This window comes from Megalopta genalis, chromosome 5 (genome assembly GCF_051020955.1).
Source record: "Megalopta genalis isolate 19385.01 chromosome 5, iyMegGena1_principal, whole genome shotgun sequence".
Taxonomy (NCBI): domain Eukaryota; kingdom Metazoa; phylum Arthropoda; class Insecta; order Hymenoptera; family Halictidae; genus Megalopta; species Megalopta genalis.
In genome coordinates this window covers 12,008,969-12,143,307 of record NC_135017.1, presented here as the reverse complement: position 1 = coordinate 12,143,307, position 134,339 = coordinate 12,008,969, and the positions used below count along the sequence as shown (strand labels likewise).

The 134,339-nt window shown below is 44.8% G+C and overlaps 7 protein-coding genes across 28 annotated transcripts; 4 read left to right on the top strand and 3 right to left on the bottom strand.

The window, feature by feature from the left end:
• Positions 1 to 306: 306 nt before the first annotated feature.
• Positions 307 to 3,616, top strand: LOC117217750 (protein brambleberry). Its single transcript, XM_033465571.2, has 7 exons — positions 307 to 642; positions 717 to 1,110; positions 1,530 to 1,715; positions 1,780 to 2,512; positions 2,568 to 2,798; positions 2,859 to 3,171; positions 3,241 to 3,616. Exons 2-7 carry the CDS (start codon positions 739 to 741, stop codon positions 3,374 to 3,376), a joined length of 1,971 nt encoding a protein of 656 aa, XP_033321462.2. The 5' UTR covers positions 307 to 642; positions 717 to 738; the 3' UTR covers positions 3,377 to 3,616.
• LOC117217917 (uncharacterized) lies at positions 3,543 to 6,549 on the bottom strand. Its single transcript, XM_033465815.2, has 5 exons — positions 5,872 to 6,549; positions 5,261 to 5,453; positions 4,100 to 4,208; positions 3,917 to 4,039; positions 3,543 to 3,846 (listed from the first exon to the last, which is right to left on the bottom strand). The coding sequence occupies exons 1-5, from the start codon at positions 6,029 to 6,031 to the stop codon at positions 3,685 to 3,687; spliced, it is 747 nt and encodes a 248-aa protein (XP_033321706.2). The 5' UTR covers positions 6,032 to 6,549; the 3' UTR covers positions 3,543 to 3,684.
• Positions 6,550 to 35,325: 28,776 nt separating this feature from the next.
• On the top strand, positions 35,326 to 44,067 carry Twi (twist). Of its 2 annotated transcripts, none has more exons than XM_033471739.2 (2): positions 35,326 to 36,672; positions 39,581 to 44,067. In XM_033471739.2, the coding sequence occupies exons 1-2, from the start codon at positions 35,718 to 35,720 to the stop codon at positions 39,715 to 39,717; spliced, it is 1,092 nt and encodes a 363-aa protein (XP_033327630.1). In that variant the 5' UTR covers positions 35,326 to 35,717; the 3' UTR covers positions 39,718 to 44,067. The 2 variants fall into 2 exon arrangements, with proteins under 2 accessions (XP_033327630.1, XP_033327631.1); XM_033471740.2 differs by having other exon boundaries at positions 39,564 to 39,693.
• Positions 44,068 to 51,055: 6,988 nt separating this feature from the next.
• Positions 51,056 to 56,068, bottom strand: LOC117221083 (ubiquitin-conjugating enzyme E2 J2). 3 transcript variants are annotated; one of them, XM_033471736.2, is made up of 5 exons: positions 55,955 to 56,068; positions 55,033 to 55,445; positions 54,720 to 54,954; positions 54,517 to 54,645; positions 51,056 to 54,437 (listed from the first exon to the last, which is right to left on the bottom strand). In XM_033471736.2, exons 2-5 carry the CDS (start codon positions 55,146 to 55,148, stop codon positions 54,225 to 54,227), a joined length of 693 nt encoding a protein of 230 aa, XP_033327627.1. In that variant the 5' UTR covers positions 55,149 to 55,445; positions 55,955 to 56,068; the 3' UTR covers positions 51,056 to 54,224. The 3 variants fall into 3 exon arrangements, with proteins under 3 accessions (XP_033327627.1, XP_033327626.1, XP_076377617.1); XM_033471735.2 differs by having other exon boundaries at positions 55,905 to 56,033; XM_076521502.1 differs by lacking the exon at positions 55,955 to 56,068 and adding an exon at positions 55,549 to 55,728.
• A 29-nt stretch (positions 56,069 to 56,097) lies between these two features.
• Tmem98 (transmembrane protein 98) lies at positions 56,098 to 57,966 on the top strand. Its single transcript, XM_033471738.2, has 4 exons — positions 56,098 to 56,445; positions 56,518 to 56,627; positions 56,705 to 56,837; positions 56,899 to 57,966. The coding sequence occupies exons 1-4, from the start codon at positions 56,287 to 56,289 to the stop codon at positions 57,172 to 57,174; spliced, it is 678 nt and encodes a 225-aa protein (XP_033327629.1). The 5' UTR covers positions 56,098 to 56,286; the 3' UTR covers positions 57,175 to 57,966.
• LOC117221082 (ATP-binding cassette sub-family F member 2) lies at positions 57,322 to 61,183 on the bottom strand. Of its 4 annotated transcripts, none has more exons than XM_033471731.2 (6): positions 61,036 to 61,183; positions 60,205 to 60,398; positions 58,959 to 60,142; positions 58,695 to 58,886; positions 58,421 to 58,624; positions 57,322 to 58,348 (listed from the first exon to the last, which is right to left on the bottom strand). In XM_033471731.2, the coding sequence occupies exons 2-6, from the start codon at positions 60,380 to 60,382 to the stop codon at positions 58,208 to 58,210; spliced, it is 1,899 nt and encodes a 632-aa protein (XP_033327622.1). In that variant the 5' UTR covers positions 60,383 to 60,398; positions 61,036 to 61,183; the 3' UTR covers positions 57,322 to 58,207. The 4 variants fall into 4 exon arrangements, with proteins under 4 accessions (XP_033327622.1, XP_033327625.1, XP_033327624.1 ...); XM_033471734.2 differs by having other exon boundaries at positions 60,972 to 61,113; XM_033471733.2 differs by having other exon boundaries at positions 60,902 to 61,042.
• Positions 61,184 to 71,180: 9,997 nt separating this feature from the next.
• Positions 71,181 to 129,192, top strand: RhoGAP100F (Rho GTPase activating protein at 100F). 16 transcript variants are annotated; one of them, XM_076521492.1, is made up of 22 exons: positions 71,181 to 71,782; positions 76,930 to 77,032; positions 81,908 to 82,151; positions 112,189 to 112,302; positions 112,727 to 112,909; positions 113,853 to 114,011; positions 114,445 to 114,674; positions 114,768 to 115,026; positions 115,595 to 115,606; positions 116,341 to 116,593; positions 116,817 to 117,092; positions 117,168 to 117,326; positions 117,402 to 117,565; positions 117,633 to 117,981; positions 118,052 to 118,270; positions 118,552 to 118,940; positions 119,020 to 119,158; positions 119,237 to 119,356; positions 119,428 to 119,588; positions 119,661 to 119,853; positions 119,996 to 120,273; positions 123,673 to 129,192. In XM_076521492.1, exons 3-22 carry the CDS (start codon positions 81,933 to 81,935, stop codon positions 123,940 to 123,942), a joined length of 4,146 nt encoding a protein of 1,381 aa, XP_076377607.1. In that variant the 5' UTR covers positions 71,181 to 71,782; positions 76,930 to 77,032; positions 81,908 to 81,932; the 3' UTR covers positions 123,943 to 129,192. The 16 variants fall into 16 exon arrangements, with proteins under 16 accessions (XP_076377607.1, XP_076377612.1, XP_076377606.1 ...); XM_076521497.1 differs by having other exon boundaries at positions 112,709 to 112,909; positions 116,832 to 117,092; positions 119,020 to 119,152; XM_076521491.1 differs by having other exon boundaries at positions 112,709 to 112,909.
• Positions 129,193 to 134,339: the final 5,147 nt, after the last annotated feature.

Below are 134,339 nucleotides of genomic sequence, written 5' to 3'. Positions count from 1 at the left end.
TTATGTCTGACGTTAAACTTAACCGTTAGATACCGTAACACTTTGGCGCCAACCAATAGCAACCAATTCAACGCAACTAACCGCGCTTTGCTCGGCGGGACAATGACCGCCGTTTGAATTTAATTAACGATTCTTTACTGCTTCCCAGTAAAATATTTAAAAATATTAAAATCTGGAATGTACCGACGGATATTTATGCAAATATCGTTAGAAAAATAGCTTTTCTTGTTCAGATCATACGGCTGATTTAAGGTTACAGAGATGTAGGAGTTATATAACTGGAAAGAAACTTTTTATTCGAAATTCTCCGCCATTGTGCTGGGCGCCTGACCGTTACGGATTTCTTGGAGTAGAAAATACACACATGTCATCGGGTCTCACCTGTAGAGCGGTTATTTTTGTCCGCCACACACTAATAGTACAAGATTTTCGATGACATGAATGAAACAGTGGATTTACTTGAAGATAAAAATGTTCTGACGCTCTTAGCTAGCAAAAGTGACTGTTAAGTTAAAGAAGAGAGTGTTCGTTGCATTGAATAATATCTTGTAAAATTACTGGCACCACGAGTTTGTGAATACAAATATTTACTACACCCCTTAGTATCAGGGGTTTCTTTGTTCCTTCAGTTTAAGATAAACGGTCAGCCATAAATTTAACAATAAAAATTAAATTCGTAAGTAGCAGCAACTAATTAATTTTTTTTTCTATTGCAGTTTTGGAGTGTTTTAAGGAAAAATGAAGCAATTACGCTTATTATTGTGCCTTTTAATGGCATTAATTTGTCAGAGCGAAGCGAATACAATGTTTGGATGGATGTGGGGCAAGTCCAACGAAGAAAGCACTGTACTGGTGGCCGATGGAGTGCCATTAGTTTCAATTCCATATGAATCCATGACAGAAGATGAGAAGTTCCTCCAAGAAGCAGCTAAATTCACTGAAATTCAAGTGTCATCTCCCTTGGAGACTTGCCAACACAAAGTCGTCATGAAGATTAGAACTTCCTGCTCCGAAATGAGCGAGGAGCAGCTTGCCAAATTCAGTGTCAATCTCTTGAACTGCCAGGCTGCTGTGGAAGGCAGGAAAATGTTTCCTTGTACTGAGGATATGGTAATATATTTTTTTAATATTTCATGTATTTATAATTTTTATCTATTGATTCTTTTTGCAATCCTAAAAATACTTTGACTTCTAAAAGAAGCTTTACCACTGCTGTACAAATGAAAACAGTTGGAGTAGTAGATAGAATCAATTTTACACACATATCCCACACATGTGAGTTGAGTATGTGTGTGTTTGTCGTATGTAGAGGGGTGGTTTTAGTCATGTTCAGACCTGCAACTTCCCCCACTGAGTGTACAGACCACTTCTGAGATCCTTTCAGATTCACTGCCACAACATAAAGTACCCTTTATCTGTGCACATCTAGTTATCTCTGTTGGTTCTCCAAATTGTGAACGTTCAATTTTTCAAATAATAATCATTAATTGCATTCAATATTGTCTATAAACAATCGTGCTTTCTCCTAGTCTCTGAAACAATGTACAACAGACATGGATCCAGACATGTGGAATGCATATCACTTAATGAGCAATAGAGCAAGAGCAGTTTGTTACGCGGCTCGCGGTACTCAGTTTCGTGCTCTCACCGAATTGACTGTTAATAAACTGATGCAAACCGCGCACACGCAAATTAAGACGCTGAGTTCTTTGAAGGTAATTCATTTGTGTTAGTACTCATTGCACCAGTGATTCTACAGTCGATTGAACATTAATACAGGAAGGCCAAGATCGTTTGGAGGAGCAAACGGTGGAAGCTTTGTCTTCCATAACAGAAGGGAACAAGGCACTGTTAGAACAACAAAAGCATTTGAAAGACGCACAAGTAACAGCTCAGCAACTAGTAACATCAAATTTGAGAGAACTAAGCAACGAAAAAGCGTTGATCAGACTAGGTCACTCTCAGTTAGCAGCCATGGCCGAGGACATAAAGAAAAAATTAGAACAGGCCAGTCTTAGCATAAGCCAGCACGCTTTGGAGCACAGTGAGAACCATAAGGAGATACTTGTGGATCTGGTGAACATCCAAGAGCAAGCTCAATTAATCTGGGATAAGATAGAATTCAGTACCAATCGGATATTCGAGCAGCACGAAGAAGCAATTGTCCAGTACGAAAACACTCTAGAAAAGCTGGCCCAGATTAACGATACAATCCATTTCCTGTGGAACATAACAAACACCATGAGAGCAGAAGTGGACGAGAAGCTCAATTGGCTGACCAACTACATCGGCGACACCGGCGAACAGATGCATAAAATGTATCGCACAGGTTTGCACGTGGTCTACTTACTCTGTGCCATGGTGATCGCTGCGTTTCTCCATGCCCCATTACTAACCAGGATCACTATAATGGGCCTGGTGCCGCTGAACTTGGCATCGTACTTGAAGCACGGCATGGACGCTTGCTTGGACTTCACATCTATGACCGTGCTGATATTCTTGATCACAGCAAGTAGGTAACAGAAAATCTTCGTACATTGAACAGTACTTATAACCTTGGCTTGCAGTGCACTTCCTGATGACCGGGATCCAACGACTCTGTGGGCCAAAGGCAAGCACGGTGCGATCAGATCCAGTACAAGTGATCAAGCAAAATGGCGCAGCGCAGGACTACGTGTCATCTTCTTGCGCGAACCTGAAGTCCCCTAGGATGCCAACCTCGTCGTTGCTCAGTAGACTGAAGAGAAGCATCAACTACTTATATAAAGCCGTTCACAATCAAACCAACCATTGTATTCGTGAGTATAAAAGATGTTGAACGATGTTGGTAGTGTTTCACTCGGTGAATTCTTTTACAGAGAAATGCAGTTCCCTGATCCAGCATGCAGCCTCCTGGAGCCGGCAGAGCTTTACGCAGCGCGAAGAGCTCTCCTGCTCCTACATACCGTCTAAGAAGTCCCGGGAGGATCTAATCTACCAGCATGATCACCCTAGCATGATATCGGACGACGGCACCGACTTCGAGCACTCGAATGTGGCTAACGAGAAAGACGATAGCGTTAGCGAGCTTGATCACCTGGTGGACGCTAACGAGCTGAGGCGACGATTGATGAGAATCGAAGGATCTGTGGCAAGGTCCTCTTATCAGAACCAGCACTCGCCTTCTAGAAGGTAGCTAAATCTTCCTCGTGGATCACCTGTTCCAAATCGTTACGTTAATTTAATGATAAACTTCCTCAGCATAAGCCCAATGCGCGCGCCCAGGAGTCTGTGCAACGGGTTGACCAGAAGCGGAAGGAAATGTCGCCTGATGGCTAGCAGCGGAAACTATTTCTGCTCGAGGCACTCCACCGGTACCTCCATATTGGGAGACTGAGAAATGAGCTGTTTGAGCCATCCTGTAACGAATTTTTCACGGCAAATGTAATTTGTGATAAGGGACGAAAAGACAGTAATTTTTTAAACTGCGACACCAATTTGTAAATATTTTGTTAACATTTTACCGTGTAACTGATATCGAACGGGTTAAAGGGAAACCCGGATCAGGCGTAGTTGTAATTTATTTTTGTAAAACCTCGCGTTTTAAGATCGAGTAAAGACATCAGAATCGAATGTACACTGTCTCTATAATTCATCTTCTCCAAAAAGCCTTAAAGATTATTAGAAACGTGAAAAACCAGGTAGCTAGCAGGTCTCCGTGTTGTACTGCGTGCAGATCGCGTTCGTAGTCAGCTCGAAGAACCTCGGGCTCTTCTCGAAGCCAATCCCGGTCACCAGGTTCCTCAGGTTGCAATAATTGGTCCCGTAATCGAATACTCTGAACCAATCGTTCGACACAGATTCGCCCTTAAAGAAAAACAGGACGATGCAATGCAAATGGCGAAGTAAGCGATTAGGCTAGGCAACTAGTAATCACCGTTGCCAGACAGCTTCTGTTCATGTTCTCAAATGTGATCTTCATGGTCTCCATAGTCCTCATGTCTAATCCCGTGTGGGTCGCTCTGATTATGTTGCTCTCGTCTGATTTCGGTTCACTGAGCTATAATATTAAATGAATTTAGACGATAATAATTGCTATTAGCAGAGCATTTTCACTTACTTTGTAGAGACACTTGCCAGCACGGGGGCCACAGTTCACATTCGATGACCAGTTGAGGATCTGACACCTGAACTTCTGCATGACGTAGGTGCAGGGGTCTTTGAACTTCCTGTCGAAAAGAAATTACAGTAAATTCTCTCCAATTGTCCCTCGGCTTGTAATCAAAACTTGGACGATTCGGGAAGAGTGGATACGATTATTATAGCCGCCTATTGTCAACAACCATAAACTCGAGGCTCGAATAAGGAACAATTGGAGAGGATTTACTATACTTCTAGAGCTTAGGGGAGCTTAAAACGGTAGCTTAAAACGAAGTTGCAGCAGCACGATCACGTGAAGTTTTATACCAAATGTCAAATAAATCTTCGCTGGCCTTCGAGAAATATATTTCGCAGCTCGGGAATTATGTTCCCCGGGCGATCGAGTCTCCGTAAAGTATTTTCTGTTCGGTTACGTAGACGAGATTCGTTTCGGCAAAAAGAAGGAACGGGCTGCTCTTGACGGGTTATTAGGAGATTGATACTGATCTAATGGGAGCTGTTTTGTAACAACGGCGATAAATGTAGAATTATCGTGTGATTTGGAAGGCTCTCCGCGGTGTCTACATTCAAGGAAATTTATTGTCGTCGTTCGGCAGTGGCGGAGTTCAAAGGGGCGCACCCGAAATAACACAGATCGGCCTGCCGAACGTTCTCATGGGGGCCTCGAAAAGTGTGGTTCGTATATTTTTCGAGCGGTGTCGTCCAGCCAAAGGAAAATATACGGGCCTCTGGCTGGTAATATTGAGTTTCTCTATGCGCAGGATTGTTTGCAGAAGCGGCTAGCAAGTAGACGTTATCTTCGAACAGATTTTTCTCAGGCTACCGTGGGGGGCGGGAGAGGGGAGCAGGCAAAACAATCACGACAACCCATTAAAGCATCGAAAAAAAGAAAACACCAAGAAACATCTTGCAGAAATATCAATATCCTGAACTGCACGCGATATACTCCAACGATAAGATATGCTTCTTCTTTTCATAATATACTGACCAAACTTCATAATATACTGACCGACGATGATTCAGGATCATTTATATATAAAAGAAAATTACAGTAATTTAAGAATTTGTCGCACATCATGTCCTACTGGAAACGAAGCAGCATTTCTAAAGCGAAACGTACCATTTAACGGTGCAGGACGCGTGCAGAGGATAAGGGAACAATAAGGTGACCAATAAATAGCAGACAAGGGCTGTCAACAGTGCGCTGATGCAGCAGCTAATCAATCTGCATCTTGGAAATTTGTCGCAGCCGCTTCTGAGTTCTATCGTCGGCGGGTCTGGCTTCTTTTCTTCTTGCTTTACTTTTTTTACGCCTTTAACGTGCAGAAAGGTGATTGAACAGAATTTCAGATTGAACTAAAATTCCCTCTAATTGACGCATAGATTGTACACAAAGATGGACAATTTAGGAAGAGGAGGTACAGTTATTTCTTAATTTATTTATTTTATATATTTAATAATTTAATTAGCTTTTATAGTTGCTGACAATATATTTATAATATTCTTTTGTGTACAATCTGAGCGTCAATTAGAGAGAATTACTGTATTCTAAAGAGAAATAAAGTTACAATATGGAAAATAAATTTGACAGACTCAGAAATCATTGACAACATTGATGAGACAGTGATGCAAATAATTAACGCAGCGAAATGAACAGAAATAAATAAACGAAACAACATGAATAAATCTCCAATGCGAAGAGGTTAATAAAACAACGCCACGAAAGGGTACCTTTAACGTCGGAAACGCAGTCACCGCGCGAGTTCGTGTGCACAGAGTCATTTACTTGCGAGTAAGGCGGGGGTGAACGCCTCGACATTGACCTGAGCTGCATGTACTCTCTGTAAGGCGGCGGCTCATCCTTTTTAGTACTCTCTTTCGACCTGGCCATCGCTCTGATTCATTATCTATCATCCGAGAGAGCGTAAGCCGCCGAAAGTCCCAGAACTGACAGAACAAAAATCGAGAGATCTCGATCGTCATCTCTTCTTAGCATTTTGACGCCCGTATCGTCGCACGCTAATACCAATAAACGATAATCAGATGTCAGTAACTCGGCAAACTTAGGGAAAACAATTAAATTGAAAACAATTGAAGTTTCCCCGATTTTATTATATTTCTACGCATTCGCGAGCTTTGTCAATTTCGCAGATTGCAACAAATACAGGAGACAGAAATCTGTCTCTCGACAGTTTCAAATGTCTCTCCGTTATCTGAATTTCTGCAATGGGATTTCTAATCGAAAGTTTCTTCGTTTCGTCGAGCATTGAGCGGCGGATGATCTCGGAATCTTTCGCTGGCGATTTTATGAGAAGCGAGGTCCGAGGGGCCTCGACTTCCCACGAGCGTGGATCGAATCATTTTTTCCGCGGCCTTTTTTCCCCGGCGCACGCTGACGCGTCCGCGGTGTCCCCGATGAATACTATCTACGAAGATACCGAGACCGTAAATGTACCAGTCCCGACTGCTACTTCCTTTTCTTTTCCACCGCGGCAGCCTTGCCGCTAATTTATCGATCCTCCGATTCGTGTCGCAACATTAACGTCGTTGTTCGACCGTCCCGAGTGCAAGAAAAACAGCAAACATCGTCGGCGCTTTCGAAACGCGGAGGATCTTGTTCGAACGCGACCTTGACATTCTCAACGTATTCTTAATTTGAATTACTTTTCATTTGCGTTATTATGTCTGAACCGGTTAGCTGCGGCGCTTCCTTTTCAGTGCAATTTCAGCGAATCGAGCGACGACGAGTACACTCGTCGAACACAGAGTAAGCGTTGCTGTTAAAATATTGTATCAAAAAGACTGTTTTATTTTATAAAATTAACAATTTTATTGCTAGCATTTATTTACTTACTTAACATTAGCATACACTGCATACATAATAAACGTAAAAACCGGAGGAAAATACTTAGAAAATAAATATCAAATACTTAGAAAAATCACTGAACAAATATTAAAATCAAATACTTAGAAAAAATAAACATTCAAATTGCTGCTCCAGAGAGTGATATCTTTTTCTAATCTTATTTTTACAACAATGTAAACAGCATCGCGTAAATAAATATATAATAAATATTCTGAACATCTTGAAATTTGAGAATACGTTTTTGTTCTCGCCATTAAAATTACAATTTAAATAGCCAAATGGCCGCCGCTTTTTACGCGCGACGAGTATACTCGTCGTGACACGAAATACTGTCGCTTCTCCATGGACGAGTATACTCGTCGAGAGCACAATTAACCGGTTAATATAGACGCAACGATAGGAGCTTCGTGTTGACCTCGGGCCCAAAAACTTGTCGAAATCGCGTCCCGCCGGATTTTTCATTTATTGCACGCGGTCCTCGAGACGGCGAGGAGCAAAGCGACAGATTTATAGGGATCTCCAACGAGCCGTGGTTTGACTTATGGCCGATTGTTCAAAGGCGAGACGGGAGCAGGAGAAAAGATAGCGACTTCCACGAATGTGGGTCACCGAAGACGAATGAATGCGTATAGTGTGTTCCTGTTTACCGATTCCATCGACACCGTTCCACGACGCGGTACGTTCTCCCGAATAATCAACAATGCGTCGCGAAAATCCCTCCGCGACACTGTTTCCATTTTTCGAACATTTTTTCAGCCCCGGCAAGCCCCGCCCACGAAACACGAAATTCGTCGCCGACAGGCGGTTCGAATTATAAATTTCTCGGGAATCTTTCTCTCCTGTCTTCGGGGCCTCGCGATTTCGGTTTATCGGCCACTTCAAAGGGGACCGACTCCGGAGACCCTTTCCCTCACCGGAAGCGCGTTTCTTTTTTTTTTTCGAGAAACCACGCGCTTCGACAATTATTACCTTTTTTTTTCTCGCGGTGAAAAATTGTGTGTCGTCGACGAGGAATATTTCTTCGGAAATTGATCATTTTTGGGATCGAGTTGTGATTTAAATGATCCGTTAATGTTCTCGCTGAAGAGTATACCGATATTCGGGCATTTATGGCAGTTCGAAATGTTTAAAATACGATAAATCGATTTTTGTTATTTCTGCGATTAACCATATCTTTATAAACTCGTATTTGCTGGAGAATTCTTTAAACAATTGTTCGAACTTCATTCTGTCGGACAATATTTTCATATTATTCATGGAATCAATTATATTTTTATTATAAACTCGTTCTATTCAACCGAAGAATTTTTTAAAAAATTGTTCGAACATCTTACTCTTATTCTGTCGGATAATACCTTCATATTATTCATGCAATCAACTATATTTTTATAAACTCATTCTATTCGCTCAAGAATACTTTTCAAAATTATTTAAACATTTTTCTCTCGCTCCGTTGCATCGGAAATACAAATTTGTTCGAACATAACGCGTTTCCAGGTTCGTCGAAAATACGGCAGCGCGTTCGTTGGCCATTCTTTGCCGGTTCGAATATGATTTCGTTTACAGAGCTATCGAAAATCGTTCGCCCGGTACGGCCTCGGTCCGTTCCGCTCGCGGCGAGCATCTATTTCTTTTTATGCGCGATCCCTGTCCACGAGAGGAGAGAAGAAGCCGACGACGTGTCCCCTCGACAGCTGCCAGAGCGACGTAAGATCCGGTTCACACGAGTCTCTCGCCTTACCCCCCACCCCTGCTTTTTTCAGCGATCTATCACAAAACCATTCCCAAAATCCCTCGAACAACTTCGAAGTCAATTAACCCGATTCTCAACTCTGGTCCCGTTATTTCGACATCTGTTTTCTTCGTACGAAACAATGCTGAACCTCCATTATCCGAACCGTTGTCAGACGAATATTAATTAATCGATTAAACGACGAGCGAATTTACAAAACCCGATTTATGGCATAAATCGATGAGAATTTGTTCCAGCAGTATATTTATTTATTTATCTATTTTCTTCTCGATTCGCTTGAATAATCGAGCTTTTACTACTGGTGTAATTGGCGTAACATTATCTATGTTTCAGTAATAATTAACTTTGTTTTCAGGAGATCGTTTTGCGGTGATATTAGTGCGTTAGAATTAACGTACGCGTGTTTGTAATTTTACAAAATGAATGGACGATTTTGTACGGAGATTGTGCGACTATATTTATTCTGAAATCAATTTATTATCTTGCAAAGTATGTTTAAAAAGATTGGATGATCACTGTGCAAGCGAAAACGATGAAATGGTGGAAGGTGCAGTTCGATAACTGGTGAATTCTCGAACCGTGTGGTTCGAAGGGTTCGGGGACGTTCGAGATTTCCTCGGGCACTTCGCCGGATCTCTCGACACTCGCTTTTCTTCCCGAAAAACGTGCACGGGACGCCAGCTGTCTGGCAAAAGCAACGCCCTGCGCCTCTGCCGACACGATAATGTAACGAGTTCGGCTCTCTATTAAAACCGGAGGCCCGATTTTGTCACCTCTCCCGCAGGAGAACAGTCGTCTCGCAGCCGTCGACATCTGCCGAGTGAGCGACGATTTCGACCGGGATTTTGACGAGAACGATCCTCCATTTTTAGAGCCTCGAAAGCCAATTCGAATAAAAAAAGACAACTCCATGAAATTCTCGTCCAAAAATGTGAATTTTTTAGCATTTTTAAGGAAAACCGTATCTTCGGAATCCAAGTTCGTATATCGTAAAAAAAATGTTACGAGGAAATCTGTTACGGACAGTGAAAGTAGAAGCTTCAAGCTTCAAAATGAGCTATGGTTCATCGTCGCATGATCATTTTTCATGAAATTACAATAGTATGAACATCATCGATTTTACAGATGCGAAAATCCCTACCCCTTTTTAAGGAAAAATGCATCTCCAGAGTCCAAGTTTGTATGCCGTGAAAAAATGTTAGGAGAAAATATGTTACGGACCATAAAAGTAGAAGCTTCGAGCTTCAAAATGAGCTATGGTTCATCATCGCATGATCATTTTTCGTGAAATTGTAATAGTGTGAACATCATCGATTTTACAGATGCGAAAATTTCTACCCCTTTTTAAGGGATATTCTATGTCCAGTTTTCGACTCACTACATTATCAAAAAAAATGTCAGAAAAAAATCAGTTATGGATCATAAAAGTAGAAGCTTCAAGCTTTAAAATGAGCTAAAGTTCATCGTCGTACGATATTCTTTCACGAAATTGTATTAATGTGAACATCAGCGATTTTTTAGAAATCGCAAAGTCACATGAGATTTTGTGCGATCAAACTTGTGCCACGTTTCTGCTCTGCAGAACGATTAAAAAAAATCGTAGAGCAATTTTTAAGGTATCGTTGGAAAGAGGAGGCTTCGTTCTTGAAATCCATGGCGGTTTCAGTCTCGAAAAAAAATTGTTCAGCGTTTCTACAGACCCGCGAATTTGTTCCGTTTTTATTGTAGTTTACCACGCAACTGAAAAATGTTTCGATGACTTTATGGAATCGGAGGGTTCGGTTCAGTTTAAATGGGTCGAGGAAAGAGTGGTCGATGTCTCTCGTCGAGTCGCGGATGACTCCTATTTCCGCCTCTACTCGACTATTTGCGCATATAAATATTTTACGAGGGCCAAGAAAAAACTCTATTTTCGTACGTGGAACCCTATCGCACCGTTCATAAGGAAAGATTTACGGCGAACGGAAGACGATTATTATTCCCAGTCAGTTCCCTCTCCTCCGGAGTGCAACGGGAACGTGTAAAAGAATCGACACGAATCTTTCTGTTCCGTCCTACACAATGAAAACATCGTTGTGTATCCTGCAATTAACCCCGACAACTTCACAATTATAGTTTCCAATTTTGTAATATTTTTCCATTTTCTTTTTCAATACTCTTCTAGTTTTCGCTTTTGTTTGCAAAGCGGATTTATTGTTTGCAACTTCGAAGCTACTTTCATTTCTTAGAAACAAATATGGCGGTTGCAGGAAGTGTAACAAAAATGAAAATTGTACATGTTAAAAAATGCTGCAAAAATGGAAATGGTAGCCGAATAAAAATTCTACAAGATTGAAAATGGCGGTTGCGTCAAAAATGTTAGAAAAGTGAAAAGGGTTGAACAAAAATTCTATAGCCATGAAAATAGGGGTTGTACAAGAATTCTAGAATAATATTAATACGGTGGATGAACAAAAATTCTACAATAATATAAATATAGTAGTTGAACGAAAATTCTAGAAGAATGAAAATGGTGATTGTGTCAAAAGTGCTAAAAAAATGAAAAGAGTTGAACAAAAATTCTACAGCAATGAAAATGAGGGTTGTACAAGAATTTATATATAAGAATAATATATATATTATTGTAGAATTTTTGTTCAGCCACCATATTCATATTATTCTATCTATTTTCGTTTATATATATATATATATATATATATATATATAAAAATTCTAGAAGAATGAAAATGGTGATTGTGTCAAAAGTGCTAAAAAAATGAAAAGAGTTGAACAAAAATTCTACAGCAATGAAAATGAGGCAGCAATGATAATAAATATATATATATATATATATATATATATATATATATATATATATATATATATATATATATATATATATAGTAGTTAAACGAAAATTCTACAAGAACGAAAATGGTGGCTGCACAGGAAAGCTAGAAAAATGAAAATGGCGGTTGTGAAAGAATAATAAAATAATAGAAGATCGTGAAGGAAAGATACGTTGAAAATCTGGCAAGATATTTTTGTTGTGGACCAGCATCCCAAAGATAAGCCACCCTTTTCGAGGGAGATTGAAGGCCACGGAAGAGGGTTGCACGTTCTCTCTCTCTCTCTCTCTCGTTTCTTTTCCTAGGACCGACGACACAGTAGGGCGGCGCCGTGGAAAAGGGCTTCGATGGCGTAGACGCCCTTCAGCTTTCACACCGTGCTTCCGGTAAGAGAATGGCAGTCCATGGAGACTCTCAGGGTGGCTAACGCCCCCGCGACAACCACTCGTAAATTACCCACCGTCTCAAGCTGCGGACGTCTCTCCTCTCTCGATTTATCTACGGAATCCCTTCTTTTTTCCGAGTCGGTGCATGCTCTCGAAAATGAACTTCTCGAGAGAAAAAAAATCGAATCTTTCGATCGGACGGATTTCAGAGAAATCATAAATTGGATTAAATCTGGATTCGGTCCGAGTCAATATTCGGCAAAAAGTAATTTGACTAACGATTATAACTCGTTAGTTATTATAAATTATTATAAGAGATTATAGTTAAGGTAGAAGAAATTATTATTAAGTTATAAATTATTATTATTAAGTTATAAGAAATTATTATTAAGTTATAAATAATAATTATTATTAAGTTATTATTACTAAGTTATAAGAAATTATTATTAAGTTATAAATAATAATTATTATTAAGTTATTATTACTGAGCTATAAGAAATTATTATAAATTGGTTATACGAAATTACTATAAATTACTTACACAAAATTATTATAAATTAGTAATAAGAAATTCTTACAAATCACTAACAATTAATGTCTATAAATTATCATTATTATTGCAATCCTGTGGAGCAATAATTCTGAACAAACTCGCCGATGAAAGGAAACAATTCCCGACAGCGATCGGTACAGTCGCGGAAAAAATTTCCGCTCGCCCACGATGGCCAGGCGGGAAGAAAGAAATCGTTTGAAAAGCGCCGCGATGGAGGACGGAATAAAATAAGAGACCGTTAAAAGCATTCGGCGATAAAGACACCGGAGAAGACTCGTCGTTCGAGGGATGCTCCACCCCGTGCGGAAGGTGTTGGCCCCGAGGAGGGCGGCTCGCCGCGATGACCCCTTTTTATTTGGACACCGAAAATGGCCCCGGCGCGTAAATCACCGGCCTGGAAAAACACACACGTGAGTCGTTCCGCGGCTGATATACGAACGTGTGATTCATTAACGGCCGCTGATGAAGTATGTGTTAATGAAGAGGCTCTACCACCCCTTCTTTCGCGGGCCGAGTGTTATTTTCGAGGTGTTGCCGCGCGGGAATTATTTCCAGTGATGGCTGCCGGTTCTGTACTTCCGAGATACGAAATCTTCATTGTCGTTGTGATCTCGTCGTGAATTTAATACGAGCCGATGACTGGCGCTCGAGATTACTGTTCTTCGATTGTTAATAACAGCGTTCTCGAAGGCTACAGATTTTGCGAAGGATGTATAGAAGGAAAATAGAACAAGGATATATATTTTTGGTATTAATTATTAAATTATCTATTTATGTAAAAGTGTCGTATTTTTAAACAAATGAATAAGGTCTTTTACAAAGGGAAAAGTTGAAAGGAAATAACTGTTCGAAACGTCGAGCTGTATATATAATTATACAATTATATATAATTTCATGGAAATCGGAAAGGATATTATCCCCTTGATTAACAATTGCGCAATTTATTTCACAAATAGAATTAGAAGACACTTAATTTTGAACCCTTTTAACCAGTCAACTGTTTATGAAGAATATTAATGATTAAATTATCTATTTACATATAAGTGTCATATTTAAACAAATAAATAAATAAATTTCAATAAAAACCTTCTTAACCAGTTAGCTGTTTGCGAAGAATATTTATATATTTTGATATTCGCTATTAAATTACCTGTTTATATAAAATCGCTGTATTTGAACAAACTACGAAAAGTATGAAACGTGCACGGTATAATTACAGTTACACAGCATATTACACAGTATAATTATAATTAACTTGCACGCTGTTCGAAAAGATTGCAGCAGCCGACTGGATAAATCGCGAGATACAAAAGTGTAAAGAGAAAAATTGCAACCCTTCCGTTTTAATTTATCCTTACGACGTTCTTGATGTTAAAAACCGTTTCTGTAGGGGCTCTCATTGTATTCAGATCGTCGATCCAGGTCGGTAGAAAAAGAATCCCGGTCCGAAATAAACGGGGATCCATGGTCGGCGAGGAAATGTGTTTACACGGCACTATAGACTTCACCGGAATGATTCGACGCTCTCGGTCCCGGTGTCTTTTTGCTCGGAACGAAAACGAACGAGTTTTCCTTGGCGGCCGGATGCCGGCCATTGTGGCCGCGGTTTCGCGGTATCGTAAAGTACATTCCACCGGGGGTGGCGGCGCGCCTTTACGGGGGGGAAACAGGATTTACTGTTTCCACGTTCCGATCTATTTTCATTATAACCCGCCCCGGGGCCCCGCGTGTCGCCCCAAAAATTTCCATAAATCTCCGGCCCTGGGTAATTAGCGGCCGCGATACGCTCGTGGCTTCGAGAAACGAATCATGGCACCCCCTCGAGGAACCTCGGAACATTGGCCACCCCTTTCGCACCCCTTTCGCGCCCCGAAAAAGAGAGAAATCTACTCGGAGATTTTTGGCCGATTGTGGAACTGTTTGTGAAAATGAACTACGGAGAGCGAAAGTAGAGATTTCAAGCTTTAAAATGAGGTATTGTTCATCGTCGTACGATTTTTTTCCGCGAAATTATGGCAGTTTGAACGGGGTCGATTTTTTGTAGGCAAGGAGTCGTGCGGGATTTTGTGCGGAGGAACTTGCTCCTCGTTGTTGGATCGTAAAACGGGTAGGAAAAATCGCAGAGCAAGTTTTTCGGAGTCGTTGGAAAGCGGAGACTCCGATCTTTAAAATCATGGCGGATTTGTTGGCGAGAAAAATTTTTCTGTGATTTTGGAGACGGGTGAATGGTCACTACTTTTCGGGAAAAATGTGTCCTCAGTTTCAGGTTCGCAATTTTATATAAAAAAATCGTGGCGGGAAATCAAATACGGACGATAAAAGTAGAAGCTTCATGCTTCAAAATGAGTCCACTTCGATCACTGTACGATTTTTTCTCACGGAATTACGATAGCTTAAATATCGTCGATTTTCTCGACGATCATGAGATGATCGTCTTTTTTGATCTATAAAACTGCTACAAAAAATCGTAGGTCAATTTTTTAGGAGTCATTGGAAAGCCGAAGCTTCGATCTTCGTTTCCGCGCTGGTCGCAGTCCCGAGAAAAATTGTCCGACGATCTCACAGAAGCTTGAATTTCGATGTCGTCTGCTATTCGAAAATTGGTTACTCTGTTGGAGGCAGCGCTTATGGTTGGCGATCAGGATTTTCGGATGATCGATGTCGCAGGAAAGTGAAACGAAGGGGAACGTGGGGCGACACGGGGCTGATTACGGGCGGTTTTTGTCGCGCCGGCGCCAGCCACCGGCTCGAAGACGACGTTACTCCTCCCTTCTGGCCCTCCCGCGCCAGACTCTTCGGCCTCGAATAGCTAAAATCATCCCGCGTGCCAATTTCAAAGCACCGCGGCTCAGCCGAGTTCGGGGAAAAAAAGGAACGAGATGTGGAAAGGACCCTCGACCCTCTACGTCTTCGTCTCTCGTTACACATCCGTGGCCACGGTGCATTTACCGTGGCTGCAGTCGAACGACCGTTGCAAACGCGACACGCTGCCTCCTCGCTAAACCGGAAGAAGAAACCGCGTGAAACCTTTCTGCCATTTCAGGTAAAAATGCTCCGCCAAGATGTTTCAACAAATTTACGCCGGATTTCCAAATGTTCGAGAAATAGATTCATTTCTAAACTTAGTAATTTTCGCAGTTATTCGTTCTTGAACTTAGTCATTTTTTAACTTGTTCATTTCTTAAATTGTCATTCTTTGAGCTTATTCATTGTTTAGCTCATCAGTTTTTTTGTTAACCGATTCAGTTTTAAAGTTATTTATATTTAAACTTATTAGTTTTTAAACTCACGAATTTGTAAACTTCCAATTTTTTAAATATTTCTTCTTCAAATTTATTTACTTTTAAACTTAATAGTTTTTCAACTGATTCATTCGTAAACTTATTAATCTGCAAACTTAGCATTCTTAAAACTGATTAATTTTTAACCTCACGAATTTTGAAAGGTATTTATTTTTAATATTCAGTAATTAGTTACCTTGAGTAATTACTTACTTACCTTCGTGATCATTTTAACGCCATTTTGTTCTGATCCCTCTTCTCTTGAACGTGGCCAATCGATGCTGACATTAGTAAGACTCACCTTTACAGGTGTGCCAGGGTCCTATTGGTCGATGCAGCCAGGTGAGCAGCAGGTGAACTCCACCCATCGCGGAGCACCCGGGGCTCAAGATGAAGCTGCTGCTAGAAAATGGAGCACGCTGCTTTCCATGAAACGTTAATATAATGAGAAAATGAGTTATGTCAAGGTTATGTCAAGGTTATATTAAAAATTTCAATGAAACGTTAATATAATGAGAAAATGAGTTATGAAGAAAGTGAATGTAATATAAAAAAAATCAAATATAATATTATAATCAAATCTAAAATCAAATATAAAATGCAGTCAATATAAAAATATAAAATGCAGTCAATATAAAAATATAAAATGCAATCAAATATAAAATTAGTATCAATTACGACTATAATATTTCCTAGTCTTAACAGCATATATATATTGCATTAGTTTCATTTAAATACTCATCTTTCGCTTGTTCTCTTGCCCGATGACTGCGTGGGAATGGTTTACGTCAGACCTTGAAGAAATATTTCAAATACCTACACAAACATACCTTCTCCAATTCCCATTGTCCTCTGTCGGAAGCTGCATATACCGATTTCTCAGGACCCATGGGGCTAGAGAGGCCTTTCCAGGATTTTCTGAAGTAATTAAGCGACGGTGACCTGAACAAAAATCAAAATGTTGGTGTCAGTTTACTGGCTCCGGGAACAAAGGCACTCTAGAAAAAATTGTGAGCCAAACGTTTAAGCTTGTATTCGATGATGGCGAAGAAAATGGAGGAAATATTTGAAGTTAGGCGACGAATAAAATCGAAGAGAACTCGAGGAAAGTGCTGAAGAAAATAGGGGAGAACTCGAAGAAGACGACGAAGAAAATAGCCAAAAAATTGAGAGAAACGTGTTTAAAGAACGCGACAAATAAAATCGAAGAGAACTTGAAGAGAATGCTGCAGAAAATAGGGGAGAACTCGAAGAAGACGACGAAGAAAATAGCCAGAAAATTGAGGGAAACCTGTTTAAAGAACACGACAAATAAAATCAAAGAGAACTTGAAGAGAATGCTGCAGAAAATAGGGGAGAACTCGAAGAAGACGACGAAGAAAATAGCCAAAAAATTGAGAGAAACGTGTTTAAAGAACGCGACAAATAAAATCGAAGAGAACTTGAAGAAAATGCCGAAGAAAATAAGCGAGAACTTGAAGAAAATGCTGAAGAAAATAAGCGAGAACTTGAAGAGAATGCTGAAGAAAATAAGCGAGAACTCGAAGAAGACAAGGAAGAAAATAGCCAAAAATTTGAGAGAAACATATTTGAAGAACACGATAAATAAAATCGAGAGAGTCGAGCGGACCTTGAAGAAGCTTTTTAACGAAGCGAAATCGCTCCATGACTTTTCTATTCGAGGAAAAGGAGTCGTTCCACTGCTACCGACTGGCTCGCTGTCATTTCTCCGGCTACCATATCTGGTAGCAGTAAAATTTCAGGAACAAACTGTTATTCCACGCGACAAATCGCGTGTCCCGCTGGAACAGCAACGATGAATCTCTCGTCGCCATGATTCCCGCGGTTTTCCCTCTTCGCCGCGGGGTTTCCTTGGTGCCCCCCGCCCTCCACGGGAGGAGGGGCACGCTTCCTTCGGGCCCGGGAAGTGTCGCGTGTCCTGATGTCTCTCTTGTTCCGAGAACCAGGATCGTTTAGATTCCAGTCGGGCGACTTTCGACCTCGCTCCGCGCGCACTGGGACGTTCATTAGTTTCGTTTTACCGTGCCCCCTTTCTTCTGATCGCCCCGCGTCCTCCTCTTTTCTTCTTCTCCTTCCTACTTTCTCTCGTTTTTATCCGCCCGTGTCTGTCAAGCGGTCATTTTCTTCTTTTTCATTCTCGGCTCCCTTCGTTCCCTTCCTTCTTCTCTCGAAATTTTCTAATGCTTTCGGTTGGTGTTTTAGGATGGATTAACGCTCGGGTGATTAACGACGGCGATCGTCTTGATATTGTAATTAATAATAAGGTAATTTGGTATTCGATTTATTTATTTCAGCCTCGGGTCACCGGCGACCCTGAAACATTTCTTGGGAAATAATGTTTGCTGCTCTGTTGCAGTTACCCTCTACTTTAAATATTTTTTAAACAATTTTCTGCTGTCATAAGGTAAAGTTAAATTATGTTATTTTGTTTGGGAGAGTTCAAGGAACATTTTCATGTAAATAGGAATTGTCTTGCTGTCATTGGCGGGTCACAAGATATTTTCAAAGTCGAGAAGTACCATTTTCTCAAAAAATCGTTTCTCCCCTGAAGTCGCGCATAGAAATAGAGCAAAAATTGAACAAAAATTAATTGAACATTTTGAACTGGTACGAAATAATTAGCGTTGGGAAACAATCACGATCGAAACGGTGACATTTTACGGGGGGCAGAGAGTTCTCCGTGCAGCGGAAAGGAAAAAAGCGACAATGGATCCTCGGGGATCGGAAAGAAAAACGAAAGCAAAAGGGGGGACCCCCACTGAGGAATCTGAGGGGACCCTCGAGGCCACTGCAACCCGTGAGGCCCTTTTTTTCACGGCGACGGCCTTAACGTCGGGGACCACGATGCTCGCGGGCCATCCCCGTGGGTCTAATACCCCCTCGAAGACGTTGATTCGAGAAATTCAATCCGGACTCCACGGTGGCCGACATAGTGTCTCCCTATCATCGCGACACTGTCATCTCCCCATACAGAAACAGTGATCATTGGGTCAGATTGCGTCTAAGAGAAAATGTACATATGGATTCTCCTAAATTGATTATTCCAAAATATCTAATTCCACGGAGATCAAATTTTCCTTGAGAAAGTTGTTCGATCAAAATTAAAATCTGAATATTGTTCAGCGAAAATAGAAATCCGAGTATTATTCAACAAAAATAAAAAATCCGAATTGTCCACGCAAAATTAATATCAGAATTGTTCGAGACGAATTAAAATCAGGATCGATCAGGAAGAATTACAGTCAGGATTGATCAACGAAAATCGAAGTAAAAATTGATCTGGAAAAATCGAAGTCAGACATGTTCTTAGAGAATCGAAATCGGAATAATTGTTCGGCAAAAATCATAATCAGAATTGCTCGGTAAAAATCAAAATCAGAATTGTTCAATCAAAATAAAGAACAGAATTGTTCAATAAAAATGAAAATCATAATTGTTCAATGAGAGTAAAAATCAGAATGCTTCGGTAAAAATGATCCAATAAAAATTATTATAAAAATGGATCATGAAAAATTAGCATCGGTACCGTTCAACGAGAATAATAAATATCGGGGAATTAATAAATAATTCTACCGTAGATTGTTATAAAATAAGTTCTATAATTTCAATGATACCTTGCCCGAGACATGTCGAGTGGGTGAAAATGAAGTTCGCTCGTCGGCCGGCTAGAGAAAGGCGAGAAAAAATTAGGTTCGAGTAAAAAGCCGAGGAAGAAGGAGAAGTAGACGTATTCCACCGGGTGGGACGAAAAATTGTGTAACGCAACGTGGCCGCCGCCGCCGGGAGATTCTTAACACCCTTGTAAGGCGGACCTAATGAAACGTAATTCATTCCCATGCACCTTCAGGAGACATCGTCTGGCGAACACATGTCTCCCGACGGATTTTATCCATTAAGAAAAACCGCGCCCTTCGTCGCACGACATTGGCCGGCGTCGAACATTGAAACCCGAACTCGCTAATTCTCTCTCTAGCTCTACCAGATGCCATTCATGGGGGCCAAAGGGTTATTAAACATCTCTGCCCCCCTCTGGACCCACGCTGACAAAAATAAACCAAATCATAACCACTTATGCCACTTTGGTACTTTCGGTATTCAATTGTTTAACTCGAGGAAATTTTAATTTGATAAAATATGCATATATTGGTAGAGCTTGCTCGACAATTTCATTGTTTAACTTGAGAAACAATGTTTTATTTATTTTATTGCTGGAGCTTATACCGATTTATAATCATTTCATTTGGTGTAATTTTTATTTTATCGGTGCGATTGTTTTAATATTTAATTTAATAATTTTTAATTCTCGGGGAAGTTTTTATTTCATCAGTGGAGGTGGTACTAATATTTAATTATTTAATTTTTGGTACTAGTATCAAAATATATTTCATTTAGGGAAATTTTAATTTTATTCGTGGAGCTTCATTAGGGGTGGTTAATTAATTAACTCTCTCGGCTGGTTGACTTTATAGCAGCCGATTAAATTAATTTAAATGATAAGGTGCGAATAAAATATTTGTCAATGTTGTTATTTAAGGGAGATCAGGGATCGTTATTTTTAGGGGTGGTAAAAGTTCGGGCGCGTTTTAATTTGACTGGTGAGGGGTTGATTCTATTTACTATCGTGGTATACTTGGAATTTTGGTAGCCAGCTAGCAGGGTGGTCCTCTCTCACGGTTCAAGAAACCGCGTTCCGGGATCGTTGTATACACGGTGCACGCGTCGTCGGCGACGTCGACGACGTCGACGTGCCGCCAGAAAGAAAGTCGACTCGAAAATCAAACAAACACGTCGCGACACCGCATTTCTGCACTTCCGTCGTCGCTCGTTTTGTTTATTATCGCTCGGGGGAACTCTGCGGCCACCGTTTGATAACACGTTCCCTCAATTGCGCAACCATAACTTCGGAAAAATCACGGTTTTTACCGAAATTAATTTTACAATCGTTACAGCGATTTTTTGCAAACAGCTGTTCACTAAAATCTTGGAAGGTGTCTCTTGTCTACTTCGAGAAAAATAGCGCGAAAACGAAAAATTTCGAGAGATGATTTCTCATCCCTTTTGGTAAAAATCGTGTTAAATTAAAATTTTGAAAGCTGCCTTTTAACCCCTTCGGTGAAGGGGTAACGCTAAATTAGAATTTTTTAACGCTAAATTAGAATTTTAAAAGCTGTCCTTTCATCTCTGTGGTAAAAAATAATATTAAATTAAAAATATTAATAATAATAATATTAATAATAGTAATATTAAATAAAAATAAATTATTGTAATTATTAATACTATTAATATTAAATAAAAATAAATTATAGTAATTATTAATATTAGTAATATTAAATAAAAATAAATTATAGTAATTATTAATATTAGTAATATTAAATAAAAATAAATTATAGTAATTATTAATACTATTAATATTAAATAAAAATAAATTATAGTAATTATTAATATTAGTAATATTAAATAAAAATAAATTATAGTAATTATTAATATTAGTAATATTAAATAAAAATAAATTAATTATTAATACTATTAATATTAAATAAAAATAAATTATAGTAATTATTAATACTATTAATATTAAATAAAAATAAATTATAGTAATTATTAATATTAGTAATATTAAATAAAATGTCTCGAAAAATAGTATAGGCACAAATATACGATAAGCCAAGAATTTTTACTAGTAAAAATTACTATAATTGCCAGCAGTCCGTTCAAGATTTACGTTTGCATCGATGAACGTTTAATTAGGATTCGATCAAAATCGCTTCGAATCAATCAAATCGGACCGATCTTATCGATTGATATTTTTGAAGAGTCAATACGCAACCGGTGGAAAGTCGGCTGGTGGCAGAACTTACCTTTCTCTGACCTGTAAAAAGGAGGAGGACGAAGCAATAACTAGATTAAGGCGCACCTTGGCACAAAAGTATTTTCTTGGTTTTCCCCGGCATAAACGTCCAGATGTGTTTTGGGCAGGACGGCGCTTTACGACGCACAGTGGGGATGGTTATGGTTTAGGATTAGTCTACCAGGTGCTAATTGCCTTGCTGGTGGCCGAATTCAACCTTGGACACACCTTTCTGATTCATAAATTCACAAGAAATCGTCGTTTGCCTGTTCCCCCGGGTACTGGCACTGCACTGCCTCCACTGGGCAATTAGGCGAGCACGAAGGTCCGTCGACGCGACAGGTATACGTACCTGAAAATGCGTAAACGTTGACGAAGAATTCGATTAATTACCCTTCGGCTGCCTATTGTTGAACGAACTTGCAGTTTCTGCAAGTGAAGTCTGAATCGTAAAACGGTGCTTCGGTTATTGCGCATTTTATGACGCATTTTATGACGCTTGTTTATAACGTTTTTCTACTTCCTTATTTATTTCTCACTGTTTCTGGATTCTGTTGAGACAGAGACATTTTTATGCGAAAGTTATGTACATCGTTATTGGAATATTCATCGTTGCGAGAAAGTAAATTAGTATTTTTCTTTCATTTTCTTCTTTGGAATAATTATAATATATTTTTGGAATGAAATATTGCAAATCATTTTTTTCTTTTTTTAGAATAGTGTTAATAATTGTTAATATATTAGAGATATACTACATTGTATATTACATTACATTACATTACGTTACATTTACATTTACGTTACATTACATTTACGTTACATTACATTTACGTTACATTACATTTACGTTACATTACATTTACGTTACATTTACATTACATTTACGTTACATTTACATTACATTTACGTTACATTTACATTACATTAACGTTACATTTACATTACATTACGTTACATTTACATTACGTTACATTTACATTACGTTACATTTACATTACGTTACATTTACATTACATTACATTTACGTTACATTTACGTTACATTTACGTTACATTACATGACATTACATTACATTACATGACATTACATTACATTATACATTAACATGTTAGAGATATAATATATTAGAGAATTTTTATGCGAACCTAAATTTTCGTACTTCACTATTTAAACGTCGCAACAGTCGGCAAATACAATATTTAACAATATTAAATTTACTTTCATCAATCGAAAGATCGTTGTCAATCAAGTACTCGAAATATCACAATACGTCCACCTATTTCGAATATTCCAAATATTTGCACATGTTTCACAGGTCCTTTAATGAACGCGTGGCCCACGTGACGGTCGGGTAAGGGACGGTTGCGTAAGGATTGACGTTCGGGAAACGTGAGCGATCGCAGGTAGCATGAATTTTCGACGGTGAGAAACGTGTCCGGGCGTACTTGCGCATTTCCACCGTGGCTTATTGCTGTGCCGTGTGTTCGACACATGGCGAAACGGAAGAGAGGAGACAGTGGCACCGGTGCAAACATTGCCCGAGCTGTCTGTCGGTGCGGATCGTAAAAGGCAGCGTTTAGGATGCTCACGGACTAACCCGGGGACAGTTGGCCGGGTAGCACGTGGGCAATAATGTCAGCCGAGAAGCCATAGGAGACATTGTCTGCTCGTAGACGTTTCACGTTTACGATTCATCCGCCGATCAACAAGCTGGATCGCGGATCGCGGATCCGCGCGATCCGCTGGCTGCGTTACACGCGGTTACGATCGTCAACGTTCGCCATTTACACGCAGGGCGGTTCGTTAATTAACAGGTTCCGTGCCGAGCTTTTTTTACTCGAATCTTCACACTTTGATATTTTACTAAAACTTGATGTATTACGTGCAATTATTAATTCTCGTACACATAACAACGTAACAAAAACTTATCAACGCCCATTCTTGCGGTGGAAATTGATTCTTCGGTTCTAAATTTCTTGTAAACAATTTGTTCAGTTCGCTAAGTAAACGTGCAAGCGTGTACCATCGATGGTACACGTGGCACGGAACGTGTTAATTGGCGGCGATGAAAAGGCGCGGCGAGTTCGACGAGATTCCTGATTCGCCGAAGGCTAGGACAGGGATTATGGCAAAAATTGGCACGAGATACGCTAAACAAATGTTTGAGAATGTTTGAAAATGTTTGAAAATGATCGACAATTTTCTTTCTTTGGAAAAAGCGATCTTCCATGCAATTGGTACTTCTTGCAATTTATATAATAAATGTATATTGTAAATAAGGATTATGGCAATTATTACAAAAATTAGGCTACCCGATACTGAACGATGCAAAAGTTTGTTTGAGCTTGTTAAGAGACGGATCAATTTTTATGCAACTTCCGCTCCTTGCAATCGACGCGTATACTTTTTAAATTAAAAAATGTATGGCTTGGCGATTACTATAAAATATTGTTACATTTCCAGAATTCGCTATGGGCAATATAAAAAATGTTTTCTCGGATCCTGGAATTCTTCGGTAATTTTAAATTAATCTTGGAAATGTTGCGGCCAAGCAAAAAATTAACTTTCGTACTTGACCTTCGAACTACGATCTCGAAAGATCATTTTACCGGTCACTGAGAGAACAATGGAGAAACGCGTTTCCAAAGCTCGAACCCTTCCGGCGTTTGTCGATTAATCTCGGAACGATCGAAGCCGTAATTGCAACTGCGATTATTTCCGCCTCCTATTTGACCTTGAGATTACGACCTTGAAGAGCAACGTCTCCGGCCTTATCTGCAGGCTCTCGAAAGTCGCCTTTTTTACCATTGATGAAGCTTGCGCGACACACTCGGCCAGGCCACTCCAGGGTCCGGCGTTTATGGTTGCCTCTCGAGGGATGGCCGGTGGACATTATGGCAACCGGTGGCGCGCCATGTGTTGTAGACATTGTAGACGGTCTCACTCCGTCGTCTCTGACCGTCTCTGACCGCTGAAATTTGCATTTACAGCCGAACCCGGAACATGTGCCTGCGCGACCTGCCGAAAACCGTCGGTCGAAACACATGTTCTACCGAGAAAAAGGTGAAAGTCCCTTCCTGCACCATTCAGGGCCCGCGACGAGAATTTGCGAGGCCCCTCTTAACAACCTTCCGTCGCCGGCGAGGCCCCGGCACGCTGAAACCAACCATTTATTACCGGGACAGTAAACCGTGCGCCGTTAAAAAATGTCCATTCACTGTGATTCGATGTTCTCTGCTTCGTTTCTGACCAATGAAATCATCCGTTGAACGATTCTCTGAACGGATTCGATTTAAATATTGCAGTTCCATTGATGTTTTTATATTCTCAGGTAGCGTATACAGTGATGTCTCCCTTACTGACGCTCAGATTGTCCACTAAAATGGATAATTTGAGACGAGGAAAGAGGATGAAACTTGCGGTTTATTTTTATAGTTATAAATTGTCCACAATGATAAAAACGAGCCGCAAGACTCGAATAATCGTATCTCCGATTCCAAAATTATCCATTTTAGTGAACAATCTGAGCGTCAGTAAGGGAGACATTACTGTAATAAAGTAGTGTAAGTAGTATATATAAAGTAGTATATATAAGTTGATGGGAGAAGGATTTTGGTTGTTCTGTTGTTTTATTTCTCGGGCGATGCAGCACATTTTTATGGTGCAGAACCCTTTTTATGATGCAAACAATTTTTATGATCCGGGAGATTTTTATGGTGTAGAATTATAGAATATTTTTCTGATGCAGATAATGTTTATGATGCAGGTAGTAACAAAGGAGATTATATTATAATATAATTATATGATTTTAATATTACATTATATTATAATATTATATAATTCTATACTTTTAATATTACGTTATATTATAATATTATATAATTATATAATTTTAATATTACGTTATATATTATAATATTATATAATTCTATACTTTTAATATTACGTTATATTATAATATTATATAATTATATAATTTTAATATTACGTTATATATTATAATATTATATAATTATATACTTTTAATATTACGTTATATTATAATATTATATAATTATATAATTTTAATATTACGTTATATATTGTAATATTATATAATTCTATACTTTTAATATTACGTTATATTATAATATTATATAATTATATAATTTTAATATTACGTTATATTATAATATTATATAATTATATTATAACAAAGGAGATGTTTTTGTCGTAAAATGCGGACGATTTCTACGACGCCGAAGATTTCTATGATACAGGAGATCACTATAATATAGAATGTAGAACATTTTACAGGACATTTTACTGTATAGAACAGTTAACGAGGAATTTCGCAGGCAATTCGGCCGAGAACAATGAAAGAAAAACGCAGCCGCCGTTCCGCTGAACTACAACGCCGCCTGTTGCATAGCGCGCAGCTTGCAGCACGCATCGTTTCACGATATTAACGCGGATTTAATTGCGCGTGCAGAGGCTCGTTTAATCGGCGCATATGTGCCGTGCAAACGTGTGCAGCTCCTGTCCCATTGGAATCCCGAAAGCTCCATCAATTTGTGGGAAAGCACGAAAGAGAGCAGCAATCTTCTGACAGAAACTGGCTGAAATATGGAAAATAGTAATTATAAGGTGATAATGCCGAAAAGTAACTATGAGATAATTAGTAAATAGTAAACAATAATTATAAGATGATAAAATAGTAATTATAAGACAATTATCAACCAATAATTGTAAGATAATAATATAAAAATTACGAGATTATTATTGAATAGTAATTATAAGATAATAATATAGAAATTACGAGATTATTATTGAATAGTAATTATAAGATAATAATATAAAAATTACGAGATAATTATTGAATAGTAATTATAAGATAATAATATAGAAATTACGAGATTATTATTGAATAGTAATTATAAGATAATAATATAAAAATTACGAGATAATTATTGAATAGTAATTATAAGATAATAATATAAAAATTACGAGATGATTATTGAATAGTAATTATAAGATAATAATATAGAAATTACGAGATTACTATTGAATAGTAATTATAAGATAATAATATAAAAATTACGAGATAATTATTGAATAGTAATTATAAGATAATAATATAAAAATTACGAGATAATTATTGAATAACAATTATAAGATATTTTGTGCAATATTGCATAGATTTCGTGCGTCCGTTACAAAAAAATGACCAGTCGGATTACAAAATAAAATGCAAAATAGTGAACGCATTTGAATTACTTCGCATGAATTAACAATTTTGGAAGTCGTACGATACAGCGTATATCTCTGAAAAGAATGTTTGAAAACGCAATCATTACATGCAGCCGAAGAAGCGAAGAAAAGGTACAATGGAAATAGCTAAGTAGCTCTATTGATACCAAAGGACGATTGTGGTGCAGAATAATCCTGAAGGAGCCTAGTCGCCGCTGGCCGCCATTGTGAGAGGCACTTGTCGCCATTCAAGAATCACAAAGACCATTCGGGCCTCGAGTATCGTGCCTCCCACAAAAGTCAAACGATGTTTCCTTTCCATTCAAGAGAACTCTACTCAATGAACTCTATTGAATTGCGCGAATTACATGGTAATTATGTAATATCATTACATATTAATTACATAGTAAAAATGATCAAAATTCATAATGGATCGAAAGAGAAAATGTTAAAAACATTTCAAGAATTTGAAAACGCGACTGCGTTGTATTTAAGCAATTATAATGATTAAGAAAAGAAAGAAATGTCTGTCAAGCTCCGCCATCTTGCAGTCGCTGCGCACAACTTTTTATTCTGCTCGAAGATTCGCAGTCTAATTATAGCCTTTGCAATTTTTCCAATGCAAATGGACGCATTGTATAAAACGATTTTCAGAGTTCTGTAATAAATTGATCGATGCTGATTACATTTGTGTACTTTTAGAATGCAGAAAATTGCAGGTTAAATGTGCACTATGTTACATTTGCTCGAGGAAAAGTGACAGAAACGATTCAGAAAATTCGGGTTCGTGCACCAGCAGCGTGCAGAGATACCAACGGTCGCTTCATTGTCACCGTCGGAAAAACGGTAGTAACTAATCTGCCTATTGTTTTCAACGCAAATATTTTTCCGGCTCCTTAATCCGAATTATCAGCTGACTTCTTCGGCGATCAGATTTTCGACTGTCAAAGCTGCGACCCAAAGTTTGTCAAACAGGCAGCAGTTTCAGAGTACAAAAGCGTCTTAGTGGAAACGGTGCCCTAATGAAAATACAAAGGGAATGGCCTAAATGGACCGACTTGCTAATTCGCATGGTCGCTGTACCCGGTCTCGTCCCTCAAATATCTCCAAACTTTTCAATTCTGCAATTTGTTGCAATTTACAAACGTTCCAGGTACTTCGCTAATTTTCAAACATTCCAAATTTCGTCTCAAATTGCTGAATTGCATTGCAAATAGTTCAAATGTTTATCAAACTTTTAAATCGTCATATCGTGTGTCAAATATTTAGCAAACTTTCAAATTGTTATATCGTATTTCAAATATTTATTAAACTTTCAAATTGTTAAATAGTACTTCGAGTATTTCAAACATTTAGCAAATATTGTATTTCAAATAATTCTTAAATTTTCCAATTGTAACTATTTCTAAATGTCACATTTATCCGATAAAATCCATAAACAATTTCCTCCCTCTCTCAACAACCCTATCTTGCCACCTACGCAATTATTCCAATTGATTTAATATATTTCCTAATTTCCCTCTACAACCTGTCAAATAAATAAATAAAAATAAAATAGCACGAGAATGACGAAATAATTGTCAATAAATCTCGAATGACTCGAATGAATGGAACACTGCTCGACAAGGTTTATGACAACGCTGGAAAAATACTATCCCGAGCACGTGGTACCTGTTTGCCAATCGTGGGTCCTTCACCCTCCTCCGACGTCCCTGACGAACACATGTCGGCACTTCTTCCAGGTCGTATAAATTCGAGAAAAATTTGGCGAACACGTGTTGATCACCCGGTGTCGTTCTGTGGTGCACCTTTAATGAGATTCCGGTCACGTTGCTTATCTGGAGTCCTGTGCACGCACAGACCTAATTGTCCTACCGTCTTCTGCCAGGTTTTGTCTATCGATGACTGTTTAGAGAGGCCTCCGGTTAAATTGTGGAATCACTGCTTAAGAACGTCTCTGATTAATTGGGATAGTTTCGGGGTGGTGGGGCAGCCATCTGGATCAGGGGCGCTGCTGTTTTAGCAAGGGTTGCAAAGTACCCCCAAGAAAGAAACTGATCAGCTGTTTCTAGCGAAGAATTATTTTATTTAGTATTGTATTAATTTGAGTAGTGAATAATTGTGTATTATTTATTATATAATATTATATATATTATAAAATATTGTATATTATATAATTAATTAATATTATATATTATATAGTTAAGTAATATTATATATTATATAATTAAGTAATATTATATATTATATAATTAAGTAATATTATATATTATATAGTTAAGTAATATTATATATTATATAATTAAGTAATATTATATATTATATAGTTAAGTAATATTATATATTATTTAGTTAAGTAATATTATATATTATATAATTATACAATATTCATTCACTGAGGGGATGGAGGGTGGGTCACCCCTACATAAAGCAGTTTAAAAATACATCTAGCCTGATATAAGAGAAATCGATCTGCTAATAAACGGACCGTTTCGTGGATCGAACGTTGGAGAGGGAAAGTTGTGACGAAAGTTGGAAAAACCCATCATTTCGTTACCTGTTCACGGTTCATGCCTGCGTAGATGTCGAGGTTGGATTATGAAAAGACTTTATTAGCCTTGTATAATCCTGAAATGGCTGATGCGGGCGACGGATTTTTCCACGTTGAAGGTAGAAGTACCGGTTCATCCATTATTTTCCTCCACGTTTGTCTCTTCCCGGGAACCATTCATCTGTCGAAAATCAGATTTCAATGTCACGAAAGCATGTGCATAGAGACATTGTTACGCGTGACAATAAAATGCAACACTTGACTCGTGTTAACACTTGTGAACGTGTTTCGTCCAAAACTGTATAAATTGTATTTTATATTTTTTGAATAATACCTGATTCCATATTGTTAATACAGTACAATATTTTATATTTTTTATACAATACAATACAATATGTTTTATATTGTTAATACAATACAATATTGTATATTTTCGTTGTAACACAATTTTTGCTATATTTAATAGAGCACAATATTTTATATTTCGAATACAAAAATTATTGCAAAATTGCGTTTTATATTTTTCGAAACAATATTATATTTTCTAATTATAATACGAAATTTTGTAATTCGCATTCTCAATACAATATTACATTATTCATTTCTAACACGGTGTTGTATTTTTTATTTGTACGATTGTTTATTATTATCAATCGTGGGATGATGTACTTTTAAATAAATATGAAAATCCAGCGAATTAAATATTTATCGGAAAGTCATGGTATATTGCAGCCGAGAGACCAAACTTTCAGTCACAGGTTCCTTTCTCTCCCTGTGCCAGCACACGTACATACAATGCACTTGCTGAAAAAGTAAGGTGCTGTCTAAGACACAGGTCCATAGAAAACGATATATTGCCCTGGGTTTTTCCAAATTGGCGTTCCCCACCAACACTAGCATGAACAGGGACAGGTCCGTGAGTACGTACCGTTTTAACTACGCGTAATCTCTCAACCAGCCGATTGGTTTGTCTCTTTCTACCACGTTCATTGTCCCTTGCTGGTGGCGTGCTTGCTGGGGATGTGCAGGGGTTCCTTCGAGGGACAAGTGACTAGTACAAGGTAGGCAATACGCCTCGACGGTGTTTATATGGTGATCTCGCAGGTACACTTCGCCGAACGATTTTGTTGCTTCTTTATGGCTGACGATTGTTCTCCGGATTTCACGACGTTCCGGCAATGCTTCAAGGATTTTAGGAACACGTGTTTCCGGGGTCGGTGCTTCTCAAATTCTCTAAGCACAATTTTAAATTAGGCAACGATTGAGTTTACAGTTACCCGCAACATTGAAAATGCAATAACTTTTCTTAAAAGTGAACTGAATTTGCTTTTAGATGAGAGCGGTATTAGTCGATTAAACGACGAGCAAATTGCTATTTTTTTTAATTTTGTTATTATTTGGAAGAACGAAAAAATAAATAACTTTCGTTTTGTAAATTTTTTAGCCTATAACGAAAATTTAAAAAGTACCTCTCGTAGATCTCGGTGACTTGTACGCTCAAATTTATACGATGGAGAATTTTATGATTCACTTGATAAAGTACGAATCAAATTCTGCGTCGATTGAATTAATGTACGATTAATATTATAATAAACAGTTGATTTGGTTTGACGAGGTTTGACCAGGTATAAAAATATTCATACGATGGAGTATTTTATATACTTGATAAAATACGAACTAAATGCTGCATCGATTGAATTTACTTAGAACAAATATTATAATAAACAATTGATTTGGTTTGACGAGGTTTGACCAGGTATAAAAATATTCATACGATGGAGCATTTTACATGATACTTGATAAAACGCGAACTAAATTCTGCATCGATTGAATTTACTTAGAACAAATATTACAATAAACAGTTGATTCGGTTTGACGAGGTTCGCGCATGCCAATTTCGTGCAGCACGACACCAGCAGTCCATCACTAAATATTGCCGGAATTTTCACTGTTTCCAACAAATTCGCGTTCTCCAATTGGCACACTTTCAATTGAATTTTCAAGGTGTCGCCTCTTATTCCACGTTTCGCGCCGCTCTAATTGCACTTTTCGGTTCAATTAATAGCCGGCCCGCTAACGAGCGCGATTACGCAACGTTAAAAACGCCGAAATCGTCGGTCGCGACGAAGCAACGAACGGACGCCCTTTAGGAAAGCGTTCCTTCGGAAAGGGTTTACGGTTTCGGCGAGTCGCGTGCTGTCGGCGTTCTCTCATCGGGTTCGAAAATCTTCAAAGTTGCAGTCGAAAGCGTTCCGCCGGGGTTTAACGATCTCGGAGCGCAACATCCCCGGGACGTTTATCGAAAGTGAAGACATCAGCGGGCCGTCGTGAGTCCGTTCGCCATCGAATCTCGATTCCGGGAACCTGGATCCTGGCGTGGGTCCAACTGAAAATCAGATCGCCAATAAAGAGGCCGATAAATAACGCGGCCATACACCAAAATAATACTCCGCCGGTGATCAAAGTCGAATAACTCGCGGCATCTTCCTGTTCCCACCATCCTCCTTATGGTCGCGGGTCCGGCAATGGCGGCTGCGATCGCTTTCCACCGAATTTTTCTCTCCTAGCACTAGATCGAACCGATTCTCGATCCTTTCGCGTTAAACAATGAATATTTTTCCATATGCTTTTCAATGATAGCAATTATCTCATAATTTGCAATCGAATGAATTGTTCGTCTGGGTTAAAAATATTTTTTTCTACAATTGTGCAGACTGTTCGTTAAATAATTTCAATATTTGTATATATTTTTCAATCATAACAGTTGTTTTATTATTATCAATCGAACGAATGGTTCTTATTATTTTTTTTAATATTTTAATATTATTCGGTTTTAACAGTTTGTATTATTTCTAAATTGCGACAATAGTCTTGCCAATTGTAATCGAATAAATTGCTCTTTTCCAATTTAAAAATGATTAACAGAGTATATTTCCTACAAATAATACGAATGTTATGTTTCATATATTGTACAAATAGTAAAAATTACGTGCTTTAAATTTCGTATAAAATAATACAAAATTATGTGGTTTACATTTTGTACAAATAATCACAATGTCGCTTCACAGAAATAATAAAAAACCTCTGTGATATAATAATTTATTAATTACTAAATATTAATTTAGAGTCTCGTCCCTGATATTTCATTGGATGAGAACCACAATGAAGCCGGCTATCGTAGAATGGTTCCAGTATGTTTCTAAGCATCGGCTGTCCAAGTTTCTCAAGGATAACCGGTTAGACGTGAAAAAAGAAGGCAGAAGATTCGACGATCCTTTCGCGATCGAGATCGAGATCGAGGGGAACGTGGCCCGAGAAGGAGGACCGAATCAACGATGGAATCTCGTGAAAGCGAGAGATGAGAAGGCGGGAGAGAAAAAGGGAGGAATGAAGGAGGAAGATGGAAGTCTTGAGGGACGAGCCATGTTGAATATTTATATCGCGAGGAGCCAGTGAGAACAAGGCTAGGGATCGCGAGGAACAGGCTCCGATATACCGGACCAGTTCGCCTTGGAATGGCGCTAAAATTCTGTCTTTGTTCGTCTGGTTCGTTCCCTTTGACTTTCGCCTAAGCTCGGCTTGGAACAACCGTCTCGTCTTCTCTAAAATCCTCTGCTTTTTATATACTGTGAATCTTTAAAGGTAGTCGATGAAATGTATTGGACTCCGCTGGGAAATTATTGGCATTTTCAGAATATTTTTGGAATTATTGTTGATTTTTAAATACGAGAGGAAATTTGATGTATGGGTTATAAGTTGGTGTAAGTGGGGTTAAAGAGAATGGAGAAGGTTGACAAACTCTAGCATACTTCAGCAAACGCTAACGAAACTCTATTATACTTTAGCAAACGCTAGCAAACTCTAGTAAACTTTGGCAAACGCTAACGAAATTCTAGCACACGTTAGCAAACGTTGACAAACTCTAGCACACTTTAGCAAACGTTAACAAACACTAGCACACTTTAGCAAACGTTCGCAAACTCTAGTAAACTTTGGCAAACGTTGACAAACTCCAGATAAAGTTTAGCAAATTGTAGGAAAATTTAGAAAATAGTACCAACTTTTAGCAAATTTTAGAATCATTTAGACGACCTTAGCGATGTTCGGAAAAAGCTGAAAAGCTCTAGAGAACTTCAGAAAACCCAAGGAACACTCATAGAACGAAGGAAACTCAGGAAAACTCGAACAAACTCGAGCAAACTCAAACAAACTCGATGAAACTCGATGAAACTTATTAAAACTCAAGAAAGCTCGAGGAATCTCAAACAAACTTAACCAAACTATGAACAAATTCCAGTAATTTCGTTCAAACTAGAGCAAATTCGAACAATTTCAATCAAACTGTATCAAGCTGAAACAAACTTGAGCAATCTTGGACAAACATGGGCAAATTCCAGCAAAGCTTTCCTCGATTCCAAAAATATGCGGACGATGCCAGTGCTCCGAAAATATTTCCAAGCTGCTGCAAGTGAAACGAATGAAGAAACGTAGGTGCAAATTGGCTGTTAACAGGGTATATTGGCGCCGTTTCCATCCGAAATAGCTGATGGCAGTGCGTGCTTAGGATTGAAGCGAATATTAGCGGCGCGCCACGCGATTCGAAATCGCGCGCGGCGCTGCTTGATGGATCGCCGGCCCGGATTGCCGGGACGTGTTTGTTGTGACGGACGAAAGCTCTTTTGAAGCTGCCTATAAATTCCGCGGCTTCGAGCTTTCACGAGCCTCCCCCTTCCTCCTGATTTACCATTTCATTCGGACAAGACCGTGCCACGCGAATGCCCGAGAAAACGATCTTCCTTCTTCCTATTGCGGCCGCCATCTTGCAGCCACGGATTCCTTCTTTTTCCTTCAACGAACTTATTCACCTTTGAGATTCAATTTTAAAATTCTAGATCATTCTACGCGGATTTTTATGCAGAATATAAAAATGGCTGCGAAATGACTCCTTTTCCCAAATTGTGCAGTTTTGTTTCAAAGGGTCAATTACGGAGAATTTACTGTACTTTCAAATTTTATTTTCATCGTTTTGGTTTGTTTTTATTTCTCGTAGAAATGAGTAAAATCTGAGGACTGGCGATTACTTATTCGATATTGAATTGATCTCAAATTTTATAATTCTAAGAAGCTTTCGTCTTGTATAAAAATCATCAACAATAACCTAGCTTTAAATTTTAGACTATCATTTTTTAGTAAATGCTGAAAATCGGACCAAACAATTACTAAAGACAGCGAATACGCAACAAAATATTCTTTGAAAACCAAAACTTATATAAAAAATTTATACAATCATTATTTATACATTTCTACATTATTATTCACAACAATTTCCTTATTTTCAATGAAACTAGTCGCCCTCGCAATTTCCACAAAACCTGCGAATGATACAATTAAAAAACACCTCGCCAATTTTGTATAACTGTTTAACAAATCGCAAAATCGACAAGTGCGAAGTATAACACACACTCTCGCACACGACAGAAAACGCCTAGGGGACCTGTCGTCTACCTGCAGCCCCGAAACCGACTCCTCCCCAAGTTCCCCGTTGCTTCCCAAGATCTCGGAGAACATTCTTCTCGTCATCTTTCTCATCCTTGCTTCTCCGCCACCCGACGGTCCCCACTCCGCTCCCCAATTCTCCACGCAGTTGGAAGAACTCGTCGTACTCCCCACCAGAAGCTGGAACCGCCGAGCAAAGAAGCATAAGACGCGTCGACCGGGAGTGGGAGTCTCCGACTGATAAAGCCGGTTCGGTGGGACCTGGCGGCGAGCTCCGTGCGGCAGGGTGGGGGTAGTGGGACCTGGTGGGGCTCCCTTCCACTAATAGAGGCGGGACCCTGGACGACGTGAAGTAGCACCGACGATTCGGCGCCTTCATTCGAGACGGAACCATCGAAAGGTCTCATGGTCTCACTCGATTTTCCAATGTCGAAAGTGCCGTCACAGAAACCGCAGTGCTCCTACATTATCCTCGACCCGTTCAGAGTCTTTTAGAGACTTTTAGAGCCTTTTTTAGAGATTTTTAGAATCCGGAGTCTTTCGGAGTCGTTTTAGAGCCTTTTAGAATCGTTTTGGAGTGGTTCAGAGGTTCGTCAGACTCCTCGCGATCAGAGTCCCCGGGAGTCGTTCCAGAGCGGTCCCATAGTCGCTCTGCAGCCAGAGTCCCCGAGGTCCGAGTGTCAGTGGTGCTATGACAGTGCGAAGGCCCTGAAGCCTGGCCCAGACGGAGTGCAAGTTCTCCCAGCAAGGTGACCATCCGATATCATGCAGAGCCAGCCGGCGAGCCTCCAGTCGCAGCGTCTGCAGGGCATCTACATCCTGGACAACAGCGACAGCTCGGGCATCCCGCACAGCGCCGGCAGCTCGGCCAGCAACTCGCCGGACCATTACGAGAGGTTCTCGCCGCCGACGCACCTGATGGACCTGAGCAGCCCGCCGGAGCACAGGGACCTGCCCGGCTACCATCATCCGCACCATCACCATCACCATCAGATCTACCAGCCGGGTGCTTACCTGATGTACGACGGGCCGGACGAGGCCAAGAGGTACCAGGATCAGCACAACGGCAAGCTCCTCAGGGACCTGCAGGTCGAGGTCACCGAGTACGAGCGACGGCTGCACGGCAACTCGCCCGGATTCCTCTCGGATCATAGCAGGGACCACGAGCAGAGCCTCTATCTGACGCCGTCGCCGCAGATGTACTCGTCCGGCGGCGAGGAGGTGCCGCCCAGGCATCCGCAAGGCTACCACCACGTGGAAACGGTCGAGTACAAGCCGGACGTGATGGAGTACAAGCCGGAAGTCGAGCAGCACAGGTACAAGCCCGTCGAGATCACCCAGATGACCGAGGCGTCCTCCTCCACGAAGAACTTCCGGGACGAGGGGATCGCGAATTGCAGCAAGAGAAAGAGGAAGACCAGCGTGAACGACGAGTCCGAGGGCGAGAGCACCGCCTCGTCGACGAAGAGCAAGGTCAGGAGGAAGAGCGGGGCCACCTTCGAGGAGATACAGAACCAGAGGGTGATGGCCAACGTCAGGGAGAGACAGAGGACCCAGAGCCTGAACGAGGCTTTCGCCGCCCTCAGGAAGATCATACCGACCCTGCCCAGCGACAAGCTCAGCAAGATTCAGACCCTGAAGCTGGCCACGAGGTACATCGACTTCCTCTTCCAGGTGCTGCACTGCAACATGGAGAACGGGGACGCTGCCGATGAAAGTGGTAAGTTGATTTGGATTTGGTTTTGTCCGAGGTCTTTGATGGTGGACGCAGATGGTTGACGAGAGGGGGTGTGCGAGGAGGGGGTAGATGAGGGAGGACTTTTCAAGGGACGGTTTTCAAAATGTTTTAGACGATACCTTCCTTGGAAGAGCAACAACGCTGCGAAACTCTCGATAAAAGTTCCACGGTGCGGCGCGTTAGAAATTCAACGACGTTGCATAGCTCACGATTAAAATTCTATAATAGAAAACGCAGCCGTTTCGACGATGTTGCGAGACTTCGAATGAAATTTCACGCTGCGAGGTGTCGTCGGTGCGTAACAATGCTGCGAGAGACGGGGTTGAATACGATTCTTGCGAGCTGCCGAATGTCAACAACGTTGCGACAATAAAAGTCCTTCGCACATCGAGTATCGAATCTATTTAATTTCTGCACGTTCGGATTTCACGTTCTAGATCTCTGCTCGATCGTTGTCGCGAGAAGATCTTGATCTGTGCCGGCGTGTTCGTAGATAGAGAGACAGTTCTGAAATTTCGTTTACGCCGTCTTCCGTCGGCACGCAGCAGCACGTGTTCGACCGGCCATTTCCAGGTTTGTTTACGGTGTCTCGGAATTATACAGACCCCCGTGAAGAAGGGGGTCCGTCGATTCAGGAGTCGGGAGCCCTTCTGCCCGAGTGGCCTAACCGTCTACACAGTAGTGGAGTGTGCTACCCTTCCCACTCGAACAGTATTTACAAACTGGTCGCGGTTAGGCAAACAGGAAAATCCCGTAGATCATCCCCGTGGCCCTCGAGAAAACTAGCTTGCCGTGGAAGAAACGCTGGCTGCCTTCCGTAGACGTTCACGATGATTGATCTATCATGCTCTCTGGATCGTGCTCTCTAGATTCTGGATCGTGCTCTTTAGATTTTAGATCGAGCTCTCTAGATTTTAGATCGAGCTCTCTAGATTCTAGATTGAGCTCTCTGGATCACGCTCTCTAAATTCTAGATCGTGCTCTCTAAATTCTAGATCGTGCTCCCTAGATTCTAGATCGTGCTCCCTAGATTCTAGATCGTGCTCCCTAGATTCTAGATCGTGCTCCCTAAATTCTAGATCGTGCTCCCTAGATTCTAGATCATGCTCCCTAGATTCTAGATCATGCTCCCTAGATTCTAGATCGTGCTCCCTAGATTCTAGATCGTGCTCCCTAAATTCTAGATCGTGCTCCCTAAATTCTAGATCGTGCTCCCTAGATTCTAGATCGTGCTCCCTAGATTCTAGATCATGCTCCCTAGATTCTAGATCGTGCTCCCTAAATTCTAGATCGTGCTCCCTAAATTCTAGATCGTGCTCCCTAAATTCTAGATCGTGCTCCCTAGATTCTAGATCATGCTCCCTAGATTCTAGATCGTGCTCCCTAGATTCTAGATCGTGCTCCCTAGATTCTAGACCATGCTCCCTAAATTCTACATCATGCTCCCTGGATCATGCTCTCTAGGCTCTCCGAAATCCATGGCAACTCGAATTCTACAAAGATTTCGGATTTAATCAAATTACAGTCGCACGCGTTACACTTGCCATACGATTAAAATATAGAATTAAAATACGCCACTCGTTCAGGATTTAGGATAGCCATTTTTGTTTCTGTTCATATTACTGGTATAACGCAGAGTGGCTGTCTAAATCACGCTCGCGCGCGGGTTTCATTCGCCGGCTGACAGAGTACAAGGCTTTGGCCGGCGCTCGCCAAATGGCGACGATATACCATAACTCCAGGTGACTAAAGATATCGGGACGCTAACAGTTGCGAAGATTGGTCCCTTTTCACCAACTCGGACGCAAATACCATCCGCCAGGGCGATCCTCCTTTTGGCTTTCCGCGACGCTGATGCGCCCTGACAGTTTCTTCTCTTGTTTCACTGCCGCGCATCTCGGATTCTTTTTACCGCGCATTCTTCGGGCCCCTCCTTCTCCTCCTACGTCGTGATATTCTTGACTCTTTGATCAGTCGGCTCTCCGGATTGTTTGGAAATAATTAGTCGGGTATCTGTCCTGTTCCCTGGCGCAGTTCATTTTTGTCCTCCGCAATGTCTCCGGGAGCACCCCCCGATACATCGATCTCGAAAACCTGGCGTATCCGCGCGAGAAAAGATCGTACGGCGGTGTACCTGGCGTCGTTTCGAAGAGAAATCTTCACTCTATAACGTCCCTTTAACGTCGATTCGATAACGAATTTTTTTCAGTCCGTGAAATTGTTGCAGACCTGTGCAACGTTACAACGGCAATTGTACAGCGTTCTCCAGTTCGTAGCTCGATAAACAAATTTTTTCGAGAAAGTTCAATGCACGGTCGTTGAAGTAGAGACTTTCAGCTTTAAAATAAGCTATAATAAGTTACCGTAGGATTTTTTCTCACGGAATTACGGAAGTTGGAAGAATTGCTCGAATTTATAAACTTTTGCGACATTGAAGCAGCAATTGTCCACTGTTCTCCAGCTTGTTGCTCGATGAAAGAATTTTTTCGGAAAAATTCAGCATATATGTGTTAAAGTAGATACTTTTTCCTTTAAAATGAGCCACGGCAGACCACCTTGGGATTTTTTCCCACGAAATTACAGAAGTCCGTAGAATCGTTCGAATTTCCAAACCTTTGCAGCACTGGAACAGCAATTACCTAGCGTTCTCCATTCTGTAGTTTGATAAACAAATGTTTTCAATAAAATTCGATACAGTCACGTTATAGTGGAGACTTTTCCCTTTAAAACGAGCTAAGATAGACTACCCTAGGATTTTTATTCGCGAGGTTACAGAAGTTATCGTGTGCGTAGATTAACGTGAAATTCTGATAGAAATTAGTTTTGTAATTGCAGCAACATTCTCAGCGGATAGATACATAATGATTAATTAGTATGACCGTGTCCGCAGGCGAAAGAACACCGCGGGGTGCGGTGCTAGCAGCCAGAGAGATCACCTCCTCGTCGTGCAGTTACATGGCGCACGAGAAGCTGTCGTACGCCTTCAGCGTCTGGAGGATGGAAGACGACTGGAACGCGAACGTTTGAACATCTCGCGGCCGAACGCACCATCACGCCCCGTCATCAGTATTCTCATCTCGTCGAGGTAAAAAAGAGCACAGCCCTCCCAACAACGATTTCCTATTTTCGCTGGCTCGAAAGTATCGGAATCCGGGCGTCTCGAACAAGTCCGAGCCGATCGGAGATGCTCGGCGATCCCGTCTATCCGTGTTCAAGGCGCCCCGCGATCTCGGTAGATCCCTGTTATCGCGCGAGAACTTTCGAAAATCAAGGCGAGCGACATCGCGAAATAGCTCGCTGAGAAACGTCGCGCGGTGAAGAATGAGCGGAAGGAAAGCGCGGCGGTCCAGGATTAGAAGCGAGCAGAGCGCGGCGTCGCGTTTCGTTCGATCAGCCGGTGACTAATTAACAGCGATCACTCGTCGCCCACTCGCGGTCCTTTGAAATCGAATCGCGGCTGTTGATCTCGCGACGCTGTAGATCAGGCAACCCGTTCGTCTCCGCAATAATGTAAGCCGATAATTTCACCGCGTCCCGGGCCCCGCCGGTCTATTAACGGTACGGGCAAGCTTGGCCGGTCGGCCAAATACGCGGCAATCAGCCCACCGCCGTCGGTATCAATCCTCAGAGTCACGCGAAATACAAAACTGCGCGTTGATACACGCCTCGCGGATCTCGATTACAAATATTTCTCCATTTAATGTATTTTCGTTCGCTCGTTCGAAAAGAATATCTCGCGAGGCACGTCGTTATCGGTCGGCGATCATTTTCTTGGAAATTTTCACGAGTTATCAAAATGACGAATACAATTTTGCCATCTTTGGAATGTCATTCGTTGCAACGGCCGGCGATACCGCGCCTCCGTTCTTCGATTTTTCGCTGTCGAATTAATCACGTGGCGACAACAGCTGTTCTCTGAACCGTCCGCCATGCTCGCCACGAATGGCGCGAAGATCTCGCGAATTCAAACTGTGTCTCGATATTCTCTTTGTTAAAAACGTTAGGCTCGATCCGTAATCGTCAAAAATTAGCCGGATTTGTGCGTACAGATGTCGCTCTCGCGATCACACCCTCGAAAATATATTCTTCTCTATCCTAGATTTATAAAAATACAGAACAATGATGCTCTCCTAGACTTAACACTAAACCTGCCACGGTCAAAATGACCGACCTTTTATTTTACGATACTTTACAAACTTTGGAGACTTCTTCGTGGAGAATGATTGAATAAATCATATTATTGAAACAAGTCTCGTAATGAAAACTTTACAAAATCCAAGTGAATTCTATCTTTTCGCTCTTACGAGTCCATGCACGCTAATCATCATTACAGGTCGGTTGGTTCAGTGTTAATAATAATAATCCTAGATTTAGAAGAATACAGAGATATTTCTTTTTTAAATATCTAAACGATAAATTTTTACAACTCTGCTCGTCGAAATACATTCGAAGAAATTCTTCGAAGCGCAATCTATCGAAATTACCGAACGGCGAAATGCGTAAAAATGATTTCAGAGAATTTCCGTGTTTAAGTTTGGCTGTGATTCGATTAAAGAAAGCGACGTTTTTGTGCATCAGCCTAATAATCCGGTGGCACGGACGAAAGGGAGAGACGACGAGTCGAAACGGATTCCCCAGACGCGCCGGGTCCTCCCCCCCCCCTCCTCCCCATCCGCCCGAAAAGACGGACAGTAGCGTCGTTGCTACAATTTTACGAGGTTTTTTTCCCTTTCTTACGACGAGTCAGCAGCCGGCGTCCCGGCGTTGTGGAAACAAGCCCTAACCGTGGCCGGCGAGTAGATGAAACTTAAACAAAACAACGGGAGAGATGCGTTAACGAGCGGTTCGGCGCCGATAAGTCGGCCTGGGGGCATGCTTTCTTCCTTTCCGAGAGGATTCCCGCCGTTATCTAGCTTCTCTGACACTGCTAATATCTGTGCTCTCGCGAGCCTCGATCTCAATTACACCACTGTCAAGTTACGCTATATTGTCGCCGAGCTGCGAACCGTGTAACGTTTTTCCTGTAAAATCACGCCGAAAACGCGTGAAACAATTTTCTGAAAATATCACAACATTTCTGGAAGATGCGGCAACAATTTTTTATAACATTATTCTTTTCGCAACATTCGGTGATATTTTTGAAGTATCTCGAAACATTTTTAGAAAATCCGATAACAATTTTATCTGGCCTATTAAAATTTTGTAAAAAGTCTACCAGCATTTTTAAAAAATCTATTGTCACTCTGGAAAGGTTGCCTCTTCGAAAAGATCCAACGACGCTGTTACATTTTTTTTTAGGTAACGCTAGAATCCCAAAACAATGGCAACGATGATCTCGAACGACGATTAGAGCGCGTAGCACGCTGCTAACGTTCCGAAATAAATTCGACGTTGCTCTTTGTTCGATTAAGGAATTTTTCGCGCGGAAAGCCATAACGTCGTTCGCATTCCCGGCACGAGGGGGAAGATTTTTCGAAAACATGTCCAGCGTCGTTTTGACTTACAAGCGCAGATACATCGAGGTTTATTTTAAAACCGGAGGGAAAAGTTCGTTTGACTCGGCTTAACGAAGACACGCCGCGTTAAATCCGCCAGCGGACTTTATTGCCGCACTGAATCTCGGGGGAAAAAATTAGGTGCCATCGGTGTCGGCCATCGGCGCCCCCCCGATCGTCTGTTGAAAAAATTATTCGAATTTTTCTACGCGACAGAGCGCTCGAGAAAGAGAGAGAGAGAGAGTGTGTGTGTGTGTTTGTGAGAGAGAAAGAGAGAGTGAAAGGTGGAGTGAAATCGTTTGAACAATTATAAATCGTCGAACACTGTTCTCCGGTCGAATAAGATTAAAGTTTAGATTTTAGATTGAACGCGATTTCTCGAGAAATATATGAACTCATTTTTGGCGGAATTGTTTGAGAACGTGTTTGGAACGGTTTGAAGCTGTTTGAAGCTGTCTGAAGCTGTCTGAAGCTGTTTGAAGCTGTTTGAAGCTGTTTGACTCGTCTGACACCGCTTCTTTCGAAGAAATGAAGACGCACTGATGCTTCAAACCGATGATCGTTCAAGTATAATATGAATCACTTATCGTTAGAACGGTTTGAGCATGTTTGAAACCGTTTGGACACGTTTGAAACAGTTTGGACGCGTATGAAACAGTCGAAGAACGTACGCGGGCGTCGTGAATGGTTTTAGAAAGAGCATTAGCGCGGGAGTTAGGATCGCATTTGGAACGCGATGATTAATGATCCAGGGGCAGAAGTCGGCTTGGGTGTTGTACCGTCTTGAAAAAATTGTTCTTTGATCTTCGGAATCGTTACAACTTGTCCTTACCGCCGAGCCGAATATTTTTGTTACGAAACGAGACGCGCGTTTTCGTGAAATGATTCATCGTTCGGAATTCTTCCGAGGCTAGGAAACAATTTCCGCGTAAACGGCGGCCGTAATTAAACTCGAGGTGGCCACTTCCGTCGAATCCTGTGAGAAGAACCTTGTTACATTAGGCGTTTTAGCTTGTAGTATTACGTAGGTAAAAAGAAAGCGTCGAATGCAGCGAAAACGATTTCACGAAGTCGACGTTTACGAAATATTCGTTAAATTCGTTCGTTCTATCATCCGAGCGTCGCGATTATTGGTACACTTCCTGTATAACATTGTAAAAATAGTGAGCGTGTATTATAGATAGTTTATTTAATCGTAAGCGACGATCGAGCGCCGCAATGGCGGCTCGGACATACAGCGGAACAAACCAAAGATCCTTGTAAATAGTATGACAACGTTTAGGTTAATTTGTTGTATAATTCGCACAGACCAGAGACTGTAACATGAAACACAGCGTGTACATTTCGAGCGTCCGTAAGCGTTTTAAGTATTCTTTAGTTTAAGCCTGGAAGCAACAATGGCCGGAAGACGCAATAATTTATTGACTTAGACAGTGTTACTTGTAAATAATTTTTCTAAACGGTCCTCCGCCACAAAAAGAGAAAAAAGAAAAGAAAAGTGAAGAGAAGAGATTCTGTCGATCGTTGAACGGAACGAGAATTCTGTCGCATTGTGGCCGCAGGATCAAGATGGCGACGGGTATTCAAGCGAAATCGGCGTGTTAAAGTCTTCAAGATTTTCAGGAATCTTCGGTCGCTCGTCGATATGATATCGTACGATGGCGCCTTGAATTCGCTTGTAATCATTTGCTATTGTGATACACACCTATCGTTAAGTTGTTGTTGTTGTTGGCTCGGACGCCGATTCTCGGACGAACCTAATCGTAATCGCTGACGAAGAACTTGGATTTCCATTCCTTAAACGGTGCCAACGTGCATTTCGAATGTACAGTATTTTTTATATCGATTGCGAGCGTTGCAATAAACGATCATTAACCACGAATCTCGATCTCGACGATCATTTTCATTCAGTCCGATCATCGCAGATCCCGAAGCACCTGATAATAATCGCGGTCGCCTCTTTCCGAACTCCTTGCGCTGTGAAAGTACGCAAAACTAATGGAAAAATGATATAAAAAAATTAAAAAGAAAGAAACTATACAATGCTATACGCCGTTAGAAATTTAATTCTGATTTAATTCTGATTTATTGAAGCAGACAGAGTAAATCGACGTCGCTTGTCGTTCGAAAGTAACACCGCTCGATGGTCTCGTGAAATAAAGTATGATAACGGTGAGACAAAAAAATGGGCGTGTCTTATCGGATACACCGTTCGAAAGTGCATCAAACACACTTCTAATCGAGACACGTGTCATTCGAGTTAAGCGACGTTCACGATCGGAAACAGCAAAATTGCGGACATCGATTTGTCGATTTCTTTTTACGTTGTTGCATCGTCACGGAGGATTTGATTGGCGACGAAACGCGTCGCGGAAGCTCGAGACAGTGACGTCAGACGAACGGAGTAAGGCCACGGAGTATCGCGGATATTCCCAGATCTCGGTCCGTGGCGGGGCAGCGGAGGGGAGCCGATAAATAATTTACTGAACGCCGTCCGATGGCAGGCTTAATGGATTAGACGAGCCAGTGCAAATATTATTGCAAGGAAACCGCAGCGCGGCGACGCCCAGTCTGCCCGATTGGCCGAAAACGATGTCAACCAGTCGTCCTTCGGCCAATCGGCGTACACCGGATGCGTCTGCATCGACCCCTTCAATCCGTTGTCCCGTCCCGCCACCCCGCCCCTCGCGGAACATCCTAAACTGACGTAATTCCATCCCGTGATCCCCGTTGTCATTCGTTGATCGATGCAACGCGGCGGTACAGTGACACGAAAATGCTATCGGAAAATACAGAACGTTCGATCTTTTTTTATCATTCCGAAATTTTTGCCTCTATTTTTTGGACGGATATCAACGGAAATCGGAAATAAATGACTCGTGTTTCAACTTCCATATAAATTGCTACAGCTTTCCGCGAGCTGCGTCGTCGAACAATTTTTTCGATGAGAATGAATTATATAAGGTAAAGGTAGAGATTTCAGGCTTCGAAATGAGTTTAGTCTCGTTGTTCTGCGATTTTTATTCACGAAGTTACAATATTTTGTACATCGTCGATGTTTCGAAGGTTAGAAATTTTTTGTAAAATCTAGAACGAGGATTTCCATCGGCCATATCTTCAAACAATTTTTTTAAAGAAACTGATTAATGGCTTCTGAAAGTAGACACTTCGAGCTTTAAAATGAGCTAAATTCCATCATTGTACGATTTTTTTGCACAAAGTTACAGCTGTTCGAATATCATCAATTTTTCGGAAATTCGAAATTTTGTGTAAAATCTAGAACGAGGATTCCCATCGGTCATATGATCAATCAATTTTTTAAAGAGAAACTGATCAATGGCTTCTGAAAGTAGACACTTCGAGCTTTAAAATGAGCCGAGTTCCATTGCTGTACTATTTTTTTTCACCAAGTTACATCTGTTCGAATATCTTCAATTTTTCGGAAATTCGAAGTTTTGTATGAAATCTAGAACGCGGATTCCCATCAGTCATATCATCAATCAATTTTTTTAAAGAAACTGGTTAATAACTTCTGAAAGTAGATACTTCGAGCTTTAAAATCAGCCAACTTCCATCGTTGTACTATTTTTTTTCACAAGGTTACAGCTGTTCGAATATCATCAATTTTTCGGAAATTCGAAATTTTGTACAAAATCTATAACATGGATTCCCATCGGTCATATCATCAATCAAATTTTTAAAAAGAAACTGATCAACGTCACTTGAAAGTAGACACTTCGGGCTTTAAAATGAGCCAACTTTCATCGTCGTATGATTTTTTTGCACAAAGATATAGCTGTTTGAATATCGACAATTTTTTCGAAAGTTTGAAACTTCAAATCGACGCGTCCTTTCTGCAGCGGGAAATTTGATTGTTCGGAAACGGGCTAGAAAATGTTTCTAGGAATTCAACAATCGATTTTTAATTAGTTTCTTTCGGATTGTATCAATGTTAATAACCGATTGACGATTAAGTGCTGGTAAAAACTGACGTGCGGCAAGAAGTACGAAGGGGGACGTGTTCCTCGGGACAGGTACAGCCTAAATCGAGAGACCGCGTCTGATTTACTGTTTCCTTTAGGGGTGGGGGTGGTCGCCGTACGTCTGGAAATAAAGTTTTAAGGTTCAATTAATCGTGATTGATGGTCGTAACACTTGTTTGGACACGCACTTGGGGAATAAAGTAATTAGAGGGACGGACAAGTATTTTGCCGCGCACTCTTTTAGATCAGGGGTTCTCAGTTTTTAATTTCTTATCAGGATCCGAGCAATCGAAGAAAAAAATAGAAATGTCACTTTCATCTTGTTTATACAAGTCGCTGATAATCAACGCAGTATTAAAAAGTCCATTGTAATTTGAATTTCTATTAAAAATCTATTCATTAACGCTGAAACAACCGAGCCCTAAACAAGGCTAATGTATAGTGTTCCGTAACAATGCCAAAACTGGATTTATTTCAACCTCGCATCATTTATACAATAAACAAATGTACCTAAAAATTTCCCTTAGAAATATTTTGACAATATTAGTAGCCGTAAATGAGTAAACCAGGAACCAGTCATTTTGACTGGAACGGTAGTTCCAGCGTTAAAAATCTATTAAAATTTAAATATCCATTAAAGATTTATAACGTCTCAAATTTCTATTAAAAATCCATTCTCAGGTGACAATTAACCAGATTGCTCCACGAACGACAATTTCGGTAAAATAAACGAAATGAAATAAAGCAGCCGAACAGATTATGATCGATGATTTATCGCCGCCAGAATTATACCGACAGGAAAGTGACAAAATGCAGCATCCCCCCCACTCCACGGCCACCGGATGGTGGCTGCTGGCGATCGCAGTGGATTAACAGTGGAACCGCGATCGTAAACCGGGCCACCGGTAGCTGGAAGACCTGTCGCATTCTCCCATGGTGATCCCAGAAATCTGAGAAACCACCTAAACTAAACATAGCGACCCACCACGCTTCACCGGTTTATTTACGAACGCGGGAATCCGATGGAGGATCCTGGCAGCGCGGCACTCTGCGCGACTGTGCACCGTTTTTTCCATCGTTCGTCCCACGACGTGGCATCTCGTCTTCTTCTAATCCCACGTTGTCCCTTAATCTCCCATCTCCCGCGTCGCGAGGTCCACTAAATCGTGGAAAAATCCAGTAAATCGATCGCGGGATTGGGATCGCTGATTCGAGGGGATCCACGAGATCCCTCGATGCCCATTTCGCTTAATCTCGCCGCGACACGGCCAATTACCGGCCACGATCCACGTCTCAATCGTCGTCGAGTTCGAACGCGCCGGCGATTAACGGAATCTACGCGTCGAAGCGGCGTAGAACAAAGCTCGGAAACGGAGGCTAGGATAACGGCGGAGCGAAACGGGGATAGATAAAGGCACGGAGGACGCAGCGGAAAGGCGTATAACATCTGTTCCCTGTCTTTTCCTACTAAATCACCGCAATTTCTGTCACTCCTTTCGTTTTCCCTCGGAAGATGAATCGTTCGTCGTTAGTGCCAACGACGGCCTCCGCGGATACCCCCTCCTACACACTGCATACAGGGTGAGGCGCATAAATCCTGACCACTGGATGCTACCGTAAACGTCGGTAAGAGCCTTCAGATCCGGCCGTTTCCAATCTTTTTTCTGATAGGCGACGATCGAGGACGCTCGATGGCCGTCTTTCTCGCACGTAAAAGTAGAATTTAAATGCGTAAACATGATCGAGTTTACTTGTACTGAGAAATATTTAACAGCTTTTTATCGATACTAAACGATAAGTGACAGTTTTGCTAGTGTTGTTCATGCTAAAAAATTGTCGACTTCTAAATTTTCGTAAAAATTGCTGATATTCAAACGGCTATAACTTTGTGAAAAAAAATTGTCCAACAATGTAACTTGGCTCATTTTAAAGCTCAAAGTGTCTACTTTCAAAAGCCATTAATCAGTTTCTTTAAAAAAAATTGATTGATGATATGACCGATGGGAATCCTCGTTCTAGATTTTACAAGAAATTTTTAACCTTCGAAACATCGACGATATTCGAAATACTGTAACTTCGTGAATAAAAATCGTACAACAACGAAACTAAACTCATTTTAAAGCCTGAAATCTCTACTTTGTCCCTGTATAATTCATTTTCGTCGAAAAAATTGTTCGATGACATAGCACGCGGGAAGCTGCAACAATTTATATCGGACAAAGTTGAAACGAGTCATTTATGAAATCTTAGAATTAGAAACGGCATACATATCTTTGCGTTGAATAGCCCGGTGCAATACGATGTTGTCGGCGTTCCTTAACATCGTCGGTGTTTACGGAGGAGTTTGCGTGGTTCGCGTGCACTCACAGTGTATGTGCCAGCCATAGGAGCAATCGAATGGCACAGCACTTATTCCCGGGGACCGGGAGAGAGCGAACCGATTTACTCCGGCAGTAAACCGTTCCGCGACGCGGTGCTGTGTGCCACTCCAACGGGACGTAGGTAAATACACGGGAAAACCACCGTGCCCGGTGATGCTCGAACGCCGATGGACGCGGATCAAAATAGAAACCGGCGAAGATCGGCCGGTTGCGGTGTGATTAGCGGATTGAACTGCTCCGGCGCTGGACCGCTGAACTGGGGGGAAGCTACATTTAACCCGAGATGCAACATATGCAAAATACAAAATTACCCGCGACTGACTTTCGTGGACCCGTACAGCTGGGAATAATAACATAGTTACGGTTTACCTATCCGGTATTCTAAGTACTTTACGGTAACATGGACACGAGTTACTCTAAGTTTTTATTTTATTATTTGCACCGTAAGATTGAAATTCAACGTGGGCGCCATGTATAAGATAGGTCATTCGAATCGGCGTCGAATGCACTTTTAATCATCGTTAACTTCGTTAAAATTGAATGACGTTCACAGAACATATGACCAATTTTGTAAAGTAATAAAGTAACTACGCTAATTATGCATTATTCCAAGTTCCATATTCTTTGCATCGTAACTTCGAAATTAAAAAAGAGGGCCACGGGTGAGACAGGCCATTTGAAAGGACATCGAATGCACTTTCAATCACCGTTAGTTTTATTAGAATTCATCGATGTTCGCAAAAGATATGACCGGTTTTGTGGAGCAATAAAGTAGCTACGCTAGTTATGCATTACTCCAAGTTCCATATTCTTTGCATCGTACCTTCGAAATTAAAAAAGGGGGCCACGGGTGAGATAGGCCATTCGAAAGGGCATCGAATGCACTTTCAATCACCGTTAGTTTTATTAGAATTCATCGATGTTCGCAAAAGATATGACCAATTTTGTAAAGTAATAAAGTAACTACGCTAATTATGCATTATTCCAAGTTCCATATTCTTTGCATCGTAACTTCGAAATTAAAAAAGGGGGCCACGGGTAAGACAGGCCATTCGAAAGGGCATTAAATACTCTTTCAATCACCGTTAGTTTTATTAGAATTCATCGAAGTTCGCAAAAGATATGGCCGGTCTTGCGGTACGATGGTACAGGCTTCATTAATGGAATCAGTGTAGCGACCTTTTTCGGGTTTAACGAGCTAGTGTTTCAGGAAATACGCTCCACTGGAAGCCGAAGAGGGGCAGAGAGGTTAGTGGAAGGCGCGTTCCATGGGCGGGACATCGACGAAATTCGGTAGCCGATCTCCGGGGCACGGATACCGGCGTCGGCGTCGGCGGCGGCTAATTAAGCGACGTAATGAGGTCGTCCCCACGAGTTAATTATTTTCTCGGGTATCGTCGACGCGGATGAACGGTCCTCTGCGATCGTAGCTCTCGGCCCCGCGACAGGAAACGGCAACGTAAAATGATTCCCCGAAGCTGTTCCTAACCGATTGACGACATCCTAAATCAGCCCGACGGCGACGCCGCGCGGACGCCGTCGCGGCGCGGGACCAGAAATAATGTATGTATACCGGCGTACCTACCTGTGTAGTAAACACAATTAACCACAATTTACCGCGCGATAAATAAATCATCCGGTTAGCAAATGACCGCGACAGAATAAGACGATTAAGTACAGGGTACAAGCCGCGTTTTAGTTGTTCGAGAACAATGGAAGTCGAAGATCGGAGCAAAAGTGTACGCGCGCGAAAAGATTTCGAAAATTTCAAATTATTTGAAATTTCATTTCCATGCTAATCCATAGAAATTTCTTAATTTTATCAAGATTCGCGAGAGATAAGTATGTATATCGAAATAGTAATCGACGTCAGATAATTTTGCTTTACAAGTTTCATTTAACTGATTAAAATACTGCAATTCTATGAAAATTTTTAGATGTTTTCGGCATCCGTGCTTCCAAAGCAGCTAATTATAAATACACGAACATAGGGGGAGAGGGGGGGGCGGAATTATCTGTGTGCACCCTGTACACTTTTGTTCGTTTACAGAGCGGTTTAGCGTTCCGATTAGTTCTAGATCGTTCGAGTACTTAATTAGGCGAGCACCTGGCAAAGAAAAACGTAGCCGCCGATTCGATAAATCTGTGTCGTGGACATGTGCATCTTATTTTCGCAGGATCTCGTGCGCGACCGGGGTGTCCTGGCGCCTGTGTTGCGATGATTTATTCATCGGGGGGGCGTTCTCCGACCGAAGAAGACCAGAACGGAGGTCGAGATATCGACCGAGGGGTTCGAGAAAACTCGGCGGGCATGGCTTCCTTGTTGTTCCACCGCCGAATAAATTGCTGCTTGCTTCTTTTGCGGCGTGTTTTCCTAGATTAAGGTGCCACAGATCCAGGCAGGAAACTCGGAGGGTTTCGGTTTTTTCGGGGCACGAAATCCCATTCGAGCGGATGCGGTGTCGAGTGGATGGCGGGATGCCGATGATTAAATGTCAAAACTGCGCAAGCTTTCTCATTGGTTTTATTTTCTTTTCGGTCGACACCTTTCGCCGGAAATTTCTCGGCCGGTGAAATTCCGTTACCTAATTGTCGCCGGTGTGGTGTACGCAAGTAGGTAAAAAAAGGGGTACAAAGAAGGCTCGATTCGCGAAGAATGTAACCAGCGCGTTCGCCTAAGTCTCTCTCGCGAGGCCTCCGTGACTCCATGTGACGAATCTCGGTCGTTTTCGGGCGGCCGTCAATTTCGCCCGGGGAATTTGCGCGTCGATTCTCGGCCAGCGACAACAATTGTCTGGAGCGTGAATTACGAAAATTAATCGACGAGGATCGCTCGGAAGTGTGGTAACGGCGGTACAGATGCTCTTTGTTCGGTTTCAGTGGAGAAAAAGATCGGGGCAATCGCGACGAGCACGGTGCCACGAACAAGTAAACAGAGAACCGGTAAGAAAGCTAAAGGCGGCTCCACAGGATGCGTCCTTCCTCCCGAGCGCACTCGGACAAGGGGCCATTCAAAGGAAATTCTAACTGTTTACCGTTGCGGTAAACCGCCGGCTCCCTTTTCCCTTCTTTTTCCCGATCGATAAACGGCGAATCGTTCCTCGATCCCTGTCGCCGTGAAACGCAATCGGAACGGCCACGAATTTACGTTGCATTCGAAGGTGAGTTCTTTGAGGTCACTCAAGGTCGCATGGATCTCAGTGCTCCAACGGCAGAGTTGCGCCAATTCGATTACATTGCATTCAATTTCGCGATCGAATTACATATCGTATTTCGACGATTAGGTTGCCAGGAAAGTCCGTTCCAAATCTGTTACGCGAATTCAACGAACAACAACACTTTCTCGACATTTCCTCTTATTAATTTATTATTTTTTTCATTCGTAACCTTAATTCGATTCGTAATTAACGTTCGTCATTACTTTGTAATTACAATCTGTAATTTAATTTTAGTTCGTAATTTAATTGTGATTCTGCACAACTCTGCTCGCAGCGGTCGCACGCAGCGATGGGTAAAACGTTGTTTCCAAAAGTCCGTAGCAATTTTGATCTAAAATATTTTATTCTTTCATTTATTTTTCATTCAACCCCTAACCGGTAAACCTGGGTCACGAGCAATCCCAGCCTCTCGTTTTCTAGTAAATTTTCCATGTCACGATCGGTTTTGTACACTAACTAAGAATAAAATATCAATGGAGATTTTATCGGGGTCTGTCGTGACCAGAGAATACCAGTCGTTTCTATGAAAATCATTACGTCAGCTACGGGTTAAAAATGCTTGAAACTTTCTATTTGTTGAAACTCTGCTACTTAAAATACTATTCTGCCTAAACTGTACAGAATCAACTATCTCAAATAGTATTTTAAATATCTCTCTCTCTCTCTCTCTCTCTCTCTCTCTCTCGCCGTTTTTTTTACCCATCACTGACGGTACATACATGGTTCACCAATCGTTAAATACTATATACAAAACGAAAGATATCGTTTACAATAATATTTGGTATCTCGTGTTCACACGGTGCCGTTGCTTTCGCCGATGTAAGATCGAGCAACGTTTTTCGGAAGCGAAGTACATAATTTCGATAGAAAACTCGTGAAACGTCAGATTTATTTATCATAAGAACGCTACGCTTCTCTTCTATTGACTTTTGTCGTTTCGCTATTAGAAAGAATTTCGGAACGAAAGGTCGCAGTTTGAAATTCCCGCGCGGCCGCGCGCGAGATTGCCCACACAAGCATTCGAGTGTTCTCAGCGTTTGTGTATCTCGCACTGTTCATTACGCGGTACGCGTCGTATTTACATATTCTCACAGTGAAACAAACGAATTTCACCGTTATACACGCGGCAATAAAAAAAAATACGAAGACGATTAGACGTGCACAACCACTACGATCCACCGAAACGAACTGCGTAGTTATCGTTTTACAAAAATGATGCTCCGTTCGAATTCGAACGGAGAACCGAGGAAATGGCGCGCAAGCTTGCGCGCGGGAAATCAAACGACGTAAACGGAGCATCGTTCAAAAGTCGAAGGAAAAAGAGATTGATTAGTAGAAAATATACAATGTATAGAGAGCTAGAAGAACTATACAATAGCTATTTAACTATAAAAAAGAGAAGTAAACAGTTTTCTTTGTGTACGGAAGTTGTCGATCGTTTAATTCGTAAATAAACGTGAGGCAGTTTCGTATAACGTACGCACGGTGTACATCGGCTTAGAGATTCTACTTCAGTTCTTAACAATAGTGACCAGTTGAAATCAGGATATTTGTGTTCAAATTGTTTATGGAATCGCATGGTGGAAGAACCGATATTAGTTTCGAAGTGACAGTGTCCCGAATCCTGTTCCGGATCCGAAATTGGTTGCTAAGGTTAGCGGCTACTCGGGGTAAGTTTTGCGTTTGTCATTTTTCACTAACTTATCATATGTATTCCCAAGAACGGTGTTGTTCTCTGACGCAAAAGAAAAACTTCGATTGAATTTCATTGGCACGGCAATAGGTTTTGTGCGAACCTTTTCGCGTTTAAGGTTACGGTATACGGTCTCGTGACAAGATCCGTAATAAGTACATGAACAGAATTGAAAATCGATCGATCAAATGGGAAGCCTCTACGATCTTCCTATTCACTTTTCTCACTCTCACTCTTTCTCTCGCTTTCTCGCTACACAGTTGCACATAATTTACCAAGTATCCGCTAATTACTCTTTAGCAAAGAGCTACAGCTTTGGAAGTTTACATGGCAGAACTCGACTCGCTGTCAAATGGTCTCTCAACTTTTAGATAGTGTTAAATTCCCAACGGATACGTCAGAACTTAAGACACTACGCCTTTAACAGTAATGAATTTTTAAACCTTGACTCGGCGTGTTATCTTTTGACTCGGTGTGTTATCACGTTTAAAATTTGCGAATATAGTACAACTCGTATTTTACAGTTAACCTTCGTATATAAATATCTATCAAACACCCACAGCATGCTGATATACACGGAACCGAGAGGTTGTACGGTACTGTGTAGATAAATATAAATAAGCAGGCATTGTCAGATTCTAGAACCCTACATCTCTCCAGTTTAGAACATAAAGTTCCCCAAGATCTGCATGCATTGTTATCACAACTTTCTTCGTTCTCGGATAATTTAGAGAACAAGCAAATGTTTTCTGTACATTTCGAACTTATTCCATGGTGATGCCCCTTAGTACATATTTTACTACAAAAGCGAACACCACAAAGCCTACAATCACGAAGACATTGGTGAGCACTCTGTGCAGGGTGCTCTGTTCTCTTTGCAACTGGTCCTGTATTAAATATGAAACTTCCGATGTCATAGACAGATGCCTCCCTTGCTTCTCCAATTCTTTCCTATGCTTCAGTTCTGCTTTTATCACCTGCACACACACACACACAACACGTGAATCTCCAATTACCAAGTCTACGAAGAAATAAATAATTACATTAGGCAATTACCTCGACAGTGTCTGGAAAGAGTTCACAGAACATCTTGTCCATCAGGTTGTACTCCAAACTTTGTACAGCCAGTAGTTTCTTCTCATGATCTGTTGTGATGATACTACCCCAAGTTGGACTTTGCTCGATCTGTTATTACGATGATCATTATTAAACATTAAATTATAATTATACATCTTACTCAAGGATGATGGATTATATACCATAAAACTAAGCAATCCAATGAGGATAGTAGACACATTCCACGCAGGGTTCCAGGTGTCAGGATGGAAGTCAGATATGGATAGACATAATTTCTTGTTGACCTTAAATCTGCCATTTGGAGTATTCATGTATATGCTGGGTGGTTGAAACGGATATTCTACAGGGAATATCAACTTCCCATGATAAAATCCCCCTTCATATGGAGTTTTCTCTGGACCCTTCACCACATAATGCCTACAAAAACATTGCATCATGTTCAACACCATTTTGCACCACTATAAACAATTAGTTACTCCAATATTGGACGTGGACCATTCTAGTATATTTGTGGGCACAGGTTCTGCTAGCACATAGGGCACAGGGTCCTTTTTCAAACGCAGATAATCCTGTTTCAGTATAGCTGTTGCACTGTTTGTTTTTCTGTTCATATTGACTTCAGGAATTCTTGTAAATATCTATCAAGGTACTTTTAAGGCAACGTTCTCCGTCCGAAGGTCCTTCAGTCTAATAGCTAGTCCACGCAGCTGAGGATTATCACGTGGAAACTCGTATCTTCGAGTTTTCTTCACAAACGATCAAGGTTAGAAAATTGTACGGTCGGTTACGCGGAAATAGTAGGGCCACCCTTTGCAGACCACGCCGATGAAGGTTATCGCTTAGGTCGAATTCGTCGCAGGAATCAAAGAATTTCACAAACAAACCAATTCCGCCATTCGTCAGCCCACCTACCGAATAATCGCAAATGACACTAATTTTGACAGCGAATCCTCCCGACGGAAAACATAAGACTATGAAATGCTACTGAAACGTCGCGAATCTCAGTGTTACCAAGTTCGTCTGACGGGAACCGATTAAGTTACAATAACGCGGAAGAACGGCATGAATGATTTATTATATCATTGTCATTTCACTCCATCGTGATTCTGGCGAGAAAATCCGCATATTGCAATCGGTTTCTGAACAAATACCGTCACAGAATGTCAATATTTAATGGAATCCGAGTACGCATGACTGTTTGTTGAAATCACGAATAAACAGCCGTACGAATAAAACTGTGTTTGTTAATAATCATACTTTTCATCGGTACCGATAGCTAGTATATCTTGGATGTCCCTAGACAATGATATTTATAACAAATAAGATCCTCGAGATACGTGTGCACACATCTGGTAAAGAGTATTTACATGATTTCGACTCTAGCCTTCCCGATTTTGGCCCTAAACAACGGTTTTACCCTCGTAATTTGCGAAATTCTCGGCTGTCCGTGCGTTAGTTATAGTCAACGAACGACGGAAGACACGCTACAGCACGTTAATTACGTAATTTGACGGTGGTTGCGAAGACGCAATGAAAATTTACTCGTTGATGAATGGAGCTTAAGATTCGTGACAGTCTCCGCCTCCCACCGACGGTACCGACCATCACCGGGAAACTCGATGCTGTTGTTGACATTTTAGACAGTGGAGACATACTTCGAACAACATTCATGAACAATTTTATAAAGTTGTACGGTCTTTTTAAACATACGCTGCAATAAAATCGTTTCAATTCGCGAAACTCATCTAAATGATGAGTTCTCCTGTATCCATAAGCAACACTGGGCCTATAGCAGGTGCTTCTGGTATGGAAACAGTGGTGGCTGTGGCCCTTGGTGCACTTGCTGCTGTTTTTCTTGGTGCACTGTTAGTGTTGCTTGTCCTTTGCAAAAGACAACGATGTTATTATGTAAGTTAAACAATAATCTTCGCCGTGACTGCTATACAAAATGGTGTCAACACTCCTGAATCATAATTTCAGAATCAGAAAGATTCTCCAGACTTGAGTTCTGACTTGTTAGAGGGGGAGAACTTCTCTGGCTTAGGCTTGGACGCGTGGGAGAGTGAGGAATGGTTGGCTGGTGCAGAGAGGTACTTAGTATATTTAAATAAAACTTTGAGATCATTGAAAACCAGCTGTTGTTTTCAAATTCATGTGGATTCTACAGGTGGGTTGACGATGCAACTGGGTTGGCTCCCTTGTGCATTGCTGTGTTGCGATCATGTCATGCACTGGCTTCTAGTCTCACTGCCATTGCAGGGACAGTGAACAGTAACACGGTTCCACTTGAGATCGTGGATGTAAGTGACTATTTCTTGTTGCTGTTAGCCTTAGGCTACGATACAAAGTTTCTGTAAACAGGTTGCCAGACGAATTCCTCCTCGTGTGGATGATGTGGTGAGAAGCTTGTACCCTCCACTGGATGCTAGACTCCTGGAAGCCAGGGTAGCAGCACTAGTGTTGGCTGTCACGCATTTAGCGTTGGTTACCAAGCACGGAGTGTCGAAAAGCCATGCTAGGAAATTAGCATTTATTGATCAAGCTTTGAGCGATATGGATTCCCATTTGTCGATTTTACGAAATGCCGCGTTGGCGCAGGAGGTGGCATGCTCCGTGCCCGCCTCGACTCCCGTCTAAGTAGTTTTAACTTTTAACGATATTTTTCTATCTCACGCGGTTTTGGGTCCAAATAACTACGTTTTCCACGAAGATCTGAGATTTATAAGTACACGTACGAGGTACATACTACTAGAAAGAAAGAGAGAGAGAGAGAGAGAAAGAGAGTTGCATTTCTATACTTGTCTTTTATTATGTCAAGGTTCAAAACCTAGCGGTGCAAGTTTCGAGTTACTCTACCGACAATATTCAGTGCTTTACATTTCGTCTACTTATAGTTATTATAAAAATGCATACATTACTTTCACGATGTATTAAAAAATATTGTGAGATATACATATATATTTTAAACATTTTTACGACGAAAGAACACCAGAGGTAATGTCTTGTGATATGGATATATTAATGCGCAGAGAGAATTTTTAGTCTTCCAGTTGTTTGCGACACTGTATCAGAGTATTTATGTATATCCGAGATAAACAAATTCTATCTCGCGGACCATGTGTCATCGTCAATTCTATTAAGTATTTATAAGTGTTTGTACACGTATATTTTGTACGGCTATATTGAGAATCAAATGAATTTTTATAGTTGAGTAGAACTTTATATAATAAAGCTGAATCGTAAGACAGAAAAAAAATAGAAAAGAAAGACGAGCGGAGCATTCGTAGTGTTTCAATAATATTTAAACGTGTTTTATTCTTGTAATATTCTGTAGTAATCTATATATATAGAAAGATTATATATATAGATGTATGTATGTATATATATATATCCAATTTATATTTCTCGCAATACATTATTGATATCGGATCCCTAGATTATTTGCATGGCGTACGCACCATGGATCAATCTTGCAGGTTGTCACAGAGTAATTCGCTTTATCATTTAAATAAATTAACTAATAATCCACGGCACACTGTAAAACGCTACACAGCAGCGCAGTGTCGGCACCGGGCACAAAGAAATGTCCAAAAATATATAGGAGTCACGGGAAGGTTCCTATAGTAGAGGAAAAATATGCTGGAGAATGAACTCGGTCATCGTGTGTACATTATTTGCTTCTGTGCAGCTCCTTCTGCCTTTTGGAGTTATCACTGAGAACCTTAGATTTGAGATGCTCCTTGTAGTCCAAAATATTTCCGCTCCATTTTGTGATCGTGCCATTTTCGCAAACCCAGATCTCCTCTGCCACCTAACAGTCGAAATAAATCGTCAGTCTCGTCCTTCGAACGACCTTGAAGCATCTATATCATGATAGATATACCTGATTGATCAATCTGAAGTCGTGAGACACGAGCACCATTCCGCCATCGAAATCGTTAATTGCATCAGCCAATGCGTCGATGGTCTCCATGTCCAAGTGATTCGTCGGTTCGTCCAGAAGAAGCAGATGAGGTACTTGCCAGGCCAACCATGCAAACACGACTCTACAACGTTGTCCATCAGACAACTGTCGTATAGGACACACCTGGAATACCAAAGTAAAACATTCAACAATATTTTCACCATTTTGTTACCATCGTATTTCAAGACCGTACCTGTTGGCGACCGGTTAGCCCGTAACGACCGATGATCTTTCTCATCTCCTCGCGCTCTTTAACGTCCGGGAAGGCCTTCATCATGTAGTCCAAAGGCGATATATCCAGATCCAACAGTTCATGCAGATGCTGATGATATCTGGCTATCCGAAGATGGCTGTTCTTGCGGATCATGCCGCTGGTTGGAACCAACTGTAATTTTGCATCGACATTTCGATATTGACCGACCGAATTTCAATTACTAACTGATCTTAGGATACTTACATCTCCATACAACAATTTTAAAAGAGTACTCTTGCCAGCACCATTAGGTCCGACCAACGCTATCCTGGTGTCCAGGTCGATACCAAACTCCAGGTTTTTGTAGATCCACGGCGAGTCCTCGTTATAACGGAAACTAACGTTCTGTACCATTATGACTGGGGGCGGAATGGTTCCGCAAGAGGGGAAGTAGAAATTTAATACTTTGTCGTTGACCACTTTCTCTGTGAGTCCTTGCGCTACCATTTTCGCTAGAGTCTTTTCTTTAGATTGAGCTTGCCTGGCCAACTTGGCGGAGCCGTGACCGAATCGCGCAATGTAGTTCCTCATGTGCGCGATTTGATCCTGCTCCCAGTTGTACTGTTTCGCTTGGTTTTCTAACAACTCCATTCGCGTCTTCACGAACGCTTCGTAGTTTCCTGTGTAATACTTTAGTTGCTTTTTGTTCACATGAATGATATTTGTACAAATGCCGTTGAGGAAGTCTTGCGAGTGGGAGATGATCACGAGAATTCTTTTGTACGTTTTCAACTCCTCCTCCAGCCACACACAAGCGTCGAGATCCAAGTGATTTGTAGGCTCATCGAGCAACAATAAATGAGGCTTCACGTACAGCGCTCTCGCGAGAGCGATTCTCATCCGCCAACCACCGGAGAAGTCTTTGGTCGGCGTTCGCTGCATCTTCGCCGTGAAACCCAAACCGTGTAGAATGTGTGCAGCGCGTGCTTCTGCCGTATCAGCAGCCATGTCCTCTAATCTCTCGTAGACGTCCATCAGCTGTTCCTGAGCATCCTCCTCGTCGCACTGCATCAGCTCCTCAGCTAGTTTCTCTAACCGGACACGCTCCTCGTCCACTTCCATCACACACTCTAAAGCAGTTTTATTACTTGCAGGCATTTCTCTAGTCAGATGAAAGATATCGATCTGGTCAGGAATAGGAACTTCTCTGTTTCCAAGTACAGCCAGTAAAGTGGATTTTCCAGATCCATTGAGACCGAGCAAACCGTATCGTCTGCCACAGTTTAATTCGAGCATAGTGTCTTGCAATAGTTCACAGCCATGAAAGGTTATAGAAAAGTTAGATATCTTTATATCACGGCTACGTGGGTGTGAAGCCAGTGATCCTGTACACGAGCGTGCCTCGGCATTGAGTCTGGCATCTGCCTCCAGCTTGAGACACAGGGCCTCTGTAAAATGCAATTAAAAATTTATACTGTTCTGTCAAAAACAGGATATATTCTCGTCTTACCTTCAACACTGATGGGGGTCCCATTGGTTCCATTCTCAATGACAGAGTCAGGACTTCCTTCCTTGCCATCATCTGAGCCCTTTGTTTGATTCGGCTGTGACGGCTTCTTTTTGGTCTGCCTAGCCTTAGCAGCCTCCTTCTTTTTCTGCTGTTGCTTCTTCTTCGCGTCGGATGGCATTGTGAACCTCGAGAAGCTGCACAGGAGGATATACGCGTTACGTAAGCTTCAGGTTAGGAACTAGATAGCACGTGCGTGCAGAGGACAGACCGCGAGGTTGCAACGTTGAATTTGAAAATTCGAAAACTCTATATCACCGTAAACGGTTCGTTACACGAGCTGACCGTGGGGAGTGTGTACACGCGTGTACGTGTATAAGAGAGAAAGAGAGAAAGGGAGAGAGAGAGAGTGAGTGAGAGAGTGAGTGAGAGAGAGAGAGAGAGAGAGAGAAAGAAAGAGAGAGAGAGAGAGAGAGAGAGAGAGAGAGAGAGAGTGAGGGGACCACAAAGTAGAGCGACAGAAAGGCAAGAGGATAGAGAGGAAGGGTACAAGCCAAACGGATTGTATAGCTCTCCTCCAGCTTCAAAAATCAATTGATTCGGCAGTGCACACGAATTTGAAACTGCACCACCCCGAAGAACCAAAACCAGCCGTGGAATTAACAGAGAGATGATTGCAGAGGCAAAATTTACGAAATACCTTCAATTTGTACTAAAGAAAATTCGTGTTCACTCTGTCGTCGAATCACTTTGAAAATTGATCGACCTACGTATCGCTGGGCGTCCCTGTTCTTCTCTGTCTCGCCTAATCACGAAGTAACCCTCAGAAATTACCTAGTTGTGCGCCAAAAATCGAACAGTCCGTGCAACTCGCGAACACACGTGTATGGATAAAGGCAAAGCCGTCAAAACGACAACGGTTGTCAGCACGTTTCATAGATGTCACCACAGGACCAGTGGAAAATTTTCGGAATTACTGTATGGGACTTAATTAAAGTCCTGTCGGAAATGATCGTGGTCGAACAACGTATACATATATTTTCGAATAATACCGAATTTTCAAGGAACTTCAACGATGTCTCTTGAATGATTTCTATTGTTTAAGTCCAATAGACATTTGTGGAGAACAAATGTAGTCGTTGCAAACGTGCCGTTACGTTCGCGATTGATCATCCCACGTACTTTTCTATCTACATATAGTCATGCCTCGGCATAGTAAGCAATTCTGCTTCACCATGGCTGTAAGCATTTTTATCCCCACCATTTTAAGGCGCATCCAGGCCCGCGCAGTTGCTTTAGAAGGAGAAAGGGGGATGATCGTGAGAGACAGAACGAAACCAGTGGGCTCTATGTGTGCGTCCACACGGACGCATACTGAAACCGGTGGCGCGACATTCGACTTGTACTTTTCGGAAACCCGTAAGCTACATTTTAAATAATACTTTCTAGATTATGAATCTACAGAATTTTGTTAATACTGCCATCCCAGTACTTGTCAACTGTGACGGGCAGCAATCAGTGCTCTGCTGTATGAGAAGGATTTTCGAAAGCAACGAATAATTTCGCAATTTTAGAGTAAATTAGATGGAATAGTTTGTGTTCGAATAAATAGATAGAATAGTTCGACCGAATAAATAGACGGAACATAATGAATATCAATGAAATTCAATAAAAATCGTAACTTTCCAAACTTGAACATTTTGAGGTTCCCATTTTCGCTAATAAAAATTACTTGTCTTCGTTGCAAACGAATATATTTAATATCTTCACACATCGCCTAATCGATCTCACGAGATTTGCATTGACGGGAAACAATGGTGCATAATGGCTATTATCGAAACACCTTACAATTTTTATGTTGCAAACCCTGTTTCAGAAATTGCATTGTTCGTTCTTTTGTAACGTCTGACTAAGTTCACAGAATGACGAAGAATCATTAGATTAATGATTCAGCTAGGGCACAATGTCTAGGTACTGCGGTGGAACAACTGCTTCGAACCGCATTCAGCCACGTTGTAGCTGTTCCCCCCATTAACATTTCAAACGTGGATCATTTCAGATGCTGCAACAATAAACGCAATTGGTGACCGGTGCGATTAGTGTGCCCAATGTTGTTCGTAAAACAGGTACTACAATTTCCAAATACATAATGGCCATATTGTGTTGCACTTAAATATGGAAGCTCTAGGTTAGGTTGCAAACTTCAAGTACCATAAGGTTCATCCTTATCTCTACGCTATTTAGTCCGACTTCTCACGTGGATATGTTGTTTCCCATGGTGTCAAACGATCCTTTGCCGCTACTCGACAGTTCCCACCGTTTTCAAATGAGATATTTTCATAGAAATAAATCATCGATTTCATCCGTTGGGTTGGTCAGCTATCAGAGCTTAGAATGATATGCCAAAAATACTTGTAATTTCGTCGAGATAAAGCGGAACATTCGACGAAAAATATAGAAAATTGCTAATAAATAAAACCGATTCGACGGGTTTGCCGTCGAAGGGGTGGATGATGGAAAGACGAAGGACTCCGCGGTAGCCGGGGTCGCTGAAAATGATTGAAGGCTCGCAGGTAAATTAAGGCCAAAGAATCGCATTCCTCGCCGGCGGGGTTACGCGGCGCGGTTCGAACGGCCGAGAGTGCCGGTTAAAGAAGCGTGTTCTGATGAATGAACGAATGGATAAACGACCGCGGTAGGGGGTGGTTAAAAGAAGAGACGGACTTGCGCCCGTGCGGATCCGAAGTCTGCTGGTTCGGCGGTGAGGGTAAGGATGGCGTAGAGACCAGAGCGGACCGTGCGGCAAGGGGTTCAGAGGGGTTCGCGGGGACGCCGGTGGTGAACAGGGGAGTGGGGCGCTGGCTTAATTGCACCGCATCACAGAACGTAGTATTTCGTAGTACGTGGTGGTGGGGGTGTAATGCGTCCTCGTCCTCGTCGGCGGCGTCGTTATTCGTATGTAAGCTGCACGCTCACCGCCATCGACGTATGCGTACCAGTGACGTACCCACCGCGGGCCCACGGGTGCGCCACTTTTAACCCCTTAACACTAAACACCGCCGGTGTCGAATGACCGGCTTCATATTTTATATTTTATAATCGTCGCAGTCGTAACACCGCTGCCATTAAAAATTGTTGAATGGGTTTCTTTGAATTGAAATATCGTCAGCAGTTTAAATAAATTCAATCTTGACATTTTTATAGGGCAACGGTGTTGGACTTCGGCACGTTTAGTATTAACCCCCTGCACCTGTTTCTCTATTTTAACCCTGTAACTACAGGCTGCTGCAAATGCATTTCCTATGCACCTTAATCCTTACGTCAATAACTGGGTACCCTTTTGCACATTCTCCTTAAAATATTATTCGCTCTATGTGATATATTTCAATAGGAAAGAGTGCAGGAAGGTGTAAAAATTCGCTGAACTGTTAATAAAAGTATTTTATGGCGACAATGGATATAAAATAAATACGAGCGAATGTTTGTATAATTATATGCAAATTTCATGGAACGGTAACGCGACATAGGAGCTGATCCACAGGAATGCATGAACATTCGTGGCGAAATAGCGGGGGTGGGGTAAACTAAAGGTCCTTTCTATTATTTCGTCCTTGAAACCAGAGGCAGTCGACCGGTTTAATTGAAAAGGTCGCAGGATCGCGATGATCGCGCTTTGAGTAGGTGTTTTAGTATTCTGGAAGGTGTCACTCGGTGTTCCTAATTTTGGACAGTGTACTCTCGAGGCGACTTTTGTTAGCCGCTAGTAGGGGTCGGAATCAGCGGAGCGACGATAATACGAACCAATCGGCAGGACGTACGACACCGAGCAAATAATCGATCGATCGAGACGTTTGACACACTTTTCCAGGCGGACAACGATTAATTTTCGACGGCGCAGAACTCTGTGCCTGGATTTTTTCGTCGAAGTAGCCCCGGCCAATGCATGCTCGGCCACACATGTGTATCCTGATCCGTGATTGACCCAATATTTATGGCATATAATATTTCTTCTATCGCGCGTTCTTTTATGTACAGCCTTATCTCGAACATCGATGTCTCTAAATTACCGTGCATTAATCAACAATTTACGATATCCTGTTAGCGTGCAGTGGAAATCCGCTGTCAAAAATAAAAATTTCTTCTTTAACCTTTCTGCTAACTGGTCAACCTGTTGGCTTGTTGCAACCTTTTTGCAAGCTGTGTATGTTTTTATTATACTGTAATATAATTATATTGTATTCTATTCTATTTCTACTCTATTCTATTTTTAGTCTATTTCTATTCTATTCTATTTTTATTCTATTTCTATTCTATTCTATTTTTAGTCTATTTTTATTCTATTCTATTTTTATTCTATTTCTATTCTATTCTATTCCATTCTATTCTATTCTATTCTACTCTGCTCTATTCTATTTCTATTCTATTTCTATTCTATTTCCATTCTATTATACTGTACATGTTTTTTATCTTCTTCGTATTTTGCTTAAGTGCAACACTTTTACGAAATATCTAGTTTAATAAAGAATAACAAAGCACATATCCTTCTTAACCACTTAGCTGTCTTTAATTAGTACACTCGTCGCAAGGACCGGTTAAATATGGTTCTCAGTGTTAGTAATTAAACTGTTTAGTATGTAGGCGTGGAGCAGTATAACATTATAAGATAGCGGAGACAGTTGGCCAAAGATCAGGATGACCATTTTCCCGGCTGAATAGGGGCTATTAGGTTGAGAGCCGCTGCGCACTGTTTCATTGACAGTCGGCCGAGCAGGTGCAAAGATGGAGCAGTTTAGAGGAGCGAGGGGTGGACGTTAGAAATAATGATCGCGTCTGCCCCCTAATTTCCGCGGAGCCCTAGGGGATGCTAATCGAAAGTTGCACGGGGCTATTGCGGAAGTTCCAGCGTAATGGCGGGCACGGTGCGTCGCGGCGGCCTTACGGATAACACGTCCTCCCGGCGCCTTTTCGCCGGGAACGATGTCTTTCGTCCCGATTTCGGGTTAACTCGCCTCGTTAACGCAACGCGACACCCATGCCCGCCGCCGCCGCCCGGGCACACATCACCGGCGAGGAATTAATAATTTGCCGGCGGATGCCGGGCCCGGACCTGCCACTCGACCTGGAGTACGACAGCTGCGATTGGACGGCATTTGAATGAACGCCATCCGGCATTCACACCTTTTTTCAGCCCCTTGCCTTTCAGCCACGACCCCCGTCCATCGTGGAGCTCCCGATGTGGTCGAGGGTTACGCCGGTGTCACGCGAGTCTGCGCTCGCGTGTTGGTTCAACGTCACGCATACGAGCACCGCCAAGGCCGTACTCATTCCCATCGGGGCCCCGGGATATGATGCGAAGGATAAAAATCCTGTGAGCAAAATTAATCGCTAGCGGCGCACTTGGACGATTTTTAGGACCTGGGCGAAGACGATCTGCGAGTGCCAGATGTCTTGCACAAGGTCAGAAGAAAGTCAGTAAAAATTCTGACACCATCTTCGATCTTTGCTCCAGAAGGTGGTCTTCGGAAGGCTTTCCCCGCGTGGAGAAGGAATGCTCGATGGTGATTTCGCAAGCGTGTCTATGAATTGTTCATGATAATGCTGTACAAAAAGGCAGAATAGTTATTGAAAATTGTTAAAATTTAATGATTTATGTTTACTCGAGCATTGTAGTCAGTATAGCTGTGTTTATCTGCGCGCATCGAAACAGGAAAGAACGCGAGAGAATTGTTTAAATTCGTGTTCTTTTGGGAAACCCTTTAACCGGAGTCCCGGAGGGGCTTCCCGGCGCTAAATTAGACCAGCGAAAATGATGATTGAAAGTTATAGGGGCCGAGGCTCCTAAGAACTGAAATAAGTCTCACTCAGCTGGAAAATTGAGTATCGTCCAGAAAAATGGCGCCCGGGTCTCTCGCGAGCAGCCCCGTGGACGGATATAATGAACGAGAAAAAGATGATCCAGATTATGGAACTGCGCGGCTCATGAATAATCACCTTCTCGCTCGACTCGAGTATGCAAATCGAAATAGAAGGGATCGATTGCGAGTGCGTCGGGACTTTCGAGAACATTTTTGTCCCATGCGATTAAAGCGGAACGATATCTGCGAACAGGCTTTTGTTAAACGCAGCCTGCGATGGTCCGCGCGTACAGCCTGGGAAACGCCGCGAAGGGACGACGGGTTCGATTATTAAGTAGACTGTAGAATCCACCAGCCGATGGATCGATCGCAGAAATCTCGGCGGCGTAGAATCGGGTACCGGGTAATCCGAGCCGCAGCTACAGTCCGTCCTGAAAATTTATGAGCGGACGGACGATCCCGTTTCCTCGGCGTAGAATCGACGCGACGACGTCTTTCCGCCGAGTGTTTTTGACACGGAGGCGGCCTCTCTCCGATCGATTGAGGCCAGAATAGCCGAACCGGAAGTAGGACGTTTAGGCTCGATGGGGATGACAACGGAGGGCGACTTAACTTTAGACCCGGTGTCCTTCGGTGCCCTCGGCGAATCACTCGAGCCTCGTTGACGACACGCCAACAGAAATTACTTTCGATCGGGGCGAAGCCGTTCGATTCGGTTTTAATTGTTTATTCAGGATTTTCTGTCGACGAGCCATCGGCACGCGATTCAATCAAGAAATTTCGAAGCACGAGCGCGCAGAGGCGGTCGCCGCGTTCGGAGATTTCAAATTTGCCGCGGTGCGTGCGCCATTTTGGCCGCTGTTGGCGCGAACTCGCGCCGCCTTCGAATACGCTGCTCGAAAATAGACATCTGTACTGGATATCGACGAACTTAAATCAGGAATCGTATTCTGTATTTCTGTGTAAACCATTTTAGGCGTTAATCGAATTGGCCTAGATAGATTTACGATTTTAGAACGTGTTTTATGGTATGGTAATTTCGCCCTAATTGCGCTCGGATTAAGCACAGAAATGGACTATTTGAGAAGAGGAGATACGATAGCCATTTAATAAAAATCCATTTAACGCTAGATTTACGGAACCGGTCAAAATGACGGGTCACTAATTGTTTAATTTACGATTGTTCGTATCGTAAAGATACACTTATGAGTAATTTATTCAATTTACGTGTTACTTAAATGTTACAAATGTTACAATAACACTTGTTAAAAATCAGAATAAATGTCTTATTGTTACTTCTATAGACTAATATAAAACAGCTGTTTTTTGTGCTCCGTAAATCCAGTGTTTACGAAAATTAGGGAGAAATGACTAATAATTACTAAATAATTAGCAAGAATTAGGGAGAAATTACTGTGTAACTCTCTCATAAGTTAGATCAAGATGGACAGATTAATACCGGACATCTAATAATAAACGAGAGCACGATTGAGCAGTCGACTCAACAATTCAAATTGTAATCAATCGTAATAATAATTAAAATTGTAGTCGATTGCAATAATAATTTCCCGCGAACGAAAAATTGTACGATTAATGTTTCGAGTATAGCTTTATTTATTCCACGAACGAGAACGATCTTCAGCCTCGTTTAATTAACTTTTTCGGTGCAACGGGTCCAGGTAAGGGTTCACGGGGTTGCCAGGGGTCGCAGCGGGCAAGAACTCGAGCCCGGTGTATCCTGTTTCAGGCTCTCCAAGTGACCGGCGTGAAACTGATACACTGCCGCGAAAGACAAGTAACTTTCATCGATCTTGTTCGGCGATCCTTCCTCTCGCACCGTTTCCACCCTCCCCGTTACCGCCCCCACCGCGGGCCACCCTTCCAGTCCCTTCGCCCTCTCGTCGAGTCGGGCGCCGGGAATCCTCTCGTTTTTGCGTTTAATTGCTCGTCACGGGGACGAGGATCGAGACCCGAATAAATTTGAAAGCCATTCACCGGAAATTTTATTGGACGTCCGAGGGATTCGGCCGCCGATTCCCCGCCGTTATTAATGTCGCCGCTCGCGGCGCCGTTTATTTTACACGGTGCGCCGACAAAGTGGTCGGCGTTATTGAATACGAAAGTCGCTAACTGGCCGAGACGGTCTTGCCTGCGTGCGTCAGAGCCCCCCCAGAGAAACCGAGGACGTACTCGAACGTCATCAGGAACTCTGTCCGGACATGAGTGTCCTTATCTACTTAACTATCGAACCGAGTTTACAGCTCCGGGATTTTTCGGCTCGATTGAACGATGTACGCAGACGTATGCTCGCGGGAACAAATTTCTATTTTATCGTGTATGGTGAATATATTTTATTTTAATTTGTTTCGATGCAATATGCATTTATTGTAATTAAGCATATGAGATTATAAAAGTAGAGGAGTATAGATTGTCTGACCACCGCGGTCCAGATCTACTTAATATTTTGAAGCGAAATAAGCCTGGCTCGGAGGTCAGATTGAGCTAGGATATTGATGAAAATAATTTCGATCTTTAAGACCCTTGCGTTCAGATATTATGGTCGAAAAAATGGTCCAAAATTTCCGGAAGAAATTGATCTTGGAAATAGCACATATTCCATGACAAACCGGAGCACCCGGTACGCTCGACTGGCGCGAGCAGACGAAAAAAAGAAGAAAGTTGGATTAAAATTCGGAGGAAAGCTGGGCTTGAAAGCGAGTGTCCGACGAAAAACCGCCCGCATCTACTTAGCACTCTTTGCGTCAGAGTGTACAGACTGTGCTCGGGTACGAGTACACGACAATCACCAGCTGATTGCGATCTTTTACCCGGGGGACAGGGCCGGTATAGACAGAGAAAAAAATTAGCCGAGGAGCTCTCGCAATCAGCGTGTCTCAGAAGCACCACGGCTAGGCCGATTGTATCGATCTAATAGTCTGCAGCTCGCAGCAGCTCGTAAAACACGGTGATTACCGCACGTGATTTCGTGGAAAACCATAATAGTCGACCCTGACCGAAACAGTCAGAATGATCCGGCTCCCCCCTGTCCCCGGTATCAGGATTTATCGAAGCAATTCGAGGATCGAACGCCCGGCCGGCGGCCCCCCTTTTCCAATCGAAACAAATTTATCGATATTTTGACGATGCGAACGATCCGGAAGCAGCTCCCTAAGCCTGAAAATTATTTTTAGCAGCACTTAGGGACGTTGATTCTCCCGGGGAATCGAGTTTACGCCGAGTTTCGAATTTGTCCGGTGCCGCGGGAAAAAAGTTGGCCGGCGCTGATCTGAAAAATTAGACTTTGAAAAGCCAGGTTTTGGACAGTGCTTCATCTAATTAGCCAGGGGTTCTCAGCTGGAAACGGTCCCCGCCGATAAAACTCGGGGTTCCGCGATAAAATTGGGTTTCGAGGCTCTAATTAATGCCACCTTCCCGGTTGAAAGCGTTCGATCGTGCGAAGCGAGCGTCTGTCATAGTAATTATTCACGGACGCAGAAACGTTCTCATTAATTAGCCGAAACCGAATTTTTGCGAAGCCTCGTCGGCGATTAAGAAACACAGAATTCCAGCCGAATTATTTCTCGTGCACGGATCTTCTGGATTATTGAATTATTTAGATAACCGATGGAAGGGTTGCATCGGCGAAACCCCAAAAGTAAATAATTACGAAGTGTCGCGCGTGAAATATTCATCCGAGAAACATCCCCTCGGGTAAGTTTCATAAGAATCGACTGGTTGTCGTCGAAAACGATGTAGTTGCACCATGCTCCGTCACTGTCGTCGTCGGGGCGAGACGCGGCGGGGGCGAGGGGCGCGGAGAAATTTCAACGTCTGCGTGCGAGGATTCGACAGCCCCGAGAACGAGCAAAGAGAGCCCGAAGATGGAAGAATCGGGGATTCGCGGCGGCACAGAATCAATTTCCCAGACGGATCTATATTTTATTTCTCGATCCCCGAGCGGTGGCCAAGTGTTATCGCGTGTTTCGGTCCCGGAGAAACATCCCTTGTTTCTGCTTTCATCCGATCCGATAATTCGATCACTGCGGCCGGGAACAATTTATACAATCGAGAGAAACCCTTACACGTTTTTTCGACGAAAATCGACCGGTCTCGGAGTATTATTTGCTGCGAATTTCGTCAACCGTGTCGCGCGAACGCTCAGGTTCTTCACTCATGTTGAGCCGAAATGTCCAAAATGTAACCTCAGATATTCGAAACGTAGCCTCGAATATCCAAAATGCAGTCCCAAATTTTTTTGCGATTTTTCTACCAAACTACAACTACGAATGTTCTATGTAACAATAATTAATTAGAATGTAACAACCTGTTTCCAATTATGCACTATATAATTCCCAAAAGTGCACCATAGAATTTCTAAAATGCAGTTCTAAATTTTTTGCATTCTTTCTGCCAAACTACAACTGCGAATATTCTGTGAAACAATAATTAACCAGAATATAACAACTTGTTTCTAATTATGCACCATCTAATTCCCAAAAGTGCACCATAGAAATTCTAAAATGACCCCCATTTTTGCGATTTTTCTACCAAACTACAACTGCGAATGTTCTGTGTAACGATAATTACCCAAAATGCAACAACCTGTTTCCAATTATGCGCCGTCTAATTGCCAAAAGTGCAGCATAAAATATCTAAAATACCGGCAAAACTTCCGCAAACGCAGCCGCCGAATGTCCAAACAGTTCCAAATGTGTCTCCAAAGTAAATTTCCACGAGACTACAACAGCCCCCAAAAATCCTTCCTCCCCGCCCAAAATTTCCCCTCGCGAAAACACAGTACCCCTCCCACAAATTGCATCGAAAGAACCTGTTGCATCGGTATTAAAAAAAAAGAAATGTTATCCAAAAGATAGGATACAACCGCAGCGGAATCGTCGGCTGGACCGATTCTCCGAGGAAATATCCATCGGGCCATCGTCGGGCCGAAAAAACCGGCGATCCGGTGTCCCCCGATTCTGATGCGACGTTGGAAGCCGGGCGTCTCGGTCGCGTAAAAATTGATTCCGTTGGCTGCGGGTTGTAGGGCCGTCCGGCGTGGTAGGCAGCGCGAGAAAAAGGGCGCCGGGGGCCGTCGTCAGCGGCGCGTGTGCGCAGTGTCCTCGTCCAACATGTCCGCCCGGGTGCCTCAGGTAGTCGTGGTTTTGCGGCGCGGTGCGTTGCACACCGTGGTCAGGCGAATCGCCGGGGTTCTCGTGTAGTTCGGTCGCCTTAGCGCCTAGTGTCTCGTCGCAGGTGTTTGGCCTGGGTGCACCCCCAGACGCGGGATCGGGGGTGCGTTCGAAAAATCGGCGTCGAAAGCCCAGCCTGGTTCCGCCAGGCGGCAGCGGGTCAGGTCGGTGCTGGTTAGGCAGTGTAAAACGCCGGCTAGAGTAGCGAGTAGCCCGTGGGTTCGAGCCAGGGCGGAGAAGCGTCGACAGACAGGGTGGAGGGGCGCTCCAGAGCGAGAGAGACCGAGGGATAGAGCGAGAGAGAGAGAGCGCGCGCAAGAGAGAGAGAAAGAAAGAGAGAGAGCGAGAGAGAGAGAGAGAGGAAGCTTGAGGCAGGCGCGCGTATTGATTCCCGCGTGGCGTTATACGGTGAGGTGAGAAAGCTGCAACCGGAAAATCCGCGCCGCTTCCTTCGCCGTCGCTGGGGAACCTGAAGACCTCCCTGAAGACCACCTCCGGGGAGGACTCCGGGACTGCCGTGGGTCGTCGACTGGCAAGGTAGGTCCCCTCGCCCGCGTCCAGGTGCTTTTCGATCCGCCGGGTGTCCTCGGTAGGACCCGAAGGCCCTAGTTCGCACGCGGCGGCTCTTCCTCGGGGAAGAGAGGCTGCCGAGCCGGCCAGGGAGGGTCGGCACTCTCGAAAAAGGGTATATCGATCGGCCGGGCCGGGACCATGGGTTCCCGCACGCCATCGTGCTCGACACTCCATCCTTTTCGCTTCCTCCGACCCGGCTGTCCCCTATCCTGTCGCGACAAGTCTCGTTCCTCCTCTCTGGGTCGACCGGTCGGGTCTGACACCCTTTTACCCGGCCCCCTGCACCCGACGCCGGCCCCCCGTCACTCTTTTCCCGTTCGCTCTACCCCCCATCCAACCTCTGCCACGTTTTTTGCCAAGCACACTGACAGGTGTCGCTCGTTAGCTACCCCTAAACAAGACCTGCCTGCCTGCCAGAGCTCCTAGCCAGCCGGCATTCCTACGCGCCTCTCAGCCTCTTCCTCTACGTGCTCGCCGCTCTCGGCCTTAAACTATCCCTTATCGATCGCCGTCCCCCTCCTCCCCCGCCGCGCTTACCGCTTCCCCGCGATCCGAAAATTCCGGCCGACGGTCCGCTGTCTACTCGCCGCGGCCCCACGACCGACGCCTTATCGCTCGCTTCCACTGGATACCCTCGAACGCGGAGATTTGTCTTCCGTATGGCGGCCTGCTTCACGCCTTTTTGCTACTTCGGTTACTTCCCCTCACCCCTTCTTCCCCGGCCACTCAACCGATGCCCCCGTTTTCTCAGAGAATTCTTTCGCTTCGGGAGACGTTCGACACGCCGGTTTGGAGAAATGGGACGCCAGACTTATGATTTTCTCGGTCTAGATAGACCATCGGATACTGTGGACGCTGTTCCGCAAGTTGGTACAATGAGACTCTTCTGGTATTGGTCCGTTCGCTGGCGTTAGGCATTTGGTAGCTATTTGTGCAGCCATCGCGTAGCAATCGCGTAGCTAATCCTTAACTCCTGCCGGCACTTACGGAAGCTCGAAGTGGCAAAAGAGGGAAGCTGTAGAAAACACGTCCGCTAAACTGTAACTTTGTTACCAAAGTAGCAACAGTTACACCCGCTGAAGCGTGTCGATCCCGAAGCCCCTTAAATTTTCAAGCCACTTTTACTTTTCCGCCGATACAGCGATTGTTGTACCGTCCACCACGTTCCCTTCCTCGTTTCTTGCTTCATACCCAATCACCGGACCCTCTCCTTACGTCCCCTATCGATCCCCTGGACGCGAAACGGAAAGCAGATTTGGACAATGAAGTTCGGGGAAACCAGTTGAATGTCCAGTCTCCGGCCATTCTTTCTCCCTGGCTGATCTAACCGTTGAACAGGTGTTTGTTACCTAACAGTCTGTTCACCGACCGAGTACACGGGATTCGATCCTCTAACCGCCTCCCTCGCAATGTTATCGAATTCTTGACGTCTCTAAGCTGATGATCCTCCGTGCACCACCGACTGCGGTCTCGATGTTTTATGCAAAGTATTCCGAACATTTCGGCCGGGATTTCTAGGGTATCCGAGATTTGTAGGTTAACGCAGCCTGTAAGCTCTAGATTAGAGTACCAACGCTAGGGTATTAATAATTTCAAGGTTCGAGCTTCTAGACCATCTAGTTTTAGGACACCTCGGAACTTCCGGGTTAAAACATTCAGAGCTTCGAGGTTAGGACAGATGGATTCACTCTGGACGAGGACAATTTCATTGTATAGATTGGGGCAACCTAGTTCTCTAGGATAGAGCATCTATTACGCCCAGGTTAGGGCATCATGTTGCCTCAAAGTGTAGACTAGATTCCCTAGGTTGGAACGTTAAATTTTTTTAAATTGTACCACACATAGGTCTTCTAGGTTAGAATATCCGGTTGCTCTAAATTTTATCATAGATCCTGTAGATTGGAACACCCTGTTGTTTTACATTGTATTCTACATACTCTAGGCTAGGACATCCAGTTGTTCTAAAGTCTACTCTAATGCTTTTATGTTATGACATCCAGTTGTTCTAAATCGTACACTAGTTCCACGAGAATAGGACATCCAGTTACCATAAATTGTACCCTAGATCCTCTAGCATAGGACAACCAGTTGTTACAAATTGTACCCTGGACCCTCTAGCACAGGACATTCAGTTGTTCCAAATTGTACACTAGTTCCACAAGAATAGGACATCCAATTACCGTAAATTGTACACTAGATCTTCTAGCATAGGACATCCAGTTGTCACAAATTGTACTTTGGACCCTCTAGCACAGGACACCCAGATGTCCCAAACTCTCACGATTTGCCTCCAGATATCAAATCTTAGAATTCATTCTAGAATTCTAGAATTCAGGAATCAAATTCTTCAGAATTTAGATGCTCGGCCATGCGGATGTCCTAAACTCTCATGATTTGTCCCCAGGTATAAAATCCTAGAATTCACTCTAGAATTCTAGAATCTAGAAATCAAATTCTCCAGAATCTAGATCCTCGGACATCCAGATGTCCCAAACTCTCACGACACGTCCCCAGAAATCAAATCCTAGAATTCTCTGTAGAATTCTAGAATTCAGGAATCAAATTCTTCAGAATCTAGATGCTCGGCCATCCAGATGCCCCAAGCTCTCATGATTTGTCCATGGAATCCGGCGGGAACTCCCACCGATGTGTCCCCCTAGAAAGAAGTTTGAACCATCAATATGACGGTCGTGGCCTGTTAGTCGTACACATCTTGGCAGCCCGTGGGTATACTTTGGTCGGAAACCGGCTTGGCGATCAAAGCGGTTAAAGAGCGATCGGGCAGCTTTGCGACAAAGTACCCGGAATCCCTGGGCGCGCGCGGCCGAAAGGATTAACAAGTTAGGGGATCTTTGTTTCGCCGAGCGAGACTGATCAAACCTCACCCTCCCGGCGCGGCCCACCCGGCCCACCTCCCGTAGGATCGCGGTTGACACCACATGGACCGGATTGCGATCGAAGCACCCCTTAAGATTGTGCGCAGTAGTGCGGGGTCCCCCCTTTTGTTCGCCGGCAGGCCACGCGATTTTCCGGCGCGCAGTTGCGGGCACGGCCGGCGTGCCCCACGGAAATCGTCCTCCTCGGGACTCGACTCGCGATGCTAAGCGTTAAGTGGCGTGCACGCCGACTATTGAGTCACGGTTCGCGTGTGCCGGCATAGTTATTCTCGCGTGCCGAGCCCGCGGACACGTTTTTATCCTGTACCACTGACGGACCGAGAAATTCTGCCGGTTCCGGCTCCGGGACGACGCGACGCGACGCGACGGAGATAGGTGATGTATCCTGGCTGGCGGATTACACGACGATTTTTCGGAATTTCGAGGGTGCGTGGTGCCGGTGGATGTTTCTTCTTAACTGATTGCGCCATGATTTCTTTCATGGCTACGGTGATTAGCTTTTCTTTATCCGTAATGAACTCGTGCACGAGAAAGGCGTGTTTATGTTCCGCGGCACGCGCCTCTCCTAACAGTGTAGAATTTTTCTTGGGACTGAACGGTACACGGATTTGTAGATTGGACCCTTCTGTTTCCGATGACCTAGCAAAATTTGATCTGCGATCTTTTTTTCATCGTTTTGTTGAACTGAAAAGAGGGGTAAGTTCGTTGCCACGAAATCCCGCATGACCTCGTGATATCCAAAAAGTCGATGATCTTCACGTTGTTGTATTTTCGTGAAGAAAAATCGTACGTCGACGAACCGTAGCTCATTTGAAAGCTCGTAGCTTCTACTTTTACTATCTGGAGTTCATTTTCTCTAAGAATTTTTTTCCGTGACACTCCCCGTTAGAAATTAAAGGTACAATTGGCTTGAAAAATGGGGCAATTCACAAGTCTGTCAAATGATTAAAAAATTTTTTCCCTCACTGAATCTACCACAGATTTGAAGATTAAAGTTTCCTCTTTCAAACGAGTCGTCAAAAATTGCTCTACGATTTTTTGTAGCTGTTTCATAGAACTGAAAAGAGGAGTAAGTCCGGTAGCAGAAAATTCCATATGACCTCATGATATTCAGAAAGTCGATGATATTCACATTGTGGTATTTCCGTGAAAAAAAGTCATACAACGATGAACCACAGCTCATTTCAAAGCTCAAAGTCTCTAATTTCATTATCTGTAGCCCATTTTTTCTGAGGATTTTTTCCCATGACGTTCCGCGTTGGAAACTGAAGATACATTTTTTCTCAAATATAGTACAAATTCGCACGTGTGTAAAATCATTAAAAAAATTTTCATACGAGTGATTCTAACTTAATTTTAAAGATTGAAGTCTCCTTTTTCCAACGATATCCAAAAAATTGCTTTACGATTTTTTGAAACCGTTTGGTGGGTCAGAAACGACAAGCAAGTTCGAACGAGCATAATCCTTGATAACATCGTGATATCTAAAAAATCGTTAATGTTCAAATTACTGTAATTTCGTAAAAAAAAATCGCACGACGATCAATTTCTACTCATTTTCAAGCTTGAAGCCTCTACTTTCACTATCTGTAATTAATTTTTCTCCACGATTTTTTTTCGTGTCACACCAGGTCAGTAACCAGACACACATTTTTCCAAAAACGTGTGTATTTCTGTTAATTTATAACAATGACATAACCGCTGATGCTGACACAAAATTCACCACTATTAAATTTAGCTATCTAGGACAAACTTTCATTTAATTATTAGATTTAATATTTATATTAAAATTCCCATTTTTTAAAATCCGCGCGCAATATTTTTAATAACGACGGTACAGACGACGTGCATTCTTATGCACGGAACGGAAGTTTTTTTGAACTTTGAGTGGGATGAAATGCTGCGAACGGCCGGGGGTAGTGAGTTGTAATAAAATGAAGCAGCGGGGCTAAATGAGCCGCGAAACTTTGCCGACCTACGAGATGGGATTGAAAGTTCAAGCTCGCGTTTTCAAGCGATTGACTGCCGGTGAAAATCGCAGTTGAACAACTTCTGCGTTTAAAAATGTCATCCCTGATGTTTGAGTTCTCCAAAGACTGTGGAACCTCAACCAACAAATTAAAAATTTCACGTGCTTGTTGTAAAGAATAAGTTTCAATTAATTCGGCAGTATTAACGGGACCCTAATCGATGGATCTATCGTTCGATTTTCAGAAGGACGGGCGAGAGTGATCTGTAGACCAGAATGAGAGAAATCAGCCAGGACTGGTCGAGCAGGGACCCACCGGCCCTCGGCACGAGAAATGATTTTTAGAAGGTAAACCATCCTTTTCTCTCTGCACTGAATTCTCTATTTCTCAAGCCTCTCTGTCTCTCTGTCTCTCTCTCTCTCTCTCTCTCTCTCTCTGTCTCTATTTCACTCAATCAAACTTTCAAGCGAGCCCAGAGAATTGCTTCACCTTGAGATTACTCTGGAAATACGAATTATCTGCATGCGATGTGTTTTGCTGTCGATACTATAGTGCCTCGTGAACTGTCTTTGACCATAGTTGTTTCTTGATCGTTCTAGGATCATAGTGATCCCGTGCATTTCGGAGCAGACCTCGGCCTTAATAATTTCCCCGATACCACAAGACGATATTAGTTTCTCGCGTGTCTTTGTTCGCCTTCGTTCCTGAACTTTGACAGCAGAAAATTCAAATTTCGTTTACTAGAAATAACAACCACAGTTAGTAGATAATATCTGAAATCTTGATCACGAGGCTGACTCGTTGCCATAGTGCCAAGTGTCAATGTAATGCTACAACTATCCTAGAATTGCGACACGAATTAGAAATGCGTGAAACGAGAGCAGTTAATTGTCGAGCATCAGTCTCCGATTAAAATTGTACGCGTCGCTTCGAACGAAGTTTACACAGCCGAATTAATGCTCGAGGAGCCCGTAGGAAATATGAAGCAGGCAGCGGAGCGTCCTCCAGAGGACAGTTTAGTTTTCTTTGTGCAGGAGCATCGTTATCATTGGACGTTTTTCCTTGCCGCTGGGGACTGATTGGTGTCGTTGTTTACGGCGTTCCATTAACCCGTATTAGCGTAGGGAGACCTAGCGAGTTAGTACCGAAAGGAGACGCGACTCGAATCGAAAAAAGCTCTGGTCTCCGAGCCCGGATCGACGCACATTGCACGACGGAAAACAACCTGGAATCGCCGTAACCCAGATACGACGCATTCTGACCTAACCCAGCGCAATTCGCAGTATACGCGAGCGAGCCGAATTTCTGACCTAACCGCAGCCCCAGGTGACCTAGCCCTAAACACACATATGCGGCGCGTATGCTAATCCCCGTTGGCCATAGCGCGTCCCATTCTGTTCGGCGAGCGACCGCAATCGCGTCACGAGGACCTCGCGTTTTTGGAAATTACAACGTCGAAATCTTCGGATACCCTTGTCGACTCCGCCGGGAAAATAGGAAGCGCCCGGCGATATTCCGGGCGATCTTTTGGGAATTCCGGGTACCGAGAGGGCTAAAGGGTCCCCAGGAATTAATGGTCCTCGCAGCCGCCATTATCCTGGCCGCGCGAACGGTCGCGGAGTCAAAGGAGCGGTTCCCGGCAACTGGGTCACGCGGAGCATTAATTGCTCGAGGAAGTTCGAGCGAAACGAGATTATCCGACAAATTGTCTCGGTGCACGAGGGGCTGCGGCCCCCCTTTTTAGGGGAGAAGATCCGTCAGGGGAGGTCAAGGTTGCCGGCACGACAGCCCCACGGCGCCGCGCGGCGCATCGCGCGCGCCCCGCGGTTCAGGATTTCATTGATTCTTAACGAGGAGCAGAACGCGCGGGAGCTTGACACAGAATGTCTGTCGTATGAATAGTAACCCGAATTCAATTGAAGAGACCGAGACATTCGGCCGTGACGGACCGCCGCTTATGAGATTCCGAGCATAACTGCCGGCCCTAGGTCAACTGTTGTGGAGCGCGGCCCGGCCCCCCACGTGCGATCGATTGGGACAGCCTTCTGCACGCGTCTTGCACGGACTCGTTTACGGCCTCTGCCACCTGCCGATTTAGCTGGAAGCCACCCCGGATCGGGTTCAGCCACCTCAGAAACGCCCGGACGCGATAGACTTATGAGAAACCGAAGCTAGGCTGTTGTACAAGGAAATCCTTCGAAGCGGTACCTCGAAACCGCGGAGCAATTTTTAGGATTGGAAACCATAGACAGGTTCAGTTTGAAGTCTACGATGCTATAGGCATCGATATTTTCGATAATTTTGATTGGTTGAGTCGGTACCGAGCCAAGAAGGTAGAGCCTTTCAGCTACCGCGCTCGTAAACTGCGCGTGGTTCGTAGTTTTCGCTGCGGATCAGGTTCCGTTGCAGCTGTTGCGCGGTCTGACAACGAAATTAGGATACCGTAGAACGCCGGTCTTTTATTAGAACAAAGTTTTAATAACAATGCTGCGCCAGGATGTAGTATTCTTGTTCTCGCGCGGCAACTTTCGCCGGGAGATAGTAAGTTCCCATCTAATTTTCAATTTCATTAGCCAGCGAAGGGGATTTGCATGAAGATGATCGCGAGGGAAGTTGGTCGAACACGTCCGGATAATTATATAAAATATCGAGCCGGCACCGGGCCGGATTTAAACTGACCTGGTATTTTAATTTCCCAGTCGATACGGCGCCGTATCAATTTATTAATGCGCCACGGAGACCCATCCACGAATCCCCAATGATTTTATTTTAATCCGACAGGCGACGCCTGCACCCTATGGCCCTGTTCCACATTTGCCAGATCGCGGCGTCAATCTTTTAGGCATTTCGCGCATCTTTCCACGTTTCTCAGTGGCCGTTCCATTAACTTCGTGTCGCGACGATTGGAAATTTTCAAGCGTGCAAGCTAAATAAGCAAGCTAAATTTTAACCGGAGAAGCTAAATAAAGGTTTACTTCTACCGTGGACTTTCGTGGAGAATTGCAATTGGGGCGGGGAACAGAAATGGGTTAACAGACGGAGGATATTCCCGTTATCGGGGCGCGCGTGACGAAAACAGGGCCCGGAAGGTAAGAAGATAGGTGGAGACACGCGATTATGGTCGCCGGGCTGGAAGATTCCAGCATCTCAGTTCCGGTGGTAATAGGCGTACACACAAACAAAAGTTCGGACACGTGGCGAGGGGAGAAAGAAACGACGGGGTGCAGCCGGGGACGGCAACCTTGAGGGCGAACGATCCAAGGGGCGATAGTAAAAAGACGCCTGATTTCGGCCAGTCAACCCTCGGCCGTCGCAGACAGCGGACGCGACGCGTCCCGACGCTCCGACACTCGCTCCTCGACGCGAAACGTCATCGGACTCGCACGGACGTTTGTTTAAATATTTTCCGCACTGTGTTTTCCGATTGTAAATATTTACCGTGGATCGTTCTTTTTGAAGCGAATAATCATAAAAAAGTGGCCGAGGAATGTTCGACGATGGCGTCGGCATACGGTGCTGGGTACAGTCGCTGGGAAAAGTTGCTCGGGACACTGTCGCTCGACGATCGAAAATTCCTCCGCGGATAAACAAACGCTGGAGTTGCTCGCAGGCTATTAGAATCCGTCGGAAGGATGCGAATAAAGTCGGCGGGATCGTAAATTCTTCGGAAGTTCCGGAACAACTTGTTATTGGAAACTGGTCAACGGAAGTGTCATAATCTTGCGAATACCGTTTCGCAGGGCGCTGTGCTCGGAGCGGCGAGAATGGGGCGGGTGGCGGCCGTCGCCGCGATCGACGACGACGTGAGAAATTGTTGGCCGGGAAGTTTGCAAATTGAGGGAGTGTGTCGCCGGTACCGGCGCTCGATTATTAGTGTTGGTCGAGATTATAGAGACATTTGGCGTGCGCCGCGAACACTCTGAGAACCGGCGGATTCTCCCCCTGGTACGTATCGATCGTCCTCCTTTCCCGAAGGGAAGTAACTTCTGGCATCCTTACTGCCGGCAAAAATTTCTGACTGCCGGGGAGCTACTTCGCCAACAAAGTGCATTAGCCCCCGCGCGAACCCGCCGACACCCCGGCAACCCTTTTAGCGGGGCCGTTAGACGCGGCTGATTGCCCCTGCGGATGTCGCTGCCGGCGCCCGGGTCGACCGCGACCCGGCCCAGAAACGACATCCGCGCCGGGTACACGCACGTTCACCCTCCAACATATTTTGACGTGAATGCTATCGCAATATCGATTGGGAATCGGTCTGTCTCCCTCTCTCTCTTTTTCTGTCCCTTTCTCTGAGTGTGTATGTGTGTGTATGAGAAGCTGTTCGTCATTCCACAACGTTCGGTGGCTAAAATTAGCTTGACGGTGATGCCCTAAATTGGACGCGACTTAAAAGAGAACGCGGACGATCTTGGCGGAATTTCGGTCACGGGGAATTCGCGCGAAAATTTTTCACTGCCATTTCGTTCTGCCAGGCGTGCTGCGACGCCTATGGATTTTTGTCCGCTGGGTGATGAAAGTCTGATAGCGTTTATCTTGACCGTAGACGCTTCGCGCAGAGAACGCTGCAGAGAAAATCTTAGGATTTGTGTATTAGGTTTCCGGTCGCTATTGTACTCACTATGTCAAGGTTGTTTCTCTAGCCGCTAGTTTTGCAGTTTGTCCTGTACAGACACTTCGCAACCGGGCACTTTGCCTCAGAAAACATTATCAATTAGCTCTCCAGTCAGGTCTATCAAGATCCACTTAGTCTAACCAACTGTTGGACTACCAGGAGCTAGAAAATAGGTCAGCGATCATGCCCCCATCATCAGGATTGGTATATCTATGTTTCCGCCTATCAGTCGACTCGGTTTGACCAGCCATCGGACTACTAGGACCTTGGAATTAGGTTACGGCTAGTTTATCGATGTCTGCCTATTTGTCCGCTAGCTGTTAGAGCAGCAGGTACTCGACAAATAGGTCAGCAATCGGATACGCACCGCTAAGAAGACAAGTTTATCGAGGTCTGGCTATCGGCGCACTTGGTCGAACTAGATACTAGACTATCAGCGCCTAGCAAATAGGTCGACAACCATGTTTCCATCGCTGTGACTAGTCTATCGATGTCTGGCCAGCAGACCAGTTGGTTATGGCTAGCTGTTAAACTGGCGGGGGGGGGGGGGGGCAGCGATTGGGGGGGCCTAGGTCTAGGCGAGCCCTAGTAACTGTCGGATTGATTTCAGGAAGAGGGCATGACGCACCGAACTCATGCAGTGGCGAAAACACGTGCGCATCAAGTACGGTGGTCGAGTCGGTGTCGGTCAAGGGCAGCGGGAGCGGGAGCAGGTGCAGCTGCAGGTGCGCGTGGTGCAGCTGCAGCGGGAAGGGGGCGCACGACTCAGCTACGTCTGTCATCAGCCTCAACTCTCGTCGACGGCTCGCCGCAGCTGCAGCGCAGCAGCCATGCTCTGCTGCGGCCGCAGAAAAGTGAGTACCCATCATCCTGAGGGTTGCATGCCCGGTGCAGCTGCAGTCACACCTTCCAGAACAGAGTGGCCGCTGGTTGCCGCTCCGTCGTTCGGTCTGGAAAGTAACACGGAAAAGAACGACGGAGTGTTCGCCAAGGGTCGGAGACTGTTCGCGCGGGTGTCGATCAGCTCCAGAGTTCGATTGCACTCGATGCTACTTAGTTGCAGCCGTCACCTTAGCTCGAAGACGGAGCTAGAACTGTGTGCACACAGTGGTGTGCAGCGATGGCGGTCGTTCGGGCTCGAGCTTCCTCGATATTATAGAGGCGCTATAGCGCATCCATAAGCCGACCGTTGCCGCCAGGTCGCCAAGTTCACGCTAATTCGATGCTTCGTGCTAGAAAGCTCGCGTAGGTTAAAGTCAGGTCCGCCGGAAACGCGCGGGGGGAGTGACAATCGATGGCGGAACGACACGGAATCGATGGCAAGATACGCGCGTTTATTTCGTCGATCCGGTATCACCGATAGCATAGAAAATAATGGCAAGCTGCCGGATATTTGTGGGCGGGCGGGTGACAAATATATATGATAAAAGCCGACTGTTCCGCTCCGTATCTCGATATTGATTTACAACAAGCCGATACCGTTCACCGTTTTCGATTTCCATGCGACGGGGCCGCCCGAAAATTTCGTCTCGCATCCCCCCCATCCCTCCCCGACGGCCGTTGGCCAGGATATTGAAACGGCGAAAAAAGGAAACAAACTTTCGCCAATGGAAAACAACGTCACCGGTCGCGTACTTTTTCCGATCGGACGCTCCGGTGCCTGGAATAATTTATTTTGTCGTTGAAAATTGTTTCGAAACGGTGCTCGAAAAAATACTGAAATTTTTGTTCCCGTGGTAAAGCGAATTCTCTCCGATTGTCCCTCGTCTTGTGAACGAAAATGGGCAATTTCGGGAACAGGAGATACTATTATGTCCGGTGCCTGAAATAATTTATTTTGTTTTGTTAGAAATATCGAATTTGTTTCGAAACGATGCTCGAAAAAATACAGAAATGTTCGTTCGCGCGAAGTAAATTCTCTACAATTGTCCCTCGTCCTGTAAACGAAAACGGACAATTTAGGAATATGAGATACTATTATTACCAAAGTGTCCATTTTCTGTTTACAAGTTGCAGGACAATTGTGGAGAATTTACTGTAATTGGTTGGCAGGACTGTGTACGCGATTCGCGGGGGAGGAGGTGGGGGCACCATGGGTGCTTTAATATGGGGATTACCCGATTCCGTTGGCGCGGGTTAAACAGAAAGACGCCGGATAATAAGACGCGACAATAAATGTCGAAGCCTCTCCGACGGAACGGAGCGTTTCTAGGCCGTGGCTCGGGGTTTGTTTTCGAGGAACAATATAAAAATGACGCGGACTCGCCGAGTAGGCCCCACGACGACGACGGTCTTTCTTCTCCGGCCTGTCCCCATTGTCTCGCTTCCGTTGAACTTGCGCACATGGCTCGTTTTCAAAAGGCGAGTTAGCGATTCCGAGCTCGTCGACCGTCCACGGTGAATATAAGGCGAGAGAGGAGGCCGTGATATTTCGCGGTGATCTGCTGCTGCCGGAGACTGTTGGGCTAGGTTAATTCCATCGCGCAGGCTGGCCAACCGTTGACATCATTGCGACACAGATTTTTCTTGTCGCCACTGTCGTAGAAGCTGCAATGATTTCTGATATTTTCGCGTCATCGTTCACTTAAAGAATAGTTTGGTTATGTTACCTACCTTCTGCAGGGTCGACAACCTAACAGCGTAGAAGTCTACACTTTTTGATGCCCGTATTTAATTACTGAACCAGTAATCCGTGCGATTTTACTGTTAAATAATTTCTACGTATATCCTATAATTGCAATGATTTTATTATTGAACAAGAAATCGTGTTTTGCGTTGCACCTTGGTTTAAATATGTTTCTGTGGACAAGGCAGATTAATTCCATCCTGCAGGCTGACCAACTTGACGTCATCCTAAAGTACAGCGTGCTAGTAATTTGAATTACTTTATCGAACAAGGAACTTCAAAATTTTCTATGGCACCGAAAAACCATAAATAACTGAATCGCTGGAATACATGATAAATAAATAACTGGAGTACATGATAAAGATATAACTGGACCATATAACAAGGAATGAACTGGAACAGATAACAAAGAACGAACTGGAACACGCAATAAAGGAATAGCTGGAAAATAGAAAACGAGAGAGACGATGTTCAGGAATTAGTTATTGTTTCTTAAACGGTGGTTACCGAATCGGCTGGAAGCTGGATGAATAAAAGATGTTCGACCGCAGCGAGACCGAGAGTCCGCGGAGCGGCCTAAAAGTGGCACTAAATCGCAGGAAAAGTTCGCCGCACGAAATCTTAAAAATTCGCTCTTTGTGCATCGCCGTGGTACCGTGAAGACCTCCATGTCGCGATGCTTTTGATACTTGCTGAAGGGAGTGTCCCTCTTTGTGCCACTGTAGCACTTTTAACACTCTCTGAAGGGAGCCCTCCAGTCACTGCCGGCGTTTCGCGTGTCACAAAGACGCAGAAAGTTCGCGAGTTCGACACGAACGTTGCGCGAAAAATCGTTCGACGTATCACGGCGTCATTTAATTGGGAATCCCCGAAAATTCTCCCCGCAGCATATCAGGGGGAGGGGGGAGGGGGTACGAACTTCTCAACTATTCGAATCAGCAGGTTTCACCAAACCTGGACTGAAAACTATAAACATTTATATCATGTCTAGATATTAAAAAAAATTCTATTTATGTGTATATATTTTTCTGATTTAAATCTGCTGATAAATATCTATCTAAATCTATATATAATAATAATATAATATTATTTAATATTATTACTATATTTTTATTATTTTAATATTATTATTGCTAAATATATATCTAATGTGTAAAATAAATATCTACCTAAATCTGCTGCTAATAAATATACTGCAAGCGTGGATAAAAATGTCGCTACAGGCTTGTAAGAAATTCAAAAGTGGATACTCAGCCAAATTTAGGGTCGGTCAATGTTGCAAAGACGGCAAAAATATCCGACTTGAACCTTTCCAGACGCGTTATAAGCTTTGTCACGGTTAGCCCTTGGATAGAAGATTTAGAATCCGTGCTCGCGATGAACAATTTCTGTACAAAATCCGATACTACGTTTCCAAATATTTCTGGCGCGTCGTGTATCGATTTAAAAAGCGTTCGCGCGGGACACAAGCGCGAAATATCGGTCGACCGTCCCGGGGAATTAGCGAACGTCATCGCGCGATATTTCACGAAAAATAAGACACTAATGGCAGTGTAAATGTAGCGCGAGTCGCCGAACGTCGGGAACGACGACGAATAAAACTGCCGCCGTGGGAGGACGAAGTGGCTTGCAGACAAGTTTATTTAAATTCCACTAATGACGTCATTAAAATAATAAACGATGTCGTTTAGGGAGTAGAATGTAAGCCGAGACCGCGGCGTTCGTAACTTTCCGGGTCTGCCCGGAAATGTGGGAAAACTTCTTTTTTTTCCCTTCTCCCCCTTGCCTCACCCCCCGAGATTATTTCGTGTGCGCGCTCATTCTTCATCTAGCCCGGACGCCGGATACGAATCGACTTTAGAATCGTTGCGTTTCGACGAAATTAATCGGCGAGTCCTGCAACGCGTTCGTCCGACGCACTGTTACAGCGCTTTTCTTAGTTTAACAAATTGCTGGTAGGTTAGGTATTAATTCTCGTCGACTTAGCAATATCAAGCTAGTATAAATATTATTATAAATATTAAATTGACTTGCAATATTAATATTATTAAGTCGACAGGAATGAATGAAAATGCAAGTATTAAATTACACAAATTTTCATTCTTAAGTGTAATATAATCAGTGTTATTACGTAGAGTAAAAATCTTAACATTAACATATAAAAAAATGGTTGCTATTAGAGTGGTGGAAATAATGTTTGTACTCAATTTCTCCGAATATTTGTTCCAACTGCCAATTAGTTTCTGAAGTTGCATACCTCAATGTACACATTTCATAGTTAGATTTCCGTTAATAAATATTGTTAAAAAGTAAACATTATTTCTCAACAAAACCACGTATAGCAAGCCTCGTTCTAAAAAGTGAAAAAGTTCGAACATCGACAAGGAAGAGTCGATAAACGACGAATTCTTCGACTTTAGAACGGGAACGAAACAGCGTAGAAAAACTGAACAGTGGCGTAGGAGTGCGAGAGCCGAGTGCCACCGAACATAACCTATTTTCCGGCTGCAGTCACGGTCCCGGTGGGCGATTACGTTCGTCCGCGAGAGTCTCACAGCAAATAAACCGGTGCTCGATAGTTTCCGTGACGTTCCTAAGCAGAACCGTTCCGAAAGAATAATTTGCAATTTTCTTCGGCGGCAGGAGAAGAGAAGGAGGGGGGGGGGGGCAGCGTCGTAAAAGCGACTTCCGGTTCGATATTACCATAAGTACGGCCGGTGTGTAGAGGTTTCCGGAAGCGGGGCTTTACGTTCCTTCCGCGTATCACGCGTGTCGGGGCGCCCTCCTCTCCGCCGGATATTTTGCATGCTTCCGCGAAAAGTCGGACGTGCGGCCCCGAGGTGCATTTACCTGCAATCGGGCGCCGGGGCGCACGCGAGCCGGATGTTTCGCAGGGATGGCCGCGGCACGACCGGCCGGCCCCGAAAGAAATCGTCGGGAAGAATGTAAATCAGGCTGATTAGCAGTCGACGGACTTATCAGTTCGCGGAATGAATCCTTTGTAACTAGAGTTTTGCGCCGCCGCTGAAGAAGATTGATGGCCGCCGGCCGCCGGACGATTCCGCGTCCCTAATCTACATCTCAAAATTCTAGACCGGCCGCACCGCCCGCGCCGCGGCGGTTTCACTCGCGAAAATCTCGGCCCCCGTGCCGACGCCGCAGAAACCGGTGTTCCGATTGCGCCTCCGGAATAATTGAATGCGCCGAGAAATCGCTTTGAAGTACTTCGCGGAATTCAATTTGAATCTTCCCGCCGTTCGGCCGGCCAGCGGCGTCGACCGCGGTGGGCAGCGCCGCCGAATATTCTCGAGCGATCTTTCGCGGGAACGTGGCCAGCGTGTTTTTCTCGCGCGAACTCGTCAGAAATAATTGGCGGCGTCGTTCCTTTCCATCCGGTTCATTATTGGCTCGTTTACCCGGCGCCGATGTCAGCGGCGTGTCCTATCGATTAAAGATACGGCGTCGAACTAATAAATTCTCGGCCTCCTGTATAATGAACATGTCGCGCTTTCATCGTGGCCACGGTCTTTCGCCACTGTGCGCGTTAATTGGTCCGATATTCGGGGATAATTGGTGTGCTAAATATTCGAATGGCTTCGGCTTTCCCGCGCGGTTTTCTTTATCCGGCCGAAATGCGCGCGCGCGCGCCTTTGTGCACTTCGCTGGATCTCCAAGCTGTCGAACGAGCGCCGAAAACGTTCGCAGATCATTCATCCTCGCGTCGGTGCGCGGTTTTTTCCTTCGTTATGGAATTTCCACCGGGTACAGTAATTTCTCCCTAATTCCAAGATTCCATAAATGACACGTTTCTACTTTGCCTGATATAGATTCTTCTTCTTTCTTCGTCTTTTTCGACGAAAATGAATTATACAGAGAAAAAGTAGAGATTTCAGGCTTTAAAATGAGTTTCGTTTCGTTGTTCCACGATTTTTATTCACGAAGTTACAGTATTTTGAATGTCGTTGATATTTCGAAGGTTCGAAATTTCGTGTAAAATCTAGAACGAGGTTTCTCATCGGTCATATCATCAATCAATTTTTTTAAAAGGAACTGGTTAATATCTTTTGAAAGTAGAGACTTCGGGCTTTAAAATGAGCCTAGTTTTATTGTTGTACGATTTTTTTGCACAAAGTTAGAGCTGTTCGAATATCATCAATTTTTCAAAAATTCGAAATTTTCTGTAAAATCTAGAACGAGGGTTCCCATCGGTCATATCATCAATCAATTTTTTTAAAAGGAACTGGTTAATAGCTTTTGAAAGTAGAGACTTCGAGCTTTAAAATGAGCCAACTTCCATCGTTGTACGATTTTTTTGCACAAAGTTAGAGCTGTTCGAATATCATCAATTTTTCAAAAATTCGAAACTTTCTGTAAAAACTAGAACGAGGATTCCCATCGGTCATATCACCAATCAATTTTTTTAAAAGGAACTGGTTAATAGCTTTTGAAAGTAGAGAGTTCGGGCTTTAAAATGAGCCGAGTTCCATTGTTGTACGATTTTTTTGCACAAAGTTATAACTGTTAGAATATCATCAATTTTTCGGAAATTCGAAATTTTGTGTGAAATCTAGAACGAGGATTCCCATCGGTCATATCATCAATCAATTTTTTAAAGAGAAACTGATCAATGGCTTCTGAAAGTAGACACTTTGGGCTTCGAAATGAGCCAAGTTCCATCGTTGTACGATTTTTTGGCACAAAGTTACAGCTATTTGAATATCAACAATTTTCTCGAAAATTTGAAACTTCGACGAAAGTCGAATCGTATCTCCTCTTCCCAAATTGTCCATTTTTGTGCGCAATCTGAGCGCGAATTAGGGAGAAATTACTGTAATTTGCACTGGTACTATAATCTTCCGTGAAGTTCCACTAGCAACATTCGATTCGCCTTACTTACCCGTTTCCGCGAAGATTTGAATATTAGATTGCCTTTCCGAGAAAGAAGTACACCGTCCGGCAATGCAACGTTCTCGTTTGCCTTTGTCATGTTCCCGGAAATTCCGTCTCGTATCCTCTTGTTTATCAGTATTCCTGACTTCGCGGTATTTATTCGCAACAAGGTGCACTTCAATTTCTCGTGCTTCCAGCTTCGTTGAAACCGTCGATACCGGAAATAGACTGTGCTCAATCTTTTAATGCGCGAGATCGCACGGTTCCGCGATGGAAAAAGTAGCGGTGAATATTTGAGAGGATGGTAAACGTTTCCTAAATGTACCTGAAATTGTAAGCACGAATTTAGATGGCAACTTTTTAGATGGCAGAAGGATCAGCCTGTTAAACAATGACCAATATACGTTTTTTTAATTCTCTAAATTTTCGTTGTAAATTAGTTATAAGACGAGAACTCTTTTTTCCGTCACTCCAAGTCATCGTCGAATAGGCTATTCGAATAGGCTCTGAAAACAAATTCAAGACATTTAGTCGAGTTTGAGAAAATTTATATCGTTTTTCGTGCGTATGGCCGCCGCTGTACAGTAAATTCTCTCTAATTTTCCTTCAGCTTGTAAACGAACATGGACAATTTGTAAAGAGGAGATACGATTATTCGATGCTCGCGGCTCATTTTCATAGTTGCCAATTGTCAACGATTATAAAAACGTGGCACAAGGCTCGAATAATCGTATCTCCACTTCCCAAATTGTCCATTTTTGTGCGCAATAATCTCAGCGTCGATTAGAGAATATTTGTCGCTTATTGGGCCCGTTAAGATCGTGGCCGACCGGATCGACGAAAAGAAAGGCTCGCGAGATCTATTCCAGGCGGCTCGAAGATTCTTTCACGGTTGATCGCGAGAGACAAGACTCGCTGGTAAGGCAGTCGCATTCAGACAATGGGGGAGAGAGCTTTTCAAAGGGGTAGGCGAAAGAATGGAGGAAAAAGGGAGAAAGGTCGGACGAGCGGATATAATATGCAGAAGGTCTCGACTATCCTTTGATTTTAATAGATCGGCCAATGAACGAAGACCCTCCGTTATAACACGTTAATGAATAGCCGTCCATCTTAATGCGCCTCTAATGCGAAATCAATATCTAATTATCTTTCGCTAGCCTCTCCACGGCCCTTTTTGCCCCCTCCCCCTCCTTCTTCGGGCTCTCGCGACGACCAGCCACCTTCCACCTACCACCTTCCACCTTCGCAGTGCTAAGGAACATTCTTTATTAGCTTCTCGAAACAGTTAACCTCTGAGTTCGAGTATCCAGTCTTCGGACATGTCACGGTGATCAGAAATTGCTGTTAATACCAAGTCGGGAAACCTTGGTCCAATATACTCCAAATAGATACCGAACTTGAGCAGGAGCTAATCCGATCTTAGTCAAAGACACATCAAAGCTAACTAAATCCTAGTGCAAATCTAATCAAATATATTACATCCTTATATGCACATCATGTGCCATAAATAAAATAAAATAAAATAGATAAAATAAAACAAGAAAATAAAATAAAATAGAAAAATAAAACAAGAAAATAAAATAAAATAAAATATTTAGAATAGAATTGAAATGAAAAAAAGATAATTTATACAACAAATTAAAGATTGTACCATTATTAAACTATTAATACTATCCATAACAACTGTATATTTGATTTTCTGTTGCCTTTGCTTCTCCGTCAGATCTAAGTAGAATCCATCCCATGCCTAGCGAAACACATACGAAATCCAAGTAGAACGTAATGCAAAGCCAGCGAGAACCGCGTGAAACGCATATTAAATCTCGGCAAAACCCGTCCGGCACCCGGCGAAACTCAGGAAAAGCCGCGCTCGAGCAGAACCCCAATGATTAACCCAGACCGAGGTGTCAATCGGTTAGCAACGCGGGGAATAGTTTCTGCCGCGCATCCCGCGCCACCCCATAGGAACTGGATAGGTCCCCTGTCGAGTCGATGCCGACGACCCTTCATCGGTTTAGCACCGACACGAAAAGTACATGCACAGGAGGCTTTCGATCGGGTACGCCGAGTTCCCGACAGGTACCGGAGAGGAAGGAACCGCGCCGGTTGGGGTGCTGGCTGCTCGTGTGTGACGCGTTCTCAAGCGGCGTTCCGTCGCCACCCTTCCTTTCCGGATCACCCGTTACCCTACCGAGGGAGGTTTCATAATTGAGGACTAATTGTCGCGTCGCGGGACACACCGAGACAGGAGCCGAACCAGAGGAGCGAAATAAAGAGGCTGCGGCGAGGGAGGACGATGGGAACGGGGCCAGGTACAGTCATTTCTCCCAGAAATGTTCGGAGGTCGGAATCAAAACCGGCAGATCCGAGAATACTAAGTCGCGATTCTTCGAGCTCCGCGGCTCCGTTTCATAGAAACTCGGGACAGTCGGCGAAAAATAATTGTACAATAATCTATACCGTCTAGATCGATTTGGAAAAGTCTCTACTATAATCTCCCTAAATCATTTTCAATGAAAAATATTTTTTCATTAGCGAAAGTGTATTTTCCACCTTCGGTTTCTCCTCCTCGGAAACTCTGCGTTCGAACGTCTCTCCAGGGTCTGAAAAATTTTTCCCACGATTCCGATTACCACGATCTTCAAGATCAGAGTCTTCTCTTTCGAACGACGTCAAAGTTTTCGATCTACGATTTTTTCTTTCTTCTTTATCGCGGTCCGAAGCGACCAAGGTCGACGCTGCGGAAGATGAATTTTGACAAATTTTCGATTTTAATTCCAATCCCTGTTAGCTAACTTTTTGCCACTATTCGAAAGCAATTCGGAGGCCAATTCTTACCTGATTCACTGACAATAGATTATATAGGCGTAGGATTAGCAGAAGGAAATTCACAGCAACCCGAAATCTGACATTTCCGGGAGAAATTACTGTATCACCTAATCGCAGGTATATAATCCAGCTCTGTGTCGGGTCGATGGTCGATCTTCGATAAGCGCAATCGATTCTTCGAGGCTCGGAGCGCAGGAACGAAATTACCAAATTTCAAGTCAACTCGGAGAATTTTGTTCGAGCGAAATTTGATTAAAGAGAACCGGAAACTCGAAAGAATGGCGAACGCTTTGAAACGCGAACGCGTGACTTTTTTCGTCATCTCTGTTACCTTTCCACGATGTGAAAATGAAGATTGAAAATTATTGGCCACATTTTCAAAGGACAGATTAATTTTCCTTTTGACGACGCGCCGCCGGTTTTTCGCAGCGCGCATCAAAGATATCGAGCGTGCCGCCGCGCCGCCCGAGTGAAACAGAGTCCTCTTCAAAGTCCGATATACGCGGCTTATTTACTATAAGCGAAAATCCATGCCCTGTCCAGTCGTGACCCAGTATCGGTGCTTACACGGGATTACCTCCGGCATTTCAGGCCTACACGGCATTCCGTTTGATTCTTCAATGGTAAAATCATTGATCTACGGCTCGGCCGCTCATTCAAACGACGTCAAACATCGCCGTTCGCAATGGATGCTGTGTTTGACAAGCGATGCGGGATTGTGTGCTTTTCTCGCGAGCCTTGCGCGCGTTCAAACTTGCTCCAACCGTCTCAAACCATCAGTTTCAGTTACTAAATAACTGTACCAAACTGTTAACAATTTTCTGCGCCCTATCGGAGGTCTAAAAAGTTATCGGCGATTGTTCCAAACAGCCTCCGACCTTCTCAAACCGCATCATACCGCGAGTTTCAGTCACTAAATAACTGCTTCGAACCGTTAACAATTTTCTGCGTCCTATTGGAAGCCTAAGAAGTTATCGGCGACTGTTTCAAACAGCCTTCGACCTCCTCAAACCGCGTCATACCGCGAGTTTCAGACACTAAGTAACTGTTTTGAATCGTTAACAATTTTCTGTATTCTATCGGAGGTCCAAAAAATTATCTGCGACCGTTCCAAACAGCCTCCAACCTTCTCAAACCGCATCATACTTTGACTTTCAGTTACCAAGTAGCTTTATCGAACCGTCAACAATTTTCCGCATCCTACCAGAAGCCTGCAATGTTCTCAGCGAGCGTTCAAACAGCCTCTCAGGAAACCGTTGACCTCCGGCCGCAGTTCGGCCGACAAATGTCAACGGTCACGATTGGAATCTCGCAGATTCGATCGCCTGGCACAATGCAGGCCTCACAAAGCCCTTTTTCGAGGATCTCCGGCGGGAGTTAGCCAGGAGGATCGATCCGGCGACAAAGCGGCCTCGGTTCGGAGCGGAATCGAGCGATCAGTCGGCGCGGGGGACAGAGAGAAAGGTGGGGAAGGGGGGGCGCAAAGCGGCCGATAAAGAGGCCCCACGAGTGGCCCTCCGGTGATTAACCGTGGCCTTCCGAATCAGTTTTTGAGAAGGCCTGCGTGGATGATTTTTAATGAGGCGACGAATCCGGGGGCGACGGCGTCGGTTCCGCGACAAACGGCAGACTCGAGCCTCTCATTCAGCTCGGTCCCCATTGTCTCCGCGATTGCTAGCACCGATCTTTCTCTCTCTCTCTCTCTCTCTTTGCTCCCTGACCCCCGCTCTCTCGGCGGAACCCCGCGACCGCCGGGCTCTCTCCCCCGTGGCTCCGGGCACGATTCTTCCTTTCGTCTTTTCCGTGAATCTCTTCATGCATTTTCGCGGCGAGCCACAGCCGCGCGGGATAACGGAGGGGGAGCAGCCGAAAGAAAGGGGGGGAGGAGAAAAGGCATCGTAACGATCCGACTGCTCTAGTTCCGGTATGTGGAACGTGCGAGAGGGATAATTGCGGGCTCGTCTGAAAATCAAAGAGACTTCCTTTTACGCCCGACATTCCCCCTGTTTCGCCCTATTTTTTTTTCGCCTCGGCGCCCCTAGCACGGTTTCGCACCCCTTCCGATGGCCGGGCGGACGTTTAGGACATTTTTTGGAATCCAACGGGTGCTCCCTATGAACACACCGATTCAATGTGCTGTGATAGAGACACCAGGAAACGGTGGAGAATCCTGCACCATAAATAGTACGTTATAGCACCGTAGATTACACTATAGGTACTATATTTACCCATATACAGACAAAAGATAACGAAAGATAACACAAATGTATATCCTTGGGTGTAGTAAGAATTTGTGTCGTATCAATGGAAATATTAATTCTATCGTTTTATAATTGTGTAACTTCTTAATTTTCAGTTTTTATTTTATTCCATTATTTCTTTCATTTTTCTATTTTCTTGTGTTTTTTATTGCGTACACACGAAATTGGAAAAAGAAGAAAATTATATAGACAATTAAAAGCGAAATAGAAACAGTGAAATTAAAAATGTGAAATTATTATTTACATTAATTTTGTGTTAAGTTGTTGCTAATTTGTTCTCAGTTTATTCTGCATTTGTTGATCGTTTGCTGGGCAGTAATTGAAAATTCGTCGTTCACGAGCCTTTCATTGATTTGACAGAATCGATATGTGTATTTTACAATTACATTCTCGTTTATAAATGTTGTTCAACGATAGCTTCTGTAAATTATTCCGTGTTAGTAAGAACACATACTACATATTTTTAACTTCGGGACGATCTTTGAGATTTTTCTCTCTAAAAGACTGAAAGACCTTCCGTTCATCATTCTCCGCACACGTGTTCGTCGTTACTCCGAGCGCGAAATATATTTTTGTCAGGCGAAAATACCAACAATGGTAGCGTCTGTGTAAAAAATTGGAGCACCGTGTAATTAAGTAGAATATGCCAGCAATGGTCAGACGACTCCGTCGAGAAGTCTGAGGGAAGGGTGCGCGCATCCTTAATTAACGACCGCTCGTAAAAACGTGATTTTCATTAACCGCCAAGCGAAACAACATTCTCTCCCTCCCTCTCCCTCTCTCTCTCCCTCTCTCTCTCTCTCTCTCTCTCTATATATATATATATATATATAGAGAGATATATATATAAAATATATATATATATATATATATATATATATATATATATATATATATTTATATATATTTTTTCCAATTGAATTCACGCAGGTGTACGGTTCGCGCCGGGGGCAGTTTTATGAATCGATCGTCTCGCCGCGAGGGACGATTGTTTTCGAATAAAATTTTTCCAGCAAAATCGAGCGGAAAGGGTGACGACGCACTTGCCGCGGCGAGCGGAAAAAATATCGGTGACAGCGATCGCCGAAACAATCCGCGTGAGAAGAATGAGCCTCGAGTGTCTCCCGATTCTATATAAACACCCGCCTATAAATCACTCTCCGGTGTGTGCCCGCGAAAGGAGATCGGGAACAGCATGATTAATATATATATATATATATATATATATATATATATATATATATATATATATATATCTTTTTTTTACCGAGGGGGGCGGCCGCTTTAACACCGTTTTATGACGGCCGTGCTCGTCTCGGTGCCCCTGCCCGTCGAGCTCTCTGTCTTCCGAACGAAATTTACCGTTCTATTTTCATTGACGAACGAACTTGACCCTTCGCGATGCCGTTTTACAAATTTAAATAACCGTTCTTCCCCTCGGCACGCAGACTCGCCCTTGCTTCTAAATAAAATTAATACAAAACTGATAAACCGCCAGCCCGTGAACGAATTATTATTATCCAGTTTGACATTTCACGGAAACGTTGTCGCACCAACGCCAGACCCGTCGACATTTTGCAATGAACGTGCTAAATAAATTTGTGAATTTGTTCAATTTTTACGCGAACGTTGCGTCAATGAAATAACTTTCACGCGCATAATGCGATAAACTTTCTCTAATTGACGCTCAGCTTGGAAACAAAAATGGACAATTCGGGGGGAGGAGATACGATTATTTTGTATATAACGAAATAATGTAATAATAGTAATAATAAATAATGTAATAAATATAACCTCTTGAGGTTTGGTTTTATAGTTATTGACAATCGGTAACTATAATCTCCTCCTCCCAAATTGTCCACTTTCGTGTACAAGCTAAGGGTCAATTAGGGAGAATTTACTGTAATTAGAAAGCATGTATTTTTGTTCATTTTAGACATGCACATTCTTTGGATAGAAGACAAATTATCATCAAATTTATTATAGGTCGCATTTTTTACGGATGGTGCATCGCTGCACCGCAAACACATTTTTTACACGTGCAACAGACGAATTTTACGAATAATTATTATTCTACTTTTCCATTTTATTAATGTACTAATTTATTTTATCTATTATTTATTATATCGTATGTAAACACATAATTCACACAAAAACAGAGCAAATTCGGAACAGATTTTTTTCCACGCGAGGAAAATGAATACATCGAGCGGGCAGAAGATTGAAACGTAAAATATCTTTATTAATATTGGATTAAACATCGGACTAAATATTAGATTAAATATCAGATTAAATATCAGATTAAATGTTAGGCTAACGTCAGATTAAATATCAGATTTATCGGTAGGAATTCGATTAAAATCGACGTGCCGCCGTTAGCGTCCTGTCTTTCTCGGTGATATCTGTACTCCGTCATGAATAATTCTAAATTCGAGGACCGTGGAACCTTCAGAGAGTTTTCGAGCCCGTTTGAACAGGTCTCGGGTGGTTTCTTGAGAACCCGCGCCGGTTCGTTGTCCTCGGTTTTTGATCGCAGAAACTTTTCAAAGGGGTCTACACACGCTTGACATTTAGCGGAGGCATGGCTGCGAGCAGTTACTCGTTTATCCACTTCGGGAAGCGGCCGATCGATCTCCCGGCGTCATTCTATAACCTTTGACCGAGATGCCACGCTGGATTGAATTACTTGCGCCCGTCCAATTACTCGTAATCTTATGGACTCGCCATGTATCCCCGCGCATTATTCCCTACGATCTATCCGGCATGCGAAACGCGTTCTTCTCGCCGGACACGTCGCGGCGTTGTTTCTCGCTGTATACAGGCTGTTTCATAATCCATTGCACGGATTGGCTCAGCCAGATTCTACGGTTGGAGATCGGACGAGAACGAAGAACCAACGAAATCGCGTGGAGGGCTTCGTTTTAGAGGAAATCAGAATCAAACGTCGAATACGCGCATTTTCGACGGCGTCTCGACTGAAAATAATGGTTAAAATAAATAAATAAATTATTAAATAGTAGAATGTATATTCTATCGATACTCGAGTTCGATCTTTTTCTCGAAAACGAAGCCACCACGATTTTATTATCCTTGATTCTCCGTCTAATTTTCCACCTGACCCAATCTCTGCCATGAATCATGAAACACCCTGTATAATTCGATATTCGACGCTATAAATATTTCGTGTTGTTCCAATATCGACTTCGTCGAGCTTCGACGATGACGTTCGAAGAGGTTTGATAACGTTCGACGTGGTTTGACGAGGTCCGAGATGGCTTGACCGGAGAGCTGGGAGCTTCCGTCCTCGTCGGATTAATTCTTCGGCGGGCTCCGCGACTCGCGATTAATTGTTTGAAAGGCCGAAAGTTCGTTAACGAGAGAAGGTCCATCGTCGGCCAGGGACTTTCGGCGGAACAAATGACCCCGGCGCACTCGAAGTTCCCGCAGCCCTTCAAGGAAATAACGACGGCGAAACGAGCGAGAACTGTCCTTCGACATGAATCACTTTTGTCGCCTAATTTCCGCGGCCGCGCGAAACAACCTCGGCAGTTTACTCCGCCGATAAATCCACCGGAAATAGGGCTTCCGCGATGCGAGACAATACGATACGCGCTGAAACATCGTCGGAACGATTGGCCTCTGCGTTCTTCTTCTAAGCGTCCTGTTATTTGAAGATATTTTCGGATAATCTTCTTTATTCGAGCGTACTGCGGCCCACAAAAGTGTTCGTACACATTTGAAAATGGTATAACTTTTTCGAAACTGAACTGAATGAATTTTTTTTAGATCATAAAGGGACGTGAAAAGGCTGAAATGCATTTTTTTTTTAAATTTTGCTATTACAGTAATGTCTCCCTTACTGACGCTCAGGTTGCGTACAGAAATGGACAATTTGGGAAGAGGAGATACGAGCAACAAGGCTCGAACAATCGTATCTTCTCTTCCAAAATTGTCCATTTTTGTGGACAATCTGAGCGTCAATTGGAGAGACATTGCTGTACTTGGAACGACAGAGAAATCTCTCCCTTTTTAACTTTTTTATCCGAGCCTATGAATTAAAAAAATGTCCTTCGAGCTTCGACTGATCTCGCCTCTCATTAGTCACTGTCTTTCGTTAACACTAAATTTACGGAGCATAAAAAAACAGCTGTTTTATATTAGTTTAGAAAAGTAACAATAAGACATTCATTCTGATTTTTAACAAGTGTTATTGTAGCATTTGCCGCGTAAGTAACGTATAAATTGAATAAATAACTCATAAATGTATCTTTACGATATGAATAATCGTAAATTAAAAAATTAGTGGCGTAAATCTAGTATTTAAAAAAAAGCTTACTTCAAATGATCTCGGGAACCCCTCGTTCCTCGCTTGCACAATAATTTTGGGACACTCTGTATATTATGATAACAAATAAATCCAATCTCGTTATAATAAAACAATACACATTGATCGTGTATAAAACTCGGCAGGTCTGACTGATCGTTAAAGCGAACAATGATGTCCGAAAACCTCGAATTATTTAGATTCATTACGACGAGCACGGTATCACGTGTAACAGCATTTCCACCACATTGAAAATCCTAAAGGGAACAAGACCATAATACCATCGAGATAATATCGAGTTTACTATCCCGCGTTGTTCATATTCCCGCCCGAGAGAGTCTCTCGTATTGAAAATACTTCGAATTCCTTCTCTGATACTGTCCCGGCTTCCCGAGACAAGACAGCGCGCACGATATCGATATTATTCCGGCCGAAGTCCCCGGTTCCGGGAGATCGTAGCCTCTATCGCGACAAGAACGGTAATTACAGATAATATCTAGCTAGCCGACCGGTGATCTCGTAAGGGATTTTGTTTCCAGCGGCATCGGACGCGAAATAATCTGCGTAGCCGCTCGAAGGTTTCCCGGGGGTCGAGGCAAATCGGGCCGGGCTCGGGTGTTCCCGTGTTTTTCTTCGATAGGATTATAGGCGAGGCTTGTGCACGGACGAGCAGGATTACCCAATAAGCGGCTCTTTCTTTTCCCGATAAAACCTCGGGGAAGGGCGGCCGATTCCGGAGCGATATCTTCCGAGTGACCGACTCGGCTCCCGGAGTCGAAAGTTCTCCCCGTGCCCGTTCAAAAGCCCGGCCGACGCCGGTGAGTGTTCCTTTTATCGGAGTCGCATTCTGAAGACTCTTTTCGTGGCGGCGGAGGCTCCGCTCGCGCGTACAGCACACACCCACGCACACAGAGAGAGACGAGGACAGGCCGCACACGCCCACCGAGCCGCTCGACAACGTTAATTCTCTGTGAAGGGAGGAACGTTCTTTCGGGGGTGCACCGGTGAAACAAGGGGATATTGAATGTTCTCTTGCCACCGGTGTAGCACAGGAACTACTCTATATTGATTTATTTACCGGCGCTACAGACGAAGAATGGAACGGGAGGAAGATACCACGCCGAATGAATACGAATTTCATCGTTTTACGGCGGCGCCTCCTCCTTCGTCGCCCGGTTCGGTGTCCCCCTCGGAAACGATTTATACGGATGGCGGAGAGACTCGGCGGTGATGCGGTTCTTAGATCGAAGGGTGAAGAATGTATTTCGCCGATTTTTTTTCGGCATTAGGTCGTGAAATGTCGGACTTTTCTATGGATAGCGAAAGCGTCGTCTCCCTTTCGGAAGATATTTGTTTCGTCGAGATATCACTCATTTGAGGTGACACGCTTCTCTCGATTTTTTTCAACGGAAATGAATTATACGCGGTAAAAGTAGAGATTTCAGGCTTTAAGATGAGCTTAGTTTCGTTATTCTGCGATTTTTTTTCACGAAGCTACAATGTTTTGAATATCATCGATGTTTCGATGGTTGGAAATTTCGTGTAAAATCTAGAACGAGGATACCCATCGGTCATATCATCAATCAATTTTTTAGAGAGAAACTGATTAATGGCGTCTGAAAGTAGACACTTTGAGCTTTAAAATGAGCCGAGTTCCATTGTTGTACGATTTCTTTTCATATAGTTACAGCTGTTCGAATATCATCAATTTTTCGGAAATTCGAAATTTTGTGTAAAATCTAGAACGAGGATTCCCATCGGTCATATCATCAATCAATTTTTTAAAGAGAAACTGATCAATGGCTTCTAAAGTAGACGCTTCGGGCTTTAAAATGAGCCAACTTCCATCGTTGTACGATTTTTTTTTACAAAGTTACAGTTGTTCGAATATCATCAATTTTTCGGAAATTCGAAATTTTGTGTAAAATCTAGAACGAGGATTCCCATCGGTCATATCATCAATCAATTTTTTAAAGAGAAACTGATCAATGGCTTCTAAAGTAGATGCTTCGGGCTTTAAAATGAGCCAACTTCCATCGTTGTACGATTTTTTTTTACAAAGTTACAGCTGTTCGAATATCATCAATTTTTCGAAAATTCGAAATTTTCTATAAAATCCAGAACGAGGATTCCCATAGGTCGTATCATCAATTAATTTTTTTAAAAGGAACTGGTTAATAGCTTCTGAAAGTAGACACTTCGAGCTTTAAAATGAGCCGAGTTCCATCGTTGTACGATTTTTTTGCACAAAGTTATAACTGTTCGAATATCAACCATTTCTCTATCCATCTATATAAAAAAATGAGTAGTTCAATTTCAAATAGCAAAGAGATCAAAGGGAATTCAAAGATGTCATTCTATTATTTTCAGTCTAATAAAATCATGAAAAAGGGAACGAACATCCAATTTTCTTTCTATCTCCCGCAATTGACGTAGGCAATTTCTTAATCTGCATAAAAATCCGCAAATCTCGTACTTACCCTTGAACGTATGCTTCGCCAAATAATATAAATATAACAAATTCCATTAATAAAACATAACAACGATACATTAGATCGAACGAACGACAACGAACGCGATCGTCGCGGAGCATCGAAGGTGTGCGCATGGCGGAACGGGAATCTTGAGAAATGCAGCCGTCGAAAAGACGAAACCCAAAAAGTTCCGTCGGCGTTTCGCGAGGATTACGGTCCGCGCGTAGAGAGAGAGCCGGGCCCGCGTTATTAATTTATGGAAACGCCGGTCCTTTGGAAGTTCGCTCGGTTACCAGCAATTTACTTTGCTAATTACGGAAGTTCCACGGCCTCTTCGCGCTCCGGAGCCGGTCATTAATGTCGCCCCGTGTGCATACACACTCGCGCGAGCCCACTTCGCGCATTCCGCGCTGTTTCGATCGCGGGAGGCCGATTGAAAAAGTGCGCGTAATCGAAGCCTCGGGACATCGTCCATCGTGGGCCCACCGTCGAGAGACCAATGCGACGGCTCGCTGTTAAAATCTTGGAAGAAGCCCCGCAAAGCTATCCGCCGCCGTCTCGCGGATCAAACTCGACGAATACTCCGTGGAAAATCAGTCCGCGAATGATTAGTATTGGATGTGCAACAGATTGTTTCGGGGCCACGGACTTACAGGTGCATCCCGTAGGATCAATACCGTGGTACGCTTTATAGGACCGCCAGGATTGGCCGCATGATCTTCCCGATTCCCCGGTCCTAAATCGGTCACGACTCTATCCATAGCTGGCTTACGTATCCGGCAATCTATTCCCGCGTCGCACGTGGCCAACGTGGAAGCGCATAACCGCTAATTGAACAAAACCGACCGTGGCAGAAGCACGAAAACCCTGGATAATTCTCGTTTCCCGGTGTCCGGGTCGATTCTAATCCGTTCGAAAACGAAGGAACAGCCGCGAACTATCCAAAAATACCGAAAAGATCGCCCGGGTCACCGTTGACCCGGTCATCGCGTACCTCGTGAAATTCGAAAAATCCTGCGGAACGTCATTCGACGCGTCTTCGAGCATCGCACCGCGATTCGTCGGACACCGGGAATCTCGGATCGGTCGCGGACAGGGGGTGTTTGGTCGCCGTGAAATCCGCGAGAAAAAATCAGGCGCGCGGCGGCGTTGTTGCGATCAACGGTTCGTATTAACTCGGTAAAAAGCCGGTACATCGGCGCAATATATGTCACGTATTCCGCGTACTTCGGTACGTACATACGGGCCACATACTTCCCGGCGTACTCCTGCATGCACATAGACCCGGCAGACACATAGAGTCCACACCGGCGAGCATCGACCTCCGGTGGAGTGATCGCGCGCGCGCGCGCGCGCTCGCGTCCCCGCGCTCTCTCGCCGTCTCTCTATCGCGCGTGCACACACAGAGGAGGGCCCAGTGTGGAAATGTGGTCAAACACCCGGACAGAGTGGCAGAAACAGGGATGGTGGGGCGAAACGGAGCGGCGTGGCCGAGGGGTGGGGGCATTCACGTACACGACGCTCGCTGGTCACACAGAGACGCCGGCGAGTGAATTCAGTTCAGTCGGAGCCACTTCAGGATCGCGGGACGCAGGCGCAGAGCGCGGGCCGAACATCGTATTACAGGAACCTCTGCCTCCGTGCACCCTCGCGATCCTCCGCCGTCGCTCCAGAATTTTTCGCGTGACCCTGTCTTCCCACCCCCCGTCTTATTCCTCCTCCTCCTCGCGACCGTTTGGTCTTGCCTCGTTTGCTTTTTCGATTGCGACCCCGTCCACCCTGATCTTCTGTTTTCCTTGGACCGCTCCTCCTGCTATCCAGCCGTCGCACAGTGGCTGGCCCGAAGTGACGAAGTCCAAATCAAAGGACTTTTTTCCGTAGAAATCGGATAAAGCGGTGATCTGTTTTCGCGTTGAAGCCGAAAGCGTTCCGGATGATCGGAGAACGGAAGAGAAGAAACGCGCCGTGGAGATTTTGTAACCATGAAAATCAATGCCTTATTCGAAATGTTGCAACAAAATTGTGATTTACCCAGTACTCCCTACTTGTCTCCTTAATTGTCTCCCTAATTGACGCTCAGATTTCGCACAAAAGTGGACAATTCGGGAAGAGGAGATACGATTATCCGAGCCTTGCGGTTCGTTCTTACAGTTACGAATTGTCAAGAACTATAAAAACGAGCCACAAGGCTCGAACAATCGTATCTCCTTTTCCAAAATTATCCATTTTTGGCACAATCCGAGCGTCAGTTAGGGAGACATTACTCTACCATGTGTGGTTGGACATTTTTCTACGACATGCTGTACATTATTCCCCGCAGATTTCGACACGCCGATTTCAAATCCGGTCGCAATATTTTTCTACCGCTTCAGGATTTCGAAAAAAAAAGATTTCATTGAGGCAACCATCGAAATCGGAATTTTTCATTGAAATGACATCCCGCCGATCGTTCGCCAAAATCCCGAAGTGTTGAATCCGTTTCGCGACCGGATTTGAAATCGGCGCGTCAAAATCTACGGGAAATAACGTGTAGCGTGTGTCATAGAATAAAATCCAGCCGTGCACGGTGTGTCGGATAAATCACGATTTCGTTGAAATATTTCGAGCTTAACATAAATTTCCATTACAGCTTGAACGTGAAAAAGAGAAAATGTCGTCGGTCTGTCTCGTTTCTATCGGATGTTCTTCGATTCTGACACGACTTCGTCGCTTCGCCCCTCTGTGCGCCGTCTCGAGCCGCCCCTGCGTCCCCTAGGGCGCCTCGTTAGATTCGGCTCTGCGTCGTCCTGGGGCTAGTCCGAAGGAACTTCGAAAAATCGATTTTTTGCTTTGATAAAACCGCGGCTCGATATCGTCAGCGACTCCGTGCCACGTTCTGCCCGGGTTCCCGACCGCGTCCCTGGTCCAGCAATTATTTTGTTCCACACCCATCCATTCACCGTTCATCGCCTTCTTATTTTATATTCATCATTCCGTGCTCCATATTTCTTTTCTCTTATTAACCGCTCCCCCCACTCCTCTCCGGCTGCTCCTCCTCCTCCGCGGAGTCTGCGGACCCCACCACCGCGGAGCAGCCCCTTCCACCGTGCCTCCGCGTCTCCTTCCGGAGAACCGCAAACGGATCCTCCGTCTCGCTCCGTTTCGTCCTCGAATCTCCCACCGTGCCGCATTTTTTCGACCCCGAACGTGCGTACGCCTGCGTATACGCCGTTACTACTTACTACTACGTTTTACTACTGATACTTCCGGGCTACTACGCGCAGTAGCGTAGCTTTATGATACCCTCGCCCGGCTCCTTCCACGCCGTCTCGTCTCCTTTTTCCTCGGCCGAGCAGTCGCGCAGCTTGCACCAGCGGTACTCAACTCCGTCGACGTCAACGAGACCGACGGACGTCGTAGAATTTTTCCTCGCCGCCTTTCGCGAACACCGCCGATTACGACGATCGTATTCCAGCCGGTCGTTTCTCGGCTCGCAGCGGTAGTTGAGAACCCATGGCCGCAGTGGCTTCCGTCGGCGCCTCGATCGGTTCAACGGATCTCCAGCCAGCTTTTTCCCCCGTCGATCCAACGGATTATCCTTGAATGCCGGCGCGGTGAACTCGAGCGATATTTACGTTAACGCCCCGGGAATGAATTCGCGTTTCTTATCGCGGCTGCTTATTCCGGCAGGGGCCCCGGTCCATCGGGCATCCCCGGTCCGCCCCAGATCGTGTTTTATACTGCACGGCGACTTTTTCCAGTTGCCGGTGGGGTAGATAGCATCGGGAACTATACGTCGAGCCAATGGAGCGGTGCCAAATTGAAACAGAACCGTGGCGGACCGGCCGCCTTAAATCCAGCGCAGCGGGACACATTAGGGTGACCCTCTGGCTTCCTTTTTCCGTTCCTCGACCCTTCGCCAAACATCCCTCCGCCCTCCCCTCCCTCCACGATCCCGAAAGTTATAAAATTGCCGAGCGGAGCGCGCGGATACCATTCGATACCGCACCGTTCGCTCATTTTTATCGATTATCGTCGTTCGCACGCCACATGCGAACTTCAGGCCAACGTTGTCTTATTCTCCAGGGAAAACTGCACCGGAAGTGTGGTGCGCGGATTTTCTCCAGGTCCCTCGGTTGCGGAGTAAATCAGCGCCGAACACGCCCAGTGCACGATTTTCGTGTTCACAGAAATCGTGATTTACCTGCTTTTGAGTCTCGATATTTTCGAAACGAAGGCTCGTGGGCGGAAATGCGAAGAGGCGTTTTCGACGCAGTTTTCCTCGAGGAATCGGCTGCACGTGTTCGATTCCCGTTAGCAGTGTTGCTGGCGTGTGCAGGCAGCCCTTCGCGTCGACGGCCATTGTAAAACGGCGGAATCAATTGCGCGGGGAATCACCGCGCCGATTTAACGACATCACGTCGCGATGATAAAACGATCGGACGATCCGCGGCCGGTATTAATCGGAACGCTAAACACACGGGCAAGCCAGGAGAGAGATCCACGAGGGCGGCGTGGAGAAGCGTGGACCAGTCAAGACACATAAAATCCGCCCATTTCGCGAAAGGTCGCCACGCATGCGCGTGCAATACGGTTCGAGGCTCAATGAAAACGCCACGCTCCGATACCGCCTGCTACTACCGAAAGAAAAAGTGGCCCCATTCAAATTAATTCCTCGCGAGATAATTCGCCCGATCCGCTCGCCTACAATAGATCCGCTGGCCCGTATTTCCTCTCGCGGAACCATGCCAGTCGTGAGTTTTAGGGGCGAAAGGTTGCTGCACGAGTTTGCTGCATCTGGGTCGATCGCCCATTAACCGTGCACAAAATTCCCGCACCTTTTTCAGACCTTTCTCGGTCCCACCGTCTGATCCTGCAGCCCCAATTTTCGATGTTACGTGTACAAAAAAAAAGAACGAAAACAAAAAGCCTGCTCTCGATATGCTCGCGGTTTATTTTTCAAACCGGCGGAGGACACGTCGGGGCGGAGAACGTTCGCCCTGACATGCTCTATCTAATCGGATTACGAGGCAATTAGTGTAGCTCGACAAGGAGAAGATTAGCCGGAGCGTGAAGACGTAATCCCCGAAGAAAGTCGCAAAACACGGATGTACAAATGCTAATTTCCTGGTAAAAATCGGATGGTTCTCCCGCGGCAACGATCCTCTCGTGCAGAAGCACCGCCGCATTGTCTGCGACGTAATTCCCATTATTCTATGATAAAAAGATGAAACCAGCGTGATTTTGTTCGGCAGGGAAAACTGAAACGAAAACGTTCGGTAGAAATTTTCTGTGCGACGTTTGGCTTCCAAATACAGTAATTCTACGTTGTCTGACGTGAATTGTTACAGCTTCCCGCGTGTCGTGCCTTCGAAAAATTTTTTCGATGGAAATGAATTATACGCGGAAAAAGTAGAGATTTCAGGCTTTAAAATGAGTTTTGCTTCGTTGTTGTACGATTTTTATTCACGAAGTTACAGTATTTTGAATGTCGTCGATGTTTCGAAGGGTAAAAATTTCGTGTAAAATCTAGAACGAGGTTTCTCGTCGGTCATATCATAAATCAATTTTTTTTAAAGAAACTGATCAATGGCTTCTGAAAGTAGACACTTCGAGCTTTAAAATGAGCCAACTTCCATCGTTGTACGATTTTTGTTCACAAAGTTATAGCTGTTTGAATATCGACAATTTTTCGAAAATTCGAAATTTTGTGTAAAATCTAGAACGAGGATTCCCATCGGTCATGTCATCAATCAATTTTTTTAAAAGGAACTGGTTAATAGCTTTTGAAAGTAGACACTTTGGGCTTTAAAATGAGCCAAGTTTCATTGTTGTACGATCTTTTTGCACGAAGTTACAGCTGTTCGAATATCATCATTTTCTCGAAAATTTGAAACTTTGACGAAAGTAGTAGACTATAAAAACGAGCCGCAAGGCTCTAATAATCGTATCTCCTGTTCCCAAATTGTCCATTTTTGTGCGCAATCTGGGCGCGAATTAGGGAGAAATCACTGTAAATCGAACGTTAAACGCGGAACGTGTGGCTCCGTGTGCATAGTACACCGTGTATTTTGATCCTTAATTTTCTGGCGAACGAAAGCTCGCACAGAGAAACGTCACAAAGCGTTTTCCACGCAGTTTTCCTCAAAGATTCACGTTCGCGCATTCGTTTCTCGTTTTCTCGATAACGTTCGCCCGTATCGGCGGCACAAAGAAATTTAATCGGGCGGCGGTTCGCGTTGTCTATGACAGCGTTTATTTGTTGCTAACGGCGTCGTTACCGTCACCGCCGTTTCCGCCGGGCAAATCGCATCGCTGCGAGCCGTTACAACCCCTTACGCGGAGTTTTCAGCGACGGGTTTCATGGATGAGGGGTTGATGAACTTGTGGATGAGGACGGGGGGAAGGAGGAGAGACGGCGAGGTTAGAGGGATAAGCAGACATCAAAGAGGAGAGACAAATATGTGACTAGGGTGAAGACAGGCGGCATTGGGGTTGGTTGGGACGAAGAATCGGGGGTGGAAAATTTCGAGACGGAGGACTCGCGATTGTTAACGACCCGGGAAACTGTCGATCGGTCTGCGAGGGGTGGCTCGAACGATGGACACTTGTTTAGCTGTCAATAATTTTTCATTGAACTTCTTTGGAAACAGCTGCTCAACAATTTTGACGGTATCTATAATAGAAACTGACATTTTTAAAATAAATAAACACTGAATAAATGAATAAATACATAATAAATAATTAAATAAACATAAAAGGTTGCATAAAATATCTTCTCCTAATTAAAACATAATCGTACAGGATGAATAGAATTTTACAGCGTCTAGAATACAAAATGAGATTCTAAAATAAATACATAATAAATAAATAAATAGTTGCACGAAAAATCTTGCCGCAAGTAGAACGTAATCAGAATTACAGATATTTTGCAGTATCTAAAATGGAAGGTAACATTTTGATTTCTGTTTGCTGATTGTTAATTGTTTGAGGGCTCTCTGTTGTTGTTGATTATCTAACTTGAGTTGGTTATCACGGTTCAGCTGACGAGTATAAGCCAGCGAGAGAAAAGGCGAAAGATCGCCTACACACGGGGTAGCCAAGGGGCCAGGGTATCCAAACAACAGACAAGAAACATTCAGACAGAATGGGGCGGGCTGAGGGACCGAAACGAGGAGAAGCTGAAGCACTTGGATTCGCGATGCGAAGCACCTCGCCGTAACGGGAAAGGGGGCTGCCGAAAATTTCGTGAATCCACGGTGGGTGTGTCTGCCAGAAACTGGGTCAGAGTGGACCCATTCGAGATGAATTTGCAGAAAGATGTTGGACGATGCATTTGACAAACCATTTGTAGAAAGGAGGAGGCATATTTGAATACCTTCGGAGACTTTTTGGAGCTTCTCTACTGCGATAGAGGTGGGTCCCATGTGACCCAGATTCAGTTTGGGCCTATTTAAGGAAGTGACATTATAGAGAAATGGAAAAATTGCAGAAAGACGTATTTGGGGACCTTCGGAAGCTGTTAGCTTGTGAAAAATATGACTGCCAATCGAACCTGGGTCGCTTTCGACCCAGTTAGGACCGATAAGGATCGCATAGGGCCCATTCAAAATAAGATTATAGAAAAATGAAGATCCAGCAGAGAGACGCTCTTCAAAATTATCTAAATCTATCCAGCCGCGACTGTAGTGTCCAGCATTCGAAATCTGGTCAGTTTGGACCCATCGAAATTAAAATCGTTCGAAAAGGAGGAACTATATAATACCCGAGTCGCTTTCAAAGCTGTCTGGCTCAAGAAGCCGCCGCTTATGAATCGTCCTGTAGAAAGCAGATCTTAGAGCACTATCGAGCACCGGCCGTCGAGAACCAGGGCCGTCAGCCATGGGCTCGCGGAAGGGAATCGTTGGTTACAAGATGGGGAAAGATGTCAAGAGTGGTTGCAATTAGGGGTGAACAACCGCGAAGTGAAATAAAAGGGGGATAAATGAATATCCTCGAACGGGTAAAATAGGTCGAAGTAAAAATAATGAGAGAGGAGGATGAAGAGCGGGCGACGGTGAAGCGGGGGGAGGAGGAGGAGGAGGAGGGCGGGTGGGCAGCAGCAGCAGCAGAAGGAGAAGAAGGGAAAGGGAAAGGGGATCGATGGGTAGGATCCGCGCTGGAAAAAGATACAAAATACGGGGGACCACCTGGTGTCGGGACGAAAGAGGACCGGTACTCCTCGTAAATCGTGGGAAACGAAGAGAGGGGTCTCTGGGAACGGTCTCTCTACTCAACGATCGTACGGCCGGCGGCGGAGGCCGGGGGGAGGGGAACGAGTATTGATAATCCTCCGAGAATCCTGGTTAAAGAGACTCGGATCAGATTGGCCGGACCGGCGGCGATGTTGCAGACTGCCTTTCGCTTTTCGTTCAGGAAAAAGCCGGCGCGTTAGGCGATCTGGGTTATCGAAGGGACGATAGCCCCGTCGCATTGTCGTAGGGCACGGTGGACCAAAGGACTTCCTGGAGGACCGGTCAATTAACGAAATCACAGTTTCCATTAAACGAGAAGTCGCGTTCTTTCCCGTATACCATACCAGGGATCTGCATCATGCAGGATGCGCAGAGCCTGTTCCGGCGAGTGATCTCGTAGGGCCCAAAAAGGATGATCTTTCGTAAAATGTCACTAAATTCTTCGATCCGGACTGCCGTGGCGGCGGAGCGGAAAAGAAGACTGGCAGTGGCGAGGAAGGGTGAGGGACAGGAGGAAGAGCGACGCGGGGTGTAGGAGCCGGCAGCGTAACCGAGAATCCTCGCGAGCGACAGAGTACGCGAGCGGCGGCCTGGGGGCGGCGGGGGGTCACGGTGACGTCACGTCGGGTCGATACTCACCCACACTCCCTTTCCCGGCATCGTAGCCGGCCAGGGGGGCGCAGGCGCGGCCTCGTACGCTCCTGAGCGCTCCTTCCCGCCATATTAGCCAGCATGGGGTAGGTAGGATGTGCGACAAAGGGGTGGCTCGGGCTGCTTCTTCTCCCGTAAGGTAATCCGCGTACTCTGTCGCGTGGACCAGTCCTCGAGTCGCGTGGTGTCCACGACCGTGGAAAACTAGCCGGGGCCCTTAAGGGTGTCCGTGGGCTGCGAGGGACCGGCGTGCTAGGTAGCAAGGACGGGCCGAGAGGGTGCAGGCGCAACAAGGGTGGACAGATCGGGTCGTCGTCGTCGTCGTCTACGCACCCTCGAGAGTTCCTCGGACCGTGACGGAACGCATGGATACGCGGACCGCCACGAAACGCGCTACCAAGACCATCGCAGGGTGGACTGAGGACACCGAGGCCCGGTGGAAGGAGGAGCACCGGGACGTCTGGACGCCGGAACCGGCCAGGGACAGGGGCGCTGACGGCTCCGTGAAGCCCGAGGAGCTTGGTCCTGGGACCACGGACGAAGGCTCGAACAAAAGGGGCTGCAAATCGGCCGCGCAAGTCTGGATGTCCCTGTTGTCGCTCTGCGACCGGATGTGCGGCTCCGCCGCGTGGCTCGTGCTCTTCACATGCCTCCACGGGGTGCGTTCCACAGCGTGTACCGACGTTGCCGACCTGGTGCGCGCACCCGGCTACGCTCGCGTCGATCCATTGAACCCCGGTGTGGTTAGGCGACGTGGTAGAGGTCAGAGACTGCTTCGCAGTCGGTGATAAATTGATTTAGTCGGTTTCACCAACCCTCCGGATAGATTCGAAATACGCTGTTTCGAAGCTCTGATCATTTTGCCTCCTCGTGAACACATGGGGCGAGAACGTTGGTCCATCGTAGAGCCTAACTTATCCAGTGAACTTGTCTTATTGTGAAGAAATTGTTGCTTTAACACTTGCGCTCCTTAGACCTCCTTGTGAACACACGTGAAGATGTTGACGCGCTAGGCTAGCCAGGATTTAGCTGTCAGAGAGGTTGATAAGCCTAGTCGTCCAATAGATTTGGAGTATGTCATATCCCGGTGTGTTGGATAAACGATACCCATAAGTTTCGAACGTATGGTCCAAGTTGTCACAGAGCATGTCTTAGCAAGATGTACCAAAGTCGAATCCGCTAGATATCGTACAGATGTCAAGAGACCAAGTCCTGGAAAAAATCTTTGGAAAAATGTTTCCCCCAAGTTCTGAACACATGGGCCTCCGAAGACGATAATCCCCTACAGACGGCAGTCCTAACTTATCAGTAAACATGTCCAACCGCGGAGAAATGTGGTTCCCGAGTTGCGTCCATTAGGCATCGCCATGCAAACGCATGGGAAATCCGGACGATTCGATGCACGCGCCTGATATTCGACGTATCTGTAAACATGCTCCATTGTGGGGAAGTGGATTTCGAGGACAGTGTCCTGTTTCATTGGAAAAATATTATTCCCCGAGTAAAATTCGCGAAAGCCTCGGTGCATAGAGCCGGGGGCCCATTGTCTCGTGGCGCAGCGGCTCTGATAGATGGCTAAACAAGTTCCTTCGCGCGATCAATTGCTGAACATCAACCGAACTGCACTCGCGGATTTTAAGGACCACGTCCTAGTTCCATGGGAATCCATTGTCCCAAGTATTGTTGAAGCCTGGTCGCGCCTCCGTTAAATCGGTTTTCTTCGCTGGTACTTGTATTCCCGGCATTCACGTGTGCCGGACTGTTCGCTACCATCGGCTGAAAGGGGACCGAGTAGCTTAGCGTCCATTGTCTCCGACGATATCGGGACAACACAGTAATTCCAGGAATGGAGCCATCAGTTATGCCGTACCGTCGCACAAAGCAGCCACTGTTCTTTAATTGTAGTTCAGAGGGGGAGAGAGGGAGGAGAGCTAGAGAGAGAGAGAAAAGTGGATTCGGGATTCGGCGAATTATTTAGCCCCGCGTGGACAGCCGATTAGGATCTGCCCTCGTGTGCCGCCGTTGACCGACAAAAGAGTATCCGGCTAGCCTATTTTCGCGTTGGAGCCCGGGACGCGTGTGCATCCCCTGCTGCTCTCAATTTCATGGGGGCCGGACGCGCTAAAAGCGCCTGCAATTTTGACGAGCCTTTAATCAGTCCGCCGATTGAATATCGCGCGCGACCGCCGCAAAGAACCGGACCTCCGAGGCTTTTAAATCCGCTGGCTCGTTTAGAGGCTCTAGCGCGTCCGAGCAAACATTCGGTGATGCAACACACGCGAAATAGTTTCGCCGTAGAGCGATCGTTATCGTTGTCGTTCGACCCGCTTCTTCGATGCTCTAACGCTCTCGTTCCGCTCGATTGACCGCTGGACGGGACGCTCCGGGTCAGAACGGACCCCTCGGCACGAATCAACAAGTCGCGCGTTTTAAACAAAGCGCTACGGGATTTCGGTGTTCGGCCACGTGTGCATAACGACGCATAAACGAAAATTAGATGTTGCCGGAGGGGTCGGCGTAAAGGTCAACATAAAGACCCTCGGGCCGCCGACTAATGGACCAATTACCTGCTAGACCAGTGCAGAGAATGTCGCGCTAATCAGTGCCGTTAATTTCGTTGCAGGAGGGCCGGGGAGAAGTGACAGACATAAGCGCAAGTCCTGGGAGGCAGGCACCTGCCAACCAGTTGCGCCCCAAGGAACCACCCCCCATGGTCATCCAAGGAGACTTCAGGAAGGTACCCCGTAACATTTTATCCTCGACGGATCCGCCAACGATTCGAGAAACGATCCGAGTTGTGTCGCGTACAAAGCGGTTGATTTTCCCGCACGGAGAAATATTTAGCAATTAGAAAGTTCGCCAGACGTCTTAATCGATTCGCGAGGGAACTTCGATTGTATTTATCTGCTCTGTCCGTGGATAGACCAGATAGCCAATCGATCCATCCAATTAGCAACAAGCTAGAAAGAAGAATAGAGTTAGGAACGTCGGATCGTCTCGACTCGTGAAACTGTTCCAGCTACGGATAATTAATCTTCGTCTTTGAGAGCAAGACTTTTCAGTCGTTTCTACGGGCAAGCTGGATCGGTTTCACGGTGTCCTTCCCCAGTTAACACCCGTTCCCGTTGCACCCGTTGAAGTAGAAGGGCCTGTCGTTGCAGGTGAGCGGGATCAGCTCAGAGATCTTCAAGCAAATCGAGACCGTCGAGAACGATCATGACGCCGCGACAGCAGCGGCCCTCGAGGCCGTCGACCGGAGGGGTGAGATGGTCGTCAGGGTCATCGAGCCGCGACAAATGGGCAGGAAGGCATCCGAAGCGGCGAAAAAGTTCATTGCCATGCAGGTGGGTAACCGTCGAAGCTGTTCCCTTCGCTTGAGACAGTAACCTGTACGGTAATGTCTCCCTAACTGACGCTCTAATTGACGCTCGGATTGTCCACAAAAATGGACAATTTGAGAAGAGGAGATACGATTACTCGAGCCCGGCAGCTCGTTCTTCTAGTTGTTGACAATTCGAAACTATAAAAACGAACTGCAAGGCTCGACTAATCGTCCATTTTTGTGAACAATCTGAGCGTTAATTAGAGAGACATTACTGTACATTGTCTCATTATTCGATTCCACAGAACTTAAGTTTTTCGTTAACCCGACACAAGGTTTATGACAAATTTATAACCCTGCTGACATAATCCTGATCAAGTTGTCCATTTTCGTTTCCAAGCTGAGGGACAATGTGAGAGAAGTTACCCTAGCTAGGTCCAGGCTAAGTTGCCAACAAAACGCCATAACTTGTCGCGTATAACCTGATATATTATCGAGCCCCTAGCCTGGTCAAGATGTCCACCTCCTAAAGAACAACTTACCATAAAGCGTGTAACAAGTCCAGTAACCGGTATATCACACTCTGCTGCAGCAATATGCTGAGTGCCGACTTATCGGAGCAGCATCTTCCGCTAAAACAAAAGGGCTACGATCAACGTCTCCGTTCCTCATGAATCCTTTGAAATAGTGTACAATGTCCGTTCCGGGAGCACGTGACAGTTTCACGTTTTATTTTGGACGACGTCGGGTGCATCGAGAGCGATCAAATCGCGGGCGGAGGGCAAAAGCAATCCCGGGGCCATTTTCGTGACCTTTGTCGCGCGGAATTATGCGCGGCCGTTGTTCCCCGCACCCCCTGGCCAGCCGGTCTAATTACCCGGCGGACAATGCGGCGGTTTTCTTGTTCGCCGTTTAATTCCGCGGAATATTTGCCGGGGATGTCACCGGGGCGACATTGGTTGCAGGACCCGAAGCAGCCCATCCACTTTGTCGAGATAATCAAAAGGCCAGGGCAGACGCTCGGGCTCTATATACGGGAGGGAAACGGCGTCGACAGGAACGACGGTGTCTTTATCTCGAGGATAGCCCTGGAGACCGCCGTCTATAACAGCGGCTGTTTGAAGGTGAGACTTCTTTATCTTTGTGTCCCGGCCGCATCGAGTTAGAACGCCTAATTGCCGCTGCGGCCCGGTCTCGCATCCGAGCCAATTCGGCCTCGGAATTTATTAAAACTCCGCTCCCATCGGGGGCCTAGGCCATTAGGTCAAGTTAGGCGAACGGTGTCGGCTGCTGGAGGCTTTGTTTAGATCGTCCCGTGGGGGAGGGGGAACATGCGTGGACCGGAGTCCTTTGGTATCGGGATGCGTCTAAACTTTGTTAGAAATCTGTAGCCTTCGTAGAATCCTCGGGAAACGGGGGCAGCGGCGCAAGGTCCTAGCGAAGCCTCGTGTTAACGGGGACGCTATCGAGTTAGGACCATTGATACGTGGTCCAGCTAGGTCGCGAAGTTGCTTCGAACTTCCTTGGACTGGTCCCGACCCACGCTTTCCGCTTCAGGTAGGGGACGAGATCCTGGCGGTGAACCTGGTCGACGTGACGCACATGAGCCTGGACGACGTGGTGATCATAATGTCGATACCCAGGAGGCTAGTTCTGGCCACGAGACACGGCCAGCATCAGCCAGTTTCGCACAGTCGCCAAACGGAGCACAAGGCGCCGCCGGTTGTCGTCATCAAGAGGGAACTGAACGAGGACGAGAGCGATCATGCAACGAGTAACCACATCAGGTACGCCAGCCCGCGTTCCCGCAATTTGGACTTCAAGCTCCGGGACTTGGACTTCGGTCCAGGGACACCTGTTAACTGGTCCCGCGGTTACAGAGACAGCAATCGCAGGCGCGGCGACGGTCGCGAGATGCTGCCGTCTAGGTCGAAATTGGGATTGACGGGTCTAGGATCTAGTCAGGACTTGGGATCCAGCAACGGCGATCTCTACTACAACTCCAGACCGGAAGGACACTGGTCCTACCAACCGCCGCCGCCGCCGGTGATCACGCATCAGCCGAAACCATCGGCAACGCAGCACTTCCAGCCCTACGAGCGTGGATATCCGAAAACGTTGGAGAGCCTGGCGGAAAAAGTAAGTTTTGAGGAACGATTCGATCTTTATCCGAAATTCTGAGGCAGGTCGGGATCTCGGTCCCAGGTAGAATCGGGACGAATCCTGGATTGGTGAATGAATTACGCACGGACGACACGGTCCGACGATGGTCCGACTTTAGGACCGACGGCTTAGGGTATCGAGTCCCCACCTGCTGTCGGAAGTAGATCACACATAGATGTTCTAGACGATGTGGATCGAGCACCCTTTCACATACCTGTTTGCACCAAGTTGACACTTGTTTGCCTTTCTCTGTCTTCGATTGCAATCGCGATTAATCAGAAAATGGTGAATTCGTGGCAATGTCTCGAGACACTCTTGATAGAGATCGCTGTGACGCGTGCTGTCCGAATGTCCAAACCATTTGGCGGTGGCCGTGAACCGTGGAAGTAGAATCCGTGTATTTGTTAGAACGACGAGTGGCAAGCAATTAGCAATGTTCAAATGGCTTTGGGAGTGGACGGCTCGCGATTTCAATCGTGTTTCGACGACGTGTTTCACATGACTAATTGGTTCTATGAATGAATGCTACATTGATATTAACCAGGATTTCACAAAGGTAAAGAAACCACCAACTCTTTCTTGATATCTAGACTTGTGTATGAGCGCAATATTCTGCACCGTGCCCGACCTGGACGGACAAGCATTCGCCCACCGTGGAACGCGCCTAATCTTTGATCCTCATACGTTCCTCACAGGCTAAACGTTCGCTCATTTATGTGCATCGTTGGCACTGCTAGTGACATTCCAAGAGGTATTCGTAAATTGTAAAATGGGCGACTATCGTAGAACCTTCGACGCATAATTTCCCAAGGTCGTATGAGGTTTAAACTTAAAGTTTTCACAGTCGAATCGACAAAAGTATCCGTCCTAACGCGATGTACAGTTGAAACAAAGTGGCGAATGATTGTCGTCGTCCACGTGGAGTTGATCTCGCCTCTGTATGTCCCTACTGGTAATGTGGATCCTCTTTATGTTGCCTCGTCAGCTTTGCTATGCGTTCGTTCTTTCGATTTCTTTCTTTCCGAGTATTCTCTGCCCAGGACGATCCGTGATTGTCATAGTCTCACGACGGATGGATCTCTGGATCATTGATCGTACCCCGTCAGAATTCATGAGAACAGTCCGACGAGATCCATTAACCGTGATTCAGTACCTCGTTTGATGGCTTCTTCGATCACGGATTACGCTGTCGTTTGAAATCTTGCTCGGGGTCGCTGTGATGGAAGAACCGAACGAAAGAATGACGTTCGCGAACGAATCAAGCGATACCTAATGAGGACACGCGTTTAGGTACACTCATTTTACACGGGGCCGGTAATGCCCTCGAACGGCGGTCGCCGAATGTCAACGGGGGCAGGCATGCAGTCGGTGGGCAGCAGATTGTCGGGGCAAACGCAGTCGTCGCACTATGGTTACAGTCAGCACACCGCCAGCGGGAGGATCATGCCCAGAAGTGGATCGGACCAGCATCTGCCACGGGTCGACTACACCAGCATAACTACTCCGGCTAGACACACTTTACTTAGATCCAGCTTGAAATCAGGTAAGCAAGATCATTGAAGCGCAACATCGTTAGAAAACCAACGTGTCCTTGGACCAAGTTGAACATCAAATTGGTATTAATAAAGGTTCGAGTCTCTATCTTGTCCCCGAGTCTATCAAACATTCGAGAACGTCTCCAGTATGCAATTTGGTTCCAAGACACCTAGGGTCTCCGTAAACCTCTGTCATCTTCTGAACTAGTAGATCCTTAATGCTATTTGAAGCCGGCTACCTTGCAGGAACATCGGGATTGAGATACACGACGAGGTACGGCACCCAAGCGGACACAACCAGCACCCAGAGACAGGGTCAGTTCGGCACCTTGACAAGGAGGCACCGGCCGCCATTGGACTACGCGTCCGACACGGAGGCGACGTGTTCCAGCTCGCCCAAATCGGCGTACTATTACTACAGGCACAACATGAACAATCCTTCGCAGAGCAGCGCTGTCTCGCACCTCGCGACGCTGTCCAGGTCGCAGATTGGTCAGAGTTCCTCGGGTTAGTAGCTGGACCCCTGTTGCGTCTGACCGACCGGGCACTAATAGTGACAAGATCGTTTCTCTGTGTGTCCAGGTTTGAGATCCAACTCCTTGCCTCGCAGCAGCAGAACGTTGCCTCAGCAGCCCGGCCTTAGGTCCGGCCTTAGCACGGTAGCATCAGGGTTAATAGACCAGGAGGACAGCGACGGGGCACTGTCGGCACCCGAATTGCCTTCCATTCGACGTGACAGAGGTATCGTATCGATTCACAGACCGATTTGTAAACCGGCCCAACGAAGACTATAAGAGACACGTGGCTGTGCCGCAGGGAGGATACCGTCATCACCTAGTGTGTTCACATCGGACGAGTACAGAGCATGGTTGAGTCGAACACCCAGCACGAGTGCACTGTACGAACAGATCAGGGCGACCACGACTAGGCCACCCCGCTACACCTACAGCGCAGAGAACATCCACGCAGCTGCGAATCAGGTATGACCTGAGGTAGGAGGATGAAGTTTAGGATTAAAGGTGCTACAGCACCTCTTCTACCTCGCAGGGCGAGTATGGCAGCTACGGTGCATACAGACCACTGTCGAGCACCCTGGACCGACTGTCGACGAGGTCCGCCTCCGCGCAACAGGTGAACCTGGCGAACCTTAGAGCATCGACAGCCATAAGCTCCACGTGTCACCGAGGGGCGACGAACCCAAGACCGGCCTCGGTTGCATCCAGCGCGCGCACGTCGCTGACGAACCAGAAACCGTCTCTGTCGAGCTCCACGGCGCAGAGAGCCACCTCCATCAGGAGGATCAGGAACCCGCTGGACCTGGAGTCAACGAGAAGTATACCCACCCCCACGCCTACTAGAACTCAGGATCAAAGACTGTTAGATATTAACCCTGCAGGTGGGCAGACTTCGCTGTCCTAGTCATTAACGTCTTTGGTCTTGCGTTAAAGTGTCGATGTTGTCCCCAGAGTTCCTCAAGTATAAGATAGAGAAGCCTCCCACTGTAGGGACTCCAAGCTCGACCAGTTCCCTCTTGAGTTCCCTAGGGGAAGCCAGCGGCGGCGACCTGGCTGGTGGGGTCAGCGGACTGCTCTGGGTCCATCTGCTCGCCGGACGGGGCCTCAGGTCGACAACGTCATCGTCGGCGGCCACCACGCCCTCCACGCCATCAGGTCAGCCTAACCTAGGTACGTTCGGGAGTCTGCACATCCCTTAGTCGGCATCTCCGTTGCACTGACAGCCTTAGCTCGAGAAAAGGATTGCTTCGCTTCTTCGGAAGGCCTACAGTAGATCCTCTTTCCCTTACTCTCGAATGTCAGCAGAGTAGACGGACCACTGTGGGCATCGCTGTACCCCACTGTGCGAAGGCATAGGGCACAAGGTCCTCCTTGAGTCGACCAGAAGCCTAGCTTCGGTGGCTTAGGTCTTTAAATGACCTGTCGAACGTTTGTGTTGTTTCGTCGAACAGCCAGCTGTGGATTGAGAGACCTGTACTGCGTGCTGGAGTGCGACAGGGTGCACAAGGCGAGGACAGTGGTGCGGACTGGCGACCTGATGTTCGACTGGGACGAGACCTTCGAGCTGGATCTCGTTGGTAACCGGCAGTTGGACCTGCTAGTGTACTCCTGGGACCCCCAGTACAGGCACAAGCTCTGCTACAAGGGCTCGGTGCACCTGGCCACCCTCCTCAAGGAGTCGCCGGTGCACCAGCTGGCTGTTAAAGTTGAACCACGCGGCACTATCTACCTGAAGCTGCGGTACACCGACGCCCAACAGACCTTCAGGAGGAGGGGACTCCCAGTTATATCGTTGGCCACCAGAGTGGCTCCCCTCTTCGGAGTTGATCTTGACACTGTGGTAAGTCCAAGGACTTGGGGTTGTTTGCTTCAACGTTCTACGAGGGTCTTCAAGATTCTTCAAAGTCCAATGTCTCCAGGTGAGTCGGGAGACCAAAACTGGCGGAGTTCCCGGGGGAGTGTCCACTGCCCTGGCGATGGGTGTGCCAAACGTTCCCATAATCGTCTGGCGCTGCGTGGAGGAGGTCGAGAGACGGGGCCTTGACATCATTGGTCAGTGTCAGTTATCTTTTGTTTTCAACAGCCGTTGGTAGAGGGTTGAACGTAGACGGTAACTGTATGATTCGTTGGCAACAGGTTTGTACAGACTGTGTGGGTCGGCGACGAAGAAGAGGATACTGAGGGAAGCGTTCGAGAGGAATGCCCGGTCGGTGAATCTGTCACCCGACAACGTACCCGACATCAACGTCATCACAGGTACCCTAGCGACTAATAGTTGAGACTAGCCTCCGAGAGACAGTATTCAACACCGGACCCGAATCTTCCAGGTGTGCTGAAGGACTATCTACGAGAACTTCCAGAACCACTCTTCACGAAGTGCCTCTACCAGATGATGGTCGACGCACTGGCCGTCTGTCTGCCCGACGATCCACAGGGCAACGCTAAGCTGATGTTTAGTATCCTGGACTGTCTGCCGAAAGTGAACAGGGTGAGCAATTAGCCCTCCGAACATGCTCACCGATTAAACACTCCAGTTAACAACGATCCTCCTCGATTCCAGTGTACACTGATTTACCTGCTGGACCACTTGGCAATGGTAGTGTCGCAGTGCAACAAGATGTCGCCGGCCAGCCTGGCAGTGTGCTTCGGGCCAGTCCTGATGCTGCACTCCGAAGAGACCAGACCTCCGCTGGACTTCCAGCAGCCGATCGCCGTGCTGAAGTACCTGCTGGAGATCTGGCCAGTTAAGTCAGGTAATGTCGTCATTCCTAACACCGTTTCTAGACCCTGTCCGATCATCCCCGTAGCTATCGTCGAGATCGCCGACTGGCCCGGATGAAACACCCAGACCTGAAGAATAGGAGCCGAATAATCAGTCACTCATTTCACAGACAGTTCGGAAGATTTCTTCAGTCGCTTCAGCGCTTCCTCGAGTTATGCCAGCAGTCGAGCACAGCAACAGTCAGCATCAGCTGCAGCCGCAGCAGCAGCCGCAGCCGCCGCAGCTGCAGCAACAGGTGCAACAACAGGTACACCATCAACTGCAGGGAACATTGGGACGCACAGGGCTGCCCTGGCAGCAGCAACACTCACTTCATCAACAGCCCCCAACTACAATAACCGCAGCCCTCGCGCCCTCCACTCGTCCTCCGCCGCCGGTCAAGCCTCGGCAGGTCAGTGTCTCCGCGGAGTTCCCGCCTTATCTCGACGACATTCGTTTCGATCTCTCGCTTCTCTTCGCCAACCTCTTCAGCTGTACGGAGCAACCAGTCGACGATGACCCTCGACGTATTTTCAAGCTGCGACAGAACAGTCCTCGAAGATAAGGTACCGCGAATCTTCGCCAAAAGACTGTGACTTCGAGCACTGTTCCTCGACGTGGACGATGTTCCTCAGGGTACGAGGAAGAGAAGCGAGGGAGCCCGAGGTCTGAAGCTTTCCTGGTCCCGTGGAACGTTGTCGATCGTGACCGCGGGACCAGGAAAGTCGAAGGAAAGAGAAACGTCTTCGAATACGCGACTACCGTCTCGCTATATCTGCTTCTCTATCCGTGTCCTACATGCACCATTTTTGAAGCGTATTGTGAACAGCATGGTAGGCCAAGTAAACGACTCTTCTCCCCTTTGTTTCGCTTCGCAGAACAACCCTGACGCGCTTCCATAACGTCAATTCACTCGCCAATCAAACGATACCGTCCGTTCATTCATTACTCATGTTCATTCATTCACCGAGATCGTGCCGGTTTCACAGTTCCAACCGCGTCTCTTCGTCAAGTCCCGAGTTCATTGCAAATCGTTCTTCACCGCGCAGCTTGCTTGCTTTCGACGGCCATAGAGGGCTCGCCTCTATGGGGAGGCCCGTTCTCCATGACGGGCGCGTTTACGTATCGTTCTCCGCCGGGTTTTCCAGACATCGTTGTTTAAGCAAAGAAGCTGATCGCACGCGTCGAAGAATTTGCAAATGTGTCATATCTCGATGAGTCCGTGTAAATATTTAGCACTCCAGAAACACCTTCGTGCATGTCTCTCGATGTCAGTTCTGTCCGTTACATGGGTGGGTGATTGTTTTTCTTTGTTTTTGCTCCGCCAGTCTCTCGACGTGTATTTCCATTATAGTGACGATTTACGTTGTCTTCTTTATCTTTTTTCGTTTTGGGCACGTATTCTTCAGAGCAAGCGCAAATTGCCGGCTCTACCAAACCGCTGACAGCACAGAGACGCCGCTTCTTGCACAGGTATTATCGTTATTATCATTTTCATTCGCGTTACGTCAAGCCTTTAGTTGTCGTTATCACATGCATGGCCCGATGTCAGAAGTCAGAGAACCGATTATCAGTCACTTTTCTCATCACATTTCATCACATTTCATCACATTTCATCGGCACAGTCTTTCTACGAATAGTTGTTAGCCGTAGCATATATATATATACATATATATACCTGCCTTCTTGGTTGAGTGTGAGGAAATCTGATGATTCGTAATGTTTTTTAAAGCATCCGACCTGCCAGACGACGGTAGACGGTTTGTCACGATGACTTTGCACTAACGTTACACACAGGTATTTCCTACTAATTGGAGGATCATAGAGCATTATTAATATTCATAGAAAGCGGAGCTTTTGCACTTCTTGCCGATTAAAGAAACGTTTGGCCAAAGGACAGACTTCTTCTAACGTCTCCGATGAATTATTAATCCGATCGTGATACAACGAAGGCTTATGCTTTGACGCTGCCTTCGTCGTTCGACCAGCCAATGAAATGCAATCTAGAGTCTGAAAGCACAAGATCACATAGTTAGAGAGCAAAGAAAGAGAGAGAAAGAGAGTGAGAGAGAGAGAGAGAGTGGAATATACAGGTCCTCCTTCGTGTTGCAATTAAATAGTCATTTGGTTCACTGTAATTCTTTCATCACTGACAGTCCGAGGGATCATAAATGTATCCTAGCATGCTCTACTCTCGCATCGAAGCTGTTGCACCTTGAATTCAGTTCAACGACACTCTCGTCGCAGCACTTGTTTGTTCGCTTGTTCACTTCGAATCTCTCTCCGGCACCATCATTGAACTGAACTCGAATTGTACAGCTAACTCTACTTTACCTTCAACCTCTGAAACTTCACATCGAACAGTCGCACTCGAACATAACAGCACATCCACTCTCACATGAAATCATCATAACATGCAGGGTTCTTATAAACGTCGTCCACTGCGCACTAAGAATCAGCCAGAGACATCTCAACACTCAACGTTCACCTCGTAGAACCGGAAAACACCACTTGTTCCTGGATACAGAATTTCCTGTCATTTTTAATTAACCCTCGGTAACGAAGACATATCCGCAAGACAGTCCCGCCAACCTTTGCACTATCAATCCATGTCCATGCTCATCTCATATATAAGCATAAAACATTCCCAATCTCTTCCTGGTCCTTCCTACCTAGACTTCAATCAACCATGACCTCTGACACAGACGTCTGAACTGGAGACCCTTTAATAAGAGTCATGCAGCGATGTTCGCGATTACTGATCGGTGCTGCCATTTTAAAGCATAAGTAATATACAGACGACTGTGTTGCCATTTTATTTGGTTATATTTACTGCATGCGAATACAAAAATGGCGTTCAACGACTCAATTTTACTCTTATTGTGCGTCGCCTATTAGAGGGTCTCTAGGATGAACAGGCAACTGACGTCATCTGGAAGGTAATGTCTCCCTTACTGACGCTCAGATTGTGCACAAAAATAGACAATTCGGGAAGAGGAGATACGATTATTCTTTTAGGCTTTGCAAGGCTCGAATAATCGTATTTCTTTTTCCTAAATTGTTCATTTTTATGGATAATACGAGCGTCAATTAGGGAGACTTTATTGTACACAGTCGCGACAAGCAAACTCTTCGCACTACAGCAATGTCTCTCTAATTGACGCTCAGATTGTCCGCAAAACTGGACAATTCGGGGAGAGTAGATACGATTATTCGAGCCTTGCGGTTCGTTCTCATAATTACGAATTCTCAAGAACTATAAAAACGAGTCTCGAACAATCGTATCTTCTCTTCCCAAACTGTCCACATATTTCAATACACAATCTGAGCGTCAGTTAGGGAGACATTACCGTATCGAGGCAAACCCAGTTAGGTGCTGCACGTCGAGCGATCAGAATAGCGCCAACAATTATCCAGCATAGTCAAAAAAACACTCACATAATCTCACGTACCCACAAAACACGAGAACATCATCCCGCTTCAGAGTTTCGCGGCACTCGACTCTTTGCACAGCTAGTTCCATGCGAGCTGGTGCTATGCAAAGAGTCAGCGAATCGTTGTGCATCACCTTTAGAATCAGTGCTGTTCACGTTTAGGGATCCCCGCGTGGTCCTGTCCCCGTATCCGTTTGCATTTCGCGGAGTTGCCAATGCCTGCGTAGCCACGGTCTATGCGCTACTATGCCATAGTAGAGAGAGCCGACACGGGCCTCGCCTCTAGGGCCGACTGAACAGCACTGTCTTTAGTCGAATGAGCCGGCCTAGAATTAACTGGGAACGACGCTGACCCGGCGGCGTCTATGTCTGCACAGGTGATAGTCTCGTCACCCGGTTCACCTAGCAGTGAGGAGTCCGAAGAATCGCCGGAGCCGATTAACAAGAGCCTCCTGGGCGGGCTGGGGCTCGAGAAGACCGCGAACGGGGTCGCCGGGGATGCGGCTGGTCCTGGTACGGAGCAGATCACGCCGACGAGCAGCGTCGACACGGAAGAGGGGAACACGCCGCATCCTGAAGAGGGCGAGAGGGACGTCGAGGGCGACGCCGAGGCGAGCGACGACGATCGGCACTGCGACTCCGACTAATCTCGTTCGGGGAGTCTCTTTGCTTTCCTCTCGATACGAGAACGTCAGGTGAAAGATTAGTCGACGGGAATCATGGACAAAGACCAGACGCAGCGTTGGCCATTCAATATCTCTGCTGGCCCTATATACATAAATATATATATATGTATATATATATATTATATATATGTATATATATATTATATATATGTATATATATATTATATATATGTATATATATATTATATATACACATGATACATGGTTTGTCGATGCATTTGATCCTCGCGACTGATTGGGTCGGCAATGCCGGCCGGTGGTCAGACCAAAACCGTTGATCGCTGGTCATTGTTTGTTGATTGTTGAATTGAATCGTTCCGCCTTCTAGCCCGTTTCGACCTATATTTTCTGCGAGTAGGCCCGGCGTCGCTGCCGCGGGCGGCGACCGCCGAGAGCCATGACCAATCTTATTGTTAGTTCTCCGTTCTATTGAAAAATGTTCATTGATTCCATGGCCAGCTCTTATTATTGAGTACGGATCACCAAAGAGCTGTTAATCGGGAGTATATTACGAAGCGGCCTGTTGGAACAGGCGATTTATTGAAGCGTTGGAAAGCTTTTTTGTTACTAGTAGGCATGTTTGCTTTGAACCGCTCGTCGGAGTGGGGGGGATCGCGGGGGCTGCAATCAGAGACGTCGCCTGGCTGTTCGGAGGTCCGTTGCGCGGACTTGTGCCGATTTTTCGAGGCACGGGTCCACGGAACCGGATGTCCAATCCAACGGCCCGGCTGTCTCTGGAGCCAGCCTTCCACGTCCAAGATCCTCGCGGCGCTTCGACGAAGGGTTGAAAAAGAAAGCGGGTACCGTTCTGTTTTCACGAATGATTTCGTAACGACGGCAGCCGTTCGTAGAACGGCGTAGACTCGTGTATCTAGTCGCTATAAAATGTGTTTACCGTTTTTCCCCTAGTCAAATGGTTTCTTTGAGAGTATTATTGCTGTTAGTACGTTTGAAAGAGGAAACCGCGCGTTTTCTTCGTTGTGTCACGTTGTGTTTATGAGATGTTTATGCTTATGTAGTGCAGCGTGTCCGTGTTCCATCGCGTAAGATCACATCCACATTTCAAGGCTGAAAAATCCTGTCGCCAGACGCACAATAAAGAGAGCGATCACGAGTTTCTTAGAACGAAACGACGCGCATAAATGGGACCACCGCGACTGTTCTTCTTCACCGAATCCGTCGCGAAGAAACGCGACATCCAACGCTAAAAAGAAAAAGAAACAAAACAGAAAGAAAGAAAGAAAGAAAGAAAGAAAAATATACAGGTAAAGAAGAAATTGAAACGAGGATAATCGACGAATCCGACGACCCTACGCGACCGCTTCTCGCGCGTCCATCGTGCGGACACAAAGAGCTTCGTACGAAGCCCGAAGAGCCAACACACCTTCGACGACTTCGAAACCGCCAAAGACTGCTACGATATCACGAACGACGAAAGAACAAATTCAAGTAAAAGCAAACAAAACAAAGAAACACTGGTTCCTAGTTCGCAATCCCTTGCACAAAATTCGACGTTTTTAGACTGACTACGGAATCGCCGCGCCCACGCGAGGCGCAACCCCCGACGGGGGGTCATCTCGTCGCAGCCGAGGAGTTGTTGCCCGAATCGAGCTATTTTCTTCGCACAGAACTAAACGAGATTCAAAAAAAAAGAAAGAATGACGAACGTCTTTGCTAGCCTGCCGTGGGCCCTAGCTCGAGCACCATGCGACACCGTCTCTCTAGATCTACGGCGGTCGGAGTGGGGGAGATCCAACGGGTCCACGAGCCAGGAGGCTCTTCAGTCGACACATTTCGCCCAAAGTTCGAGCTGTTTCCGGCCTGTCGAGGCTTCGAAATCTCCGAGAGCTACTTCCAAACGCAGGAAAATCCTGAGGCTGTGGACTCGCGGTCCCAGCGACGGAAACGAAGAAACCCAAGATGGCAGAACCGAGTCACACACAGAGTCACACAGACAGAGGGATAGGTAAATAGATAGAAAGAGAGAGAGAGAGGTGTACAGACACACAGGGAAGAGAGAGAGAGGGAGAGACGAACGAACAAATCACACAGATACGGCATTCGGTTTATATACAATATACTATATATATTATATATATACATATTATATATACACACATAGGCTAGCCACGATATACATGTGCTTTTGATAAAAGACTATTATTTGTAGCGGGTAGCCACCCCACGTATACAGAAACAAGATCGCTGGAACCGCTGGGGCCGATACACGACGCTGCGTTCACATACACGGCCGTTAGAGGTCGCAGTAAAGGAGGCACTGTCTGCGTGAGTGTGTGTATGAGCGCGCGAGTGTATGTGTGAGTGTGTGTGTGTGGACGCAGACGCTACGATTATACATAATATACATAAATTTCACCGCGGCAAGAGCCGAGGAAAGCGTTTCCAAAGACTTGTACATGTGACAATAGCAAATCGACGAACAGAGAGAGAGAGAAAAAAAAGAGCGCGAGAGAGAATGAGAGAGAGAGAACGAAAAAAAGGGAGAATGCGCGTATGCGTGCGTGTGTGTGTGCAAAAGAGAGAGAGAGAGAGGATTGCTTAATTAATCGAGGGCAGATAGTCGAGGAGTCGAACTCACCGAGAAACGATAATAATTACGAGTAAAATGAGTTAATTGTAACTTGTAAACGACTAAAAACATAGCCAGTATTATTGTGTACGTGGAGATGGAAGAACACTTCTGGGGTTTGGGTGGGGAAGGGGGGGAGGGGATGGACGAGCCGGGGAACCGCCGTGGGTGCGATCCGGGGTTCCTACGTTCTACGGTCTCGGCGACGTGGCCACGAGTAATCATCATTGTCACTTACTATCGTTAGCTTGTAACGAAACGGCTATGTAAATGCGGGCTAAGTCGCGGTCGGTGGCTGCCGCTCGAGCTCCGTTCTCTTCCCGTCGAAGTTTCACCAACTTGGGAACGACGAAGCTCCAGCTGGCAGTTCCCGGCGAGTCGCAGGGCAACGATCTCCGTCGGGAACGTCTCTCGCGGCTCCGCGATGGACGTCGACTCTTCTGAAAGATCGTACGAAAGATCGAACACTTGCACGATCCAGCCGCAAACCAAGTCCCCCGCGTCGCCGCGAGAGGGAGAGTTCGCGGATAGGAAGTCGTCGCCCCTATAAATAATGTATAAAACTGTGTACGACTGACGTCGTTCCGCGAGCCGGGGTTGCCGAGTGTCGACCCTTCGAAGAGCAGCCCGATATGTATATCGATTGTTAAATGAATCCGCGAAGTCGCGCGCATCTTTTCATGCAACGCCTCGAAACGGGAGCCTCGAACGTTGTTCGCGGGAGGGCTGCCTCTTCGAAGGGCTGACCATTGTTTTGCCGTTGCTTTCCCATTACTCGTGTCCTCGTGATAGAACGCAGTTCAAGCGGCATACAGTATAATAGATCTTTCGTAAACCGGCACCGTCCGATCGGTCCTTTCGACGTCCGACGTCGCCGAGCCGCGCCGCGCGCGAACAGCGACGCTGCTTCGAAAACGCTCGCACAGTTCGGGAAACTCGAACGCAATAATCAAAGTGTCTGGCTCGAACGTTCGGACGGTGCTGTTAGATGCCCGGGGATGCGGTGATTTCTCTGCGATTCGCGCCGAGACGGCGCTCGAGAATTGACGAATTGCGAAAGAGGAGATACGCTCATTCGAGGCTTGCTCTTGACGAGACGCGAGGCTCGGTCAACGCTAGATTTACGGAGCACAGGAAACGGCTGTTTTATATTTGCTTTTGTAAAAGCAACGATAAGACATTTATTCTGATTTTGAACAAGTGTTAAATGCAATATTTGCCGCGTAAGTGACATATAAATTAAATGAACAACTCGGGAACGTATCTTTACGATATGAACGATCGTAAATGAAAAAGTTAGCGAGCTCCAGTCATTTTCACGGATAAATCTAAATCTAAAAATCTGTTAACCGTGTCTCCTCTCTCCGAATTGTCCACTTTTCTGTACAATCTAAGTGCGAATTAGGGAGAAATTACAGCAGACCGATATCCTCTATTAATCTCTGTACACTTGCATATGTCGGTACGCTCTCTTCTTTCCGCACAGCGTTCGCCGAATCGGCGTCCCAGTGTAGGGAACGCCGACGTGCCACGGTGTTAATTCGACGTAGAGACGAGAATCGCGGATCATCATTGTATAGCTCTCAGTGTACCATAAACTTCGTGTAGCCACACTCTAATCGTACGGAAACCCCGAGTGTTTGACTATTGTTCGATGTTCGAAACGCGCGACGGAACGCCGGATGCCATTTCTCTTCCCGTTTCGCGGAGTCGCGCCGCCGCCCCGGGGATTCGCCCCCCGCGAGGTCGCCGTGTCAAGGTCATGACAAACCTGGCAGCCGAGACCGTGGCCCCTTTTTTGTCGCGGGGAATCTCGACGAGATCGAATTCGCGCGTGGAACCAGCCGCGGATGAAACGGGGTCGCGCGCGACCCCTCGAACAGGTCGATATTTCTCGTGACAAAGTACATTCAATTGTTTACGACGAACCGACATACACACCGCTGCTTTCTACATTTGTATTGTTTGATATATTTTGTACCGAGACGATGCTACCTGATTCTTGTTGAAACGAGTCATCGCCGCCAGAGTTTACCGTAAGAATTTATACCGTCGTCGCGCCGGCCGATATCGCCGAGAACAATGTCCGGGGGTCGCCGGTTCGCAACGGGAGAAGCACGCGATTCGATTGCAGAGACTAGGGCGAACGGTATCGCAATGTCGCGGAGTCAAGGTTATTTTGAACGCCGACGCTGAAACGCCGCAAAGAATCGCCGCGAACGTTCCGTCGCGGTGGTCGAGAAAGCGTAAAAGTATTAAAAGAAGGGTGGGTCGCGCTGTTTGTACAAACTCGAGAGCAGATTATTATCGGGCCAGAGCGTGTCGAGGAGACTGTTCTACATCGGTAGGAGCCGTTTCGCTTGTTCGCGCGCCGACCGACTGAAAAACAGAGAAACGAATCGCATATTCGCCACGTTGAATTGTGTCCTACTTACCGTTCGTACAGGTAACTGTACACAGGTACGCCGGATTATCGATTACGATAATATCCTCCAGCGGAAGCGGTCGTCATGGTATCCAGCATTCCTCGGCGTTCTTAATTTTACTAATTAACAAATAAAGTCACACAACTAAGGCGTGTACCATTAATTATATTATACGTGACAAGCACACTGCCGCAATTTTGTATGATTGACTGTTATTGTAATGATACCTATACCTACATTATTGTGCTACGCCGTACGTAAAAAAGAAAAGAAGAAACACGTTTGATTAGAGGAGAGAGACTCGAGTCGATACATGTCTGTTGAAGGATTCCAGGACATGCGACGCGTGCCGGCAAATTTATCGTTGTTCCGCTCCACCCGGATCGCTTTCACCCTCCATCTTTCGTCCCCATAAAACGAGGGGACGTCTTCGAAGTGATGGGACGAGTGCCTGTTTAAAAAAAGAAAAGAAAAAAGAAAGAGAAGCCCCTTGAACGGCGACCAGCAAATCAGTCTGTACAGAAGTACAGTAATGTCTCCCTAATTCGCGCTCGGATTGCGCGCGAAAATGGACAATTCGTGGAAGAGGAGACACGATTATTCGAGCCTCGCGTCTCGTTTTTATGATCGTTGACAATCGGTAACTGTAAAAGCGAGCTCCGAGGCTCGAACAATCGCGTCTCCTCTTCTCAAGTTGTCCACTTTTGTGGGCGAATTTTCGGTGCGCGAATTAGAGAGAAATTGCAGTACACGGAAACGACGGGTTTTTAGTAGACGCGAAAAGGCATTCGAACGAGCGGGACATTATTTTTCCGGATTGGCGCAGAAGCGATGAACCAGAATTTACACGACGGAAACATATAACGACATCGGTTTGCTTTTATTCCTCAGAAAGACTGCGGTGCAAGGAACTACATATACAGTGACAATCAGTTACGCATGGCGAATTAGGATACAACGTCGGTTCGAGCTTCTCCTCGTCGTTTCGGCGCCAATTTACGGCCGACTTTCGTCGGAATCCTCGCGTCGGCTCGCGGTCAGGGCCCGAAATGTTTTCCAAGGAAGTTCTTGAAGGAACTCCTCGTGCCGAGTGCTGGGTCTGTACATCCGTCCGACGAGAACTGGCACAAAATATAATAAATTCTTTCTGATTTATCTTCAGCTTGTATAAACAAAAGTGGACAATTTGGGAAGAGGAAACGCGATTGCTCGAGCATTTTTGCGTACAATCTGAGCGTCAATTAGGGAGAATTTAAGCCGTTTCCAATTCCAAGATTCCATAAATGACTCGTTTCTACTTTGTCCGATATAAATAGTTATAGCTTCCCGCGTGCTGTGTCTTCGAAAAATTTTTTCGGCGAAAATGATTTATACCGGGAAAAAGTAGAGATTTTAGACTTTAAAATGAGCATAGTTTCGTTGTTCTGCGATTTTTATTCACGAAGTTACAGTATTTTGAATATCGTCGATGTTTCGAAGGTTCGAAATTTCGTGTAAAATCTAGAACGAGCTTTCTCATCGGTCATATCATAAATCAATTTTTTTGAAAGAAACTGATCAATGGTTTCCGAAAGTAGACACTTCGAGCTTTAAAATGAGCCAAGTTCCATCGTTGTACGATTTTTTTTCACGAAGTTACAGCTGTTCGAATATCGTCAATTTGTCGGAAAATCGAAATTTTGTGTAAAATTTAGAACGAGAATTCCCATCGGTTATATCATAAATCAATTTTTTTTTTAAAAGAAACTGATCAATGGCTTCCGAAAGTAGACACTTCGAGCTTTAAAATGAGCCAAGTTTCATTGTTGTATGATTTTTTTTCACGAAGTTATAACTGTTCGAATATCATCATTTTTTCGAAAATTTGAAACTTCGACGAAAGTAATAGACGGCTCGTTTTTATAGTTGCCGATTGTCAACGACTATAAAAACGAGCCGCAAGGCTCGGATAATCGAATCTGTAGAATGGAATAGGATGTCTTGATTTCAAGCGATAAGGATATTATTATATTCTGTAATTAAGAACACTGTTGTTCTTACGATTGATACGTCTCGTTGTTAACAAGTTACAATTCTTTGACCAAAATGTGGAATCTCTTTTATCGTTCAAATTTTTATAAAACGTAAAGCAGACGGATTTTCTTGGCACGAGATATCACGTGATCGAGCCAAATCCGAGTCCCAATTTCCGGGCCCATCTACACGAGGTTACTCTACACGCGAGGGCCCTTAACGAGGGTCTAAAAACGAGGGCCCTAAAATTCATGCCATTAAAAAAATTGGTCTAAACAGCCGCTCAGCTGTTTTACATTTCGTGTGCCAGTTTTCGTTGAACATTGCATAGATTAAAGATGGGCGATTCCGGTAAAAAGTATCTACGCCCAAAATAATCGATGCATTAGAATCGATTGTTTCTATAAAGTGAACCGAACAAGAAGAATCGTACACAAGAATGCTAAAAAATAATGTCATTTGAACGTTAACTTTCGTTCTCGCTGTCGTCACGCGGTTCCCACAAATGGCTAAAAAACGCTGTGAACGGCCGAAAGTAGAAAAAACTGCGTAGTAAATCGTCGAGCGCGAAGGAACGACCAACGTTTCGATTCTTCCTTGAAACAGAATCGATAAAATGATCGGTGGAACGATCAATTTTCGCAAAAAAGTAATAATCGACCGATTCCTTCCGAGTCGAGTAGAATCGCCCATCCGCGGCATGGATAGCGGGCCCCGATTTGCGGGCCAGTTGTCGCAAAAGCCTGGAATAAGGTCCGGATCCTCCGAAAGACATAGTATCGTTCTCGTGCAAAAGAACCCCTTGAGAGCCCGACAAAGAAGCCACACGGTCCGTGCTCTCGACTTTTTTCCCCGGATCCTATTTCGCCTTTCGACTTCAATGTTTCTTCCTTGCCTCGTTCAGAAGCGCACACATTTTATCATCGAAAACACGAATCGGACGTCATCGAAGAGAGGGGGCTTCGTATAAAGCGGCTCTCCGAGCAGTTCGCGTTCGCTTGTTCAAACACGAAGGAAAACGGGGAACGGCGCGGGTCGGGGGGAACGCGTTCGCGATCATTTCTCTCGCTTCACAACGAAACTGTTGGGCGGGTGGGTGAGGCCGAGATGCACGTACAAGGCGAAGGGAGGGGGGAGGGAAGGGGTGACAAACGAAGTAGAGTTAGAAGAGAGAAAAGATGTCGGAACGGTGCAAAGGGGCATGGTGTAATAATCGATATATAAGAATCTAATTTTTTATTGTCGCTCGCATTGTCTGATTCTCTTCGTGCAAATCGCGTTTCATCGAGCAACCACCGTGATTTCATGTAAACTACTCGACACACAGGGACATATTACACGGAGAAACGAACACACGCGCGCATACACACATACACGCAGAGACATAGGACACACGGACAACACGGTTGCGGACGAACTTTCAAAGAAATGTTGAAACCCAGCGGCTTATATTTTCTACTGCGGCACACGTTAACTCTTCGAGCGTTTTTAGTCTTCTTTACAACGACCTCGCGAGATATTTTCTGGACCGATCGTTTTCATAAGCCGAAAATGCAATTTTTCCCCGGAACGGCGTGCGTTTGTCCGCGGAGGCGGGGCCGTCGGGCCCGCCCGAGCAAGAGGGGGGCCTGGACGACGACCAATGGAGATCGCGCGCTGACCCGGCGTTCTCGAGAGAACAGTTCCACGGACGGCCGACGGCTCCGGGTCTCCGAAATAGCGCAACGACCGAAGATGAAGAAGAGGACGAAGAGGAGGGAGGACTTCTTCAGCCGATTTCCCCGCGCCAAGCAGACCGTTTCAAAAGTCCTAGCGCTGACCTATGCGAAGAACTATGTACATACGATGGACCACGTTTGTCATATTCAAATGTTTCTAAAAAAAAAGCCAAAAAAAGATACGTGAGAGAAAGATAGAGAGAAAGAGAGAGAGAGAAAGTTTTTCTATGATTTTTCTATGATTTAGAGGCAGACAGTAGGTGAGAGAAGGAGAAACTTTTAAGATAATCGGAAAAAAAAGTAAAAGAGAGAAAGAGAGAGAATAATGCGCGATTGTCTACCAGGTGTATTGTTTCCCAGAATCGTCGCGAGGTTCGCATTCACCGTGTACTCTTCGGTCGACCGTTTTCTTCGGCGAGTTCCCTGGATCGCTGGCACAGACCTACTCCGAGTCATCCATGTACAGGAGACATCAGTATTAACGTTACCTCAGACTGACTATCGAGCCCGCATTTCTTCGTTTCATCGCGTCATCCTTAGACCCCAACCGGACGGGAAACCGGGGAAGAAAAGCGCAGCAAAGAACTCGGAGAACCTCGGAACGATTCGCCGTACGGCTGAGATTTTAGTTCGTCGTCCGTTGCGAGGACGAGACGACAACTACGACGACGCAGAAGGAGAAGAAGAAGGAAAAGAAGAAGAAGAAGAGGAAAAAGAATAATAAGAAGAATAAGCAGAAGTAAGAATAAGAGAAAGAAGATGACGAAGAAGAGAAGACGAAGAGATCGAATTCCTCGAGCCGCTGACAAATCCAGAGACATAGAGAGCAACGCTGTTTAACGGAACCTCGAAGCAGAGAACACCGAAGCAGAGAGAATTAGCTGAAACGTATAGCCGATCGATTTCAGAACCAAGATAATAATAATGTACAAAGAAAGAGGGATCGAGACACCGCCGCGCCGGATCGGGGACGGGCGTTGCCACGTCCCTCCGTCGTTTTCCGAGCTCCACGTTCTCGGGGGATTCGAGGTACGAAGCGCTTTCTCTAGTAGAGGAGAACAACCTAGCCGAGAGACTAAAACGGTAGAGCGTCACCGTGGAGGTGTCCGAGAGGTCGGCGGGAGCCTGTAAATATGTAGATCGCATCGTGTTTGGTCGCTAGCGTGACGTAACATTCCTAAAGTTTAGGGGGCGGGGGGTAGATTTAAGCGAGCACGGTCGAGGGACTCGGTTCGGCAAACTCAGGCACCCATTGCGGGATTAAACGCGAATCTCGCGCCCCAAACTTGTTCAAACTTATTCAAACTTGTTCAGATTCGTTCAAACTTGTTTAAACTTGTCCAAACCGCTTCGAAAATGGTGAAATTATGCTTCATCCTGTGATTTTTCAGATCCTGGTTCAATATTAGGCTGTTATTTACCGAAAAGTAGGAGTGCAAGTTGGTTAAAGCTAGTTCAAACTACTTCAAACTGCTTCAAACAATAAAGACGTATAATTTTTCACGTTCTGGTCAACTTCTAGGGCCTAGAAGTGTCTAGTCCATGCACCGATGGGTCTTGCAAACCCAAAAAAGGGAAGCCATAGAAGGTCCTGCTAAGACCGTAACACCC

Excerpts from the sequence above, each read along its gene's own strand:
- LOC117217750 (XM_033465571.2), top strand. The coding sequence starts at position 739 with ATGAAGCAATTACGCTTATTATTGTGCCTTTTAATGGCATTAATTTGT. Across the intron at positions 1,111-1,529 it reads TTCCTTGTACTGAGGATATG|TCTCTGAAACAATGTACAAC; the intron begins GTAATATATTTT and ends GCTTTCTCCTAG. Across the intron at positions 3,172-3,240 it reads CAGCACTCGCCTTCTAGAAG|CATAAGCCCAATGCGCGCGC; the intron begins GTAGCTAAATCT and ends AAACTTCCTCAG.
- LOC117217917 (XM_033465815.2), bottom strand. The coding sequence starts at position 6,031 with ATGGCCAGGTCGAAAGAGAGTACTAAAAAGGATGAGCCGCCGCCTTAC. Across the intron at positions 4,209-5,260 it reads GCGTCCTGCACCGTTAAATG|GAAGTTCAAAGACCCCTGCA; the intron begins GTACGTTTCGCT and ends TCTTTTCGACAG. Across the intron at positions 4,040-4,099 it reads CTGGCAAGTGTCTCTACAAA|CTCAGTGAACCGAAATCAGA; the intron begins GTAAGTGAAAAT and ends TTAATATTATAG.
- Twi (XM_033471739.2), top strand. The coding sequence starts at position 35,718 with ATGCAGAGCCAGCCGGCGAGCCTCCAGTCGCAGCGTCTGCAGGGCATC. Across the intron at positions 36,673-39,580 it reads GGACGCTGCCGATGAAAGTG|GCGAAAGAACACCGCGGGGT; the intron begins GTAAGTTGATTT and ends CCGTGTCCGCAG.
- LOC117221083 (XM_033471736.2), bottom strand. The coding sequence starts at position 55,148 with ATGAACAGAAAAACAAACAGTGCAACAGCTATACTGAAACAGGATTAT. Across the intron at positions 54,955-55,032 it reads CCCACAAATATACTAGAATG|GCATTATGTGGTGAAGGGTC; the intron begins GTCCACGTCCAA and ends ATGTTTTTGTAG. Across the intron at positions 54,646-54,719 it reads TTGGATTGCTTAGTTTTATG|ATCGAGCAAAGTCCAACTTG; the intron begins GTATATAATCCA and ends TCGTAATAACAG.
- Tmem98 (XM_033471738.2), top strand. The coding sequence starts at position 56,287 with ATGATGAGTTCTCCTGTATCCATAAGCAACACTGGGCCTATAGCAGGT. Across the intron at positions 56,628-56,704 it reads TGGTTGGCTGGTGCAGAGAG|GTGGGTTGACGATGCAACTG; the intron begins GTACTTAGTATA and ends TGGATTCTACAG. Across the intron at positions 56,838-56,898 it reads TTCCACTTGAGATCGTGGAT|GTTGCCAGACGAATTCCTCC; the intron begins GTAAGTGACTAT and ends TTCTGTAAACAG.
- LOC117221082 (XM_033471731.2), bottom strand. The coding sequence starts at position 60,382 with ATGCCATCCGACGCGAAGAAGAAGCAACAGCAGAAAAAGAAGGAGGCT. Across the intron at positions 60,143-60,204 it reads GACCCCCATCAGTGTTGAAG|AGGCCCTGTGTCTCAAGCTG; the intron begins GTAAGACGAGAA and ends TGCATTTTACAG. Across the intron at positions 58,887-58,958 it reads TAAAATTGTTGTATGGAGAT|TTGGTTCCAACCAGCGGCAT; the intron begins GTAAGTATCCTA and ends GCAAAATTACAG.
- RhoGAP100F (XM_076521485.1), top strand. The coding sequence starts at position 109,931 with ATGGATACGCGGACCGCCACGAAACGCGCTACCAAGACCATCGCAGGG. Across the intron at positions 112,910-113,852 it reads AAAAGTTCATTGCCATGCAG|GACCCGAAGCAGCCCATCCA; the intron begins GTGGGTAACCGT and ends CATTGGTTGCAG. Across the intron at positions 117,982-118,051 it reads GTTAGATATTAACCCTGCAG|AGTTCCTCAAGTATAAGATA; the intron begins GTGGGCAGACTT and ends TGTTGTCCCCAG.